The sequence below is a fragment of the Malus domestica genome, chromosome 14, assembly GCF_042453785.1.
Source record: "Malus domestica chromosome 14, GDT2T_hap1".
Taxonomy (NCBI): Eukaryota; Viridiplantae; Streptophyta; class Magnoliopsida; order Rosales; family Rosaceae; genus Malus; species Malus domestica.
This window is the reverse complement of record NC_091674.1, coordinates 24,854,332-24,967,215: the sequence shown is the minus strand read 5'-3', so window position 1 is coordinate 24,967,215 and position 112,884 is coordinate 24,854,332. Positions and strand designations below refer to the sequence as shown.

Below are 112,884 nucleotides of genomic sequence, written 5' to 3'. Positions count from 1 at the left end.
GATATCTAAATGATCATCAATTTGGAATTTTTTTTCCTCAATGATTATGTTTGAATGGATACTTTAAAGATAGACGGTTTACCGAGCTACAATGTGAAGTGCACTGCAAAGTTGGTTGATCATGAAATTCAAAAACATGAAGAATAAAAATAAAACTGTGCAAAGGAATTGACTACCAAACCCTAAATTTTTGAAATTGGGGATTAAAGTCCAAGGTTAGGTCATGGTGCAGGCTGGAAGTACGTAAATTGTAAACCAATTTAACCTCATGCGGAAACCCTTGTTAGTATTATATTATATCTCTTCATCTTCATCATCATTATTATTTAGGTTGCAGCTACCATTTCCATTTGGCATTCCAGCCGGCACATAGGATTCTCTCTTAATGTAGTTGGAACAATGCTCAATCATTATCAACCAATATGATCTCTTAGCTGTACAACATAAACTGACTTAAGAGGTATAACTAGTCCCTTAACAAGTATAAGAACATTTAAAGATGGTTGTGCTTGACCTAGGAGAAAGCGTGCGACTCCCAATTGTTGATGCAATGTAGCGTATATTTACAGACGAAGCAACTGCCTTTAGAATATCTCATATTTATAATGTATATGTGTAGATCCTAAAGTATACAATTTGCGCATGCCTAGTACTTGGCAGAAGAACAAAAAACCAACAAAATGAAAGCTTTATAGAAATTAAAATATAAAATAATTAGAAGACAATGCAATAATTGATAAGAAAGTCTAGGTCGTTATTATACTAGTTAGGGCTTTCCCAAGTTAGTATTTTGTCGTGTTCTATAAAGTGACAGAGGTCTTCATGTGCAAGGGCCATGAGACCATGTGTTCATGTTCTTGTTCTTCCATGCTGATCAGCCTCCATCCATAGGGCCCGAAGGTTTCCCTCCATTACCTATATATAACCTTTAATTTTATGACCCACATGTCATACATTTTTCTACCCTATATCATGCGCTAAATTTCAATCTATAAACCAGACTTTGATTTAATTAGTTTCATGAATCACAAAATGATTTTCTCTTCTCTTGCAATGTAATGTTTTTTTTTTTTCAAATGAAGAAAGATTAGGCGATATTAACTCTTCAACAATGGTCGTATGCGAGACACCTACCTTCCAACAAAGGAGTGAGGACCACAACACCCAGAAACACCCAACTGGCCCGTCCCTTTTCCACCAATTTTATTGATAATAAGTGAAAGTAAACGAAAAAGGTACATGTAGGGGGACTATGCCAAGACCCACAAAGACAAAAATGATCAATGAAAACTGTAATAAGGCCAAAAAGAAATGTCATGAGCATGAGCAGAGGCTACAAAATGGAATCGTGGACCACCAATAATAAGTATAACTGTCTGCCCCAAAAGAAGCTAAAATATCTACAACCTGATTTCCTTCTCTATAAATATGTGTACACATAAATCGTATTTGACAAGTCGCTAGAGACAATTCTTCTAATTCATCATAAGAAACCACAGAACCATATTAGGAGCCTTAAAAATCGGTATTGTTCTTAGACTACACGTAAGAATTGTTTTATTTTTTATTTTTTATGAAATTGTGTTTATGGTTATTTTTTTTTAATCACAAGCGATACTATTTCTCTAAGTTACACTAGACTAGAGGATTAAAAATTGTTTGAATCCAAGACACAATAGATTGAAGATGAATGTCAAAATAAGCCTCCACTTCCATGTATGAATGTATGATCTTGATTCACAGCCTGTAAAAAAATCATTCTAATGGTGCATATATCTATTTATATACAAATTTCTTCTAAAACTGAAATAAGATTATACAATAATTCACCATTATAATGATTTGATTCTGCAATAATCAATAAAACAAGTTACATATCACATGGGATTTGCTTTAGAAATATCTTGGTACTTGGCTTTTATACTTACAGCTAAATCTAGGGTTACATGATTGGGGACATACCTTGCATAAATGATAAGATATAGTGTCTTGTTGATAAAATGAAATGGAGAAAAATACATGGTTAAAATTCTTTTAACAGAAGGGTCCAAAGGGACCAAACTTTCACAACCAGAAGATGCAGATATATTTGCTTTGAAATTTGAATGAAATGGACAAGTAAGAGAAGGAGAGGGCATGTGCATGAACTCATAATTCTTAGCATGCAGGGCAGAAGGGGCCATATTTCAGAATATGGGATGTTGGCCATTCTGGGAACAAGCCATTTGGGTTGGTTAATTTGACCCTTGGATTTATATAGGCATTTGCTTTGGCTGGTGTTTAGTCCCTTCTTTCTTTAAAGGCACCAAAATACAAATCAGTCACCACATGAGAGAGTGTGGATGTCTTCGTTTTCCTTCATTCCTAGGACTGTTCCCTAGCTCTTTGTTAACTAAATTCAGTTGCCCTACTAACTCTATGATTTTTTTTTTTGTGTCAAACTACTCACTCAATGATTGGTTAAGCCTAATTTTTAGGTATATGTCTTAGTTTTTTTTTTTTTTTTATGTTGCTAAATAATGTTATTTAGACACATAAAACTGACGGAATTGACAATTCTCTAATACAGGTGAATATTTCATATACAATGATAGTATCAACTTGTATTAGAAAGTTTGTCAACAAACAAGTGTATTTGTTTTCTGCGTCTATACATTATTATTAATTATATAATCCAGAGAATATTTGATACAAAATAATACACTAGCCGTGCGCTATATGTGCTCTTAATTCCTTATTTGATTGCTTTATGTTCTGGCGTGTTTTCAAAAAAGAGTTGAGTAGTTTGATTATGTGGAAGGAGCAGTAGCTGTGAGAATGTGAAGGACAAAAGTCTCAAATTGGTGATGGACCAAACTTTACAAGGACTTATAAGGAGTGTAACTACTTCCTATATAACTAATTAGCTTTATGGTGGAACTTCTGGTACCAATAAACTTAGATGGATGTGAATTGTGAACTCAGGATGTAAGCATTAAGGATTAATTATACTCCTCACCGGTTGTATTCTCATTAGACTCACTCCGGCTGCTTCCTGTGATCCTCCTCCTCTCCTGCTGACCATTACTAGTTGCATAGACGGAGAACAAACATATATATTTAATGGTGCTCCTTTTTATTTCTGAAACTTGCATCAGACTTCTTGTCACGCTTGTCCGAGTGATTGCCGTGACAAGAAGACCGCAAGCTTTGCGGTATAGATCAGATATAACTCTACCAATCAAAACTAAGTTTGTTTGCTTTATTAAACTTCTATGTTGCTGCTTCACATGCTCTCAGGTTCAATTCAGACTATCAGTGCTAAAATTGATTAAAAACCAAATCCAGATTATTCAGGCTTCACGGCAATTGCATCAAAGTGGAATCTGAATGCAATGCAAATTAAGTGAATATACAGAAAAATGTTTGGTATTATATGAATGTAATGCAGAGAGCAAAAGCAAAAGGAAAACACCTAATTTTGACATGCATGCATGCCTTGTAACTTTAAAAAACAATCTCTCACAGTCACAGCTCGGATTCATGGACAGGAGCGTAATAGATATTTAGCCTCCTTCGATCCGACGGTCGAAAATTATTTTTTTCTCTTCAAATAATGAATTAGATTGAATCTAAAAATTGCAATTGATAGAGCTCAAAATAATATTGTTGAAGAGTTTCCCGTTAACAATAAGAGAGGTTCTGTATTAAATTGCATATCCACCAAACTAGCTATGAACGGATACTGAATTATACAAAGCAATAAGCAGGTACGAATATTATTAAAGAAAGTTAAATTTAAATAACACAATTTCTTGTCTAAACTCGATCTCCAGTTGCATATGTTCAAGAGTAGAATTTGAAGTTCTTAGCTTGAAGTATGAGATTCCTTAATGCGCCGATCGGAGCTAAAAGCATCAGTGACACTCCAACTATGATGCAGAACTGTCATTGCAACAAGCAGCTCGAAATTGTTAGTTTAAAAATGAAAGAATATGAAAGGAAAAAATAAACTTCGATTCCTTAAGAGCAAAGCTTACCCAATTTGCAAACCAGGAAAGGCCAAACTTCTTTGGTTTGCAGATGACAAGCCACATGATGCAAGGGAGCTGCAAAACGATCGAACAAAGAAATTTTAGACATTTTAATTTGCATTGGAATTGGGATTTAGAGGTTTATGGTTCCTTACATAGTATGTTGTAGGAGCAAAAGCAAATCCTCCGAAGAAACCGAGAAGCCCGCCAAAGAAGGGGAATGTAATCCCAACGAACAAGGTGAATGCTGCATCGGCGAAATACAGAGTATCGATATTATTTACATTGTTGATCACATCTCTTACAATGGAACGACTTATATATGAAGTCATTGCAAGATTTAAGATGAGATAAACGAGCAGGAAAATGCTACTTACCAACAATCACATTACGTGTTATGAAGCGAAGGAACAAAGATGGCTTGAATTTCATCTTCTTCAACAGAAATAATTCCGCCATGTCAAACACCGGCATGGCGTAGACCTACATATATGTATTGGAAAACCTTGTTACGCAAGAAAGAACAGCAACTCAACAGGTTTTTTATGCAGATCATAAATTTAAAATAGTTGCGTACCTGATAACTTCCAATGACATGAACAACAACAAAGCAATTCGCAAGAACAATAAGCCAAGCAGGCTTCTCCAACGATATGAGGATGTTATCCTCGACGTGGTTTCCAAACACCCAGTATCCGATGAGAGCAACGGGGAGATAGCACAGTGCGACCACAATGTAAGCAAAAACCACCCCCTTCCACATGGGTTTTTTTGACGGCTTTTCGGGCGTGGAAGGAATCGTTGCTTGAATCTCCAAAACCACATTGTGGCCAGCAAAAGCAAAAGCTACATCTCCCAAAGCACTAAAGAAGTTAAACGTATTCCCTGCAGCGGTTGAAGCCCTGGGACCATACTGCACTTGTGACTCCACCCCTTTGTGCAGAGAAGCTCCCCAAGCAATGGTAGAGTAGCTGTTGAATTGGACAAGTATTCACAGTTAAAACGACATTTACAAACTGAATTTGCAGATTAATTTGTAGCCAGATGGAATTTGAATTTTTTATTTTACTTTAAATGGATTAAGAGAATTTCTTATTGAAACTAGTGTTCCCTTAACATTAAGGGCTTGCTTTGAACAACGATTGGATTAGAATGGATAGCTCACTAGATTAGATGTATATTGGCAGAAGAAGCGGATGCTAAGTTAGGAGATGGATCAATCATGAACGCAACTTATCCTTTCCAATCCCCTAAAAAATGAGACGACTAGAAGGGAGGGATAAGTTTTCTTCATGACTACTCTATCGTCTACCATTAACTTGGAAAAGGTTTTGGGAGTTGTCATTCATTCATTTTATCCTCAGTTATTCATTCCAATCCAATCCAATCCTTGACACCAAAGTGGGCCTAAAAGTATAACACATTGGTTTCAGTACCAAGAAAACCTCCCTATCACAGGATCATGAAACCCTTCTCTCCATCTCTCTCATCAAGAGAGAGTTGGATATATATCTTTTAAAAACGGAATTGTTGTAAGCACTTCGAAAACGTCGTTTTGCATTGCACTCGTCTTCAATTTTTTACACCGAGAAGGAGAGCAGATAGACCTTTTCGAAGTGCAAATAGCAGATCCCTAAAAAAATTAAACAAAAAATAAAGAAATATACGTACATACCTCAATGACATGACAGCAGCAGCAAGAGAAACACTAGCAATGGAATTGAGGCTAGGGAGGTGGGAGAGAACAAAGTGAACCGATGCAAAGATCATGATGAAGTAGGTGGTTTTGATAGGCTTACAGTCAGGGCACACAGTACTGTGAATCTTCTTCAAGGAATTGCCACCTGTAATCATATACACTATGCAAGTCCCAACTTCCACCATCAGTTGCTGGGGCACCACAATGTAAAGCCCTAGCTTTTCCCCAAAGGCATGTTGCCCTAACTCGTGGTACCTATCAAACCTCTTGCCAGGTACAATTTCATGCATTTCTACCATCTGCCATAAGGTGTAGAGTGTAATTATCCATGAGAGAACCAGCACTGCTACTCCAGGGCCCCTAATACAAGAAACACATAATAATTGATTAGATTATATTTTCTTGAACGAAAAACGCTTAGAAGAGGGCTTGTAGGTTAAGCGGTTAAGAGCATTCACATCGTTTGTATACAAGGGGCTATAGCTCATGTTGCATTTTTGAAAAGTAAATTACAATATATTGTAATGATATTCACCCCAAATAACCTAGTAGTTCAATGTGCTTGGCCTTTTTGTACCTGAATTCGAATCCCTCTCCTTGTAAATAGATAGTTTAGATGAAAAAGAAAATTAATTACCATTAATTATTCACTCATGATCTTTATTCTTAGTACTAAATTTCTATCGTTTCATGAGCGGTAGGTCTCGGGTTCGAGACTTGGGAGCAGCCTCTCCATAAATGGGGGTAAGGCTAGCCGACATTCACCTCTCCCAGACCCTGCGTAAAGCGGGAGCCTTGTGCACTGGGTACGACTACGACCATGATTTCTTTAAATATTCCCTTATTCGTCTCCCAAAATTCATGTTAGCAAGCAACGACCACCCTTTAAAAATTAATGAGTCCACCCTTTCAAAATTTCTTGGCTACGGCCTTGTTTGCATAAAAATAAATAAAAAACCCTATAACAGTTCACTTTTAACTTAAACACAACGTTGTCCCCAAACACAAACACAAACACAAAATCGTCACATAAAAACATTGATCACTTATGTTTTTTCTTCCCATAGAGATAGTGAGAAAGTAAGGAAACTATATATATGTATGGGTTGCTTACCATCCAAGGTGAGACATGGCATAGGGGAGGCCAAGAACACCAGCACCAACCATGGCAGTGACATTGTGGAATGCAGAATACCACCACGTCGCGTTCCTCGATTTCGTGATCGGCAGCCAGTCGTTGATATCTTGCACCTCCTTCTGCTGCTGCTCCTCTCTAATTTCTCCACTTCCTCCCATCTTTTTTTTTTGTCACAAAAAAAGCTCAGTGACAGCAGGAAATCAAAACTGTTAATCCCACAAATCTCCTTGAACAACAATAAATATCATTTTTTACGGATTGAATTTGAAAAATAATTAGGTCACTAATCCAATATGATTACGTGACTGGTTACTTGGAGTTTGTATCTTAATTAAATTGAAATTGTGTATAGTGGTTCTATTTAACTAAAAATGTGGAAGAAATTTCGGCGGTTGGATCGAAAAAAAATCTGATATACCCTTGTGATTTTTCACCGTATACCACAGTACAAAGTATTCGGAATTCAAAAGAAAATAAAAAACCGCTGTGGAATTTGGAGCGTATCTTTATTCAATGAGTCATTGTGTAACTGGAATTCCTCTCCCAGAATCTATGATCCTGATTGTCTCGGGACACGTGTCAAGCGTTCGTGCAATCAGATCTAAATTTGTTGCACGATCTCAGGCAAAGATCTTTCCCAAAAGGTTCGAGTCAAAGTAGGAAATGTCAAGTGAGGTGGGGGCGAGGGATGGAGGGAACGAAGACGAAACAATTTTAGAAGATGAAATGCATGACCTCCCCCTCCCCCCTCCAAAAAAAGTTATTATACAAAATGGTTCCTGAGATTTGCATGATCAATAGAAATTGTCACTGAGATTGAAAATCAATAGAAATGGTCCACGAGATTGTCCACCATCCATGATTTTGGTCATTCCGTTAAAAATGATTTTGGGCAATTTTCAAAGCTTTGTAACTCAATTGTTTTTTAACCAAATTCGACCTATAATATATCAAAATGAAGATAAGAAAGTGTAAAATAAGATTATACCTATTTGGAAGCCCAATGGTTGCCGGACATGGTTGGAAAATAGCCTGAAAGGTGACTGGTCCGCGGGACAACTGGAAAACTCGTTGGAAACTGGATAAACCTTAAACGTTCATAACTTCTTCAATACTCAACCATTTCAAGTGATTCAAAAATGAAAATAATACTTCTTGACGAGACGAAGAGCATGGTACCTTTTTCGAAGGAAAACTCGCCGTGGTTTGGTCGGACAACGACTCGAAAGTGGCTAACCATTTTCGAGTTAGCCACTTTTAAGCATTTTTCCGGCCAAACCACAATGAGTTAGCCGTAAATCAAGATTCCATTCTCTTCGTCTCATCGATAAGTATGATTTTCGTTTTTCAATCACTCGATTTGGTTGAGTATTGAAGAAGTTAAGAACGTTTAAAGTTTACCCAGTTTCCGGCGAGTTTTCCAGTTTTCCCACGGACCAGTCATCTTTCTGGCTATTTTCCAGCCATCTCCGTCAATCATTGGGCTTCCAAATAGGTATAATCTTGTTCTACACTTTCTTATCTTCATTTTGATATATTATGGGTCGAATTTGGTTAAAAATCGATTGAGTTACGAAACTTTGAAAATTGCCCTAAGGGTTTTTAACGGAATGACCAAAATCATGGATGGTGGACAATCTCAGGGACCATTTCTATTAATTTTCAATTTCAAGGACCATTTCTGTTGATCATGCAAATCACATGGACCATTTTGTATAATAACCCCTACAAAAATTAGCTATTTATTACGGAGTTTAAGGTCGTCAACTGCCGGAGATTCGGTTTGGACAGCCACGGACGATTATTCCTAACATCTGTAACAAAACTGAGTCAGTTGCAAGTGTACATCTCGCACTAGTCACGGATTCAGGAATCAGAGTTGTCAACCGCTTGAGATTCGTTTAATTTGGACAGCCGTTCAGACGCTTTAAGTGTATGCAGAAGATGTGCATACACTAATCGCGTGGACGGTTCATAAAATTTGTAACAAATCCAAAGCTAAAAACACTTGGCTGATAAAAATGACAAATCTATACAAAGTATCACTGGTTTACTATGGAGTGATAAGCAACCTGAAAGTAAACAATTGTGCTAAAAAAGCATCCGGTTACATAGCAGGAGACCACCGGAACTAATTCTCCGTTGTTGCTTCAACCTTTCGAAGAGTAAATCGTCATTTTTCTTGAGCTGGAGATACTCTTCCATGTCGAACTGCGAACCATTTGACCCACCAAGGCGTGACTGGCACTCGTAGCTTCTATATCCTCCAACTTTACTTCCTGCATCTTCCATGTTAATTGACAGGGAGTCAACTATTCCAGGGCTCCAGCTTCCATGGCTGCTAACAGATTGATTACTTTGATCTTGCATTTTTATCACTCCCTGAGAAATGAATTTAATGAAATTGAGATGATAAGAGAAGAGAAAACCATGAACGAAGATAAAAATAGTATGATCATGAACGAATATATCAGCCTGCAATAGTAGACAAAATGGGCTCGACAAATAAGAACTGCACATGTCAACTCTGTCCATATGCTAGACTTTATAATCGCGAGATGAGCTAATCATTTATCACCTGTGGTTCGTTCTTATTCTTGCATCCTATTGGCGTAGCATCATTACTAGTCTCCCACAGCAACCAAGGTAAAACAACCCCATCCATTGCGACAGGAAGAGGAGTAGAAAAGGCTGGACTCAGATAAGTTTCGTGCTTTGTTATTCCTCCTATACTTGAACTTGTATCGCTCCTTTCTCCGTCAATAGATGATATATCTGTATCTTCCACATTTGAAATGAAGTCCTCAATGTATCTCTCCGCCTCCTCAGTCAGTCGCTTAGACATCCTACCTCTGTCGTTACTCCTCTGTGAAAGTGAAAAGCAGGAGTTGATAAGAAAGTAAAACAAAGAGAATTAAAAATCCCAAGAAAAACACAGTAACATGCAAATCTGCAGTGTTTCAGACAGATTGGTACCCTTCTGGTTCTTGATGATCTGTCTGCGGCAACAATGTTATTTGGCTCGGGAAGCAATTCTTTGACAATCTTAGAGAGCTCCCTACTATGTTGTTCCTCCAGTACTATTTCAGCTAATAAATCTTGTTTTCTTTTTTCTGACTGTCACATACATGGAAAAAAGAAAAAGAAAAACATGATCAATAGCAGCCAAACTTTTTTCAAATGGCATACGGCACCCTCAGTTAACAACTTTAATAAAAACCGATAAATGATCTGCCCTTTATATCTATATAATCAAGGCCACATACTCTTCCTTAACTAAACTAAGCCTTTATAGTAACGTGAATACCTGTTCCAATTTGGAGGAGTAATTCTTCCTGATCGAAGAAACAGCCTGAAGTACATCTTTACTGTTAGAACGTAAATCACCAGGTGCTGAAACAGCGGATTTAGTTTTCTCATTTGCCTGAATAAGATAAAAAGGAACCAAGGTTAGGAAGCATATGACAGGAGGACAAAACTCTAAAATCGAACAAAAGGGTTGAAGCAAATGTCAATAAAGATGTAAAGAACTCTATAATACATACAATTTCAAGTTCTGACCGGATCTCTTCCACAGCATGTCTAAGTTCTTTCCGCATTACTTCATAAAGTCCACTTTTAACATCATTACCAGCAGGGTGCTCTGCCTAAAGGGTGACAAGAAGGTAAAAATAAGCAACCAATATAAAAGAGCTACACCGAGGTGGTTATCATAACACAAAACGACTAATGTAAAGAATTACACAGAGGTGGTTATCCTAACATAATGTGTTCAAAAGTAGACCTTCTTCTCTGAATATACAGCTCGGATAGTTTTCTCAATCCCATTTTTGTTGGAATAAGCATCCGTCCCCTCGTCATCAGTTAGGACCGAAGACTGGCTCTGAAAGGCCCAAATAAATTGTCTCAAATAATTCACTTCTGAGAACTATTCTGACTGGAAAACACATTAAACAGCATTAAATGAAAATACCAAAATTTAAAGAAGTTAAGACTTACAGAGTAACCATCATGGGACTTAAAATCTTTCTGGCTAAGAGATCTTCTCAAAGCTGGTCTAAAATTTGAATCTGTTGACTTACGGGACAAGGGTGTCTGGTTGTTTCCACTAACGAAGTTCCTCGACTTAACGGTGCTGCGATTGTGGGTATGATCTAGATCACTCTATCATTAAAAATACAACAAATGATCCACAAATAAATGAGTGGAAGAATTACACTAATCCGACATAGCTAACAAGAATCGTTTAATTTAAGAATCCACAATTAATAAATTATATCAATTTCTTCCATCCCAATACTCTCTTGTTCAATGGCATTATACTGTCTAAACAATCTTTAATTACACATTCTAATTGTAGGTTTAATTCAAATTTGCACTAGTATAAAAAATAAGTACTTTAACGAAACTCCTGGTATTGTTCATTTTAACGAAAAACCATATTTGTACATTAAAAAATCAATCATGATACTATTTACTTTAACCTTTATTTTTTCTTTATCGTTAAAATTCAAAGTTTTCAAGAATTTTCCATTAGTTTTTCTTAAAAAAATAAGGCCATAAAGCAATAGTAACTAAACGTTTTACACTGTGCTTTAAATCAAATAAAGCAAAACTAAAAGCATAAGGACACCAGTTCTCACCTCAGAATCGCTCTTCTGATACCGGGCAACCGAAACCGATCGCCTTCGGCTTGAATTACCCTTACTTTCCGAAACTACCCTTCCTCCAGCTGAATTATTACCAGTACCGCCCCTCACATCACCACCACCACCACCAACTCTCGGGCCGTGCCTCGACACCGACCTCCCACGCCTCTGCGAGGCACTGCCAGCAGGAGTAGCTTCGGAGCTCCGCGCAACCGAGCGGCTCCGGTCAGCAGAGGAGTCGAATAGCTCGACGGCGAGGTCGTCGAGGCTGATCTCCGGGAATCCCGAGCCTCTGACCGTGTTGACGAACCTCCCTCTGCTGGGAACCGGATTATCATCGTAATCGTCAGCCGCCGGCGTCCGCTCCAGCAACCCGCGAGAGAAGCAGCTCAGGCTGCGGGAGCGCCGGTGAGACGACTTCCGATCAAACGCAGCCGAGTCTTCCGGCGGAGCCTTGGACGCTCCGATCGGCGTCCGCTTCGTCGTTGATTTGAACGCCGAGGTCGCCATTCCTGGTGCGAATCGAACAAAACAAGAAAGCAAATATTCAATCAATTTTTACAAATTTGATGGATTCATATATGGAAGGTGAAGACTTAGGGTTTGAAGGTAAGCAATTTGAAGGCTGTCAAAGAAAACGATGGAATCAGATTGTAGAGAGAGAAAGAGAGGAGAGGAGAGAGAGAGAGCTCACGAGGTAGCTGAGAAAGTGATCTGTAGAGAGAGAGAGAGAGAGAGAGAGGAGAGAGAAGAGAGAGAGAGAGAGAGGTTTAATGGAGGGGAAGATTGGCGGATAGATCGAAAATTGGGGAGAATTTGAATGACGGAGCTGTTACGATACGGACTTTGGGTTAACGGACTCACGTGGGCCGGGCCGGACATTAACTTCCCAATCATTAAATATTAAGAAAACTAACGAAATGTTTAAAAAAACTTCTCTTTTAACAAAAAATCATTTTTAAAGGTATAGTGAATAGTGTCAGTTAAAGACTAAAATATGGTTTTTCGTTAAAGTGAACAGTACCAGCAGTGTTTTGTTAAAACTCCCTTTAATATTTTGTCAACGGGCTTTTTGGTTTTTTAATTTATTTTTTGAATACTTATTTGACAGAGTCTATTTGTGTGTGAATTCGTCAACTTTTGGGAAGTGTTGTGTCGAATGAGGAATTTGGATTGTCAATAACAATTCCCTTTTATTATATATTTTTAGTTCAGTTACAAAATCTTTATTTATTTATGTTTCTTTTTTTACAAATGATAGATTTTGTTAGATTAGCAAACAACGAGATTCGAATACATACCGTCATGCAAAAGTTCAACTCTTTTCCACCTAAAGGTTCACTTGCAATTTATTTATTTTTGTTGAAATCTTTAGTTTTGCAATCTTAGACCATCTCCAAACCTGGGCTAAAAGCCAAATTACCCCCCCCAAGCACTCTCCAACCCATGTTAAAATTTTAGGCTAAATGCCAAATGTTATTTCTGGGCCAAATACCCCCCAGCTTTCCCCCCGGGCTAAATGTCAAATGTTTATCGGAATTAAAAAAAATTTTAGATTAAAATGTTCATAAAATTAATTTACAATAATCTACATATTTATTTAATTTTTTTTTAAATTGATTTAAGAAAAAAAATTAGCTTAACTTCATTCTTTAATAATTCCGGACTAAAATTTTAGGGTAGAAGGGTTGGAGCAGAAAAAATGTTTCTGGGCTAAAAGCCAAATTTTTCGGGCTAAAAAATTTGGTTTTTAGCCCAAGGGTTGGAGATTGTCTTATGGTATATTTAGTTTCATATGGGCAAGATAATATTATAATTCAAAAATAAAAAAATTGATATAATTTTAATTTTGTGAGTTGTTATTGCGTAGGTTTTTTTTTTTTTTTGGATTAGTTTCACACACTAATTATCTACATCAGTTTTTTTATTTATTATTAAATTGTAATAAATGTCTTCCCTTATTATAGGCTTATTTTTTGCTCAATTTTAAGATTAAATATAAGAATTAAATATTGTTTGTCCTTTTTTGCTGCACCTAATTCGTACGTCAATTTTTTCTTGGGACACTGTTGGATTTAGTACGGTTTTCCTATTTTTCAACTTTAATTCAATTTCTTGATTAATGTTTTTTTTACTCAAATTTTTAATTTAAATATTTATATAGGAAAACCTAACCACTTTCATGGAAAATAGGTAAAAAAAAATTATATGTCATTATATATCATACATATACCATAAGTTGATAAAATACAGCCACTTAATACGACAGTCTGGTTGTGTTCCTCTTCACTTGGAAGTAAGGATCTTAGGTTCGAATCTCGTATATGGCGAATTCGATACCAAATTAGGTTGCCCATTGTGTGGTTTAACCGAACTCCCCCTCCCTTCGTGTAAAAATATCGATGTCCTTAAACAAAAAAAAGTTGATAAAATACATTTAACCTGTGATAGAGGTATCTACAATAATAAATAAAAATTAATCTACCTAGTTTAAAAGGAAAAAAAAGTGATAGAGGTATCTACGATAATAGATAAAAATTAATCTACCTAGATAAAAAGTTGATAAAATACATTTAACCTATGATAGAGAGGTATCTACAAGAATAGATAAAAATTAATTACCTAGTTTAAAAGGAATTCGTCTTCCATACATTTATTAATTCATACTAGTATATATGTTGATATATATGGTACCTACAACATAGATTAGTTAACACAATTAATCTGTGATTGAGGTAGCAGAAAAAAAAAAAAAAGAGGAAAACTAGTTGTAACTTTGTAAGTCCAATTTTGTGAGCCCTTATTAGGAATAGTCTTTTTTTTGTTGTTATTTACTGAAATAGGTCCGAAGATTGTACATTTGTCTTAATAAGTCAGCTTTTTCTTTCTAAATATTAATTTTCTTTTCTAATATTGTCCTTATGATTTAAATTTGTATGATCTTAATCGGTTTTTTTTAAAGGAATTATTTGTTGTTTCTAAGGTTCTTTTGAAATTTCAAAAATGGAGCCTTCGTGCATCTGTAACCTGCACACATGACATATTTCAAACAAACAAAGAAACTACAAATTACCTATAAAAAAGGTATAAGAAATGAACCTGTTGGTGCGAGATTTCTTACATAAAGAAATACCTCCACAAAGTTTTTGACTGTCTGCACATTCATCGAATCCCTCGTCAAGAAGCGTCCATGAAAGTCATTTTTTCCAAAACTTCACTAACGTGAGGGGTACCTACAAAAGGTACTCCAACACTCAAGAGTCAAGTTAGTTAATTGAATCCGTATTCTCTAGTCAAGGGGTTTTGACCGCATACCTTGTTCTCTAACTCCTCTCCTTTTTATAGAGCTCAAATGCTTAGGAAACAAGTTCCACTACCTCGTTCCCTCGCATTGCAAAGGTTGGAAAACACATTGCATTGTATTCTTGGATCGACTCCACGTGCTCATGAACTCGTTTCATATAAGTTGATCTCTTCCTTTCAGCTTTGTTTTATTTGTTCTGAGTATCGTCTAGGTCCTGCATCACCTTTTGAGGTATAACTTATGATCATGATTGTTTAGTTTTAGGTTGCATTTTCTAAGATTATTCATGCAAAAAATCAGCAAAACCAAAAAACGTTTTAGCCAATGCTTATTCATTGAGAAAAGTTATTGCATTAATATATCTGATTAAGGCATATTGGAAGAATATATAACGGACAGTGTTTTATTTTACAATTTTTTTTAATACAAGTAATGTTCAAAACTAATCTACACTAATGGAGAATGAGAATTTGAACCTGGGACGCAGTCGGTTGAAGATGAACACTCTAACTGTGTTTTATTTCACCTTTAGATGACTGAACTTCCTATTTGAATGATTTTTTTCAGAGATAAATCTTTGAAGACAATTTGAAACGATGATTCAATTTATGAGCCAAAATTTTCCTCTTAAGAAATCCACCTCTAAAACTCTTGTTATCGAAAAGAGAAAATAACTCTAGCCACTTCTCCATTTTCTCTCTCGCACAGAACTCCTCAAAACCCCCTACTCTTCCCGCCAACTCCCTCCTTTGGTTGGGCTAAAGCATCAACCCCCTTGCTCTTCCTCTTTTTCCTTCTCCTCTCTAGTATTTATGCTACCTATGGTTGTCAGATTGTGAGGTCACGACTTTTATTTCCAGCGTCCTCTGCAGCCACCCTCCCTCAACCCCCAACACCCATTCTCTTCCATCTTGTTCATTTGCTTCTCTTTCTCACATTCCATTCCCTTCATCATCCTTTACTCAAAGCCAACTGCGCTGCGTCTCATTTGCTTTGGCCCTCACTTCTATATCCCTTCACGGGTCAGCACCCGACCGGCATGCGTAAAAAATCAGGGCCAATCGTACGTGTTGTGGCTTTCCCCAAAGCGAGGGTGTTTTAGATGCCCCTTAGCCCCATCCCCTTCCCTTTTGTTTTGGTTTTTGGATCTACTTGCAGGGGCATGTGACGGTGATTCAGATCTGGTGGCTCATTTTGCGGGGCGGCGACTTTGGTGGCTAAATTTGGTTGGGGATAATACCTTGTTGTAGGCTGAAAAGTTTTGTGATGCGATACCTTAAGTCAAAATTAACGTGGAGTTGGATTTCTTAGTGCAGCTGCTCTTGTAGCTGTCGGCAAAGTGGTTGCGGCAGTTGTGTCGTTCTACTTGATCGGGTTTAAGGTTATGATTGTTGTAAAGAAAAATTAATGAAAATAGCTTAAAATTTTTGAATTTTAACGATGAGTACAAAATAAATGGTAAAATGAATAGTATCAAGATTGTTATTTTAATGTAAAATTATAATTTTTCGTTAAAATAAATAGTTTAAGATTTTTTCGTTAAAATTCTCTTGTTGTAACTTGTAATATGTTTTCATTTAAAAAAATTATTTGGTTTCTCAAAAAATAAAAGGTAATTACCTTATCCACTCGCCAAAATCCAAAAATAAAACACGTCTTTCACTCCGAGCTTCTACACTCTCACATGCACTCCCTTCTCAGTCACTCTCACTCTCGCAGCAATGCAGGTCCTCCAAACCCCTCACCAGTTCTTCACCTTCCCTAAAACCCTAAACCCTAAATTCTCCAATCCCCACCCCAAGCACCTCCACCACCACCAAAATCACCACCTTCCATGGCGTCCCCTTCTCTTCAAGTCCAAGGCCTTCAGCACCGACGAGTTCCCCGTCGACGAGACCTTCCTCGAGAACTTCGGCCCCAAAGACAAAGAAACCGAAGACGAGGCCCGGAAGCGCAACTGGGTCGAGCGCGGCTGGGCCCCCTGGGAGGAGATTCTCTCGCCGGAGGCCGATTTCGCGCGAAAAAGCTTGAACGAGGGCGAGGAAGTGGCTCTCCAATCCCCGGAGGCGATTGAAGCCTTCAGGATGCTCCGACCCAGTTACCGGAAGAAGAAAATGGAGGAAATGGGCCTGACGGAAGACGACTACTACCGCGAACAGTTTAAAATCAGAGGAGATATACCGGAGCCGTTGAAGACGGTTTGGGCGGCTCCTCTGGTCGTCAGACTGATTCCTCCGAGGGATTGGCCGCCGAGGGGGTGGGAGGTGGACAAGAAGGAGCTGGAGTATATAAGGGAGGCGCATAAGTTGCAGGCGGTGAGGGTGCGATTGGATGAATTGGAGAGTAAGAAGACGATTGCGACGATGGAGACTGATGATTTGTGCTTGGATAGGTATAAGGTGTTCTTGAAGCAGTATAAGGAGTGGGTCGCTGCGAATAAGGATCGATTGGAAGAGGAATCCTATAAGGTCTGCAAAGATTAAACCTTTTTTTGTTTAATCTTTTTGTGTTTTTTGGTTAATTTGGTATTGTTAATTTGTTTCCTTTTTTGCATTATTAGCTCGTCTATTGGCTAATTCTGACTTAGTTTCAAGCACATTTGATTTGAGTATAAAGTTTGGAAATTTGGGTGAAAAAGGATGATAGTTGGATTGAATAAATTGAATTAAGTTCGATATTTACTAATTAGTTGAATTTGGCCATAAATTCTGCATTTTTTATGACATACAGTATGACCAAGATTACCATCCCGGTAGGAGGAAGAGAGGCAAGGACTACAAAGAGGGCATGGTATGATGGATTTTAATTTCTTTTTGTATCTCCCGCCCTGTCGGCCCCTGCTCTGAATTACCCAAATTTTCTGACATGGTCTTCATTTTTCTGTGCAGTATGAACTTCCATTTTATTATCCCGGACAAGTAAGTTGTTATGAATATTGTTTTTACTTTATTTGTTGTGATTCTGGAAATGAACTTTTAAATCTCACCAAAGAATGCTAAGAACTTGAGATGGTCATCCTCGCAGCATGATTATGTTACGGTTACACAGAACATGCTAAGTTGTATGGCACTTTCATTATTAGATTCGTTTGTCGAGAATTCTTAAAAGAACTGTAAATGAAGTGTCTTTGGTAGCAAGAAATATAATGGTTGATGATACAATGGAAAATGTGTATTGCAGATTTGTGAAGGGAAAGTGACAGCCGTTGCTCTATATCAAGGAGCATTTGTTGACATTGGAGGTGTACATGATGGGTGATTATCGATCCCTATGCTTCCTGTTAGAGTTACTGAAAGTATTTTTGTCACTGAACGTTTTTTGTTCATTGCGTTCATGTGTGTTGATGTCTTGCCAGGTGGGTCCCGATTAAAAATAATGATTGGTACTGGATCCGACATCACATAAAAGTTGGTATGCCTGTCATTGTTGAAATCCTGGTGAGTTCTGTGCTTCAGTTTCTTTCTATTGTTTGTTTACTTTCTATCATATTTCTCGTGGATCTTTTCTCTCACTAAATTTCTCTTTTGCAGGCAAAGAGAGATCCTTACCGCTTCCGATTTCCCATTGAAATGCGTTTTGTTTATCCAAATATAGACCACCTGATGTATGTACTTCTACTCACAGACTTTCAGTCCTCCCCTTCGTTTGATTAAGTATGCTCGTAGGTTTAAATTCTGTTCAGGCTTATTTGCTTCTTGATATCTCATATTTCCGTCCACTTTTCCAGATTTAACAGATTTGACTTTTCGCCAATATTTCATCGTGATGAAGATACTAATCCCGATGAATTGCGGGTGTGTGATTTTCCTTTAAGTTTCATTTTTTTCCACCTTTCCCCCCTGTTATTATGCGTATCATTAGTATATTGTTGCAACTGGGGATCCACGGTTTCACAATTTCAATCACGTCTTTATTTTTTTATTTTTTTTACCTTCAGTCATTTCGTACAGTTCAGTGCTCTATGAAGCATTTAGTCTTAGTATTTAATATCAGCACATGCTTATGCTTTTGCTCTGGTCTGTTTCACTTTTCAGCGTGATTGTGGAAGGCCTCCTATCCCCAGGAAGGATCCGAAAGACAATCCGGTAGAGGAACCTTTATTGTCGAATCACCCTTATGTTGATAAGGTAAATCTTTAATATCTGAAATGTTGTTGTGTTATATCTAAAGTGCCGTACTCTTGGTTAATGTATATGGATATTCTTTGTTTGTCTTGAGTCCTTCAAATCAAAATTGACTTTTCACTATCACCATCATGCTACTCATTGACTAGCTTTATCGTCTTGATGCAGTTGTGGCAGATACATGTTGCTGAGCAAATGATTTTGAATGATTTGGAGGCTAATCCTGATAAATACAAAGGCAAAAAACTGTCAGAGTTATCTGATCCTGAAGATTACGATGAAAAAAACAATGTTGAATATACAACAGCCCAGTATAAGAAAACTGTAGTACCGAAAGTGATTCTGGTAAATGATTCTCCAGTGACATTGCATTGTGTTCTATGAATATATGATATGACATTTACTGATTGTTCTTCATTTTTGTATGCAGAAAACTAGCGTTAAAGAACTTGACTTGGAGGCTGCATTTGCTGAGCGCCAGGTCAGCTGTTCCGTTGCCTGTTAGATTCATATTCTTGAGTATTACATTTGCTCAAAGCACTATATTGACTTTTGCGTTTCTTTTTGCTTTGCGATATATAAGTTGGCTGAAGAAAACACTCTGATTTTATTTATTTGTTCTTTTATGTATGCCTGCAGCTACGTAATGCACTAAAGAAGGAAGCAGAAGAGCGAGGAGAGGAATACAAAGTTACCAATATGAGGCGGAATGATGAAATGGATGAGTATGACTTTTTACATTGGCGCCGATCCTTCGAGGAAAGAGAAGCGTTGATCAGAGACATAAGCTGGTATGGCCATCAGTGTTATATTTTTGTACTTTTTGTAGAAATGTACAATCTGGTTTTTAATCCATAATATCACCAATGCAATTACACATTAAAGTGGTAATCCGGCAATGTCGTTGACTTTGCATCATATTCACTTCCAACTGGGCCGTGGCTAATTTGTATTGCTTTTCCTGAAACTATGCAATAACTGGTGCGACGTTCTGTGCAGCCGTAAAGCTCTTGGTTTACCACTTGAAGAGCCGGGAAGGTTTGTGGAATCCAGTTACTTTGGGAAGGATCAATATGACCCGCAAAACCCTCTGTATCGGTATGACTACTGGGGAGAACCAAAGAACTCAGAGAAGAGCAAGCAAGAGCGGCTGACGGACGCTCATAACAAAGCAATTGTGGGAAAGAGCAATGTTTGGTATGAAATGTCGTATGACGATTGCATCAAGCAACGGATGGAAAGAGAAGCTAAGGGTATAAAACCAAGACAAATTGAAGAAGAAGAGACAAGCTTCAATGACGATGATGAAGATGATGAGGACGATGACTTTGATTTCAGCTTCTTACACGACTCCAATGTTGATTTGTCGGACCAGCCTCGTGTCAACGGGACCGAATCTGCAAGCATATCGGATGAAGGCATGTTCGAGGATTAAGGCTCTAACCGGTAAGATGGCTCGGATGGAACGAAGTCATCTGTACAGCAGTTGGTAGAAAAGTGAGGAGCAGAAGATTTACGCACGGTGAGTCCCATTTTTGTTGCTAGGAGCCAGCATAGATATAGTTTCTCTTTCTTTCGAGGAATTAGGGACGAACATCCATATCTGTTCATTTCCTACAACCCAGAAATAACAGAAGCTTCAATATGTTATGAATTACAAACTGCACAAACTCTCTTCGCCCGATTTGGATGGAAACCACTACACGAAAGTAATCTTCTTTTGCTTACATAAAGAGTGATCAGCGAAAACAATCCTCGTTAAAACTAATAAGTAACAAAATCCTTTCTACTTTTCTATTCAATTCCTCATTGAAACTAGAAGCTGCCGAGAATTGACTGCAAAGAAAAGCCTCTCCTCTGAAACTTTAAGTAAGACGAAGCTCGTAGGGGTGCCGGACTCAGCCCCTCACATCACCATCCCTCCATCAATGGTCAAGACCTAGAATGAATGAGCAGAAAAATTAGATCAATACTGTACCCTTCCGGTATCCATCGAAGGAAAAATACCAGATCTTAAAGAAAACATTACCTGTCCGGTGATGTAGCTGGCAGCGGGATTAAGCGCCAAGAATTCCACCAGTCCAGCCACTTCTTCAGGTTGACCATATCGCCCTGAAAGAATCGTAAAAATGATACGTAATTCATCTAATTTATGTCATAATCTTCAAAATTAAGAATTTAAGATTAGCTGAACAAGGGAAGAAGAGTCAATAAAATTTCAATCATCCGTCCTATGAATCAATGAAATTTCTCTCTTATTTAAATGACATGAGTAATTTAAGTTTTATATTAATGCTTAAATAACTGGTAGCCAACTGATTGTGTTCTCACCTAAGGGGATGCTCCCCAAGATCTTCTTTTCTATGTCTTCTCCAAGCTTGGAAGTCATATCAGATGCGATAAAACCAGGGGCAACAGCATTGACCTAGGAGAAAAGAAAGATTTAGACAGACGTTCTTTCGGGCCCAAAGTGTAAGACTGCAATACGATAGAAATTTAAAATCTATCTGCTTTCATGTTTAATGTCTTGAAGATTGAACTGCATAACCACTGACATACATTAATGTTCCTGCTCGAATATTCCTTTGCAACACTCTTCGTGAAGCCAATGACTCCAGCCTTTGCAGCACTGTAGTTGGCTTGTCCAACATTGCCAACAAGACCAACAACAGATGCTATATTGATTATCCTTCCCTGCAATATGATGAATAACTAAGCGGATCTAAAAGCAAATAGGATTTTTCAAATTGAAACGATACAACAAGGAGAGGTCGCACTTGGTGCGATGGCAAGTGTCTTCGCCCATGAGCGGTAGGTCTCGGGTTCGAGACTTGGGAGCAGCCTCTCCATAAATGGGGGTAAGGCTAGCCGACATTCACCTCTCCCAGACCCTGCGTAAAGCGGGAGCCTTGTGCACTGGGTACGACCTTTTAAACGATACAACAAGGGAAGAACGTACGTGCTTACCTTTCGCTGTTTCATCATAATTTTTGCCGCAGCCTGCAGAAAGCACGAATAACCTTGCTCAGAAATCGGACAAATGTAAGCTTGAACAACTAGAATTACTGGATAAACAAATTCCCCCGAACACTCACCTGCGTGCATAGAAACACGCCAGTAAGATTCAAATCAATAACCTCCTGCCATTGGGATTTTTTCATTCTCATCAATAAGCCATCCCGTGTAATTCCTGAAAAGGATTGTAGACCAGTCAGTTGAAATCAAAAGGAAGGACGAGACACGGACTCTAAAATACAGCAAGCAAAGTGATGGTGACTAACCTGCATTATTTACCAAGACATCAACCGTTCCCCACGCATCGACCACCTATATTCATTTGATTCAAATGACATCATGTTGCAAGAAGTAATTTCAACCAAAAAACGCGTAGCGTGCCCAAAAAAGAGCACATTAACTCACGGTCTTAATCATTGCTGTGACATCTTCTTCCTTCGAAACATCACCCCCAAATGTTAGAGCTTGACCACCAGATGCCTCAATCTACAGCATTTAATTAAACCACCATAAAATTTGTTAACAATGCGACCTTTAACCAAACATTTCAACTACGATGCAGTCAGCAATCGGTATGTAATCAAGTCATAAAGTTGCTAAAATTGCGTTGTTTACAAATACAGGCATTTACAAAGGCACCATACCTCCTTGGAAACTTGTTCAGCTTCCTTGGATGATCTTGCGTAGTTTACCAACACCTGTAATCATTGAAATGTTGATGATGAACGATGAATATGATCACGATCATGATGATGAATGGTTATATGATGAACGATGATGGTAATGATGAACGGGGAAGATGATGAGAGACCTTACAACCAGACTTGCCGAGGGCGAGAGCAACAGCCTTGCCGATTCCTCTAGAAGCTCCGGTGACGATAACCACCGGAGCCTCCACCTTCGGATTCTGAGACACAGCAGCGCTAGACTGCTCAACGTCCGCCACCTGTGCCCTAATTCCTGCAATTTCATCGCATTTCCGTTAAAACATCGCCAAATTGTTCCGATACAAACTTCCATCACAATAACATGAAAATGCGATTGGAATACCAGAGCCAGAGGAGGAAGACAAGGAGCTGGAAAACATGGCCGGAGAGGCGTGGCGCAGTCGGAGCCCGTCGAGAAGCGGATAGGAGCTTCGCGGGTGGGAGAATTGGCGGGAGAGTCGCGCCGGAGCTCCGACGGAGTTGAAGGCGATCGAGGCCGCCATTGAGAGTCGGACAATGGCCGGCGCGAAAGAAGAAGGAGAGGAGAGTATGGTCGCCAGAAGATTGAATCAATCGGAGTTCAGACTTCAGAGAGAAAGGAGTGAACAATGCGTATCAGCAAGACGACGTCGTTTTATTTCTTCTAACGGAAGAAAATTATCGAACTTAAACGTGTTAAAGCGAGAATTGTTTGATAACTATTTCGTTTTTCGACTTTTTACGTGTTAAACTGTAAAACAAATTAAACCCATGTTTAGACAATTCGAGAAAATAGCTTTCAGATCTGATCTTCGATTTCTATTTTAGTACCGTGTTCAACATTGCGGTGGAGGCGGAGGTGGCGGCGATCACTGCCCCCAGCGTCAACATTTGAGATGCTAGAAACCGGGCCAAAAGAGGTAAAGTGGAAGCGACGGTGGCAGCAATGGCGGCGGGAGTGATGGTGGATGATGGGAGCATTGGGGTGGCAGGTGGAGATGAACGTAACGGGGGTGGCAGCTTAAAAGATTTTAGAAAAAGTAAATTAAAAATTTATTATCATTAATCTCTTAACTCATCAAACGTGCAGTTATGATCATTCAACTAAAAATCCATTACCATTGGTCTCCCAACTTTAATCAAACTAGAGAAATGATCTCTCAACTTTAACCCAATTGTAGCAATGGTCCATCAACTTTAACTAATTGTAGCAATGATCATTCCAATATAACTCATTTTGACAAATTTTGATGAAGTTGACGAAAATGACCATGGTTACACGTTTTGATGAGTTGAAAGATCCTAATTGTAGCAATGATCCCTCAACTTTAATCGAATTATAGCAATGGTCATTCAAACATAACTTATTTTAACAAAATTCTGATGATCCCAATTGTAGCAATTGTCATGAGTTGAGGGATCCTAATTGTAGCAATTGTCATTCCAACATAACTTATTTTAACAAAATTCTGACAAAGTCGACGAAAATGACCATAACTACACATTTTGATAAAGTAAGGAATCAATAGTAATAAAATTTTTTAGTTGAGAAACCATGGCTCTAATTTAATTAAAATTAAGAAACCATTACTACAATTTACTCTTTTAGAAATACAGGTAGGATGCCAAAATATATGAATGAAAGAAGACGAGAGAAAACGAAACCAAATCTTCCAACTCGTTTCCAAAATCCAAATCTGCCATTATTCCTTCCTAAAAACTCCCAACAAATCAAGACATCTTTTTTCCCCAGTAAAAAATGGGTAGAATGCCGAAATAGTCCGAGGAGAATGATATTTTACAATTCTAAGCCGACCCTTCTACCTAAGATTAAACTTTTCTTTTTACACACAAAAATTTGGATTTTCCCCTGATTCATACATCCCCCAGCCATGGGCAAGATTGGATCGAATCCAGTTATGTTCGAAATTCCACCCTTCATTTCCCTTGGAGAAAGTATGAAGAAAAAAAAAATCGTTTCACATAACACAAGCTGGAAAACCCAACCCAGAACTCAATTTCTGTTGCTGGCAATTCTTCTCCGGCTAAGTCGATCTTCTTCCCCTTTCAGGAAAGAGATGATACTGTGGCCAACAACTCCAAATAAAAGTATCCCAAGTCACTGCCCCACAGCACCTCAGAACCCCCATTTTTCTGTTCCTCGGTTGGTACAATAACGTGAAGAGAAAAACCGATCAATCGATCTCTCCTTCTTCAACGTCTTTTGCTTCAACGTCTTTTGCTTCAACACCATTTGCTGGTTCTGGTTCTGGTTCTCGTTCTGCTTCATGTTCAGGTTCTGGTTCCCTTTCCGGTTTTGGTTCTGGTTCTGATTCTGGGGCACTCTGGGGAGGTTCAATTTCTTCTTCTATATCATCATCTGTCTTCATGAACAAACCAAGTTGCTCTAAGGGATTACTACCCTGTAGCTTAAAACTACCAAGCCGGGCAAGCTCATCCTGAATATGCTCCGGGGTGGTCTCCTCCGTGAAAATTGGCACATGTTCATCAACAACTGCCCTAAACATTTCTAGATCTTCTAGAACCTGACTATTCTCATTAATTTCAACAGTCCTTTCCATCTGCACAAACCCAATTATCAGCTGCAGTTTAATTAAGAGAAGATTTGTAGAATTCTTCCACCAACATAATGATATTCTTACCATTTGCAGTGCCTGACGTGCGGCTTCTCTTTCTAGTTCCCTCTGCCTTTTCGCTGCGGCTGCAACTTCTGCTTCAGCCTTCTTTCGAGCTTCTTCTGCAGCTTTGGCTTCAGCTTGTAAGCGTGCTTTCTCTAATGACGCCCAAAGTAAAATTGAATATTTAAAACAATCAATAAACTGTTGACCACCTTGATTTCTGGTGCACGAAATGCAGACCTAATCTCAGATAAGATAACTAGAGTTTTGAAAGCCAAACCTTCTTTTTGCCGCTTTTCAAGTTCCTCTCTTTCAATTCGCAATTTCTCGGGATCCAGCTTTTCACCCTGTACCATAAATATTAGACGAGAACTGACCACATCTCAAACGAAAAAAACACAAACAAAATTTTGGATGCATACATCAAGGAAAAATGCACCGAGCATGGAAAATGGAAACCAACCTTTTCTAGTGCCTTCTCTCGGGCTTTTAGTATTGTGTCAGCAAATCTATTCCTCAATAAAGCTGCACGGTAGAGCTTATCGGGGGAGACTTGCCTCTCAGTTGGAGCACTCTCCCCTACGATGTTACAGCATGACTTGTAAGATGGTACCCCAAAATTACAAGCAGAAAAGTTCTCTTGATGATTATTCATGCTTACCCTCTCTATGTCCAGCCTCCTCAACAGGATTTGGTTTAGACAGGGCATCCTGCTCTAGTGGGGCCACCCAATTTATTGAATCTACTCAAAATTCATGACAATGGCTTTTAGAGAACTTCTTAACTACCTAATTCAATAATAGAAAAAATGCGACATAAATCCAGAACTCACTATTTCCAATTTCTGAATCCCCAATATCACTTCTCTTTTGGTCTGAATTTGCTCCAGTACCCAGATTTTCCTGCCAAATGAAGATGTCAGAATTTTTTCCACAACTCACAAACAAACAGGAGAGAATGGGGAAGTGACAGAGTACCATACTAACTACATGCTTAGTAAAGTCACATATATTACAATAAATATCCAAGGCAGAAGAACCAGTTTATCAACACATTTCAAAATATTACAGTATACCTTTCCTCCACCAATAGAAGCTGGAGCTTTAGCATCATCGGATTCACTTTCTGAAGAACTGCCAGAATCAGAATCTGTGAAAATTTCTATCATGTCAGCAACAAACACCCGAAATTGTAGGAATGGGGATGATTATATTTGGAATAATATGCCGGAACCTATGGAAACATTGTGATAACAAAAAGCATCTTATAGTTTCAAAGGAGGCTAGACAAATGTTCCTGGAATCACTCCTGCGGCTCATCAAAACAAGCCCAGCTAGGAAGATCACCAGTAACACAATAGTTTGATTCAGACCTAATAAATATCATAAGTCTTGTAAAGCAACTCATATCTTGTATTTGTAGCTTTGAACATTGAGCGAATGTGCATGCATACTTGTCTGAACGTTTATTTTAAAATCGAAAAAAAATTAAAAATGGAAAAGTCCTCGAATACAAACTTTTTTGTACGCTTCAAATTATAGTATCACTGAATTGAAGATATATACTAAGGGGTGAAACTAATGAGGTTACAACAAATCCACCCCATGATATACCATATTGCCCTAAATTTGTGTCTAGCATCATTGTAAACTTTTAACATATACATGTTTTCAGTTTAAAAGACACTTTTATATTGTAAACATACTAATTTCTCTACCCAGAGGACCATATCATAAAATTATTCAGACAGCTTAATCAAACATCTCCAACAACACATTTATTATCGCTATCAAGACTTTTCCATGAAGCCCCGGTTACCAAATGAAGTCAACTATACGCTCAAAGGGAGAAACACCTATTTCTTAACTAGAAGGATATAACTTCAGTTACCCTTGTTTCCATTTTAAAGTGGACATAGTTCTAACAAACTACAAACCTTTTTAAAGTGGACATAATTCTAACAAACTACAAAAAAAAAAATAAAAACACAAAACCAGCATTTCAAATGCGATGAATGTAATATGGTTAAATGACAAAAACATGAGAACTTAATTTTATTTGTGTTTTCATTTTTTTTACCTTAGTACTAACTCTCACTATATTTCAGGAGTGCTACCAATCCACCCACATGTCCTATTTCCCAACCACATATTTATAAGATATGGATAAAAGGTGGTTGGGAATAGGAGCACTCAGATACCATTTTTCCTTAACCAAATTTCGTAGATCACTACAGCAATGCAAAACAAACCATTCGAGGAAGCAGGATAGCTAAACAATAATAGAAGACAGTCGAAACTACTTTCATGGTTTAGAAAGACAGTGATAACAATCAGACTGCAACTTCACACTACATTCAATGGTCAAGTGAGATGGGATAACAATCGCAGATTGCAATGTTAGTCTCACACTGCACAACAAACATCATGTGCGTGTGTGAGTATAAGAGTGAGAGTGAGAGAGGAAGAGACAAAGACGGCATTTAGTACAGAAGCAATGTTCCCATCAACCCAATGCAAGAAGATCCTAAGACCAACAAACTCCACAATCAGAACATTGAAAACAATTAAAACCACATATATGAGAAGTGTGGAGAAAGACAAACCACTAGATGAAGAGCCTGAATCACTGCTGGAGCTACTTGCGCTACTGCATTTACTGTTTCTGTGAGCTGCATCTTTCTCTATCTCTACTGGAGGAAAGCTTGAAACAGGAGCGTCATTCCCCCCAAGAATATCCACATCCTCATCAATTGGATCATTGCCTGAGTACATAATGTGATACCATTTCCACTGTTAGAAATAAGTTTGCGCAAGAAATTTTTTTGAACAGTTTTAACATTTAAAAATTCACAGAGCTGTTATTGCAAATGAACCTTTGCAGGGTTGCATTGATGAGTTGCTAAATCCCGAGTCGTTAATAATCTGCAGACACCAAAGGAGTACAATAATAAGAAATCGATGCAAAAGTTGGGTTGAGAAACTATTGAAAACATCCCCGCATTAAAATATAATTAAAAGATGAACATACCTCCATTTCACAAGGTTCAACTTTCTCCTGCCTTTTCTGTTTCTCCAAAAGATGGTCATCCATAAGCTTCCGTAAGGCGAACAAGGTATCATCGCTAAGGGCATCAAGGTCGATCTCAATCTCATCCTCGTCAGTTTGCCCTTCACTACTGCTATGCTCTTTTAGGAAATTAACAATATTTTCAGGCAATTCTCCCAGCAAATCATCCAGCTCCTGAGTGAGTTTAACCTTCTCCTCAACAGTCAAGATGCGTTTAAAAGATTCAGGCCTGATAGCAGTATCAACAGGTGTACTTTTCTTCTTTTTTGAGGGTGGCAATAGGGCAGTATTGGTTTCTTCACGAACAGCCGGTCTTGCTCTTGAAGGCAAAGACTGCAAACCAGTTGTTCCTGGAAGCTTCTTCTGTATGGCTTTCCATCTCTGCTCAAAATATTTACTGAGGGTCTCGGCCATAATGTGATACTCATTTCCAGGAGGGTTGTAAGTCAAAGCATTTGAGAAAGTAAGCCGCACATCAGCAGCAAACTCTAATGGAGAAGAGTAAAGGCCTGAATTCAACTTGCTCTTCACAGTGCCCAGATCCATTGGATGCTTAATGACCGTAAAATAATCTGGTATGTTCAACTTCACCACATCAACTGGATTCTCGAAAACCCAACCAAACTGATGTTTAATTAAGCGGGTCAGCAATTGTTCGCATTGTTTCATCAACGTAGCATTTGAATTGGTGGCTGGAGCCAATGGCCTTGATGGCTCCAAAGGTTTCGACATGCTTTTTTTCGTGCGGCCACCATTACGCCCAGGAGGAGCCTTTCTCTTACCTTGAGGCGCAGAAAATGCTGATGATGTTTGATATCTATCGAGTGGAGGTTTCTTTTTCCCATCACTGCAACTCCGAATATCACTAGATGGGGATAGTACAGCAACACTGGAACTCATAGTAGCAATTCTCCTCTGAAGAACCCGTACCTGTTCAAGTTCCAATTGCAGCCTCAATTCCAAATCCCTCCTTTCAGACCGCGACATCCGCGACAACGGCAATACTTGCATTGGCACCCCATAACCATCATAACCATCCACATTCAAACTAATGGATTTCCTTTTAGGCCCACATGAATCCTCCGAAGCTGTCATTTCTGTGTCTACGCGTCCTGAGCTTCCAAACCCCTCCGATTCAGCCAAGGTCTCAACAGCATGCCGGTAATCTGGAACAAAACCAGACAACTGCCCTTTAGAGTACTTCCGTGACTTTCCCATCATCTGCGAAAGAAAACACTTCCTTTCTTTCTGTCCAGTGAATTCTATTGGAACAGTTGGTGCCATAAGATACACTCCCAATTACTGCACATATCAGCTGTAGCCTGTAGCAATTAAGTTTAGTACCTCAATGTTAAATCCAATGACACCCAAAATACAAAAATGTCCAAATTTTCGCCTTCGGGTTCGAAACCTAGAACCCCAAATTTCCCAATTAACCAAATTGTTGGTGCTATATCTTTTCTGTTGTCAAAGGCCAAAAAATTTCAGGTTATTTGATGTCCAAGCAAATGCTCGAAATTCAAAATTCGCAGTTGTACAAGTTGCCAATATGCAAATCAACAAACAATTTCTGACAATAATCTGAAAATCTAAGCAAATGGGAATGTTCAAACACTCGGATTCGACCCACTACCCCCAAAAGAAAGCAGCTTTTTTTTTTCCGATTGCTCAGATCGAAAGCTCCTTCAAGAAATAGAGAGCCCAACAAAAAAAGCAACGAAGGATAAAAGGAATTCAAACACTTACACGAGCAAAACCTATACTCGGGTCTCTCTCGCTCTCTCTATAAACCCCCAAAGCCGAAAACCCTAGATCGCAATGATTAGGGCAAAACCCGAAGCTAAAACAAATGCGCGGGAGGAGAAATTGAATGCGATTGGTCAAACAAAACCCTATATTCTCCTTCGGAGGATCCCCAATTCAAAACCTGGATCTCGTCGCGGGAGCCGTTTAGGCGCGCGCCTCAGAAACCCTAGAAAGCCCTTTCGTCGGGTAGAGAGAGAAAGAGAGGAGAGAGAGAGAGGAAGAAAAAAACGAAGAGAGAGAGACTGAGAGAGGGTTAGTTGGGATCCCAAGCCTTGGATGAGTATGGGCTCTCGCTCTCCCTCGATGCCTATATATAAAGGCCCGCGAGGCCTCATCGCCCGCCGCTAAAAAGGAATCTTAGCCGTTGATCATCCACTTGGACGATCCAACGGTCAAAAAATGAATAAATTCGCACACGCAAGGTTCAGATCTGACGGCTTTGTTTTACCGTGTACATCGTATTGATTAATTAAACATCCCAGCCCATAGGCCCATTAAAAAACCCAATTATTGAGAATACAATCATATCTCACTCCCTCGAGTAGAATAACAACTCACACTCGCCCTTCATTGGCTAAAAGTCTTCTAGAAATTCGGCATCGGACACGTGGAAGTATCTACGAGCGAGTAGTGATGTAATTATGTAGAGTTGAGAGCATTGTTTTGGAGAAAATGGGAAAGTTACCGACGGTCTCGACCACGTGTGATATTTTGACTTTTCACCGCCGGATGACGTAGGAAGCGATCTACTGCTTCCACATGTGGTAGGTTCGGACTTCCAGCTCACCGTTTCTAAGGTGGATGCAAATTTATTCGATGCAGCTCTCAATGAACTTGTGCTAAATGGGCTAATGGGCCAAATCTATTTTACAAACCAAATAGGAGTTTTTGTGTTCTGTTGTAAACGGTGTTTAAAATATCAATATAGGTGGAAATATCATTAAGAAAATTTATAGAAATATCAAGGAATATATTGATATCGGTTGTCTTATATGAATATTATACAATTTTCAATGGGATGGGTATCAACGCATTCACATTTAGTCAAAATCAATGAAAATTTTCTAAAAGAAATTTAAAAGTTTAAAATCTGCAATGGGTTCTGGCTACATTTTGTACCGAATCAGTAAATATCATCGCGATATTAATTTATTTTTCTATATCTCGTCGGTATAAGGTGAAGTTTGCATTTCACCCCTCTTTTTATATCGATCATTGATTTTTCAAATATTTCGATGGAAATAATAAATATTAACAATTTTGTGAGTATTTTAAGCACTGGATATAAGTGATATTGAGAGGGGGGAAATGGAATGCAGAACTTTGCATAGATGGACATGTAATTATAATTGATTATAATAATTGAGGTAACAAGTACGTATTGTTGGGTTTTTGGCTCAAAATTAGGATGATGCTAAATTAGGTTTGTGTTACCTATTTGGTTTTGGTGTCCTATTTGGGTTTGGTTTTGACTTCTTAGTTAGTTTCCTTGGTGGAGAGATTTTGTTAATTACATATTTGATTAGGATTTGGATTTATTTCCTATTAGGATTCCTATTGTAACCTAAGTCCTATGCACTATAAATAGGACCTTAGGGTTAGTGTATTCAGTGTGCCTCATCATGGTTTAGAGAGCTTTTCTCTATTTTGGTTTTGGGTGGAGGTCACCGTTTAGAGTCATGAGTGTGGCAAATTCGTGGCTCATTCGTTTGGCAAATTGGATGAGAGTCAATTTGTGAGTTTGTGAGTTAGAGAACAATTTGGGAGAATCTTCTCCGTTAGGTTTGGGTTATCTACTCGTTTGGTTTAGGGTTTGTAATTTGTGGGATTTGGGTTGTGAGAGTTTAAACACTCTTTTGTAATCTCCGTTTGTTTAGTGAAATTCCTCGCCGTGCTTCGTCCGTGGAGTAGGCTTTATGCCGAACCACGTAAATCTCTTGTGTTAGTTTGAGATTGTTTGTTTTAGCTTTCACCTACGACGTTGATATTCGATACTTTGTTATAATTCGCTTCCGTTTGCGCATAAAAGTACAACACGTATTAATTGCCACAAAAATGAGGTCAAGCTCAGTTAATATGTGTCAACGATCATTAGAGAAGATCTTGAGTTCAAATTTCATGTATGAAATTAATTGGATAAAAATATAAACACTCATTGGGAAAGTGCTCTGTATGTTTGGGTTGCCCACATTACAATTCATAACTTTCAACCCCACAACTACTTTGGGCTCCTTGAAACTGAATAAATAAATTGGGCTGGGCCTTCTAGTGTGCATAGCAAGATGGTCATATCTTTATGGGCTGGACCTCCTAGGGTGCATAGCAAGATGGTGCATATCTTTATGGGCTGGGCCTTCTTGGGTGCATAGGAAGATGGTGCATATCTTTATGGGCTTTGCTCTGACAGTGTTTAATGGACCCATAAAACCTAGTTTTTCAAATTTCTCTAAATTAATACTCTTTTTTATCCAATTTCATTGAAAAAAAAAAACTTTTGAAGAGTTTTCAACCAAAAAAAAAAAAAAAAAACTAAGGTCCATGTTGTCTTCAAACACTAGGCGCTCATTTCTAATTTTTATATATATATATATAACTAAATGAGAGGAGGGTTTGTCAACCTCTTTTCTAAAATACCAATCATATTTTTATTTTTTATTTTTTATCCTTACCTACAATAAACCACATTTATATAAATCAAAAGTAAGACAGTAATTATACTGATTAAAACAATATTAGCCTCCTGCCATATGCGTTTTTTAATTTAAAATTTCAGTTTATTTTTGTTTCAGATCTAATTACATATTCTTTATTTCTAGTTTTGTTCTAAATTAACAGATGTATGAAAGTGTTACAGAATTATGACTTTAGGTACCAAACTGGGATAAAAAAACTTCAAATGTTGAAAATAAAAAAACTTTAACCCTAAAAAAATCACTATTTTCACAAATTCAAATATAAAATTTACCTTTGATTTTGTAGGTGGTGGTTTGCAGTAGGAAGGAGAGAGATCATTGATGGTGGTGGTGGCTCATGAAAAGAGAGTGATGGTGGTGGTGGTAGCTCACGGACGAAAAAAGTAAGGGTGTTGGTGGCCCACGTCGAGAGAGTACGGTGGTGGTGGCTCACAAACATAGAGGATAGAGAGAGTACTGAGAGACTTGAGAGAGAACGATAAAGAGACGAGAAAGAGAGAGAGATTTCCAGGTTGAGCGGCATGGAGGAAGAAGAAGTACTCTCAAATTATAACATATCAGACATTTGACCAATGAAATGATTCGTCGAGCAAAGGTTTAAAAAATATGACGTGTTCAAAACCCTAAAATTTCGTCGGGCAAACTTCAAATGTTCGTCAGCCAAATCGCTTAAAACAGTTTAATTTTGACGAAATAAAGTTTACCTAATGAAATTTTGGACATTTAGTTGGCCAACCTTTTATTATGGGGAAAAAATTTTATTTGGGGAAAAATTTTAAGGTTTTCCCAACGAATATAACAGTGTTGCTTGACGAATATGTGTATGGTTGCCCAACGCGACTGGCACCTATTTTGTTGGGCAAACATCAAAAATTAATTTTTCCTTACTTTTTAAATTTATTTCACACGATTGAAAGATGATCAAATTTGATGATCATGTACTCTTAATTACGGTTCTTACAAAAATCAAAATTAAAGGTTACATAGCTATTAAATCACTATTTTTCGTTTGTAATCGTCGAAAGATTTTGTCCCATTACCTAATCTTTGAACATATGTTTTTGGTGATTTTTGGCGTATGCGATCTCCGATAAATAAACAAATTCGATGGTTGGATATTGCGTAGAATGTGTATCTCATCAAAACAATATATTGAATAAACACTTGGAGTTTATTCTATACTTCCATTAAGTATAACATAATATTTTGTGGTATTCACTAGTGTAAATATTTTAAATTAATGATCGGGTTCAGGTACGATCTCACTTTCCTTTGCCACTCAGGTGCACGGCATTCGCCGTGCTTAGGCCCCTTCTTCCCTTCCCTAATGAAAGAGTCCACCACCTGCCTTAGTAGTCTCAAATAGGGCGTATGGTCAAACGTATGAAGAAACCAAAACGTTCACCTTTTATGCTTAATGAATTATCATTCTCAAGCAAAATTTTATCGAACAAATGATAATTTGTAGTGGTGATCACAATATAGCATATGGTCATAAAATATTTTGTTGAAGAGGATATCTCGGATTGATTAGTCAAACATTGTAAATTATTCATTAGAGATTTACTTCCTTATTTAGTTCTCAGTTAGCCTTGATTATAGGCAATATAGTAGGATTGTGATATGCACTGTGTGTATAAAGATATAATCTTGTTGTGCGAATAATCAAGAAAGCAATTTCATAATATCTAGTTTCTTTAAATGGTACTAGAGTGATCAAACTGGGAAAAACACAAAACAAAAAAATACAAACCTTAGCAAACATAGCTATGGGCGACAAACTGGACAAGTCAACCTCTTCAGGCATGACTTTGTATCAAAAGTAGGAAGACCCTAATCACCTACTCTACCTTCATCACTCGGATCAACCTAGTGCAATACTTGTGCTGCAGCCGCTTGTGGAATATAACTATGGTACATGGGCTCAATCCATGACCATGGCCTTGATGGTCAAAAACAAATTAGGGCTTATTGATGGAACAATCAAGAAGCCAAGTGATGAATAGATTGAAGAACTACAACAATGGAACCGATGCAACAACCTGGTGAAAGCGTGGTTGCTTGGTTCCATGTCCAAGGAGATCTCGGGAATTTTCATACACTGCAAGGATGCAAGGCAGATGTGGCTCGACTTGCAAGAGAGGTTTTCTCATGTGAACATCGTTCAACTATTTCATATAGAGAACGAAATCCATGACTGTGTGCAAAATAATATGACAGTAAGCTTTTATTTTACTAAACTTAATAGTCTTTGGGATGAACATGATGTCTTGTGTTCAATCCCGACATGCCGTTGTGAGACGAAGAAAGAGATAACGTCATATATCAAAATTGAGAAAATGATGAAGTTCCTCATAGGCTTAAATGACTCGTATGCTACATTTTGTAGCAACACTCTGTTGCTAGAGCCTGCCCACTGTAAACAAAGCCTATGCACTTGTCATTCGACATGAGAATCAAGCCGGAGTCTTGAGTGGAAAGAACATTGTCCAACCAGAAGCAGCTGTGTTCACTGTGAAGGGTGCTGGTCGCGAGACTGAGTCTGACGATGATGTGCAGCGTTGTGGAAAGTGCAACAAGACAAACCACAATACAAAGAACTGTCGTGCTCACCTTAAGTGCGCCTTTTGTGGCTGGAAATGTTACACCTTTGACTTTTATCGCAAGAGAAAAGCAACTGCTGAAAATGAGTCAAGTCGTTCCCTTTCTTCCAAATGGAACTAGGTTACATCACATGACAAAAAGGAGGCGATGCCCATCATTCCTTTCTCTACGGAGGATTGTAAGCAATTTCTTCAAATGTTGAACAAAAACAAGTCTTCATTTGCCAACCAAGTCGGTAATTCTTCAAACGTTGAAGAACTTTCAGGTAAAACTTTCTCTTTTACATATAATGGCAAGAAAAAGTGTATGTATCTTGGATAGTGGTGCTACGGACACGCGTTCAAGGCAGGTTGAGAATCACACTGTTGAATTACCAAATGGTTCATTTGCCAAAGTTACCCATATTGGACAAATAATCTTCTCACCCAATCTCATTCATGATAATGTCTTATGCGTACCACCTTTTAGGTTAAATTTGATATCCATCAGCAAGTTAGCATATGACTCATTCTATTAACCATTTTTGTGTCATACAGGACCTACGCTCGGGGAAGATGATTGGGATGAGAATTGAATGGAAGGGGCTTTACTACCTTGACCCACCTAAGAAAGGAACATGCAATCACGTTCAAGTCACTTCTCCCAACCTTTGGCACCAACGTCTTGGACATCCCTCTCCAAAAGCTTCTTCATTATTTCCCTTTTCCAATAATAAGTCTTGTGTTTCCAATATTGTTTGATTTGTCCATTAGCCAAACAAACAAGATTATCTTTCCCATTAAGCTCAATTTCTAGTAAATCATGTTTTGAGTTAATACATATTGATATTTGGGGTGGCTATCAGGTTGCATCTCTTTCAGGTGCCAAATATTTTCTCACTATTGTAGATGACCATACTAGGATCACATGGGTTTATTTGATGGCATAAGTCAGATACACGAGAACTCTTAGTTCAATTCATTCACATGGTTGAAACTCAATTCAATGCTAAGGTCAAAATAGTACGAAGTGACAATGGTCCTGAATTTAAACTTGAAAGTTTTTACGCTTTCAAAGGAATCTTACATCAATCTAGTTGTGTTAACACACCCCAGAAAAATGGTGTCACCGAACACAAACATCGGCACTTACTCAATATGGCTAGAGCGTTACTTTTCCAAGCTTCTCTTTCAAAATGTTTCTGGAAGGATTTAATTCTTGCTTTGGCATACCTTATCAATAGGACACCAACCTCTCTTCTCTAAGGGAAAACACCATATGAATTTTTTTTTCAAAGGGAACCAAACTATTCTCACTTAAGAATTTTTGGTTGTTTATGTTTTACATCCACTCATGCGCAATGACCTTCCAAATTTGATCCCTGTGCAAGTCGTTGTATTTTCCTTGGCTATCCTTATGGTCAAAAGGGTTATCGACTATTTAATCTCACATTTAAGAAGGTATTTGTCTCACAGAATGTTGTGTTTTTTTAGGATCAATTCCCTTATCAAAATCATGATCTTTCCACTGTGCCACACTTCACTTCACACCATCCCACTTCACCTTTAAAATTTACCATGAACTCCTTTCCCGAGTCCCCTCATTCCGCCAAACTCTCAAAAGACACTTCTCTTGATTATCCTCGTCCTTCTAGCATCACACCCCAGGATCCTGTTTTTCCATCACATCTCTCCCTAACCTTGGTTCCTTCCCTCGACACCTCTTTTTCTCCACCCCTACTCAATCTTCCACCTTCTGCTGATCGTGTCTCTCATCCCCTCCGACGAGGCACGCGATCAACAAAACCATCCAATTTTTTGCAGGACTTTCTTGTTGAGGCAGCCATTCTTTCACGTGATGCTCCCACATCTTCCATGAGCATCGTCAAGTCCTCACATACTTCACATTCTCTTTCTCATCATTTATCCTATGGTCGTTTATCTTCTCACCATAAAATCTTCACCACCACACTTACTCTTCTCAAAGAACCTACCAGTTTTCAACAGGCTGTTTAGGATTTACAATGGCGTGAGGCCATGCAGCATGAAATTGCAGCCCTTCAAGCCAACCACACTTGGACTCTCATGCCCTTGCCACCCCCACAGACGTTCCATTGGCTGCAAATGGGTCTACAAAGTGAAGCTTAAACATGATGGCAGTCTTGAATGGTACAAAGCTCGGCTTGTTGCGAAATGATATAGTCAAATTGAATGTGTTGATTATTGGGAAACCTTTGCACCGGTTGCCAAATTGACCATTGTTCATGTCCTTCTCAATGTTGCCTCGCTGCAAGGTTGGCATTTGCACCAACTTGACGTGAACAACGCATTCTTGCATGGTGATTTATATGAAGATGTCTATATGTTTTTTCCTCCTGTATTCAGACGAAATGGGGAGACTCGAGTATGCAAATTAAACAAATCCATTTATGGTTTAAAGCAAGCCTCGAGACAATGGTTTATCAAACTATCAAATGCTCTTAAGGCTGCTGGATTCCATCAATCATGGTCTGACTACTCATTATTCGTCTGAAGTCGTCAAGGTAGTTTCATAACATTATTGGTCTATGTTGATGATGTGATACTCACAGGAAACAACTTACAAGAGATTGAAGAGACCAAGAAATTTATTTTCGTACGTTTCAAACTAAAGGACTTGGGGTAGCTCAAATACTTCTTGGGGATAGAAGTTGCAAGATCAAATAAGGGAATCACTTTATGCCAATGCAAATATGCGTTGGAAATATTAGAAGACATTGGGTTCCTTGGTGCCATTCCTTTGGAACAAAATCTATCTCTCACATAAACAGATGGGGCATTATTAAGGGATTCATCTTCGTATAGGCAACTCGTGGGTAGATTAATTTACTTGACCATCACGAGGCCTAATCTAACTTATGCAGTTCATGTATTGAGTCAGTTCATGGATAAACCACACAAGCCACATCTTGACGCATCACACAAAGTTCTCAGGTACATCAAACAAGCTCCTGGACAAGGAATATTTCTACCTTCAACAGGTTCATTGCAATTACATGCGTTTTGTGATGCTGATTGGGCTCGATGTAAAAACACTAGAAGATCGGTAACTGGTTATTGCATCTTACTTGGTCAAGCACCAATCTCTTGAAAAACAATGAAACAAAGCACTGTGTCTAGTTCTAGTGCAGAGGTAGAGTATCGTTCTATGACCACTACATGCTGTGAAGTCACATGGTTGAAGAACATTTTGAAAGATTTGAGAGTAAACCATGCACAACCTGTTACGCTATTTTGTGATAATCAAGCTTCTTTGCACATCTCTTCAAATCCAGTATTTCATGAACGAACAAAGCACATAGAGATAGACTGCCATGTAGTGCATGAGAAGATTCAAGGAGGGATGGTACGAACAACCTATATACGAACAACAAACCAACCAGCTAACTTGTTTACCAAAGCACTGGGTTCAGTTCAATTTGAAGCATTACTTAACAAGTTGGGTGTTATAAATATACACTCCAACTTGAGGGGGAGTGTTGAAGAGGATATCTCGGATTGATTGGTCAAACATTGTTAATTATTCATTAGAGATTTACTTCCTTATTTGGTTCTCAGTTAGCTTTGATTATAGGCAATAGAGTAGGATCGTGATATGCATTGTGTGTATAAAGATGTAACCTTGTTGTGTGAATAATCAAGAAAGAAATTTCATCTTATCTAGTTTCATTAGATATTCCAAAGAGATCATAGTTAATTTACACGTTTCTTTTGTAAAGGCTTGCAATGTTGCATTTATCAATAATTCGTCGGATAAATGGTAATTTCTAATAATGATTACAATATAAACGTTTTAATTATAAGCTCGACGTGCCTCGAAAGGAGGTGTGCGGTGCTCTGGTGACGAACGCGGCCTGTAGCTGAATCGCTATCGAGATCTGACCGGTTCATCCCTCCTTCTCGAAGCACTGGTTGCGAATCCAGGGATCTGGATCGGCTGTCGTGCTTTACTGGGGAACGGCGAGCGAAGTTTTGTTCCTCTGATGGCTAAAGGGCGAGAGGCTTAGGCGCGGAGATCTGGATCTGATGGAGAGCTGAGAGGAGAAACGGTACCGGTGGCTGGCGCTCATGGTGGTGACCTCTGAGGGGTGAGTGGGTCGCGGATTTTCTGACTCGGCATGGCTGGGGGAAGTCCGAAGGAGGATCTTGAGGAGTTGGGGACACGATTTGGGACCAACCTCATCCTGTCGGAGAAGGAACAGGGAGGCGTGTGCATTGAGAGAAAGGATGTTGAAAGTGCTCTATTAGGGTTTCAGTTCACCCTGATTGCAGAAGTTCTCACTGCGAAGGCAGTGAAAGGGGATGTGTTCGTTAACTGCTTCATGTCCCTCTGGCGCGGACGTGAGAGGGTCTCGATTAGGGAAATTGGAGATCGGAGATTTCTAGCTCGTTTTGCGGGGAAAAGGGATCTGCAAAGGGTGGTTGAGGCGGACATGCCTTGGATGTTCAAAAACGACCTTGTACTGGTGGCGGATCGAACGGAGAGGGGACTGAACCGAGGGACCCCTCTCTCCCTGGGGGTGTTCTGGGTCCAGCTGCATAACGTACCGGTGCTTAGTATGACTCAAGCGGTAGCCGAAACAATAGGAAGTTTGACGGGTGAGGTTCGATCGGTGGACAAATCTGGGAGCCGAGACTGTATTGGAAGATTCCTCCGGGTGAAAATTGGCTTCAATGTTCGCGAGCCCCTAATGCGGGGGACCTTTGTGACCTTTCCCGACGACGGCAAGATCTGGATAGACTTCAAGTATGAATCACTTCCTAACTACTGTCTCATTTGTGGGAAGCTGGGTCACCCAACTAGGATTTGCAAGGAAATTTTGGATGAAAGACCTGACCCAGGAGATTGTACCAAAAAGTGGAATAAGGCATTTGCGTTCCGTAGGTTAGATGCAGTGTCGGACCTGAGAGGCAATCCTTTGGGAGCTGGGCCTAGGAGCAAGGCATCTTCTGGGTCACATGGTGGACGGAGTGGATCGGAGCGGTAGAACGAAGAACTGGGTGGTGGACGACGCTCTGGGCGGTCATCGACGGCGTCAGGAATGGGATGTCAACCCCAAAATTTGGATAGTAGATCTCTGAGCGGCAGTGAGTGCACCGCGCCTTTGGAGGAGGAGGTTATCGACACTGCAACATCACCAAGCAAGCCTAGGTGGTCGTCTAACAAAATGGGACACAGAGACAATGTGCTTGCAGGGAAAATCCGACGGCAGCGGCTAGCTGAAGAAGAGGCGAGATCAGCGAGAGAACAGGCTTTCGATGTAGGTTTAATTGGGCCAGGGGGTACGGTGGCAGCGGGAGCGGAACACGTGGTACTCAACGACCATTACGAGCAGGAGGGACGGGTGGATTCGGTAAGCATGACTCTGAATGGAGACTCTACTTTTGATCTTAACCTTGTACCTGGCGTTGGTGAGGATGGGGACAGTGTGACTGCTAGACGGAGGGAAGCTAGAGATGGTTGGGGGGGCGGGAGTGGGTGCGACTCGGCTAAAGATGATGACCCCTTTGAGCTAGAAGCTATCATTGAAGCGGTAATGAACGAGAAGACAGGCAAAAAGAGAAGTGCCCGAGAGGTGGAGCTGGATGAGGTTAACCCCTGTGTGGAACCTAAAAAATCTAAGCTCAGTAGGAAGACATATGTTGAGGCGGAGGAGACCAGCCGTGAGGGGTCTCCCACGCCCAAATGAGACTACTTACCTGGAACTGTCAGGGTATCGGGGGTGACCTGACAGTTGACAATCTGCTGGAGCAGAATCGGCTTCACACCCCTGACATTGTGGTTTTGCTTGAAACCAAGAATAAAAGCAGTCGATATGGGTATCTTAAGAAACGTTTGGAGTTGGAGTACATGCACGCAGTAGAACCTAGGAGCATTGGGGGAGGCCTCTGTGTTTTCTGGCGGGATGCTTCCCAGGTTACTTTGGTGAAGTCTGAGGACTTTGTTATTGAAGTTAAAATTTGGGATGAGCACAAGATGTGTCACTGGTATTTGTTTGCAATCTACGCAAGCACTGATGAGAAGAAACGGTGGGATCAATGGGGGTATCTCAGCAGGCGGCTTGGGAACAACAGGGGAAAATCTCTTCTCATTGGGGACTTTAATGACATTCTGTGTAATGATGAGAAAGAGGGGGGCAACTATAGACCGACGTCAAGTATGCGAGACTTTAGAGAGTTTGTGGCTCAAAATGAACTCATGGACCTGGGTTTTGTCGGCTATCCGTTTACGTGGCGGAATAACCAGGAGGCGAAGCCTATCCAGCAACGCCTGGACATGGGATTGGCTACTATGGAATGGCAGGACCTTTACCCAGAGAATACAATCAGGCACGTGGTACTGGAAGGGTCGGACCATGCTCTGTTATTTTTATCCACGGAGAAAGTGAAAGCGTGGAAGGGGAGGAAATTCTCTTATGATGCACGATGGAGCACAACGGAGGAGTGTAGACAACTGGTGGTAGAGGAATGGAGAGATAAACATGGGGGGTCACACGCTTTTCGATTTTGTGAAAAATTGAAGGCCCTAAGGCACAGGCTTAAGGATTGGTATCGGGGGAGAGGAAGGAACTCAAAGAAAGTCATCGAGCAGCTGAAAGAGGAGATTAGAACAGCTTATATGTCTACTGAATTTGCATCGGAGGTGGTCAAGATGAAGGAGCGAGAGCTCAGGGCCGCCCATCGAAACGAAGAAGCTTACTGGAGGGTGAAGTCGCGTGCCCAATGGTTAAAGGAAGGGGATAAAAATTCTAAGTTCTTCCATGCTCAAACCCTCAAAAGAAGAAGGTTCAACCAAATCAAGGGGCTTGAGGACGTGAATGGGGTGTGGCAAGAGGACGAAGCAGCGATATCTTCAATTGCTACATCCTATTTTGAGGTCTTATTTAAGTCTAGCAGCCCTGGGTAAATCGATGAGATTGGGGAATGCCTAGCACCACGTGTGACTGCTGAGGACAATATTGCCTTGACGGCAGCGGTGACTGAGGAGGAAATCAAAACGGCTGTCTTCCAAATTCCTCCGATTAGGGCCCCGGGCCCGGACGGATATTCTGGATGCTTCTACCAGGATCATTGGGATACTGTGGGCAAGGATGTGATCAAGATAGTCAAAGCCTTCTGGCACTCTGGTACTATTCTAAGGAAACTTAATCATACTAACCTTGTGCTTATCCCTAAGGTCAAGTGCCCAAGGAATATGACGCAATACCGGCCTATTGCACTATGTAATGTAATCTACAAAGTCATTGCCAAGGTTCTCACTAACCGACTAAAGACGGTGATGCCAAAGGTGATTAGTGATAATCAATCTGCCTTTGTGGCGGGGAAACAAATTCAGGATAACATTTTGGTGGTGCACGAGATCCTACACTCTCTGCTTCATAAAAAAAAAGGCGACTAGACTGGTATGGCTATTAAGCTCGACATGGCTAAGGCGTACGACCGCGTGGAGTGGGTGTTCCTTTTATCCATGATGGCGAAATTGGGATTTGCTCCCCTTTTTTGCAACTGGATCAAAGAATGCATTTCCACGGCCTCTTTCAGTATCCTAGTAAATGGGAACCCGACTGGGCTTGTTCTGCCGAAGCGAGGGCTGCGATAAGGAGACCCCCTATCTCCCTATCTCTTCCTGCTCTGTACGGAAGGTCTGTCCATGCTCATTAGGCGTGGGATTGATCGGGGTGCCCTCCACGGGTTAAGAGTGTCGGCAAATGGAACCCCGATCTCGCACCTGTTTTTTGCGGATGACTCGGTATTATTTGGGCATGCGAGTGTGGAGGAGGCGAGAGGCATGGTAGAGGTGTTGCGAACATATGCCCGCGGCTCTGGCCAAGCTGTTAATCTGTCCAAAAGCTCGATTTTCTTCGGCTCGAAGACCTCGAACAGGGTGAGGAAGAATATTGGCCGGACCATGGGAATCCAATGTAAGTCTGGCTTTGGTAGGTATCTTGGGCTGCAATCTGATTTTGGTCATTCTAAAAAAGTGGTTTTTGAAGAGGTGCGGGACAGGCTTGAATCCCGGCTGGCGGGTTGGGCTGAGCAATTTCTGTCACAAGCAGGAAAGGAAGTTCTAGTCAAGGCAGTGGCCATGGCTATGCCAAACTATGCTATGAGCTGTTTTAAACTACCCATTGGGGTATGTAGAGACTTGGAGAAAGCTATCCGGAATTTCTGGTGGAGGGGGAGCGAGCAGAGAAAGTGGGTCCACTGGATATCATGAGAGCGGTTAATGAAGCAAAAACGAGTCGGTGGGATGGGCTTTAGGGATATCCAGTGTTTTAACCTGGCGTTCCTTGCCAAGATTGGGTGGCGGCTCATCCAGAACCCGGGGTCTTTACTCGCTACTGTTCTGCAAGAAAAATACTACCCTGGGAAGTGCTTTACTGAGGCGGGAAAGGGTAGGAACACGTCGTGGGGTTGGAAGGGCATTTTTGATGCCCGAATGGTGCTCCTACACGGATTGCGGTGGCGGGTCGGGGACGGGGCATGCATCAACATTAGGGAGGACCCGTGGTTTCCTAGGCCCTCTACGTTTAAAGTCAAGCCTTTTGAAAGCCTGCATGCTACTATGGTATGCGAGTTAATTGATTCGGAGACCAGCTCTTGGAATCGTGATCTGATCCTGGAAAGCTTTCACCAGGATGATGTGAGACCTATTTTAAGCATTCCCTTAAGCAAAACTGGGTGCCGGGATCGGATGGTGTGGCACCACAATGCGAATGGGGTCTATTCGGTTCGATCGGGGTACGGAGTGGCTATGAACCTCATGGAAAATGGCGCTATGGGGAAGAAAGGCCGTGGGTCTGCCAGCGACAAACCAAAGAACTGCTATGCTTGGAACCTGATCTGGCAGTTAAAGGTACCTAACAAAATTAAATTTTTTATCTGGCGTTGTTGTAACAATGCTCTGGCTGTTTGACGTAACCTGAAGCGGAGACATATGAGAGTTGACAACGTCTGTGGAGTTTGTGGTACCATGGATGAATCAGAAACACATCTTTTCTTCCGATGTCACCTTAGCCACCTATTCTGGTTCTCATCTCCGCTTCAGTTGAATTCCTTTGCGCTGGCAGGGGCAGACTTCCTATCTAGTTGGGAGTTGTTCGGGGCTCGGGTTAAGGGGAGGGACAATGCGGAGGAGATCATGCAGGAGTATGCCTTTGGGTTATGGAGATTGTGGAAAAACAGAAACGAGTTGGTTTTTAGTGGGGTGCACCGGCAGCCCTCGGAGCTGTTGGAGGCTTGGAGAAGGAACATCACTGAATTCAGAGATGCTACACTTTGCGAGCCTGTGGGAAAGCAGTCTGGGCGCCAACTGATGAGTGCTCCCCTGGACCGTGGGGCTTGCAGATGGAAGAAGCCGGCGTTTGGGATCCTCAAGATCAATACTAATGCTTCGTGGTGCAAGACCACCCTCCGCACGGGGGTGGGCTGGGTCTGCCGCGATTTCGCTGGTCTGCTTCAAGGTGCAGGAGGCTCTGGAGCTGCACTGTGTCATTCCGCGACTGCCGGGGAGGCTGCTGTGATCAGGACGGCCCTCTTGGCTTGCATCGACTATGGGTATGATAATGTTGTTATTGAATCTGATGCCAAAGTGATTATTCAGATGATTAGGCATGAAACTGAGCTTGATTTCAGTATTGAATGTATTCTTGGTGATATTGAGGTGCTAGCGCGTAGGTTGAGGTCAGTTTCGTTCTCTTACGTGCCTAGGGAGTGCAATGTTGCTGCTCACTCGGTTGCTAAGTTTGTTTTCAAGGAAGGTCGGGAATTTGGGTGGGACTGCCTTGGGCCTGAATTTTTGTTTAATATCCTAGCCCAGGATGTAAACCTTTCTATTCGTATCTAATATATTTCTATCTTCGGGGAAAAAAAAATAATGATTACAATATAGCATATGGATGGTCATAAAATACTCCAAAGGGTCATAGTTAATTTACACGTTTCTTCTGTTGACCCAAAAGGCTTGCGATGCTGCATTTCTTCCTAGGATTAGGTAAAACTAAGTCACTGTTCCTGCATACTTGGCATAGCTAAGATAACATAGCCCTGACCCAAACACCAAAGCCTAGCTAGCATACGTGTTACTCTACTTTCAAACTTAAGCTAAAACCCAAATCATTTAGGTTATTGAGAATGTGTTTTATAAAATACTTTAGCTTTAGTTAATCAAATATTTAACTTTTGAAGTTTCTAGGATGGCAGTGATGTGCTGAAAGCTGATTGGATACTGCAGCTGAAATCGTGGCTGGTGGCCTACAGACTTACTAATTAGGGCAAAGCAAAAGCAGAATGTGATTCACTACTGTGCTTTTTGTGTTTTGTCTCCTTAAAGAATTAGGGTCTCTTGGACATCAATGTCAGCAGCCAGTCTATTCATGGCAAGCAACTTTTGGAGCACTTCTCCTCTTCGTTTGTTTATATTTCTTCTTTTATATATATATATATATATATATTCTATTCTATTAAGAGAAGAAGGCTTGTCAATTTTTTGCCTTCTTTTGTTTCAATTTTGTCTAAACTTTTGAATACACAATGTTGACATGAGGAGGGTAAAATAGTAATTTTATATATTTTGACAAAATGACAACCATATCCCTATTTTCCCTATTTTGCTCTCACTTTTGATACACAATATTTACATAAAGAGGGTAAAATATTTACATAAGATAAAAATATGCACTTATTAAAAGAAATTGTCCCACCATCATTTTTTCATACATGTAAGTGAAATCATAATGTTTTTTGGATAGTTTGAATAAACTGAAGCAGTTGCGCTTGAGAAGAACATGGAAGGAAGTAAACAGTTGTTCACACACATAAAATATGTAGTATCTGCTAGTATATGTATATAACCAGTTAAGCAGTTTCAACATTCAACAACAAAATCCTCATATTCATCAAATCTATTTGCTAGTTTGACTCATTGACGAGGATCTAGAGTTGTAGATTTTTTGAATTAGGAGAAGTTATAGACGTCACGTTTATACTGACACGTATGTTTTTATTCTACATATTATAATAGAAGTGACGATACAGTTGATATTTTCAAAGACCTAAGCTCAATACAATTTTGATAAAAATATACTCGTATTAAAATAATTGGCGATTGAGAATACATATGACAGTGTGACAGTAACACTGAAAATTTTCTTTAGGAATTAGATTATATATTTTAGCACAAATGCATTAAATCTGTTGATATGTATGGGTTTATATTTAATTATGGCAACAAATCTACTGGCGTGATATAGATCAAGAGCAGATTCAAATTAAGGACCAGCCTAATTAAATGTCCGCTAAATGATTAAACTAATGGGGTGCGTTTGCTTGCAAAGTTGTAGGGTGCCGTGGAATTGGAATGTGCCATTGTAGATAATGGACAAATATATTGGTATGAATTTATAGAAAAATGAACTGCTGATGCCCCATCTTTGTCAATATTTTTGTCTCATGTATCATGTATGTATGCTTTTGTGAAGAAAACGATTAGAGACACTGATCATACATATTACTGTATATTAATTACAAAATTACATAGATCAAGAAGTTCCAATAGTAATCAGCTAGAACTACGGAGTTGCTCGGTGGTTGGGAACGAATTTCAGGCTCGTATTCTATATGGCACATCTTGATGAGTTAGATTTTCTAGCTCTGGTGAACCATAAGATGATGGCCAAGAGGAGGGCTCAAATGCCTCTGTAAGCTTTGCTAGCTCCAAAAAACTAAATTGACGAAGCGAAACCACCAGATAGTTTTTTTTTTGTTAAAGAAAAAAAAAATCAGCTAGTAATAAACTAGATATTAAGGTGTAGGGGTTTATTAGCATATGGTACCGTTAATGCCAACGTTTTATCTAGAAGCCAGTCGTTAACAAAGGTCACCACCATACGACGTGTTGATGGTTGAGTTTAATTCAACTCGTTATACGAATCTTAAAAAATAAATTCATTAAAAACATGAGGTGTGTTATCCACATATTCAATTTTACTTCTCACACACATTTGATAATTTTTGTCTGTTGATTTTCTTCAATTTATCCAATTCAACGGCCGAAAATTAAAAAAATGTGTGAGAAGTAAAATGAGCTATGTGGATATCATATTCCAAAAACATATAATGTGGTGATAAATCTCACCACCGTTGTGAGCAATCTGTTTCATAATTGCATAACAATGTTGGTATGTATAATGTGTATATGTACATTTCTCGATACTTGTGCTTAGGGTTAAGGTTAAGAAAGGTAGTATACTATATATGATTATTCGGAAAGAAGGGGAAGAGCAGGCGTTTGATGCTTGTTTACTCTTTCAGTTGCGATGGGACGGATGCGACTTCCCTCAGTTGGTTTGGGTGTAGCCCATTTAGATCTCGGGAGACCAACAGGGACTGACAGAAGAATGTTTAAGGTAACTTAAGCATCTTCTCGAAGGATAAGGATTGTCTGCCCTTCACTCTTGGTGCCCTCTTAGTGGCCTCCTGTTTGTATAGTCACAGTTAACCCACGTCAATATTTTATATTACTATTTATTTTTGTCTTATTATATCTATAAAAAATAATATAAAATGTTGACGTAGCTTAACCGTAACCACACAAAACAGAAGGACACCGGAAGTGGAGGGCAAACAATCATTGTCCTACATAACTTTTTCTTTTTCATTATTTTCATGGACAGATGTTGTGATCACTTTAGTTGAAAGATATATGGCCATGAAATGAATCTAGTCGATCAATCATTCTCGATTGTCTTTCAATAACCACGATCAATAAGTAAACAATTAGTTAATTAAGCACATCTCAAAACAATATCCCATTGCGTACTTGCACGTCTATACACAAAACTATATATATATATGTCATTTTCATCAAACTATATATGATAGCTAAGCTGATATCGATATGCTTATACAGCAGACAAATAAATAGTTTCGAACCACCAAGCCTATCGATTTGATCAAATATTTGTTTATTAATTAATGTCATCGTGGACATGCATGTATAATTGTTCCCCAGCACATGAGTCGTGACGTTGATTTATATATTTATATATTCATACCTACTTAGGAAATATTTTATATATTCATACCTAAATTAGGAAATATGTCACTGCGGTCTCCTCAATTAATCAGTTTGCATGCAAAGTCCTGATATTTCTCTACAATCTATCTACAAGTCTTCCCATAAACGTGACATGTTTGGGCCACGTACACTCAATTTCATATGAATTATTTTTCAGAATATTATACTATTTTGGCTTATTTTCCTTTTTTTTTTTGTGTGTGTGTGTGTTATATTTACCTAAAACAATTAGTACATTCATGTAAATTTACTCAATAATTGTATGTATGTGATACATCAATCGTGACAGAGGCCGATGCACACTGGGACTTGGATGATTCTAGGATCATTTGGAGTTCAAAAAATATGTATGTGAAATTCTTCTGAGAACCCTCCGAATGTTTTGTGCGTACTTATTAAGTGTTTTATGTAATACCTGCTAGGCATATCTAGATATGTTGTGTGGACAACATTCGACAACAAGTGTTCAAAGAAATGTCTCAATAGATAAACTGAATTTTGTTGAGCGCTTCGCGCTCTGTTTCTATTTAAAAAACTTGGACCTTTAACACTGGGACCACTCGAGATTCGAATTTTGAATCCACCACTGTGTCACGATGTTTAAAAAATGGACCAATTCAACTAAAGAAGATATGCACAATCATCATCGAGTGACCCAGTGGTTGGAGATGAATTTCAAGCCCGTATTCCACATGACACATCCTGGCTTCGATTCATGGCGATGGTGAATACACAATGGTGGCCATGGAGACTCTGAAATGTCTCTGTGAGTCTTTTTAACCCCTCGAAAAAATGAATTGTTGTGGTAAACCCACCAACTGATTTCTTTTTTTTTTTTTTTTAAAAAGAAGAAGAAAAGAACTAAAGAAGACATGGACCACACTGAGCACATGCATGGCCCCAATTTACTTTCATCGTCATCACCTTCTATAGGATAAGTTGCAGTCATAAACAATGAGATCATCCACTAATATTTCATTGAAGACTAGAGGAGTAGTCTAAATGATTCGGGACTGAAATATAAAACGTTATTTATAGGACATGGCATTCGAATTACATACCTCTTCTAATATTAAGAAGATAAAAAACTACTATAGATAGCTAGCTATAGTCTACCAAATGGTGTTTTTATGGAAAAGTTTACAATTAAAAACCCAGTGGTTACATGTACTTATGAACTCATAACAAACAACTATCAGTTATCTGCCTATACGATCAATATAACTAAGAGTCTTGACAAACGAATAAGACTGTTGAACACTCGAAAGTACTCGAAAACAACTCTAGCTATATCTTGCCTAATTTTCCACCACTCCATTCAAACATACTCACAATTGTGGACCCTATAAACTAACCATACATTTGGATAAGATAAATCAAAGACTTATAAGGAGCTTGACTCAGGATCAACAAGACAAGATAAATGTTGGCCATGCCGAAATTATTGAACGATTTGTCTCTAAGGCTCTTCACAATCAAATGACAGACCTGTAAGTTTAAGCAAAGCTTGGAAGGTTTAAGTACTTTTCAAGGGATTCAAGAAAAAGCCAAGTCTCTCCTACTAAACATTGGACATGTGGCATAATTACAAGCCTAATTATGTGCTTATCGGCTGGTAGTAACAATTGACGTGAACTGGCCCTAACTATATTGGGTTGGCTAGGTCGTTCGTTCAACGAGGAAGGGAATCTTGCTTTCCTAATTAATCTAGCTTTTCAAGTGCTAATTATATTGATCCGATTTTCAAATTAAGAAGTGGATCACACACTCTGCAAAGGATGGTGCGCACGCACGAGATAGCACATTGGTCTTCTAATTGTCTCACGTACCTTAGAGTGCAAAAGATCTAGGAGATAACTTTTCACCTTCTTCCTATGTTTGATTCTAATATAAGTGGGGGTGAATTATGCCTCTAACATTTGTCCCAATTAGAACAATGTTGTGGGAAGAATGTGTCACGACTATAAAGTTAAAAAGCATCATGTTCTTGTCAAAATTAAGTAGTAAACTTTGCACGCATAAAAATATATGAGCGGCATATTTAGAATTTATGAAGTAAAGTAACAAGATATGAATAAACATAAGAAGAACACTAACAAGATTATTTACATAACAATCCATACTAGTGCTAGCAATGGAAAGGTTGTGCTTGGATCAAATAGGAGAAAACAATAATGATGCTATGCATACCAATTACATGTTTTCTTGAAATCACTTTAATTTTGATGTTCATCTTATTGATATATATTATAACTTGCCAAATATATACACCACTATGACATATACATTTAAATGTATCGAATAACAGTAAGGCCAGCTCGAGAATTGATGTATGTTCGAATCATAAAAGCAATAGTCAATGATATGCTCATATTGATGAAGCTATTGTTGTTATAATCAATAATATAGACCAAATACACTTTTAAAAAGATTAGAAGTGGTTCAAATTGTATGCATCGATAGTTTGTCACCTTTTTTTCTTCTTGAAGCACCACATTCACAATAACTTTTATGCATTATTCACATCTTATATTTCGATTTAACATAACGTAACTTATCATTTTTTGCTTCCTCGCAAAGCATCAGACTAATGAGGTCATCTTTAGATTCTTTACACCCAAAGAAAATCTCAAGAGTGAATGTATGAAAATACACTAGTGGTTCATATTTGTTGCCATTGTTTGGTTGGATTTGTGTTGTTTCAATCAATCACTAGCAATCTATGCCACATTCCAACCTTGGAAACTTACAAAATAACGGAAAACCCCATATTACCCCCATTTTTCTCCTGAAAACAACATAAAGAATCAAGTTAAGCACTATTGCGTTGGGCTACTTTTGATATTTTGTTTGTTTTATGTTTAAAGCTAGATTGGGTTGCCTTATTCGATGGATCTCTTATTGGTTTAAACTTGCCTTATTCGATGGATCTCTTATTGGTTTAAACCAAACCACAAGTACCTTGTGATAAGACGCACCGCTCCAACCAGTCATGGTCACTAATTTCCAAATTCGTCTCACAAAATGCGAGGGTATTTCAGTCAAATCACCTTTTATTTTCTCCAATCACCCTTCCTTCCTTTCCTCCAACCACGGAGACAAAACAATACAACAGACAAAATCCAACGTCCAAGATTTGATCACAGATCCACATCACTAGACCATCCACCTGGCTGATACTTTGAATGCCCATTATAGAAACCCTAAACGCATGGGCCGTCGTGTCCACCTTCTCGAAGCCGCATTCAGTCACCAAAATTACTCACTTTTGCCTCTACTCATCTCTCTCTCTCCCATTGGTTCTTCAACGTGGCCCAATCACAACCCTTACCAGATTGAGTGATTTTTCAGTGTGACCAACACCTGGAGTAATACACCAAGTATCACTATACAAATGATGAAATATATGTGTTAAATAATTAATAACTTAAAAAACAAAATTTTCCAGCATTTATATAAAAACATATGGTGTATCACCCGTATTCTTGTTACAATGATAAATTTCTCTACCAAATGGAGAGATCATCTACTTTAACTATTTTTATAGACCACAAGATAGAGACCGATAGTGATTCTTCTCTAAATCATTAAAGAAGGAACTCAACTATCATTCACCACATTATGTGGTCCAGAATATGGGGTATGAAAACAGTCTCTCAAGCACTTCCTATTTGATACTTACCATTCTACTTAAATTATAACTCATATATCATTAACGTATTGTTACTAAACCCTATCAACTTTGTATTTTCATCAACATTATAACACGAGTAATACATCTAGATGTGTATTTACAAAAAGGTTAATTACATATACACTTTATAAAGTTTCTCGGGTTTTCACAAAACCCCCTCAAGTTCCAATGTAACACAAACACCTAGGTTTGGTTTCAGTTCGATAACAGAACCAAAAACCTCATCCAAAAAAAAAAAAAAAACTGAATTGATAAATTTATGTAAAGGAAAAAAATTACCCCAAACAAAATCGATTTTTTTGGTTTACCGAGAATCATGAAAACTGAAAAGAAAAGTTCGGTATTCTGTTAACCGATTTTTGTCTCGTTCCCCGCCCAGCATCTTAGTCCACTGCCCCATGACGCTAGCCATTTCTACAAATTTGTCGTCGATTCCCATCAGAAGCAGGTGGTGTCCACGACCTTTCAATCAAAAGCCCCAATTCGACTTTCAAAGCTAAAATCAAAATATCACCAGAACCCTAATCTTAGTAATATGTATCTTGAATGTTGGAGAGAGAGGACACAATTCAATTTCCACCACTTTTTTTTTTCCAACCTTACAAAAACTTCTTGATGTTTCAAAATCTTTTCACAAACCCCCCACTCTATGGCAAAAAACCCTACCAGACGTGAAAAGAGTGGTGGAAATACCAAAACACCGTTCCGGCGTTAAAACAATTTTTTGGCTAAATTTTTTTGTTAGCCCTATGCTTATCGTATCAAAAGAAACCATTAATGATTCCCTCTCTCTGTGGGGGTTTCTCTCTCCTTTTGAGAGAGAATTTTAAGATCTTCAATTTCTCACTCCCCCTCCAGTTTCTTCCTCCTGACACACCCGATCGGAGTTGAGGCATGCTAGCCGTCACCCGAAGGTGACGTAACCAAACTGTGAATGATGTAAAAATGTGAATAAATTAAAATCAAAACTAGAGCTTAGTTACACTACTAAAGTGAGTGCGTAGTAGTGGGTAAAACCTATAAAATACAAATGTTCAGAGCATAGATAACATAAGCAGTGCAGACGAAACTAAAGAAGTGCTTATTACACCACTGGGGATAAGCTCCTACGTTAAAATGGACATATGTCAGAATCGCTGGGTAATCCTCGAGTGCCACAAAGTAGGTCAGCTATCTAGGACTTGGAGGGGCGAAAAAGAGAAGGGCGAGTGGGCACAAAAATAAAGATTTATAAAGCACATTTATTTTTCGAACATACTAATCCCTCGCTGTAAAACATGTATAGTTTCCAGAAAAATCATACTATGTATAGGTATGAAATCAAATGCATGCCAAGTTGCCAACAGTAAATCCAGAAGTATGCCACATCACAGTAAGTCAACAGCAATATAAATGTAATCATGTGCTCAACAATCTATACTAGCATGCAAGTCAGAGTCAACTAATGCGACATGTACAACTGCACCTAATACTCATCAATCTATGCTAGCACACAAGTTGGAGTCGTCTAATGTGACTTGTACAACAGGATTGGGTGTAATATATGCGCTCTAGTGCTACGATCACGTGAAGACTGGCGATAATCGCGGTCATCTACAAGTTAGAGTCGCCTAATACGACTTGTATGACAAGACTAGCACCTACTTGGATCCAAGGCGAGCGTGCGGTGTGAGAGCTGAACATCACGTGAAGGACTGGCCCTAGCCCTGTGCGGGAGCACTAACAATGGGGTGTAGCAATGATGAGCGGACTACATAAATATATGCATGCCATAAAGATTCAATAATTCCAATTAACATAATAACCTTACATGAACTTACCTGCGCATCCCGTTATTATTTTAGCATTTCACAACAGTACATCATTCATAAGCAGGTAAAATGCATATGAATATGCCATGACAACATATAAATCTCAACCACATAACAACATTTTTAAAATTAATAAAACATGGCATAAAATGCATACATCAATTTAAAAGCATTTTTGGAAACTATAAAGTGTATATATATATATATATATACACACGAAAACAAAAATGTCCACTCACTGATACGTCAATGGATCGTAGCCCCCTAGTCTCGCTTGTTCTCGGGGTAAGTCTCCCATATATGCGAAACAACTAATACTAATTAGTTAATAAGGACATACACTAAAAGCTAGGAATAGCTCCCTATAGTTTGCTCAAACGGAAGGTTTGAATATACGGAAATGTTCTACTCGAAGTCATGGACCCACACGTATTAATCGCTCACCGGCTGGAGGCTAGACACGCTGCCCAACCCACAGCCACACGCGCGGCCACTCACAGGCACGTGCCTGACAGAACCCTAACGGACGTTAGGAATATTCCGTCAGAATTGACGGAATATTTCATTAAATAGTAACGGCGTTACCTGACGTTGTTAGAATATTCCGTCAAGTCTGATGAAATATACGTCGTCTTCTCCGGTGGGTCGCCGCCATCCATCGCCGCCCGTCGTTGTCTAGTTTCGCTGGAAACTGGAAGAAGTGGCCGGTTTCTGGGGAAAAATTCAAACTCGCATAACTTACTCAATTCTCAACCATTTTCGATGAATTTATATGGATTTGAAGCTTGTGACAAGGAGAACAAAATCGTATCTCTTAAAAGTCCAAAAAGTGGATGGAATAAGATTGAAAAAGGCTCGAAAGGTTTGGCCGAAAACTCGACTCCTTGAACTCACTGGTTTCCACGTCAACTCGACTCCAAACTTAGTCTAGGGACTCTAGGGAATTGTGTAGAAGCTTCCCCACGTTCTAAAACCTTGTGACTCAGCCTGAAAATCGTCGGAGGAAAACTTACCGAGTCAGACCTTCCCAGTTAGCGAGTCAAAACTTGTCCGTTTCATAATCTGGTTGTATGGTTAGGTTCGTGGTGGTGAGAGGAACATAATGAAGGTGATTTAGAGTTCGATCTATAAAGGTTTGATGTCGTTCTTGAGGGTTGCAGAGAAATAGAGCTTCGGTGAGGGAGAGAGAGAAGAGAGTGAAAGTCAGTTTCTGATTGGAGGAAATGGAATGAGGGTGATGGTTTATGATTGGTGCAAGATTTGAGGGATTTATTTGATTGGTGAGGAGAGAGTCAAGGAAAAATGAGTGAAGGTGAGGGTTTTAGGGAAAGTGATGGATTTTGGTGAGGAAAAGAGGGAACACATATCCAATTTTTAAGGAAGATAAAAGATAGGGTTTGTACAAAAGAAGTCAGACGAAATCTAACGTAATCTAACGTGCTTATCTGGAATAGTAGTTTCCAGTACTAAATAATTAACGCATATATGTATAATTCTACTCGTTGTTAACGTACTTTAATGAAACATAACCTTTTCGTTAGAAGTCCGATTCGAGCCTAACTCGCGTTCACGTGTTGGTAACAACGAGTACTATTTAATTACGATAGTGAGAAAAATAATTTAAAGCTGCATAATCACGTCCATGTCACTTTGCCAATAAGGGCACAAATGTCAATTCACATACACGAGGAGAAATTACATAGAAAATTAAGGACGGGTCGTCACACCTCCCCTCTCTTCAACTTTTTTATCCAATTGCTGTTTTGAGAGTCGGTAACTTTGAAATTTTCTTTTTACTTTCTGCGTTCTTTTCGCACCTTAGTCCTTATTTTGCACCTCATTTCCCTCAACCCCACCCCTTCCATTTTTCCATCACCAACCTAAAGATTAATCAATTTCAACCATTTTCTTTCGCACCATCTTCCTTCTTCTCACCCAAAAAGTAGATCTTAAAGTTTTGAACCTGATCTGGAATTTCGATTGTTGTACTTTAAGATTTGATTTTTGCTTAGGGTGTGCTTGCCATTTTTGGGTTGATTTTGCGATCCATTATGGATTTGGTTTCTCCAAGGCAGCTATTCTGGTGGGTGCTGGCCAGAGACATGTGGCATCAGGATGTTTCTACTTTATGGGGACTAAGGTTTTTCTGATGTTTTTACTTTTGGGCTTACTTCTTTTGATGCCTTCTTGTTTTCGTTTGCTGCTGGTGCCCTTCTTAGCCATTCTCACATTTGTGGATTTCACGTCTACGGTGGTGGATCAGATCGTTTGAGAGTCATGTTTGACTCATCCTTTGATTGCTTAAAGATGAAACTTATTGCTAGTTCTGGTTGGATGCTACAATACCATTTTCTACAGATCTCCTGTCGAGGCTTTGGTCTCCTCTTTAGTTCACCGGTTTCCGGCGACAACGGTTGCAAGAAGATTGAAGAAGTTACTAGGATTTCTTTGTCTTTTTCTTTTTTCTGTTATGGGCTCCATTTTCTTTTGTTTTGTTTTTAGGCCTCATTTTCTGTTAACTTACTTTGTTGGTAATGAAACCCTTGACCCAAAAAAAAAAAAAAAAAAAAAGAAACCCCTCAGGTGTAAGATTTTGTAGTTACTTTTTTTTTTCTTCTTTCCATTCTTGTGTGTAAAATCAATAGTGTTTTCTCAATAAAAAAAATCAACAGTGAGGATAAAACACACACAATCGCAAGAAAATTGAAAATTCAATGAGCAAACAACGTGGTATGATTCTCTAGCTTTCTTCTATTCTTCTCTTTTCGCCAACTCAGAAGGATCGCGCCTGTTGGTCTCCTGGCGTGGAAGGACTGGTGAATGGACTTAGCCGTGATCGCTATCGTAGCTGAAGATTCCGATGAAATCTTAATGATGGAATTTATAAAAGAAAAAAGAGGCAAATTCAATTTCCTATAATTGTTAGAAAAAAGAGAGACATGATTATTAATTTGATTTATGTCAAGTATGAAGATTGACTACCCTCATGTTTTATTAGGCTAAATCTCTATTTACTACCCTCATGTTTCGTGGTTTTCAACATTTAGTACATCAAGTTTTTTTCGTCCCAGAGTCATACCTAAAATGTTAATTTTGGGACAGTTTCATACTTCTGTTAGTCAAACTGTTAAGTTTGCCGTTAACAAATGACGTGGCACTTATGTGGACAATGACTGGCAGCCACATGTCATTAAGGGTCCACGTGGAAATTAAAATTTCATCTTCCCCAATCCCCTCGTGCCCATCCTCCCACCCACACCCAGACTTCCCGTCGACTCGTGTCCCCACCCCCAACCCAAACCTTCCTGCACCACCCCACCCACACCCAGATTTTCCCCATCGACCGTTCCCCCTCCAGTTGGGATTAAGAACTTGAAGAAGAAGAAGAAGGTTCGGGGGGAGAGAGAGAGATTGTGGGAGAGAGAGAGAGTAAGTCCTGACCATCTGCGTCACCTGCGACCGCGACATCCACTCCGCCAACCTTCTTAGCCGACGCCACCCTCTGCGTTACTTCTCCGACATTGACGGAGAGATCGAGGTGAGGAGGGACGTCGAACAGTCACGCTCTCCGATTCGAGAGGGAGGAGATGAATCGACAAGAGAGAGAGAGAAAGAGAGTCCTGACCCTCTACGTCACGTGCGACCGCGAGAGTGGGGTGGTGAAGAAAGGTTTGGGTTGGGGGGCACGGGTCGACTAGAAGATCTAGGTGCGGGTGGGAAGTTGGGCACGGTGCCGGTTCAGTGAGGAAGGTTAGGAAGAAATTCAGGAAGTCGGTGGAGTTGTTGTACCCACTATTTTTTAGGGTTTTCAAAGCAACGGGGCTTGTTTGGAGGGTTTGGACAACAACCTGAAGGTCAAGGTGGCCAAAATGCCGTCGTCCGTGCAGGAGGAGAGGAACGAGAGTGACATTGTCAAGTAGGTATTTGAGAAATTGAAAAATATTTTGGGATGTGGATCGTGGAATAAGAAGTAAGTGATGAGCAAGAAGAAGGCCGAGTGTGGCTCCAAATGCAATGCTGAAGGAGTTGCTATTGCAGATTCAGGAGGGTAGATTCGATTTTTCTGGGTCTTTGACAGCAGCGAGAGGGAATATGTAGGAGGGAGGGTGTGGCGGAGTAGGAGGAAGGGTGCGGCGTGTAAGCGATGGCATTGGACAACGCCAATCCCTTTAGGTAAGAACATCTGACCTCCCAATCCAAAATCAAATCTATCCCATCTCACTTCCAATTCAAAAATCAAATCCCTTTAGGTATAAACTTAGGTTGAATTTTAATTAACAAAAAACAAAGAAGATGAATTTCATATTTTAAGGTTTGATGGCTGCCGAGAGACCTGTTTAGTTTTTAGGGTTATTTTTTAATTTTTTTCATATCCATTGGCACCTAGTGGCTCATTTTCTTCGGTGCTCTGGTGCTTCGGTTCTTCTCTCTCCTCGATATTTTGTTGGGTTGGGTGTGCGGGAATGGTGGGTGCGATTGCAGAGGAGAGAAAAGAGGTTGGGTGCAGGTTGTAGAGGAGAGAAGGGAAGGTGGGAACTTGCGGGATTTGGGTTTGATGGGTGAAGATGTGGTGGGTTGGGGTGCAGGAGAAGGAGGAGGAGGAAGAGGAGGGTGGGGGTTATGAGAGGAATGGTGGAGGAGGTGGTGTTGCAGGTTGTAGATGAGAGATAGAAGGAAGGGAGGTGCGGGTTGTAAAGGAAAGAAGGGAAGAAGGGGGATGGGGGGAGGTAGAAAGATGGGGGGATTTTTTTTTGTTTTTTGCTTTGTTTTTTTTTTTTGTATTTTTAAAATTGTAAAATTTTTAATTTTTAATTTTTTAATATTTAAGTGGGCCTTTATTAACACATGGTGTCTAATTATTGCCCACGTAGGCGCTACGTCATCACTTAACAGAGGTTGTAACGGAAAACTTAAAGGATTTACGAAACTGTCATACAATTAAGACTTGAGGTATGACTCTGCGATGAAAAAAACTTCATGATCAAATGTTGAAAACCACAAAACTTTAGGATAGTAAACAGAGATTAACCCCTTTTGTTATTATTTCACGAGTATTGTTAGGTTGACTAAATTTATAAAAATTTGCAAACTAAATGCGTGTCACTAATAAAAAATAAGCACGTTAATCAACAACACAATAATAATCTAGCCATCAATTTCTATGTACAAAATTTTTTATGGGCAATAATAGAGACTAAATTTGTAGGCATTTGCAAACTAAATGACATAGAAGTTGATGCTTGGATTATGACTTAAACATTGGTAACCTTGCACATTCTATTGACAACTGATCATTTAGTTTGGAAATTTTACTTATAAAATTAGTCTCCCTAATATTATCAATTTTGTCTACACATTTAATCTTTTTAATTAAATAAAAACTTACAAACTAAATTATATATCACAAATAAAAATAAATACGGTTAATTAATATTTAATTAAATAATAATTCAGCCATCAACTTACTTAATTTACAAAACTTTCTCCTATAATTACCCTTACCCTTATTTCACTGACAAATTTGTCGTTCACGTGGCCCCGCCACACCCTAACGCCACGTCTCAGCCCAACCAATCACCTGCCCGTGCTGTTAGGGTAACTATCGACAAACGTGTCTTCATCCATACGTGTCAACCTCCCTGCTGCTATAAATCCCACCACCTCCATTCTTCAGCAATCAGCATTTGTGTGCAAGAATATAAAAGAGCCCTGGCACGTTAAAAAGAAAAACACTGGAGTTTTAGCGAAACGAAGAGGAGAGAGAAGAGAGATGGACGGGAGAGGCGGCTGTTGCATAGCGAGGTACGGATATGGTGGCGGAGGAGAATATGGCATATCGAAGGTGGACAGGATAATGTTAAAGTTCAGACCGATCGCGCCGAAGCCGGTCGACGGAGGAGGATCAACACCGGATAAGGGTGACTTGTACGTTAAGAGTGGGAGAGGGAGAGGGAAGAGATCACGGTCTGTGAAGTCAGGGCGCAAAGCGGTAGTTGACCCAAATGACAAAAATAAAAATAAGAGAAGGAGATCGTCGAAGGCGGAGGAGGAAAAGACGGTTGTGACGCTGCCTCTGTTGCCGGAGACTCCGGAACCAAAGGAGTCTTCTGAGGAGAGAGAAAGGAATTCCTACTTGAGTCACTCGAGTTACTCATCCACCACGTGGATGAGTTTCGATAATAATAATTCTACTTCTACGACTTCTCCGACAAGTCGTATAAGTAAGGTGGTGGAGGCGAAGGTGGTTGGGAAGTCGTGCGTGACGGTGGACTGCGTGACGGATACGTGGGTGGAAGGGGAGGGGCTAGGATGTACGGACGGGGAGAGGAGGATGAACCTGGAGAGGGACACGTGTCCAGGGTTTATTTCCGACGGGACGGGGAGGGTGGTGTGGACGAATGGGGCGTACCGGAGCATGGTGGGGCAAAGGGAGGGGGAGATGATGGTGTGGCTGGTGATGAAGGAGAAGGCAGCGAGGGCGGTGGGAGTGATGAGTAATTATACGGCGGCGTTCACGTGCAGGGTGACGTTGCAGTACAGTGGGTGTGGTGGTGGGACGTCGGCAGGGGATTGGAGCTCGTTGACGCTGCCGTGTGACGTTTGGAGGATGTTGGGTGGTGGGTTTGCGTGGAGGCTGGATGTGAAGGCAGCTCTTTGTTTGGGTGGTTATAGTAATTTTATCAGTGCCGTATGAGTAAGTGACAGAGAGATCAACTAATTAATTAAAGTTTGCTTTGCGTTTTAATTAGTTACTTTTAATTAATAATTGTGAATATTTTGGGCACTTGACATTTTGAAATCCTTACTTTAATCTTTCTGTGATCTGGGTGTTTTTTCGTTAAATCGAACATGTAGTGGGAAGCGAATTTGAATGTTCGAATATCATGTATCTTGTTTTGGGTGCAATCAAAGAACATAATTTTGTGAACATTTGGTGTTGGATTTTGGTTTTGATTTCTGTTTACAGTTTATTAATTATGTTGTTGCACATTACATGAATGGAACAAAGCAAAGATGAAAATTTGAGTAGGTTTGGGCTTGAGTTGAGAGGTATAGATTCTAACATACACGTAGATAGGTTTTGCGTGTATTAATTTTTTTTACTCTCTTGATACGATGAGTTACACGTGTTAAGAGATGTGAATATAAATGTTTTTAATTACACAGTAGAATATCTGTTGTCTCCTCATGTCTCAATCTGCTTCTCTCATAACACAAAGAAGAGATTTAAACACAAAGATGTTTTGTATTTCACAGTGGAATTATCTCTCGTCATAATCTCGTCTCTCTTCCTATCTCATTCTTCTACTCTCTTGACACAATGATGAGACATCGGTAAAAAGATGTTTATCGATCACTCAGTAGAATCTCTCGTTTCGTCTTAATCTCTTTTTCTCATGACATAACAAATACACGTATTATAAGATGTAAATATGAAGTTGTTTATGATTATATTGTATAATTTCTCATGTTGTAGGCAAAAAGATGTTATAGATTATACGGTAAAATCTCTCGCCTCCTCGTGTCTCAATCTCCCATTTTCATAATAAGTACACGCGTTAAAGGGATGTAGAGGTAAAGAATCTATCGTGGTTGTCATGTGTGTGTTGGAGAAAAAGCTGTTGCTTTAATCTGTTGATGTTGGAGAGAGAGAGGGAGGGAGGCGGGAGAGAGAGAAAGAGAAGGAGCATGTGGCTGGTTGGGAGGACAGGTGGAGGGGATTGAGTTGTATGTATGTGTGTTTACTTTGAAAGGTTTGAGCAAATCTTTTGATGATCTGTTGGAATTGAAAGTCGATCCGTTCATCCTCTTCTCTTTCTTTATTGCACCACGTACCCTCCTCTCTTCTCTGCATGCAAACCCCACACCAGTGGACGTGTCGTGTTGCACATGGACATAGTACTGTAGTGATTGGTCCAACACGAATATATTATGAACCTTCGAGACTTTTGTTCCAATCGACTGTGGGAGTCATATATAACCCAACAGAACCGAAAATCAGAAATCTTTAGGAGATTAAACTTTTTAGAATTTTTTAAAAGTAAAATTCTTTATAAGCTCTAAGTTACTTTGTTTTGTATAAGAATTATCGTTAAATTATGATGATATAGAGTCTATAAAAGTTTTACTTTTGAGAATCTAGAAAGTCTACGAAGATCTCCTTAACATTTTTGATCTTTCGGTTGTGTTGGAATATGCCTCCTATTTTTGGAGAAAAACTTGTGTGAGACTTGACTTGTCACTTAACTTCGTTCAGTGGTATTACAATCCACTCAAAGGTAGTGACGTAACAAGTCAAATGTAATCTTTTATATTTAAAATTCTCTTAATTATTTTTTCCCACTAATTAATATATATCATGAATCAATCTAAAGTTTCTTTTTTTTTTAATTGTTTTATTAACACTCTAGATATTGTCGAATACATGCCATATAAAAAATTATTATTAAATAACTTGTATACGCTTGTGTGAATGACTATTTGAGCCCTACAAAATTTTTAACAAATAAATAAAAATACGGATACACCCCAAAATCTTTTTTTGAACATATTCTAATATTATTATTCTTCAGCCCTTCGTATGAGATAAAAGTTTTAGTAGCTTCAGAAGAGAACCTTGTTTTTTGATTAGTGGACTGGTGGTGTGAAAGCATGCAAATTCTAAATAGACTCAAACATTCGATTATAAATTCCAAATGTAATTCTACATAGGGCTTGCTAATTCAATGTTTTTTTTTTGGCCAGATGGCTTTGCTCATTTATCATGCTCAGTGTGTTGAACAGCTCGTATATATATAGATTCAGTCATTTGAATTTCTATTAAAAAAAAGTAAGGTCTGAAACTTTATAATGGCATCAAGAGTTAGAAGAAATGACAAAATTTAATCATTAGCTTTCAGTTTGTAATTTGCAGACTTTGCAGTGTCAAGAAAAGCCATAACCTATAACTTCGTCTCATTTCAAGCTCGTTCGGTTTTCTGCAAAGTAAGATGTTCATTTTCCCTGCGAATTTTTTTGAAACAGAGGAATACATAACGAAATTTAGTCCACACACTTGGCTTTCAATTCTTTATATTACACACTTTACTTTTCTTCTCGTCTTTACAATCCTATTTCCTTTCAAAGCACTTTTATTTTAAGCACTCGTAATTTATTTTTTTTCGCAATTTAATTTAATTTAATCTCTTTTACATGCGATTTCTTTTAATTTAACATTTTTCATCTTCACCTCAACCCATACATTTTATCAGTTGGTGGTTCGCTCAAACCTTGAATACGAGGTAGAGAAAGAACTCAAGCCGATAAGGGGTTCCTTGCTCGGCCGCACATCATTTGATTATAATCAAATCTAAGGTGCAAACACAGTTACATTCACATCTTTTCTACGTTGACCAATTTAGGCCACGTGGTAGCACACTCGCACATCAAACAAAAAGTCTCTCTTCTTTTTTTCTTTTTTAATTTTTAAAATTTTTTTTTATATCTAGTTTTTCCTTTCAAATTGGCAAATGTTTGAAGTACTTTATCCTTGATTATGTGAACATAAGTTATTAAATCGTTTACACTAAGCACTTCCTACAAGAACAAAAACTATATACAACATTTGGAAAACTATGTAGATTGTAGATTGCTGAGGACGTGACCAAGAAAACATGGCTTAGGTGGCCACAGACATTCGTCACATAAACAAGAAAATTCATCACATAAACAAGAAAATTCGTCACATTTGACTATATGTGACGAAATTCTAGCGTCACCAATTGCGTCACCTATACAGCGTCACCTATAGTCCATGTGACGAATTTTATTTTCGCCACATTTTTTCAGTATACGTGACACAACATTTGTCACTTAATAACCATATGTGTGACGAATTATACATCACAAATTAACCATATGTGTGACATATTATATGTCACTTAATAACAATATGTGTGACGAATTATACATCATCAAATACAAAATTACGTGACCTATTTTTTTGTCTCGTATCAGGTTTATAAGTGATGATTTTGTAGTCATCCAATATGATACCAGATGATATAGTTTACACTAAGTGATGCTGAAAAGGTCACATATTCCTTTGATATGTGGCGCAACTTACATCACATATGTTTAAATTAAATACCTTTTTAGAAATAATAGCGACGAACTAATTGTTTTTCTTGTTTCGTAATCTAGAATTGTAGTTCATAACAATTATAAGGTAATACTTCACATTTTCATTAATCAACAATTAAAACACATAAGTTGAATACATTCACCAAATGTACATCCCAAAAGTTAAAGTCATGGTGACCTATCTCAAAAGAGAAGTTTAAAAGAGCTTGAGGTGCCTAACAAAAGATAGCTTGAGGTGCCTAACAAACGACAACTTGAGGTACCAACAAAAGAGAAGTCTAAGCTAGAATAATCAAGAGTAGTAACACCTATATATAGACATCTTGGGTACTAACAAATGACAAGTCCAATGCACATTTAGGTGCTAATTAACAAAAGAGGTGCTCCATGTGCTAACAAAATAGGTGTACCATGTGCATACTTGAAACTAACCGCAAAAGACACAATATGGACATCATTCCTCTTCCAAATGATGTTCTTCCAGCTCATGATAAGTATTTTCAGCCTATGAAATATCACCATCAGATTCTATAGAGTTGTTGGTCTTCTCCTGACTTGCAGCAATAAATGCCTTGATTTTTGTGAATAGATTTTCATCATCATTACGTAAATCCAATCGAGCTCTCAATTGTTCATTCTCTTGTTGCAATTTGAGGAAACCATCTGATGGAAGCTTGATCTGAGATCTCATATCAGTTAACTCGGAACTTGATGCCATAGAAGAAATGCAACCAAAGGTATCCGTACGAGGAAAAACACCTACACCATTAACTGATTTCCCTTTCTCCTGAGGTTCTCAGCCATAATTCCAAACTCATCATCCAATGGCACATGTACGAAATCTGATGGTGTACCTTCAGGTGCTTCTTGGATCAGCTTCTCCCTCATTTCATCCTTCATTTTCTTCATGTTATCCTTTCATAATTAAATAGAAACAATTTAGTTTCTTTCATTCCAAACATTTCAGCTATAATATGCTTAAGAAAACACAATTTGACCACTTGTATGTTATCCTTATTTGATGCATAAGCAAATCACCATGCAAAACCTGTATGTAAACATGATTTGTGGTTTCTATTTGACTATGGATTAGATTAGACTAGACACATATAATGTTTTTCTCAATAAGTAACAGACACAAAGTTAGCATAAGATATATTGGTGGGACAAACAAGTAGTATCGTGTCTGTTGATGCACAAAATCAGTGAGGACTTTGGTACAATAGAAAGTGTTAAGTTTGTGACCTTCGCTAGATTGCTCCGGTCACTAGTGTGGATAAGTATGCAAATGGATAGAGACAGGGAAGCAAACACAAGATGTACGTGGTTCACCCAGATTGGCTACGTCCACGGAGTAGAGGAGCTCTCATTAATTGTGAAGGGTTTACACAAGTACATAGGTTTAAGCTCTCCTTTAGTGAGTACTAGTGAATGATTTAGTACAAATGACATTAGGAAATATTGTGGGAGAATGATCTTCTTTTATAGAAGAGTTTCTAGCTTTGTTCTGACATTGACACGTGTCGTGTTGTGATTGGCTTCTGATGTTGACACGTGTCGTACTGTGATTGGCTTCTGATGTCGACACGTGTCGCACTGTGATTGGCCTCCTGGTTGGTGGGAAACTCTTCTGGGTCATTGACTGTATAACGTTGACCGGTGCTCAGTAGTTTTGGGATTGGTCAAGTATGGTACAAACAATGTCAATTTTGCATGTTGATTTCAACTGTGTTTCTTAAGTAGTATCTTGTCAATTGTAAAATTTTAATCTCTAGTGCATTTGAAATGACAAAAAATGAGTGGCCCATGAATGACTTACATATTTTTCTCGAGCAACATCATTGATACATTGACCGTTCTTGTCTTTGTGAAGAGCACCCCAATTGTCAATCACTGATAATGAATCTCCTTTTTGTTTAATAATGAAGATACAAACGTGAGAGTGCATAATGAGTATTATAAGTACTTTAGTTTCATTACCTTGTGAGCTGTCCTAGCATGTTGGATGAATGGCCTTGCTTCTCCTTTGTGGTGATACTTCAGTTTCTTCCTATTATTAGCATAAGGCTTTGAAAGCTCCTACATTACACAAGTAGTACATAACAAGCAAAACAAGAGTTAGTATTGTAAATGTGTACAATTTGGGAAGCTCCTACCTCCTAGACTTATACATATTCATATATTTGAGTTGTACATATTTGTTCGAATGCAATATAATGCCATTATCTAACATCTTCTCCAATCAATTAGAATCTAATTTTCATAAATATTATATCCAATGATTTTTTCTCTCATTCTCTTGTAGACGTTCTCAAATTTTACCAACCTGAAATGTAGAACTAAAAGCAATGAATAGCCTAATAAATGCAAACAACCTCTGCATTCGATTATGCCTAATACTAATAAAATACATGTAAAAGCTTGTGAAGAAGCAAAGCTTATTTATCAGTGAAGAAGCTCTGCATTATATACATGTAAAAGCTTGTGAAAAAGCAGAGCTTATTTATCAATAACTGTCACATTCTGGCCCGGGCCCTCACCACATTCCGGACTCGACTCCGTCGTAGCATGATATTGTTCGTTTTAGGCCCCCACTACGCCCTCACGGTTTTGTTTCTGGGAACTCAAATGAGAACTTCCCAATGGGTCACCCATCCTGGGATTGCTCTCGCACGATCTCGCTTAACTTCGGAGTTCCTATGGAATCCGAAGCTAGTGAGCTCCTAAAATGCCTTGTGCTAGGTAGAGATGAGAAAATACATATAAGGCTTACAGGATCCATTCCCCTGGGCGATGTGGGATGTTACAATCCACACCTGTTAGGGGCCCGACGTCTTCATCGGCACACTTCCGGGTAGGGATTGGCTCTGATACCAAATTGTCACATCCCGGGCTCGACTTCGCCGTAGCACGATATTTTCCGCTTTGAGCCCTAACCACGCTCTCATGGTTTTGTTTCTGGGAACTCAAATGAGAACTTCCCAGTGGGTCACCCATAATGGGATTGCTCTCGCGCAATCTCGCTTAACTTCGGAGTTCAATCCGAAGCCAGTGAGTTCCCAAAATGCCTCATGCTAGGTAGATATGAGAATATACATATAAGGCTTACATGATCCACTCCTCTGGGCGATGTGGGATGTTACAATCCACCCCTCTTATGGGCCCAACGTCCTTGTCAGCACACTTCCGGCCAAGGATTGGCTCTGATACCAAATTGTCACATCCCAGCCCAAACCCCCACCACATCCCTAGCTCGACTCCGCCGTAACACGATATTGTCCGCTTTGGGCCCCGACCACGCCCTCACGATTTTGTTTTCGGGAACTCACACGAGAACTTCCCAGTGGGTTACCCATCATGGGATTGCTCTCACGCAATGTTGCTTAACTTTGGAGTTCCTATTGAATCTGAAGCCAGTGAGCTCTCAAAAGGCCTCGTGCTAGGTAGAGATAGGAATATACATATAAGGCTTACATGATCCACTTCTCTGGGTGATGTGGAATGTTACAATAACATACATGTACAAGCTCTTCATTATATATATATATATATATGTATGTATGTATATGTATATATTACAAGCTCACCAGTGAAGAAGAATAGCTTATTTATCACAAGCCCTGCATTCGATTATTTGTCATAAGCTTATATATATTAATACCAACAAATACATGTAAAAGTTAACATATGCTTATATATTAACTTTTAATGTATTTAAAAAAAAAGCATTGTTCTATGCTCATTCCATTTATTACAAAATCAACTTGTGATAAAAAAATTGTTGTTTAACAATATAAGAAAAAGTTGGCATCAAACTTGGACATATATTAGAAAATGATGTATAGAATGCATACCAAAAAGTGGGTAGTAGTGTAAACATTATCGCATAGCCAGTCCCAGTGACTCTTAGGTCTCCCATGCCATATCCGATCATTTGGCAGATTAGCTCGTCCTCTTGCAGGTGTTCCACATGACAAGTAGTACTTATACAACCGGTGCCTAAACACAGAGTACAACTTCGCCATCTTCTTATCAACATATTCAATTATCTTTGGATGAGATAAGTCCACCACAAATAATACATATATTATCAAGCATAAATATATAAAAGTGAGTAGTTGAAATTATTATGAATAAACTAAATTAAAATAAACTCACAAGCAACTTATTCCGCAGTGTCCTCTTTTCTGAAGATGGGACCTTCATCCATTTCTTATAGCAAACTGGCGAGTGAGTCCAAACAATATTCCCTATCTGGGTAGAGAAAAAACTTGATACTACCAAATCACTTGGAACTTGAAGTTTGAAACCAAATATGACTGGCATCTTCTTCCCATTATTTGCCTCCAAAATATCGTGGAGGCCTTTCCCACATGACTTTCCACATGTCATCTTTTTGGCATTAAAGTTAAAATCTGTCTCTAAAAATTAAAAAAGAATATATGCGTTTGATTAATTTTATAACTTGTTTAAAACATCATTAAAAGATCAACTCCTAAATAAAAATGTTGAAAGAATTGTAAGTAGCCTTTCTGAAATATCTAAGTTCATGTCTGCTGGCTCTTCCGGTGAAGAAGCAGGTGGTGGCGGAGGTGGTAGTGGCGGAGGAGGTGGTGGTGGGGGAGGCGAAGGTGGGGCATCCCTCACCCGTTTCACCCTCTTTCTTGGTTGAGTAGGAGTTGTCATCTAATAAATTAAAAAAAAAATGTAACAGACTAACATTATAGATAAATCATTATAACCATATAATAATAAACATTAATTTTTTATAAATAATATGACTATTAGTAAATATATAAGAAAATAGATTATTGGAGAATATAAATATTGATTTATAATGTACAGATCTCACCATAATCATCAATCACTATCTGTGTCACAAGTTGCAACCCTTTCCTTCGTCTCCTTCTCCTCTTTATCCTCCTCATCCTCCACCTCCTCCTCCCCTTCCCCCTCATTCTCTAGCCCTAACATTCTTCGCACCTCTTTGTAATTAGCATCAAAAGATTCAGAATCAACATCATTTCTAGATAATTCAATATTAACTTCATCATCCTCGTTCAGGATTGGTCTCATGAAAATTTCATTTTCATCTACATAATCATCATCGTCTTCATCATTATCATGGTCCACACTATCATCATCTTTCTCAGGGACATCCCAAACGTGCCTATGTTGAATCTTTTGTACAACTTTCCAAGGATGACCCAACTTTAAGTCATCAATGTAAAATACTTGATGTGCTTGTCTAGCTAGCACATATGGATCACTATCGTACCACCGATTATTTACATTGACTGATGTAAGATGATAATCCCGAATAAATCTTTTTCCTCTGGTATCTGTATTGTACCATTGATATTTGAAAAGAATCACCTTATAACCTCTTATAAATTGTACTGTAATGACATTAATTAATCTGCCATAAAAGTTACATGTTCACCATTGTGCGACCCTGGCATCATTACCCCACTGTTCTGCCTTGTACGATTTTGATAAACTTGTGCGACCAAATAGCGAATGTCGTTCACAATACAACCCGTGTATTGGACAGTACGCCGATCCGGACCTTGGGCTAATGAACAATTTTTTTTCACTCACCAATCTAGGTTCTTGATAATACAATGACGTGGTCCGCTACCTAAACCATTCAGGAAACAACTATTTATGTCTCAGTTGTACATTGACATGATTTTCTCTTTCCAAAATCTGGATATCCTCACTGCATACATAAAAAAAAAATATAAGTTAAAGTTGTAGAATTATAAATATTTCTATTAGACGATATGGGGTGACTGATGCTACATATGGATATTAGAGATATGGGGTGACTGATGCTGCCAGATTTTATGTTCCATCTTTCTATGGGATTTTCTATTAAGTCTAATCCCTTAATGTGAGGAAGATTGACATCTAGATGACTTGTTAATAGTTGTGTGCTAGCTACTTGCTGCATTCCCTTAAGTTAAAGAGTGACAACTTTAGGGTTTATCGGGTTAGTAGGATTTGCCAAGGTAGGGTTGCTTGTAACCTTATACCTCATTAAATATCCCCCCTTGTACATTCAATCAATCTATGAAAAATACATTCAAACAAACTTAAAATTTCCACAATTTCAATATATGTAAAACCATTACTATTACATACCTTTTGAAGTCTTCTATTTCTTCACAATTGCCTAAGATATACCAATATACCACTTCTATATCTTCCCTCGAAAGCTCAACCAATACATGAGCTCCAAATGGACGTGCTTTTTATGCAAACACTGAGAGCAACACATTGGGATCACCACCGTCATCGTTTCGTTCTGGTCAAGTGAATGGAGTCTCAACATCACACAAATACATTGAGCAAAAAGTTAAGGACTCGTATGCCAAGTGTGCTTCCACAATAGAGCCTTCAGGGCGAGCTTTGTTACGTATAGATTTCTTGTACGAGCCAAACAATCTAGTAAATGAACAATTATCAGTATGTAGAAAGACACACTTAATGCAATTAAAGTAAACCTGATAGCATTTTACCTTTCTACAAGATACATCCACCGGTATCCGACTGGTCCTGCCAATTTTGCTTCACGTGGTAAGTGCACTGTTAAGTGAACCATGGGAACAAAGAATGTAGGTGGGAATATTTTCTCTAGTTTGCACAATATGAGGATAATGTCTTCTTCCAACTTATCAAGATCAGAAACAATTAGTGTCTTTGCACATATTTGTTGGAAGAAACTTGACAGCTCAACAAGTGGGCCATATATCTGCTTTTTCAAATGTTTTCTAACTCTCACTGGAAGTACACGTTGCATCAACATATGACAATCATGGCTCTTCAAACATAACACATTCCCTTCATCCACACTCACTTTATGGGATATATTTGCTGCATAACCACCTGAAAATTTAATTGATTCCAACTAGTTACGCTCAGATGACTTGAATACATATTGAGCCAAGTGCTTATCCAATATGTTACGTGCATTTAGTTTCAAATGCAAACTTTCCCTAATATTCATGTCTTGTAAATCCATCCTCGCCTTGAGGGTATCCTTTGACTTCCCCGTATTCAGCAATGTCCCGATCAAATAATCAAATATATTCTTCTCAATATGCATAACGTCAAGATTATGCCTAATCTTTAATTTGGACCAGTATTCCAACTCGAAAAAAATACTCTTCCTTGTCCAATTTAATTCTTCAACATTCCGTTTCCTCTTCCTATCTTTATTGCTATCATGTTTACCAAACTTATGGGGTACAAGGTAATTAAATTGATCAAGTATATCATTGCCTGAGAATTCTCGTGGACGATGTCTCATCTCTCGACGACCATTAAATAGTTGAGTATTTTTGCGCCATGAATGATTCATAGGTAAATAGTGACAATGTCCAATATGACAATACTTACTTCTCAACTTGGTTACGATCCATCCTCATTGCACACTGGACATGCCAATTTATTGTGAGTGCTCCAACTTGATAAATTTCTATAAGCGGGAAAATCATTAATCGTCCACATAACAGTTCCACGCAAATTAAATGTACTCCCAGTCATCTTATCATGAGTTTGAAAGCCATTTTCCCACAATTTGCTAAGCTCATCAACTAATGGGCGTAAATACACATCAATCTCATTTATAGGTGCTTTTGGCCCAGGAATTAACAAGGTTAAAAAAGAGAATGGTTTTTTCATGCATTTCCAAGGGGGCAAATTATATGGAAATATAACAACTGGCCACATATTGTACGGCTTACTTATATTTGAAAATAGAGTAAACCCGTCACCTGCAAGGCCCAATCTGACATTTCTTGGGTCTTGAATAAAATCAGGGTACATTTGGTCAAATTCTTTCCATGTGATAGAGTCTACTGGATGTCTCATTGTGTTCAGATCATTAACTCTTTTTTTCTTATGCCACCTCATATCTTCACTCGTATATCTCGACATGAACAACCTTGGTAGCCTGGGTTTAAGTGGAAAATATCGTAACACTTTTCTTGGAACCTTTTTTCTTTGCTCATAATGACTATCTTTATACTTTGGCTCATTACAAACTGGACATCTATCTTTCTTTTCATGTTCTTTATAGAACAAGATACAATCATAATAGCAAACACGTATATTCTCACACCCTAATCCAAGACCTTTCAATATCTTCTTGCACTCACAGAATGATTCGAGAACACTGTTTGGTTTGGGACACATCTTCTTCATCATTGCTAGCATCATATCAATGACCTTGTTTGTCAGGTGATTATCAACTTTGTTGTGAATTAACTCCACAACATAAAACAAAACTGTATATTGATTGCATCCAGGGTATAGTTCATTTTGAGCTTTACGAAGCAACATATCATAAGAATCAACATCTACCCTAAGAGCATTGGTCATATCTCCGCCCCGCATGGTATCTTGGACCCCTATTGTATCTTGATCATCATCATCATCATCATCATCATCATGATGCATTCTTCCAAATGCATGATCCATCATATTAAACATGTTGACATTAGAATTATTGATCGACTCATTGTTCGTAGACATTGAAGACTCTTTTTGCACTTGATTAATATGCTCACCATGATTTATCCATACATCATAATTCATATCTATACCAAAATTCAATAAATGGAGATGAACATCTTCAACTGGGTGAAAAAATCTGTTATGACAAACTCTACAAGGACATAATATCTGATTATTCTGGTTCACATGGTGACAAGCAGTGTCAATGAATGATTGGACTCCTTCTCTATACTCGGAACTAAGGCGATTCCGACAACGAATCCATTGTCTATCCATAACTTCATATCACTTCAATACTAGTATTGGGCGCAAACTTTGATATATTCTAATGGGTTGCCATAAAAATTTTAAAAAATTTGTTAAGATAGGCATATAATATAGCAAAGATGAATGTCAATAAAACAAAGAAAGCAAAGATAGGCATACAATATAGCAAAGATGAATTTCATATAACTGGAAATTCAAGATTAGGAAGATGCTAAAACAAGGAAAGCAGACCATTAAGCATTCGCACCCATCTAACTACAATTTTTTTTTCTAAAAAAAGCATGTCATTTAAGTATTCACACCCACATTGTAAACCCTAATTTAGAAATATATATCAACTGTAAGACTAAGTCCTGACTCCTCATCCAAAAGAAACTCTTAAGTTGTTCTCGGTCAATAGTTCTATGTTGGATAGATTTTATATTTTTGAATATTTGTTTTTCAAAGATTATTGTGATTAGCTTCCACCGTTTAATCTGGTGGTGATTTTGAATTTTGAATTGTAGCTTGTAAATAGGATTTTCAAAACCCTGATGTAATATGTATTGAATTATAAATACATGGCACACTACATTATTAAGGGTATGCAAAACCATTGAGGAAAACCTTGTTCATTGTTTTTAGTTTCCTACGAGTTTCTACTTTTATAATCTTCTGTGATTCTCTAGTTCTTTATGGTATTTAGAGCCCTATAAGTCCAACGACAGAAGATAATTTTTTTTTCTACCCATCATGTCCCAGATTAACCCCCCACTTGCAGTCCCTATTGCAAATATGTCTTCCTACATGATTACTATTGTGAACATCAAACTAGATAGGACTAACTATCTGCTGTGGTTAGCCCATATTCTAGTTGTGATCTTATGGGCTATGTCGATGGCATCATCCTAAAATTTAATTAAACAACAAAAATAGAAAAATCTTCTACCCCAATAACACGAGTGAGATTTCTACTGTTGGGTTTCTTTGCACATACTCATAATGATCTATTCCACCAAAAAAAAATTCCTTACCAGAGGTGGCCAACAGGGCCGACAAACCCAAATCTGAACAAGCTGGTTGTACCCATTCTTCTCCAGTTGATCTTTAACTCTTCATCTTCACCCTGTACACGAGGACAAATAAGTTAGTCTATTATCATGGGAAACTAATTAACAACATATTTGATAGCAATGTCTTGCAGACATGCATTTGATCATTTAATATAAAACAAAATGTTGAGAAATTCCAAAACTTCTACGTTATATTCTCTCATATATGTAGCCTAAAATTGGGGACTCTGCACAAGGTGTTATGCTTAACAGCTTTTTTAGAAAGTGTTTGGTATATTTACAACAGAAAAATCGTTTAAAAACATTAGCAAAACATGTCATGTTTCTCTAAACTAAGAAAAATATATACTATGAACAAGTAGTTTAATATCCTCTCCAAAATATGTGATCCTCCAAATCATGAGATAAAGAAAATGCATCTACCAAACCTTTTCCCTAAACATGGAGAAAGACTTAAATGGAACGGGTTTACTGCCATTTACACATGGAATTGTATTATTGAACACCATGCGACAGTGAACCTGCTTAATGTAAGTTGCTCACAAGGAACCATATCCGCTTGGTGCCACATTGAACCCATTATTAAGTAACAAATCTAACACTTCTTGAAGATTAAAAACACAAAGCACAATCAAAGTCTTTTCAAATCCCATGGCAATAATTCAATAAACATTGATAGATGAAATAAACAAATACAGAGGTCATCCCAAGCATGAAAGCAATTCCACAAACACAGACACATAAACACAAGAACAAGAGCTAAAGAAGAAAGTAACCATTCTTGGAACAATGAAACAAGATATTTCAAATTTTTTGCAAGACACAAAAGAAACTAAACAAGTGTTTCCCTGCATTTCTATAAACTGATGATAATTGTGTTTTCACATAATGCTCTTACAGATTCTATAAGTTCTACTTGAAAAATACTCCACTCTCATCCCCATATTAACTTTAAAAGACAAATGTGTACTTGTGGACATTTTAAGTTTGTTTGAATGTATTTTTCATAGATTGATTGAATGTACAAAGGGGGATATATAATGAGGTAGAAGGTTACAAGCAACCCTACCTTGGCAAATCCTACTAACCCAGTAAACCCTAAAGATGTCACTCTTTAAATTAAGGGAGTTTAGCAAGTAGCTAGCACACAACTATCAACAAGTCATCTAGATGTCAATCTTTCTTAAATTAAGGGATTAGACTTAATAGAGAATCTCATGGAAAGGGGAAACATAAAATATGGCAACATTAGTCACCCCATATCGTCTAATAGTGCTAATTAGCCGACAGAAATCATGCTCCATGTGCGAAATGCTCTCATAAATATCATTTTACATTTCAAGAACATACCATCAAACTCTTTCCCAACAAAGATCATCAACTGGTCAATCCCTCTTACTTAAATAGCACTTGAATAAGAAGATTCTGGTCCATCCCACACTAAGCGAAAAAACCTACTCCATAACAATGCAAAAAAAAAAAGAAAAAAAAAAAAAAAAACCTCTAAGACAATGCACCTAATATCAAGTAAGGACTTATATATAGTACTTCTTAAAAAATAAACTTGCGTTGTGCAGATATTTCAAAAATTTGTTCATCATAACTCGTAAAAATAGATAGAGTATCATTATCAACTTAACTAAAAGGAAAATCGATTCAAGAACTACTAAATATATGACCCTATATCATAAAACCCGCTTTGATTGATTCATCCTTAATACCATCTGGCAAAGGCCATCCTAAGCATGAAAGTAATTCCACAAACACAAACACATAAACACAAGAACAAGAGCTAAATTATCAAATGTAGGAGAAAACAAGAGAGACCCATCTGGGAAAACAGTGAATAACATAGACCCATTTAAGCAAAATTTCAAATTTTCACAGTTGAGACAAATTTACAAGAGAGAAATCAAGAAAAGTGCAGTAATTTCAAGAGACAGAGAGAGATTTGAGTACCTTTTGAGAAGAAATTAGGAGAAATGATAGCTGAGAAACTAGGTCTTCTTAAATCAAAGAGAATAGAGTACGAGAGCAAGCAGTTGAGTTTTGAGGAAGACAAAAGTGCGATGCAGTCACGGCCACCAACAATCCGTCATTGGCAAAGTTGAGAGACTAAGAGACGAAGTGGGGTGAAAGTAGAATAGATGAGTTCTAATTGGGGCTTTGTTTTTATGTTTTTTTTTTTAATTTTTTCCCTCTGCCTTTAGTAAAACAAATGGTGATGAATTGACTTTTCTTACATACCTAGGTCACCTAATCTTAGGTTATGTGAAGAATCCAATCTTTTCGTCACCCAGTGAAAACAATTGGGCAGCAAAATTTGGCGCCAAAAAACTTGTGAGGAATTTAGGCTTGCTATGTGATGAACAACATTCCAAAATTGTTTTGGATCCCACAATAGTATGTATGTGACGCTTTTTTTAAATTCCTCACCTATTATACTAAAATGTGATGAATTTATAGGCGTCACATAAAATGTCATCACCTAATCCATGTTTTCTTGCAGTGGATAGTCACTCCGAAAAAATTACTCATCCATTTTCACAGAAGTACTTTTGGGTTGCATGAAGTCAACACAGATATATTAGATCTTGTACTTCCAATGATTTCCCATTAATAACACAGTTCCAATGGTCCATTAAGTCACTCATCATAAATCGATAAAATGATCAATTCCAGTTATTGGAGAACAATTTTTATTAATTTGGCCTAGTAAACATATAAAAGTAGATGATGAAGATGTGAATGTAATCAGAGCCTCGTTAATCCCTTTAGGTAGTGTAGTACAATGCGATTGTAAGAATCCAGAGTGAGAAAATCATCAAGTGTTTGAGCAGTGCATTGCCTGGTGAAAATCCTGCAAGCCTCATTATACATTCCCTTCTTAAACTTCTCCTTCCTAACCTCTATCCCAATCCTCTCCATTTCTTCCTCCACCATCTCTTCCAAACAGCTTATTCTCAACCCTCACTCCGAGCCTGTCTCTGTCCGACTCCACCCCATACTTGATCCACTGCCAGTTCTGCACCCAGCTTATTTTCGCCGTGGCTGCATCCTCCATGAGGTTGTAGAGTGGCATTGAGCCCGTCCCAGTGAGCCATGTTGTCGCGTACTGGATCCCTACCCGGGTGTTGAGCCGAAGACCTGCTAGGGTTCAGACACACCGAGGCCTATAAAGGAGGTATTATTCTAATATGGTGGATGCATCTTCTCTTCTCATTGATTGATTTGATTAGAGGGTGGCATGTTGTTTGTGAAGATATCCATGCAGGCTGGGATTAGCCCTGGGTGAGCTGCCCATGTTCCATCATGTCCTGCTTTTACCTCTCCAATGCTGCTTCATTTGCTTTTGGATCATCTCTGATTGGAATCTGAGCTACCTGCTCAATTCAAAAATTGGAGAATGAAATTCATTTCATATTTATCATCTCTAATTAACAAGTTCTCAATCTCTCAAGTCATTTATACCCATGTTTTACATGAATATGCAAGAAAAATCCCAATTTTCTTCATGAAGTTTGGGATATGTAGATGTTGACGTATTTACGTTGGTTAAAGTCGAGGTGCTCTCCCAAACAAAACCCGCGCCCATGTAGTTTTAATGAGAATCGCTTGTGTGAAAAAAGAAGTTTCATGTGGTTAGGTGTTAGCGCATCTCTTTACACACAAGTTCGAATATCTTACTAGAAACCAAGTTTGTCCTGAGATGGGTTAGGCGTTAGTCATGGCAGTATGATCCATTTCTTTACACCCAAATTCAAATCCCTGCTTGTAACAATTTTTAATGAGTTTTGGAGTTAGGTTTAATTAATAAAGGCGAAGGCTCTGATAAGACTTTTTGCTTGAGATCGATCATTTTTTTTTTGACAAACGATAGCCGTAGTACTTTGATGAACTACCTATATCATTGGTTATGAACGTTTACTTCGAAAGTTGAAACGGGGAGACACCAAATGGGCAAATAAGTCGTATTAATAACATGTTTTGTGCACTTTTTTGTCTGTTTAGCTTCCATGTAGTTCTATGTTTGTTTAAAAATTGGGGAACGCTCTAATCTATTGCTGTTAATCGGAGAACACTCTAATTGAACAGTAACAGTGGTAGATTAGAACATTTCCCTTCAAAATTTATAACCACTGTTTGTACATATTTTCGAACAGATTTCCCATAAGAATCCTACAATACGCATATTAATCAGACACCTAGTTTGTCATAAAGATAGCAATGAACAAAGAACTTCGTCCAATATGCGTGTATGTGGTGCACAATATTTGTATATGGCTGCTGTTATACCATATATTGGGCCTCGATATTTAGGCTTCATTATTGAGCTCATGATTTATGTAAGAGGAGGAAACCCTTACTCTATAAAATGGATCCTCCCCACCTTCACAAAGGGAAACGAGAGGAGAAAACATATAGAGAGGCACGGAGAGCAAATACTAAGCCTCTTTAGCCTCCATGCATAATGTAACCTTCATCAACACTTAACGACATCAATGTGAACATAGCCTAACTTGAGGTGAACCACGATATATGTTTATGTTCTTGTGCGTTTGTATGATTCACGGTCGGATTTACATTGGTCTAAGATCCGCCGGATTTTGTGCATCAACATTTGGCGCCGTCTGTGGGAAACGACACGAAAAGCTATGTCGGTTCTCTTTCATTTTTTCATCTCACCACTATGAAACCTCACCACAATATCCACCGTGAATCGACACAACCCAAGAACCCAAAAACCTCACTCTTTGGGCTTTTCCAGAAAACCTTCGCACATTCCTCTCTCTCTCTCAATCTCTTTGTCCACCATTACCCGAGAAACCCTAGCGCCGACACGCAAACCCTCTCAGCCTTTATTTCATCATACACATAGCATTTCTACCTTCATCCCTATCCTCCTCATCTCAGATCCGAGACCAATGCGTCATTCAGTCTTCTTTCAGCTTTCGAATCACAGATTCCATCAAGTTTATCCACCTCCGAGTTCTGCATGTCACATCTCCATGCATGTTTGTGTTCTGTGGTAAAAGCCTTGAATAGAGAAAAAGGTGGAGCAGAAACCGAATGGGATGATGGGAAACCTCAGATCCGATAAACTAAAGTGTGGCGGAGCTTTCGAAGATATCATATCCAAGAAGGGAAAAGGCAGCCATGGCGTCCTCTACCGACATGAAGAAAATAGTAGGCGACCTGGACAAGGAGTCATTCGTATCTCTTTTCTCCAAGCTTATTGGGGAGTCCAAGTATCTCCAAAACAACCCACCCGAGCTGATCCCTCAAGAGGACCTAGTCGTCAAGCACGTCATCGATTCCCTGCTTCCCCATAACACCACCACAGGCGGTGGGCCTTTGGTGATTAAACACGTGACCTACTCCCCCAGCGAAGGCAACGTTATTGTGGAGTACCTGAGAACTGTTCCTGGGAAGATCTTGTCATTCGTTGGCTGTCACACGGACGTCGTCACTGCTAATCTCAATGACTGGGAACCTGCGCCGCCGTGGAGCGTCAAGAGCAGGCCAAACAACTCCTCACCCGCTGCCTTAATCTCGGCATCTCTGCTCTCTGCTCTGATATAGCTGCCATTGATGTTGTCGAGCTTGTCGTTAGGGAATTGAAAACCGATCATTTCTTCAACTCTAGCCGTGGATCAGCTCTCACTGCGAAATGGACAGTTGAGATGGAAGCCAGCATCATGGATGGACCCAAAAGACGATGCGGTGCCGCTTCGGGATGAACCACGGTTAAGAATCCCGTTTCACTTGCCCGCCTTGTCATGGACAAATCACCTTACTCCTACCTCGCCTTCTCCAGCGCTGGAGTCATCACATTCACAAACTGGATCCACACTGTACAGGAAAAGCAACGAAGAAGATAAGTTTTCTTCAAACTCATTAACTAGTTTATTATTATTTTGTGTTGGTGGACGCTTTACAGTATGCATATTCTTTAAAATGAGACCACATCATTTCTTTCACACTTATATAGTGTGTCCCCGTTGGTTTGGTTTGCTTTACAATGTTTACTTGTCTACAATCTTCAAGCTTACAATTATTATTATTATTTAATATTTTATTATTGTATCTTTAGTCATTCTATCATAACTTAAGTATTATTACTGTTTGATATTGTCGGCCACTTTCTTTTAAAATAAACATAACTTTAATCATTCCTAAATACTTTATTCATTATTTAAATGTTAGGATGAAACTTTAATCATACGTGAGTATAATATGTACCCACTATCCCACTGTTTGAAAAAAACACACGAGGAAGATAAGAGCATTTTTATATTCCTTTACAGCTCATTGTTCATTATTTTAATATTATGTTGACAAAAAACATCATCACACATATTTTATTATTTTAATCCATTAGACACATGGGAAGGCTGATCACATTCACCTAAAAACCCTCTTTAATTCGTACACCCACTTACATCATTTTGAGTATTATTGTATTATTGCAATGATAATTTACTAGATGTACACCCACTACATCACTTATTATGCCGGGTCACGATTCATACACATCATTACTGCTATCATTATTTTATCGTTATATAAATTGCATTGCTGCCTAAATGAACAGGGTGACATGTTATAATAATATGTTTTACATTATTATTAATGGTTTATCACAGGACTATTTTCCATAACATGTGGCAAGTCTGACCAAATTACACCTTTTATTATTTGAATGTTAGGGTGACATAACTTTGGTGGTTCATGGCACAGACTTTGTTAATCAACATTGTTACGGATGAAGTTATGGATCACTAAGCCACATGCTCATGGTGACAAAGATTTAGTTCGAACGGTGATCTCTTGTCTGACTAGACACCCACTTGCTCGGACACTCGCTTATTTAGACACCTATGTGCCTGGACACCCTTGAGCTCGAACCTTTACTCACGGACCCGACTTGATGACCCTACGTATGGCCTCGACTCAAAGACCCGATCTGCGGATTCAACATATAGATCCAATATGCGAACCTGACAAATGAACCCGAGTCATGTCAAGAATCAACTCATAATGAGCGCACGTTGACGTCGAGTGCATACTCGCAACGAGGAACACCACAAGCAGAGCTGCCTCACAACGAGCAACACCTCCAGTCGAGCAACCGCCTCGCCGACAGCATCGTCTTTAACCGAGCAGCCTCGTAATGTGTACTACCTCTAGCTGATTATTGCTTGACGTTAAGCACTGTCTCATGTCGAGTACCAGTTCTGGACGATATTTACTCACTTCGGCCTGTACATGGATTGGATTTGAAGTCTCCAGTCAAAAGACTCTTTTGACTGAAGACTTGGGGGACTCCTGTTGTACCATATATTGGGCCTCGATATTTGGGCTTCATTATTGAGCCCATGATTTATGTAAGAGGAGGAAACCCTTACTCTATAAAAGGGATCATCCTCACTTTCACAAAGGGAAACGAGAGGAGAAAACATACAGAGAGGCACATAGAGCAAATACTAAGTCTCTCTAGCCTCCATGCATACTGTAACCTTCATCAACATTTAACGACATCAGTGTGGACGTAGCTCAACTTGAGGTGAACCACGACACATCTTTGTGTTCTTGTGCATTTGTGTGATTCATGGCCGGATTTACGTTGGTCCAAGATCCGCCGAATTTTGTGCATCAACAGCTGTAAACTAGACATGTGACATAAATGCTCATAGTTATAGGCACATTAACAAATAATGACGAAGAGTAGCATATCCATGCCACCCATGACGTTCACGCCGTGCCTTTGGTAAGTCCGGATGAGGAGGTCAGAGTAACTCTTCATGAAATGTTGAGTTATGCCAACCAGAACATGGTCTGGCAAGAGGCAGTCGGAGTGTTTCAATAGACTGGAAGGTTTTGACATAGCTGAAAATGTAATCCCATCTTCCACGGTTCAAGCAAACAGAGTGGTCCCTCAGCTTATAGAGGATCTCATCCATTTGAAACACAACTGGAAGTGTTTCAATCAGCGCAGTTACTCTGATGCTTCCTCTCTCTATCCCTGCTATCTTCTCTGCCCTCTTAAACACAGTTCTATATCTTAGCTTCCCTGCAAAACTTATGCAGCTTCTGTCACACTAATATATCATTTGGTCACAATACTAAATAATCCGGCTAATATTCATGCAACTTTTGAATAAAATAAAAATTCCCCGATTCTCATTATGAAGTTTTCTTATAGAAGTTGAGGTTTTAGGCAACGCCATATTGTGGAGAGAAACTTATCTACAAAAATTGTGAGAAATATTTATGTTAATCACGTATTGCCATATATGTTAACTTTTCTCACATAGCAACATGGACTGGCTTGAGATATCATCACAGTGATATTTTCATTACAGAAACTGCTTTTACTTCCCAACACACAGCAAAATATGGAATTCACTTCACCAATGTTTAAATTGCGTCACGTGACATGAAATTCTAATATGATATAACATAAATTTTGGCATACAAATTATATTCTTCCGGCACAAAAACGATTGGTCGAAGCATCTTTAACATGTTTGAACAAATTAATAAGTTATATAATTAGTAATTACTTACCTTGAATTCTTCATTTTAGGGAGATAAAAGAAAGTCCGAATCCAGCACCTTGGGTTTGCCTGAATGTATAAGCTATACTGACCATGAAAGCATTGGCTTCAGAATTGAAAGCATTGATGATCATCTTCCTCTCAACAAGCCCTGTAATCTTCACATTTCGATCCCTCAACGCTTCTGGTACCAGTGCACAAACCTAATTCGCCTCCCTAATGAACTTGGGAGTCGGATCAAACCCCGGCAAAGCCCTCCCTCATTGTACCTCCTCCGAGCCTCATTCCTACACTTCAACGCATACTTGATTTGGTTCTTAGCCTCCCTCTGCAACTCCACCACAAACTGCAAAGCATCCTTGGTCAGAATCCTACCAAACTCTCTATTGAAGAAAGTTGAGGTTCCACCATAAAACCAATTAGCAATATAGGGAGTAACCCAATTTACTTATAAGCTCATGTAAGTCCCATCAATATGGGATCCATTCTCAACACGGCTTTCACGTATGGTGATTTTTGAAGCCTAACATGTGGACAACATAACGGGATGACGTGGAGCGCGTGTGGTCGCTTCGCTTCACATGTGGAACAATCTGCTCTAATATTATGAAATATTAGGATCAGGGAAGCAGGTTAATAAGTTTAGGATCAGGAAGAAATCAAGGAAGAAATCCGGAAGAAATCAACTATCTTGGAGACTACCTTGCTGCCAATTGCACCAACTCATGAACCATCAGTTAGTAGCCTACATGCACCAATTTTATCAATACCAGTTCAGCCTATACTGGAGCCCACATCCCTTTAAAATACATCACCAATTTCTCAGGCACCAATCTCTCAAGAACCAGCGCCCAACATGTCACCCCACTTCAACACGCCTCCGCAATCCCCTATACGATCAGACTTCACTGCCGCTCATGCTTCTCCCTACACATCTCCTGAACATCAAAAATTCTGCAGCCTCAAGACTTGGTTTATGGTTCTGCTTGCCATCCACTTCCCCATGGTTTGACTGCTGTTGTCTCAGATCCTTGGTCATTCGAACCTTCAAGTTACACTCAAGCATCTAAATACCCTCATTGGCAGCAAGCTGTGAAAGAAGAATATGATGCTCTTCTCCAAAATCAAACTTGGTCACTTGTTCCCGCTACAGCACACATGAACATAGTGGGATGTAAATGGGTCTTCCAGGTCAAACGAAAGGCCGATAACTCTATTGAAGGACACAAAGCTCATCTTGTCGCTAAGGGATTCAATTAACAAGAGGGCATTGATTATGACGAGACATTCAGCCTCATTGTCAAACCTAGTAGTATCTGTACTATCCTTGCCTTAGCTGTATCCCAGAATTGTCCTTTGAAACAACTAGATGTCAGCAATGCCTTCATAAATGGCATCTTACAAGAGGAAGTCTATATGAAGCAACCACATGGCTTTGTTGATCTAAGCCGCTCTAATTATGTATGTCATCTCCATAAGGCTTTTTATGGCTTAAAACAAGCCCCTTGCGCTTGGTTCCAAAGCTTGCAATCCTTCTTGCGTGGTCACAGATTTTTCCATAGCAGATCAAATGCCTCTTTGTTTATTAACCACTCATACACATACTCTTTATACGCACTTGTGTATGTCGATGGTTTTATTGTCACAGACTCCACCTCCATGGCTATCCATTAGTTCATTGACAAATTATGTGCTACCTTTGCTAGCCACAAGTTAGGGGAACTCAATGTTTTTCTTGGAATGGAAGTCACATGAACAATCAGCTATCTTACCTTTGCCCAGACACGCTATGCATCAGACTTGTTGAAGAAATTCAAAATGGATCTTTGCAAACCAAGTCCTACTATGTTCCTTTCCTCTATTCTTCTTTCAACTCATGATGGTGATCCAATCTCCGATCCCGAAACACATAAAAGCATGGTTGGTAGACTTCAATATTTGACCTTGTCTCGACCGGATATTGCATTTGCCATTAATCAGGTTTGCCAATATATGCATAATCCCAAGACATTTCTTCTTTAAGCGATCAAACAGATTTATCGGTACATCAAAGGCACTGTAGAGCACGGCCTTCTCTTTCCTTCCTCTCATGACATCTCTCTTCGTGGTTTTTCGGATGCTGACTGGGCGGTGTCCATTGATGATCATTGATGGACTACTGGTGCTTGCATTTTTCTTGGGCCTAATCTTCTCATGTGGACTGCCAAGAACCAATCTACGGTGTCTCGTTCTAGTTCTGAAGCTGAATAGAAAGCCATTGCAACTACAGCTGCTGAGCTTCGATGGTTTTGCTATCTCTTTCGTGAATTAGGCATTCCCATTCACTCACCACCATGCATTTTTGTTGATAACGTGTATGCATTACATATGGCTTCTAATCCAGTGTTTCAAGCTCCCACTCGTCACATCGAAATTGATTACTACTTTGTTCGTGAACTCCTCTCTCAAGGCGTCCTCATCACTCGCTACATATCCTTTCATAACCAGATTGCAGATGTGTTCACCAAAGGTCTCTTGCGCGATCGATTTTCCCATGTAAGCTCAATCTTCACTTTGTTCCATTTTGCTTGAGAGGGGATGATGAGAATAAATCAGCCAATACGAATATCAATCGCACCAAATCAGTCCAGCATTAATATTCATTCCTTCAGTCTTGTAATTATTCGTAGCAATATGATTTCTTATATACCATTTGTAATTCTCTGTAGTCAACACCAGTACATGTATATATATGAAACATCAATACAGCAAAGACTCGTTGAGTCACATTCAAATTCTCTACCTTGATTTCTTCATGATCATAATCCTATTAACTTGCTTCCCTGGTCCTAATCTTATATCCATCGTACCGTCCCCAAATTTCGACCCGATCAGAAACATCATATCCTCCGCCACCACGACTGCTCCTCATGGAGGCTTGTTCAGTGTAGCCACATGTGCCAGTTCCCATCATTTTTTTTCTTTGGCTAGCAAAAACTATGATGTGGTTGTAAGGGGAGTAGTGTAGATATATAGAGGCGTGATCGAAAAGCGGATCAGCATTATCATAATGGGGCGGTGCATGGCATTACGTGCGTAAGGTGAGCAGGTGGTGATTCAAGTTGTGCCTGGAAGAGGAGGAGGATAAGGAGGAGTAGTTTCTTTAAAGTTTGTGCCTGCCTGCCTTGGGGATGGAATCAATTACGATACTGAGGATTGGTGGGTCTTTTGCCACTGTGCTACGGGAAATAATACTGATTTTCACATTGTCATTTTTATTTTCTGCAATTCTTTTTTATTTGGAGATATATGTTTTTTTTTGTCGAAGTTTGAAGATTTATGATTGAAGGCTTGAAGCTAATCAGCTTTAACGATGGAAAATAATTTCAGCACACTTTTTTGTTTCTATGCACACACCATCTTAATATTAACTCTATGTTTTAAAATTTTTAATTTGTTCAATCAAATTGCTAAAATATATCCTTATTTAGTTATAATATTTCAATTGGCTCACAGATATTGTCAACTGAAAATCTATTTAAAAAATTCCACAATCATGTCATTACATGCATGTACAATTCACTCTGAAGACTAATTGATTCGAATTATTGATTTAGTACAAGTGGAACAAGTTTATTTTTACTTGTCAAAATGGAGATATTGTGATTGACATTAATCAAACCTGTTTGCTATTAGTGTTTGTGAGACTTAGCCTATATAATGTGCAAACGATGAGTAACCAAACCATGCTAACTCTTGCATTAACCTGTTTGCTAACTCTTGTAGATGGCGTTTTATTGCAGTGTGTTAGTGGCAAAATACAATTATGTTTATGCAAGTTTGATTTCCACCATTTCCCTTCCCTCCCCAACCCCCAAAACAACTAACTGCTTAATACACTAATGTTAACGCTTTACTTAAAAGAACATGCTAACTCTCTATCAATTACCACTTGATAATACGGTTTATGATTTGCCTTTTCACTTATATATGAGATATTTTAGATTGAATCTTATGAAAAATGAGGTCAAAATCAATTTATTTTCTCACCTCATACCAGAAATATATCTTTCTATAAAGAAAAAAAGGGTGTGCTATCCATATACTCATTTATACTTCTTACACACCCTTATTAATTTATGTCATTTAATTTTCTTCAATTTATATGATCTGACCTCTAAAAATAAAAAACCCTATTTCGGGTTCGAGCAGTATCATCTTACAGTGACTAACATTGTCACATCCGTTCATGCACGTGCCATGTGTTTGGGCTGGAGTACTAGTGGGCCCAAGAGGCCGAAGAGGTTATGGTATTTGGTAAATAATTAGGCCCAATAGCCCATTATTTTTGTCTAGTTAAGCCCATTGAATAAACCTTGTGAAATAATTTGTAGGCCCACAAACAGAAAACCAAACGAAATATGGAATCCCAGAGGAGACTGGGAGTGGTTTGGGAGTGAGGTGCTTAAAAAAAAAGCACTCATGAAAAAAAGTTGTAAGGGTTTTAGGTGTTTGGTAAACTGAAAAAAAAGGCTTATTTTGGAAGCTGCTGTGAGAATAAGCTGAAATCAAAGGAAAAAACTGAAGCTGCTATTTGTAGCTTTAGAAAACTGGTTTTTTTTCAAAGCACACGAAGCTATAGTGCTCTTTTAATGAAAAGACCCACTATCAGATTGCCCTTTTTCTTTTCCAAAAACACTTTTACAAAAAAGTTTACCAAACACTCTGCTGATTTATTTCACAACCGCTTAGGGCTGGTTTGGTATTGCTGTGCTTTGAAAAAAAGCTGTTGTGAGAATAAGCGGCTGTGAAATAAATCAGCAGAGTGTTTGGTAAACTTTTTTGTAAAAGTGGATTTGGAAAAAAAGCAATCTGATAGTGGGTCTTTCATTAAAGGAGCATTGTAGCTCCGTGTACTTTGAAAAAAAACCAGTTTTCCAAAGCTGCAAATAGCAGCTTCAGTTTTTTCCTTTGATTTCAGCTTATTCTCATAGCAGCTTCCAAAATAAGCCATTTTTTTCCAGTTTACCAAACACCTAAAACTCTCACAGCTTTTTATCATGGGTGCTTTTTTTTTAAGCACCTCACTTCCAAACCACCCCTTATTCTTGTATAACCGCTTATTCTCACGTCAAAGCACAGCAATACCAAAACAGCCTTATTCTTGTATAACCGCTTATTCTCACGTCAAAGCACAGCAATACCAAATCAGCCTTGAGACATATGGAGGCCGTCCGATTAAAAGAATTCCGATTGTTGAAATTTGATTTTACGGTTGAAATTATTATAATTTTAAATAAATTTATGTTTGTAATTGAATCAAATTTCATGAGCTAGATTCGGTTCCGAGACATACACGATACATCCATAAATTCCACGCAGAGACGAAGACCAGATTATCAAAAACGCGTAAAAGCGAGAAGAACCCCTTGGAGGCTGATCGATTTCTTGAGCTCCTCTCATCGGCGCCGGCGCTCTCGTATCGGTTTCCTTGTTAACCGATCTCGATTCCTCTTGCCGGTAAGGCCTTCCGATACCTGTGAATTTCTCGCGGGTTCCTACAGAAATGGAGGTTCTAGGGTTTCTGTTATTCGCCGATTTGCTATCTGATTGATGTTCTTTGATCTGCGTGTGTGTGTGTACATTTGTAATTGAATTTGTAGTGAATTGTATTATCTCTGTGTCTGTGCTGATTGAATTAGGGTTTGCAAGGGAAAAAGATTGAATTTTTTTGTTGTTTTGGGAATGGGGATTGTTTAGGGTTTGAAAAAAAAAAATTAATTTGATAAAGTTGAAAGTGATTTGGATTCAGGGTTTGGAATTTGTTGGGGGGTTTTTGTGTTTTGATTTCAATTGTTGAGTTTGATCACTGATTAAGGAGAGCTATGGTTGTTATTCATATGGCGACAGGGCAAGTCGATTGTTTGAGAAGAAGGGATTCTTATAATTACTCAAAAAGAGAATTTGAGTATTATAGGAATGGAGTTTCTCGTGGTGAAGTAGGTCATGGTCGCAGTGATGGTGTCAAACATAGGAATGGAGTCCATCAATCTTTCAATGTGCGCGATGCACAGGGATCTGGGCAGCTACCAAATGCCCCAGAGCCATTGCATAAGAATGGCAAAACCCGGAGGAGTGAAGATGCTGTTCAATCACCTCCTGAGAAGAAGAGGAAGTTTTCTCCTATTATATGGGACAAAGAAGAGAAGGAAGTGAGAGTCCCATCAAAAAATGGAGTTGTTCCTCTTATTCCTCTGCCCACTCCTCATCCAAATGTAGCAAGATTACCTGCTATTGCTAAGGTTGAGGATGTTGTTTCTGTTGGAGTTCTTTCCAAGTCTCCAGCTAGAATGGTGGAGTCTGTGGAAGTGGAGGTTTCCGAAATTTCTGATGTGTCTCGATTAGAGGCACCAGCTGATATCTGCGCCACTACATTTGCAGAAGGTCGGGGAAGATGAGCAGGCCCAAAAGAACAAGGAAGACAAGGAATTTTTCTATCAATGTGACATCTCATTGTCAAAATGGTCATCTGATGGTGATTCTCCAAGGGATATTTCTGATGACAGCTCGCCTGAAAGTGGGGAGATCCGAAGAGAAGGCTATGGGTTGAGTCGGGCTAGAATTTTTGGCTCTGACAAAGAAGACAGCTTTGAGAAGCCTGGCAGTGGAGATAGACTTCATGGAGACAAGTTATGTGATGATGCGCACATGGATGCTGATAATTATGCTGGGATTGTTGACTATAGCCAGTTGTACTCTGATTCAGAGGATGATTCTGATCTTCCTCAGATTGAAGAGCCTGCAATGCCTACACAAAAACCTATAAACATGCTTCAAGGTTGCAGAAGTGTGTTTGAGTATGAAAGGCTCAACCATATAAGTGAAGGCACTTATGGTGTTGTCTTTAGAGCCAGAGATAAAAAGACCGGAGAAATTGTAGCATTGAAGAAGATGAAGATGGATGTCGATAAGGGATGTGATGGTTTCCCCATGTCAGCTTTGAGAGAAATCAACATTCTTTTGTCGTTTAATCACCCTTCTATTGTCGGTGTTAAGGAAGTTGTTGTGGATGACTTTGATGGTGTTTATATGGTTATGGAGCATATGGACCATGACCTCAAGGGGCTAATGGAGTCAATGAAGCAGCCATTTAGTGTAGGCGAAGTTAAGTACTTGATGAAACAACTTTTGGAGGGTGTAGAGTCTCTTCATGATAATTGGATCCTTCACAGAGATCTGAAAACATCAAATATTCTTTTGAACATGGAGGGTGAGTTGAAAATATGTGACTTTGGGTTGTCACGACAATATGGGAGTCCACTGAAGCCATATACTCCTTTGGTTGTCACATTGTGGTACCGAGCTCCGGAAATTCTATTAGGTGCAAAACAGTACTCTACAGCAATTGATATGTGGTCAGTAGGTTGTATAATGGCTGAATTGTTGGCCAAGGCACCTCTCTTTAGTGGGAAAGATGAAATTGAGCAGCTGGACAAGATCTTCAAAACGCTCGGTACACCAGATGAAAAAAGTGGTTTATCCAAATTGCCAGGCTTCAAAGCTAATTTTGTTAAACAACCGTAAGTTTCTTTGTTCCTTTTTAATTTTAGTGAATACAAGGTCATTGCTTCCTTCTGATTTTTTGGATTACTTGTTTTCACCGTTTAGTACCATTCTAATAGTTTCTTAAACTCTTTCAGGTACAATCTTCTGCACAAGAAATTTCCTGCCGCATCTTTCACTGGATCATGCCCAGTGCTCTCTGAATCTGGGTTTGATTTGCTGAAGAGGCTCTTATCTTATAACCCTGCGGAGCGAATAACGGCGAAGGATGCCCTTAACCATAACTGGTTTCGCGAGTCCCCGGAACCGGGAAAGGATTTCAAGCCAATTACTCCCGATCAACATGTTCAAGACCGTGAGAAAATTTCACAGCAATAATCTTGGCCTGTTCTTTTTTCAGTTCTTTATATTTTGCTAACGTGACCATCAGGGAGCTGAAAAAGTACATCACAGACCTGTACTGTAGGTCCTTTAGGATAGCTGGAGCGAAGGAGTTGCAAGGGCTGTCAGTTGGCACTAATGGTTTATCCTGTTAAGAGCACCTTAATAGTGATGCAGTCTTCGTATATGAAGGTGTGGCATAATGTTATGAAGAAAAGAGAACTTTTTGTTTTTTCCACATTCTTGAACCTGTGTATATATGTTCATATTGGGACGATTTTTTATCAATATCTTGTTCATTATTTGAACGTAAGAACTTTTTGCTTTCACTTTATGCACGCTTAAACTTTGTTTGCAAGTGATTCTGGGCTTTAAAAGAATGGGAGGGTGCATTATTCGCATTTCACACTTGAAGACAGGAATTTCCGCAATCGTAAGTTATTTTACCACACACAAGGTCTTTTGAAGTGTGTCCAGTCTTTTATGTATTGCTGGTTCATGTATTGAGGTGTGTCAGGTCGCTCCCTCCAATTCTTTGCTTATGGTTATTCCATTTTAGGCCAGTGTGGATTCATACTTCATACGGCAAATACACGATTAATAATTTGTTGGAAATGTTTCCTTTTCTGTCAAGTTCATAGTAAATGCAAGTTCTATGCAGACCACTTCTAATACACACAATGAAAAAGAGAGTGCGCGCTATAAGTTGACAGTGCTGCTAGTCACTTGCTCTGTTATTCTCATTGTCTAAGTAGTGTTGTTTTGCTAGATGCTTGAGTTCTATTGATACATGCAGTGGTATTCAGTTCCTCTTCGGCTTTGATTGCTTCTACATTCTGTGGATGCTTTTTGGTAGAGGTTCTCTCTTGTAGAGCCAGGAGCTGCAATGTGGTTTTAAACTTATATTTTGTTTTTCTCTGTCCTGTTGTAATTCCTTTTCTTTCTTCTCCTTCATCTGCTTATTCCTTAATTTGTTTAATTTTAATTTTTGACATTTATCTTTCCATGTGCATTATTCGGTTAGGAATTAGCTTGCCATGGCAAATGGAGAATTTGCTTGCCTGCAGCTAGATCATTCAGCTGGTAAGCGTTTTTTATTTTTCCTTATCAATTTGTGAATATAGGGGCAGCAGTTATACCTTTCACCATGTGTAGTGTGCATAGGATATTTACGGTTTATATTTTACATCAATCTTATGCCGAATCAGTTGAGAATTGTGATGTTGTAGAGTTTCTGGTAATGGGTATTTTTATAATGTGGAGTGTTTGTCCTTGAACCTCCATCAATTGCGAACATATCTACTCAATTTGCAACTATTTGGTTCGAGAAATGTTCACTACATGCTGGTTGGATATCCCATTGTGTCCCCAGTGCAATTAGGTGAACATATAAAAATTTTAGCTCTGATTTTCTGAAATAGAGAGACTGCTGGTGACTCGAAGCATAATGAAAGATGTAGACTGATTAAAAAAAAAATGAAGAAAATAAAGATATGTGAATTAAGATGTTTACCGTGCTCTCCATGTGCCTTAATTTTCTGAAATCGTGTCGAGTTAAAAGGTATGCTGGTTGAATTGGTATTGTCACAATGTTGCATGGTATGAATTCATGTCATGTATATGCCCTATGAGCTCAATGTTGTGCTAGTAGTTGTCTGAAATTTACATGCCCGGTTCTCCTCATAGCCTGTGCTTTTTATTAGCAGCTAGATCAGAGCTTTCTGCCAAGCATCAAGAGGAAAAATTACGTAATGTTGCTTATGGTAATTGTGTTTGTCTTTTCAGTTTTTACTGTTTTAGAACACCGGAGATCCGGTTTTGTACTTCACGCTTTCGTTCTCTGTGAACTCCTTTTATGCAGGATGCGTTTATAACTTTTACCCTTGCCTATTTACAGTGACGGATATCTTCTATTCGTGCATTTGCCAAGTCCCAATAGGATTTTTGATAGCGAATCATATCAAAATTCCGTAATCCATCGTGTCCTTTCGCATCCGTCTCCTAGCATCTGGCAGTTTAGATGTTTCTAGCCGAATTATTTGTATTATTTGAATGATTTTTTGTTTTTTTTTCTGTATATTTCGGTGGTGGTTTGTAAATGTTATGCTTGACGAAACAGAATGTATGTAGGAGGGAAGTGTTTTATTACAAATTTGCAAGTGAATTGCAAGTGCATTCTGCCTCTAAAACGCAGCAGTAGTAATCTGAGATGCCCAAAAATGGCGAAATTTAAATGCAACTGCGTAAAAAACGCATTACAAGTGTAACATTAGAGGTGAAGTGCGATGGCCTCGAAAACACGGCAGAAATTATCAGAACGTTATCGTCTTCCCGAGCACGAACATAGCCAGTGTGACCTCAATGAAGCAGATGGTGGCAACGAGTCCCCGGTCAATCGTCCATCCATAGAGGGTAATTCCACTAGGGTTGGACTGCATGTAGGTCACTGAAAACAATAGTAAACTTTGTTACACTCCAAAACTAAAACACAATGGACGAGTTCAATAACTGTTTTGGTTTTAGTTTTAGTTTTTAGTTCTCTGCAAAACGAAAAGTTCGGAAAAACAAAATAGTTGCCAGACGGGCCCTTGTTTGGTTTCACGTATGCTTAATAATCAAACCATTTAATCAGGTTACAGAACATGAGGAAGTTGTAAGGGCATACCAAAAGATTGTCTTTTCTGATAGAGGGACATGTATGAGGCCAATTGTGTATTTGTAGGCGTTGGAACATAATCAACTGCCCCCAGATCACTTTTTGAGTAGCTTATCGGCAGTGAAACAGCATAAGAAATCTCCAAGTTCCCGGAACTGTTGGTGATTCCCAAGTTTCCGGAGCTATTATTGGTTCCTGGTTGAGACGCATCGTTGGAGCTGCAAGTGACCATAGCATGCCATCTGCTAGTCACCGATGCAAGCGCCTGAGCTCTGTGTGAAATCTTCGAAGCTGCATGCAGGCATATAACTAGCCCACCTACCTCAACAATGGAAGAGACCTGCAACAATCATAACCAAGTAACGTAGGTTAAGCGTGAGAACGTTCGAATTGTAAAATCTAGTCTCGTCCAATGTATTAGTCACATTGTTCTGAACTTACTACAAAATCGCCGCCATTGATGAGGTTGATGGTCCCGCTGTTTGATGTTGTCTGCAGTAGAGCCACAAACTGGCTTGCTGTCACAACTAAGAGCTGAAGAAAAAGATAGATTCGGAATCTGTGGCTGATCTTCGATAGGTAATGCGTTAGACGAATATGTTCGTCAATGTATGCAGAAACATCCAAGTCCCTTTCTAAAAGTTTTCCATAGTTCTCAAAGTGAATCATATGCAAATTGCAAACCAAGTTGAACAAAGCACTGCCTAATAGGAGAATGATGCTCGAATACGTCCACGACACGAGCACAGCAAGCAGTACGACAACAGATTTCCACCATGGATCGCGATGAAGAACGAGAACAATAGTGATTTCTCGAGCCGCCTTCAGAAGGAAGCAAGGTAACACCCACGCAGCCAGCAAGCGGTAGAATTTCTGAAGCAATATAAATCAGAATCTCATGCTATGTAAGCTACAACACGTAATTTCCTACTGAAGTAGTCATAGCAGATCAAGCAAGATAGCAAATTTGTTCTAAACTTCAGAATCTTAAAAAATATTTGGAAGCTAAAACTTCACCTAAATGCAGGTGATAATGTACACGTTAAATTTCAATTTTCCGGTTGTTTTCTCCCGTAATATTGGTGGAGCAATATTAGAAAATATGAAAATAACATAAGAATTTCAATAATAGTAATCATAAAGAAAATCACAAACATCAATTATTTATAAAATTAATACAAACAACTAGGGAGAAAATTAGAAATACTAACAAATTTGGAGAATGAGGCTTGTATAAATGCAATGTCCTAAAAACATAATTTCGTCCATATTCGTGTGTAGTTTGGTAGGCATCCGTCTGATAGGATTCAATAATCTATAATCCGAAGTCAAAGCACTTCAATCTTCGGACTCTGACGAATGTTATATATTCCGTACTCTCAAAACACGACTTGAAAGACAAACGAAGAATGAGATAAATGGAGTGGGGAAATCCTATTTCTTAAGAGTAATTAATTCTCTTATTTTCTACTTTATGAAGACAAATAAAAAACTTCTCTAGCAAATGAGATAAACAAGCCTCAATCTTCAAGTTTGTCAGTATTTTTAAATTTCTCTCTTATTTTTTATATTAATCTTATACATAAGTGATATTGTGAATTTCTTTATGATTATTATTATGAAATTCTTGTGTTATTTTCATATATTCTAATATTACTCTAACAATTATTTAGTGGAACACACACGAATATAATCTGTCACAAACTTTAAAAATATAACCGGTATAATAAGCCTTATAAATCACGGTTTAGTGACCTCAATTTTTGATTAAACGTTTGTAACCGGTTGATATTTTTAGCTACAAAAATTCACGAGCATAAAATAGATATGATTGAAAACAAAAAGTGGATTTGTGGGTGCTGTGAAACTCACGTTGATCCTTTGAATGTACTCATCACGAAACAGAAGCATAAGGCCATGATACCTATCCACAAACAAGAACTTCCTCACTCCATACTTTCTGATGTTGTGAGAAACACAACCCAAAGAAATGGCAGCCACCAGAGACACAGAAACCAGAATCTCAAGCTCAATCCTTTTGATCTCATACTTTTCGCAATCGGCGCAATCAATGATTTCGGCAAGCATGATAGGAACTGCAACACCCACAAGGAGAAATGCAAGCCAGGAGAGGATGAAGCTCCAGAAAGAGTATTGGCAGAAGCCAAAGAGTCTCAGAAATGTCTCAAATCTGTGGAGGGAGTGATCAAGTTTGGCATCTTCAGGTGGGTTTTGCTCTGATGTGTCTATCAGTGGGATTTGGATAGCCATAAATTGAAGGAAAAATTTAGCAAAAATGGTGGGTTTGAAGTGGATTTTTGTTCAAATGAGGAATTCCATGTGGGTTTATATGGATTTTTAATTGTGTGGATAACAGAGAAGTAAGCTATTCTTTAATTTTGGTTTAAGCAAGTAAACAAAGTTGGAGAATGTTCACATTGTATTTTTTCCTGTCTGATTTAGATTTTGTAACTGCAAGTCTCACAGAAAAAGTAGAAAAAACCAGACTGATAGAGTTGGCTTTTGAACTTTGGCTTTTGGCTTTTGGGTGTGCTGAGTTCCTTTTTTCAAAGGAAAAGAAAAAAGAGAATGTAGAGTATTTTTTTAGGGCACTTTACTGATTTGGTTGTTGGATATCAATTTTTTTAACAAGCATGTTTTCCATATTACGCAATCCAAGGGTCAAGGATCTCACTAAATTCTCTTTCTCTTACGTTTGGGACCTTCTAGTATGCTTCGGTTATCTTATACATCAGAATCTTTAGCCGTTAGATTCTTAATCAGAGATTCAATAATCAAGTTCTAACGGCCAAAAATGTCCGTTACAAGTTACAGTGGAACAAAGTAACATTTTAAAGAATTTTTTTATTGCATACATGAATAGTCATGTTGGTTAAATCAGTGAACTATCTTCTTACACTCAAATTTGAATATTTCACTTTCTAAGTTAGAATGTTAGTTTAGAATACAACTGTCTCAAGATAAAGGGAAAACCTGGTTTGTTAGTTAATAGTTTATAGCTTGAGAAGCTCTTCAAATTTATATAATCCAAGGTTCCAAGTGGGAACTGAAAACTCTAACCAAGAAAAATTAAGTTTGATGATGAACAAAAGCTAAAGACGAGAGCAGGTAGTCCAATATTCTAGTGGATACTGTGCTGAATTTTTACATATGCATGTTTTGAATTCAAAACTCTTTTTCTCTAAATTATTTTAATAATTCTGAACTCTTTTTGCTTCTCATAATAATGGTAATTAAAATAAAAAAAGCTAAAGACGAGAAAACCTTAAGTGTAGTCAGGACAATCGACTTGGATTGCATGATCCCATAACTACCAGTCAAAGTCAGCATTTCAAGGTCAAATTGATTGGTTCACCTTTCCAAAACCTCTTTTGGGAATAAAATTTTAAATAAAACGTCCAATTGAGTTTACTAACTGAAATACAAACGAACTTTGCTACGGAATATGGATGAGTCGCCTACGCGGGCGAATCAACAGACTACTCCTTCATAGTCAGAGAAGCAACGTATTATTATAATCAACTGACTTAACTTTGAATTGAGAATTAGCTGATTATTATGACAGTATCATATTTAAAAAAACAAACACACTATTATAACAAACTGATTTAACTTGTAACTCCGAATCAAGTCTTTACAACTTTGGTGGGTTGATTGGTGAGCCGGAAAATCAGGTATCAAACAATTTGGGTAGTTGAAACGTAAGTCATGAGCAAATTAATAGCAATGGCCCAAACTGTAACAACCCGTCTTGGTATTTACGGAACGAAGGGGTATTTTTGGTAATTTCATTTGGAGTGGGCTAGATATTTTGTTTGGGGTGCTTTTGGGCCTTAATTTGTGTGCCTTGTGGGGCCACTTGCTTTTGGTTGTCCCCCGGCCTAGTTGTAGAAAGTGAAGAACAATAGGGGGTAGGAAACATAAACCAGATAAAGAGAAATTGTTGGAATTCACACTTCATTCATTATCGTATGCTGATTATATAATACATTATCAACAAGAGTCCTATATGAGATTAGATTACATGAGAGAATATTCTAAGTATACAAGTAACAAACAAATAGTGTACGTGATCTAGGACTCTAGATTAACACCCCCACCCCCTGCAAACTCGGCGGCGGAGGACGAACGAGTTTGGATCGTAGCTGCTGGTGGTGCGACTTCAGCAACCCTTTAGTTAGCAAATCAGCGGGTTGATCCACATATGGTAGGTAACGGACTTGATGGCTGCCAACAACTACGCGTTTACAAATGAAGTGATAGTCGAGCTCAATATGCCGAGTATGTGCGTGAAAAACAGTGTTCGCCGCCATATAGGTGGCGCTTAAGTTGTCACAGTAAAGATATGCGAGGAAAACTGGAGTAATACCCAACTAATAAAATAAGTAGGATAACCACATGAGACAAAGCCCTATATTCAGATTCCGCACTTGACTTGGAAACTGTGGGTTGTTTCTTTAAACACCAAGAGATTAAATTGGTATCGTGGTAAACAAGATAACCTGTAGTGGAGCGTCGTGTGTTAACACAACCAGCCCAATCGGTGTCTGAGTAAGCCGAAATGCGAGAGTGTAGGGGCTGTGGTGTGAGGAATAAACCTTGGTTAATGGAGCCCTTAATGTATCGTAGAATGCATTTAACTGGAACCATGTGAGGAACCCGATAAGCGTTCATATATTGAGCGACACTGTTGACGGCAAAGGCGATGTCTGGCTGAGTGAGCGTAAGATACTATAAACAGCCAACGAGGCAGCGATATTCCGATAGTGAAGCTAACAGGTCACCAGTGTGGGCAGAGAGGTTGTGTTTAGCAACCATAGGAGTGGAGCTGGGCTTGCACTCTAGCATTTGAGCACCATGCAACAAGTCAGAAGCATATTTTGTTTGAGAAATGTGAAAGCCGTGATTTGTGCGATGCACCTGCAGGCCTAGGAAAAAGGTTAAAGGACCTAGGTCTTTGAGATCAAAAGCTTGGCCTAGGTGGAAGACAAACTGCTGCAAGATGTGGTGGTGGCTGCTGGTGAGAACGATGTCGTCAACATACAATATCAAGATGATAATGTGAGATTGATGGCAAAGTATGAATAAGGAATTATCTGCACGACTTTGGTGGAACCAATAACTCAGCAAGAATGAACTAAAACGGTGAAACCATGCTCGCGGAGCTTGTTTGAAACCGTAGAGTGCCTTGACTAAATGACACATGTGATGAGGATGTTGATCACAGGACTGAAAGTTTCACCATAATCGATGCCGGGTTGTTGGTGAAATCCCTTTGCTACCAAACGCGCTTTGTAGCAGTCAATGCTACCATCAGGCTTTCGTTTAATACAGAATACCCATTTGTATCCCACTTTATTTTGATGTGGAGATGGAGGAACAAGTATCCAGGTTTGATTCTTCATTAATGCATTAATTTCGTCAAACATAGCATCGCGCCTCTCCTGTTTACGATTAGCCTGAGAGAAACACGTAGGCTCATCAGTAGACAAAGAAATTTGTAATGCATAGGGTAAGGGATACCTAACACTGCCATCAGTCCATGTTTTTGGTCGTCGAGTGCCAGCTTTGGTTCTAGTGACCATAGGATGAGTGGGTTGTGCATGAGGAGTAGGACCTACGGGTTGAAATGAAGTGGGCCTGCGGGAGATGACAGGCTCCAAAGTAAATGTTGGCACACTGGTAGGTCGAGGAGGTGACGACACAAGAGCAGGAGATGAGGGTTCAAGAGGCGGGGCAGGCAATGAGCCTGCTACCGGGGACAACTGGCCTGGTGGTGCAGGTGCTGGGTGGCTATCAGCAATTGGAAAGAGGTCAAATTCAACAAAAGAAACAGGGGCTGAAGGCTTGACCTGTTGATACAGAAAAGTTGTCTCATAAAAAACAACATGACAAGAAATGTATACACGGCCCGTAGTGATATCAAGGCAGCTGTAGCCTTTATGGTTCAGTTCATTAATTTATTCTTAACATAAGGTCCAAGAAATGGAAAACAGGAACAACCAAAAGTGCGTAAGTGAGAATAGGATGGGGTTTGACCAAACAAAAGTGTATGAGGGGTAGACCAACGAAGTGTAGAAGTGGGAAGTAAGTTAATGAGATGAACGGCAGTGAGCGCTGCTTCCACCCATAATGTAAGTGGGACGTGTGCAGTGGCAAGCAAGGTACGCGTCATGTCGGCGATATGATGATGCTTGCGCTCAACCAAGCCATTCTGTTGTGGTGTATGAGGACAGGAAAGACGATGTTAAATACCAGAAAGACGACATAGTTTAGACATAGAATTATTAACATACTCAGCGCAGCCATCACTTTGAAGGAATTTGATGTGCATATTAAATATATTTTTAGTCATAGCCACAAAGGTTTGAAAATGATGAAAAAATTCAGATTTTTTTTCATTGGATAAATCCATGAGTAACGAGAATAATCATCGGTGAAAAGCACATAATACCTAAAGCCAGAAGTAGAATCAACTGTAGACATCCAAACATTGTATTAAATAAAACGGAACTGACACACGTTCATTATTTAAAGGAAAAGGAAGTTGAGTTGATTTACTTAACGCACAACTTTTACAAAAGGGAAATGAGATAAAACCGATGCAGACAGGTGACCAAGACACTGATGCCAAACAGTGGAGAGGGCAGTCAGCACGTGAGGTGACGGAATGGACAATGGATAAAACCCATCTTTACATGAGCCTTGAAAAAGTAGGGAACCAGAACATAAGTCATAGATACAGAAAAATTGAGGAAAGAAACATATAACAACATTGATATCGGCGGTAAATCGAGCCACATATAAGAGATTTTTCCGAAGAGATGGAACAAGAAAAACGTTTTTAAGTGTGAAGAGAAGAGAATTAAGAGATATAGGAATAGTACCAGTGGATGTTATGTTAAGATGGTTACCATTACCCAATTGAATTACCATTGTAATGTTGCGGATATTGGAGGGTGCTATGATCACTGGTAATGTGATGGGTGGCACCGCTGTCTGGGTACCACGTGGGGTCTGGGTACTACACAACTTGGGAGCCAGCAAAAGGTGGAAAAGAATCAGGCCCATGATAATGATGATGACACTATTGGGCTGAGTGTTGATTCGTTGAACAGTTTGGGCACCAAGGGCTAGGGCCCGAGCCTAATAAGCTCTATGAGTTCCACTGACCGCGTCCCATGCCACTCGGAGGGCCATTCCAGTTCGTTGGGCCATTCATATTTGGCCCATTCCAAGGGTGGATGGGTGCATTCCAGTTGCCACGATTTGGACGGTCGTTGCGACCATGTTTGTTGCTGCGATGTTGTCCTCCACGTCCTCATTTGTGACCTTGCCAGCCACCTTTGGTAGGTGGATGAGATTGATTTCTATGGGGATGGTTCTGGGGTTGTTGGTGGGTGGTGATGAGAACTGTGTGTGTAGTAGTTGAAGTGGATGAGCCATTAGGGTTCTGAAGATTAAAAGCAAGAATCCATGTGTGTAACTCAGTGAAGGATGACAAGGGTTTAAAGTTAATGACGGCAGTAAAGAGTATACAATAGGCAAGACCTAACCCCCGAAGCACCATGAGAACCAAGTCGTTATTAGAGATAGGCTGCCTAATATGAGCGAGTTCGTTAGCGAGATTCTTGGCATGTTGTAAGAACTCAGAGACAGAACGGGTGCCTTTATGAATATCCAGTAATTGGAAACGGAGGTTGGCTGCGTTGGCAACAGAGTTATGGGAGAAGTGTTCCTCCAGGCAGTCCCAAACGGCTTTGGCCGTGTCATGGCCAACCGTTAAGGCAAGAACAAGTTCAGAGAGAGTGGATGTGATATAACTTACGACAAGTTGATCGTGCTGATACCATGTGAGGTATGCAAGGTTGGGGACCACAGAGGATAGAGGGGCCTGTGTAACATTTGTAGAAGAACCATCAGAGTTGGTTATGGTGCGTGGAGAAGCAGGAGTGGTGGTGGTGATTGTATGCAGCGATGGGGGAAAAGTGCCATAAATGAATTTCCATAATCATGCCCAATGAGGAACAGACGAAGTTGACGCAGCCAGTTGAGATAATTTGTCCCCGTTAGTTTTAGAAATTGAGCAACATTTAGGCCAGGTAGGTGAGGGGAAGAAGCATCAGAGGTTAACATAGCAGAAGGTGAGGATCGGTTAGGAAGCAATAAAGCTAGAAATGGATGATACCATGTAGAAAGTGAAGAACAATAGGGTAGGAAACATAAACCAGATCAAGAGAAATTGTTGGAATTCACACTTCATTCACTATCGTATGCTAATTATATAATACATTATCAACAAGAGTCCTATATGAGATTAAATTACATGAGAGAATATTCTAAGTATACAAGTAACAAACGAATAGTGTAAGTGATCTAGGACTCTAGATTAACACTAGTCTCACTCTTCACCTCTCATTCTCTCACTCTCTCACTCTCTCAGCCTTTCACTTTCTCACTCTCAGATCTCTCTAAGCTCACTCTCCCTTTCCTCTTTTCTATCGACTCACACCCGCACCCACACACTTAATGGAGCACCCCGGCAACAACAGCACCACCCAACTCCATTGATTGGGCCCTTTCTCCATTTCCCTGGTCTTTATGAAGCTCGGTGAATCCCAGAAACCCATGAAGCCTCCGACGAACCCCGGTGACTATCGAGCTAAGTTCGGCCACCTCCGGCCCTTTCATGGCGAATTAAAGGTACTAAATCTCTCCCTCTCGTCTCTACCTTCGTTTTGGTAATTAGATCGTAGGTTAGGGTGACCAAAGTCGACCAGAGCTCGAGAGGCTCTGGCCTGCTTCCCTGACGAGAAAATGGTCGGCTAGACCCAAACCCACAAGCCCGGGCCCTTTAACCCAGAGCTTTGGGCCGAACCTTCGAACCCAACCCATTTGTGAAACCCCAAACCTTTTGAGACCCAGACCTTTGGGGTCGTGTAGAATTGGGCCTTCGGGCCGTTACATCTGAGCCCAAAACCTTTTGGACCCCAAGCCTACGGGCCTTGCATAGGCCGTTACATTTGAGCCCAAACCCATTGAAACCCAAACCCAAAACCCTTTGGACCCCAGGCTTACAGGCCTTGCGTAGCTTGGGCTTTCGTGCCAAGCAACCAAAGCCCAAGCCCAGGCCCAAACCCAGTCTAAACCCTCAGCCCAACAGCGCATGAGCCTGAGTGTGGAGCACACGCGCCACTATCCACGGCGGTGCGTGGGGGTACCCGAGGTCCCCCTTTATGTTTTTCGACGTCCTGAATTTGTTTATGATGTATGTTTTCCAAAATTCAATCGTTTAAGTATAGTTTTATTAATTGGACCCTTTATGTGCTTAGGTGCTTTTATTAGCAGCGATTCCGTCATTCATATTTCGTACGGCTCTTCGACGATGGAGTATCTGTAAGTGGACCCCTTCTACAAAGCATGTTTTAATAGTAGAAATGCAAACATGAAAAACATGATTTAATGATTACGTTTTATGAAACGTTTTATAAGTAAATTGAATTTACATTATATGATTATCATGCTTTACTGAGAATATTTTGGAATACCATATTTTATAGAACTTATGTTCTTTGTAGTATATATGATGGATGACAATATACTATTTATGAACATGTTTTTACACACTCTTTGTAGTATATATGATGGATGACTATATACTACGAAGTGGTTTTGAGATATATGTATTTATGTTGGAAAGACTATGTTCAATGATTTTTGTGCTTATCTAGTGGTCACTGTTCTGCCTACGGGCGATGATACTTATATAGCCTTCGGGCGGGTGTGTGTAGGGCACTGTTATGTGCATTTGGGTGATGCTGATACCACTAGTTAGCACATTATCTACGAGATATGTTTTATGAAATGTTTTATGGCATGCTAGGGTTTTTGGCAAATCTACCACCTATTATACTATTAGTTTTCATAAAACTTGGGGGTTAGTATGTTGAATAACTGTTTCAGTATTATTTATATATATCAACTTGGTCCACTCATGTTTGTTTTGTGCCCCCTCAGGACTTAGATTCGAGACGTACAATCCCAGCGTTAAGGCACTTCTGCATCGGCATCTTTGAGTCCTCTCGGTGTAGGACCCATTCTTTTATTCGTTCAATTTTATGTTCTTCTCTTTAGTGTTCAAGTTAGATTGTATGCTCTAAACATGTTCCTCTTTTGCATAATCATTGTATTTTAATTCATAACTTTTATTTATATTCGTTGTTCTCATGCATCCTAGGCTTCGTCACCTTTAGGTGTCGGCCAACACGTGTCTACCCTAGTATTCGGGGAATATCAGGATCAGACGTGTCACAAACGACAAATCATGTAGTATGAAGTCTACAAGACTAGCAAACCCTAGTGCATGGGTTGAAACCATTCCGTCAGAAGCTGCCAAATCACTTGGACCAGATAATAACAGTGGGTCACATCTTTTTTGCTTGACATCCTTTCTCAAGCTTTTTATTTTAGCACAATTGGATCTACTCTATACCTTAGTGTTCGGAGTTTAAAGATAAAAAATATGGGCCTTTGATTTGTGTGGAAAGAAATCAAAGTCGTTGGTTTGTATGAGGTGGACTAGCGCAATGAGTTAATGAGAACCGTCGAATTCAATTTATGTGGTCAAGATTTTTTTATCCCAAAGCTCCGGCCACTAAGGTCCGGAATGGATCCAATTCCTATTTTAACGTAATTTATGTCCACTAAAACTCAAACTCGATCTCATCTTAATATAAACTCCGAAACTTAATTTGTCTCACATAACCCCTCCGTCTTCCTGTACCTCCTACCGTTCAACCCTAAACTAATTCGTCAAAATTTCTAACGTGACATTGTGTTCAGATGAGAGGTATGACATTGTATTTTGATCAACTTTGATGTGTAGGAATTTTCGGAAACTGTAATCTTGTTCTTTGAACTGTAGAAAGAGTATCTCAGCGAATTCTCAGCTATTTTTTTACGTCCATGCGGTCGTCAATTCCACATTCTCTCTAGTTTTCAGGTGGCTTTTTATGCATTAAGATTTGCAGAAAGCAGCAGATCGAGAGCTTGGAGTAATCTACTTGCAAAGAGATTGTGGATTGAACGGAATCTAGATTCTCCATGATATACAGATTCAGACCAAAAACTGTATGAAAGTTCGTATACTTATTAGCAGACATAAGTTCCTCGGAGTCACACTACCGTGAGTCTTGATTCCAGAAAAAAATACATGGAGCACAACCTAAAACCGAAAAGTGAAACTATCTGACTTTGAAATCGCTAGTAGTTCTTGTTGTTGAAATCACGGAACCACCTAGCTGAGAGCTTGGGGTAGCGCTTGTAGTTGTTGCCGAAATCAATATAGTAAAGTCCATATTGCAGCGAAAACCCAAGACCCCATTCAACATCGTCGAATAGAGCCCAGTAAAAGTACCCTTTGACGTTCGCTCCATTCCTGCAATATATTAGATAAGAACGAGAAATTTTTCATTGAGCCGATATTATGTTAATTAAAAGGTTACATCATTTACTTCATTGCCTTATTCAGCCGATACAAATGCCGAGCAATATAGGAAGCTCGATGGGGGTCGTATAATCGTTCATGAAGCGAACGGCTGTCATTCCTTGTATTAGTATATCCTATCAAAATTGCAGCGGATGTAACAATTCATATTAGGGTTCAATGATCACTTGCATTAGTAATCGGATAATTTCAAACGTATGTGGAATAACTGAAGCACAAGTAGGAAATCCGACCATTTTCAGAAATGTAGACTTGTGGCCTTTGATATTTATTCTTCACATAATTCATCAGCTTCTGCAGCCCTTGAGGCCAATTACTATTGGACTGCACCACAAGGAATATGCAAGCACAAATTTTATGCAACAAAGCTTCGAGAGCATTGTTTCTTTTTGACAAAACTAGTTAGCAAGAAAGTAAAAGTTCAGAAATTTTCTTACCACACCAGAAACGTCTGGGATCGCTGCAATAACCAAAACATAATCAAGAGACAACGTTAGAACCTATGCTTGATTTTATTTTCTTTCATTATGGTTATGTCAAGTAAAATATTTTACCTGTTGCTTCAGCCCATGAATCGAAGGAATGCCGCAACTTCTCTGTAGGAGGAGGAGGCCTGTGTTTTGCACCAGCTGATGAGTAATAGTTTATCCCAACAAAATTACCTAAACTCCCGCTGAGTAGAGATTTCTCTTCTGCAGAAAAGGTGGGCAACCTTTCCTTCACCAGATCTCTCATGCTTCGTGGATAGTCTCCGAACACCAAGGGTTCCATAAACCTAATGAAAATTAAAGAAGCTAATATTAATTGCTAATGAGATTAATGGACATCTTAAGGTGATCTTGAGTGGTTATTCTGACCATCCTAGGGTGAAATCAAAGAGTCGCTTTGCTGCAGCTTTATCTTCCTGTGATTTGGAAAATGGCGCAAAATAGGTTGCAGCAAGGACGATTCCAACTTCTCCTTTTTGCTCTTCCTGCAAGATGACATTCAAAGAAAACTTTGACAAGATTCATTTAATAAGTTTGAATAAAGATGAATGTGATTTCTTTCAAGCCTTTAAGTTTGACCTGGTATTTCTCTCTATATAGTTTTACCACTGCAGCGTGAGCAAGGATAAGGTTATGGGCGGCAATGTAAGGTTCCGTTGACGAGTTACCACCAAAGCAGGGACCGGCAGGCACAATACATGTTCCTGGAGGTGGAGCTCCCAACCCACATTGTCCTTCTGGAAGGGAACACCTTCCTGGTGGGGCAATCCCAATCTCATAGCCATACACTGCAAGAGAACTAGGCTCATTAATGGTGAACCAGTGTTTGACTCTGTCTCCAAATAACTTGAAGCAAAGGTCACTGTAGTCTTGGAAGTCTTGCCTGCAAGACAGAACACATTATTTAAAAGAGGAGATCAATTCCATGGACATATACTTGCAAAATGGTTTCTGAAACAAGACTTACACAAACTTGCTATTCAAATAGCCCCCATATTTTACTTGCAGCGCTTGTGGCATGTCGAAGTGATAGATCGTGACAAAAGGCTCGATGCCTGCACCAGGACACAGAAAACGCATTAAATGAAGGACATCCTTGAATTTTTTAAGCACAAATAACAATATTGGTTACAAAACATATGCTGCAACGCGTGTACTAATAAGCTCTTAGAAGTGAACTTTATTTACCATGAACATTTCATAAGAAACACGACCAGGAAAAAATCAACATGAATGGTTGAGCCAAAACAAGTGAAATTATAGTAGTGAATCTGGTAGCTTCTTACCATTTCTTTTTAATTCATTGATTAGACTGTTATAGTGATCCACACCCCGTTGATTAATACCGCCCCTTAAGCTCCCCTCTGCAAAGGATTCATCAACAGCCCCCATTGTTTTGTTATAAAAGAAACACCAGGGTTTTTCTTAAACAAGTAGAAAATGGAATTAAAAAAGAAAACGAAGTGACGGGAGGGAAAGGAAGGAAAGGGTTTAGGGTTTACGTGGTAAAATCCTACTCCACGAGATGGAGAATCTGTAACCATTTACTCCGAGATCCTTGATGATCTTAATATCCTCCTGCAATGCAGATTATTCCATATAATTTATTAGTTTAGATTTCTAAAAAATAACTCCATTTTCAAGCTAGAAGGTTTTTATCTTTTGCTACTCACCTTGTATCTTTTGTATCCATCAATTGCAAAAGGGAATTTGTCACTGTTCGGAATGCTACCTGCAATTGAATTTTGTAACTGAGCTTTCCAATATGTAATGTATGAAGAAAAGATATTGTAGGTTGTGAGAACCTGGGAGCATTTTGGCACGGTGATCCCACACACTCGGTCCTCCCCCTTCTTCTTCGGCTGCTCCTTCCGTCTGCACTCAACATCACATTAATCAATATTTTCTACATATTTGATGCTGATCATCAACAAAGAAAGTATGAGGTTGTATATGAGTAAATTAACCATTTTTAACATGAATGTACCTGTGTGGCTGCAGTGCCGACACCAATGTAAAAATCACTTGGAAAATCATCTCGGGTGATGTTTAGTTCGGAAATGAGTGCAATACTGCTTTGATTCACCCCAACTGCAACAATACCATTTATAATGAATTGAAGAAAGTTGAGGTTGCACTATAAAATTAATTGGTAATATGAGAAGCATCCCAACTACTTATGAGATCTCAGCTCGAAATAAGCATCATTGGCTTCCTCCTCATTATGGTTCACATTCGGCTGCTTAGGCCATGCTTAAACAAAAAAAGGGAGGGCAACAAGTAAATGTTCGCAAAGAAAAAAAAAAAAAAATTCAATCGGCCGTTTAAGCCGAGATTATCCGTTGTGACTTCGCCAGAGGCTTTCTTGCCTCTCCTCACGAGTCGAGTAACAGTCCAAGATTCAAATACATTAAGCATCCAGTAGAATTTGTCTCGAACACATTTTTGTAGACATGGGTTGTTCTGATGGTCTTAAATTCTTACTGGCAGCCGAGAAAAATATTTTATGACTGAAGCAAATGGTTTCTCTGCTGCAAAAGAAATGTTTACTTGGTGGTCCGGACTCAGTACTCACTCGCCCATAAACTACTTTGTGGTTTAGTGATTCCTATCCAAAATTTTATGTCCTCGGCCGTATAGCTTTAGGTGATGTCAGTTGGATTTGTATTAACATATTCTGTTAGAAGGTATTTTTAGCTTATCATCAGAAGATGATTTGATGATCCACGACACGAACAGCATCATCACGTCCAAAAGCATATACAATCTTATAAATACAGGACTTCGTGCGACGAAGAGGGAGACCTTGGACTCAACACACAAACAAATGCTCCACGCAAAACTCTCTCACACCCGTGAGAAAAATACTAACTGCTTCACCAAACCCTCAATCAACACAAATTTAATTTGGTTAAACATCACTAGGTTGACAAACCGGCACCATATTCAATTTGGTCACTAGAGTCGTATAATCAGTTGGTCTAGGAGTGTTAAACAACACTGCTTCTATTTCGGTTGGTTGCCTATCCAAAGGCCCTTTTGCAAGTGATAGCTGCCCGTTGCCTGTCCTTCAATCGTGTACCACCACTAGTAAGGAGTCTTTGATTCTCTCGCTGAACGAGGTCACTTCATTAGCTTTCTTTGCGAATTGAAGTGTTACCCATATTACTTAGTTCGACACGTTGAAAGTCGATCCATTATTGAACTTTTGTTAACCGTATAAATTACAAAGCCTATGTGGCGTGCAGGACAATAAAGTAATGAGCTAATTATGTCCTTCTGTTGATGCGCATGCCAATTCGCTATGGAGCTTGGTCGGGCAAATGAGATGAACGTTGTAGTCTTGTGATGAAATGTGTTGCTGACTTATATACTGAGTCACTTTGGTCAAGGAATGAACACTCTCGACATAAGGTTTTGTAACATGGAGACAAGGTTATGCCTTTGATGTGAAGTTTAATAATGGTTTGTCTTTCAATGTGCCTAACACCAAGTAACCTAGGAACACTTCACTTCGTAAGTAAGCTAATTAGGTGACCTCGTTCAACAAGAGAATTAAAGATTCGTTGCCACCAAAGACTTGGATAGGTAATCAACCGAAGTAGAAGTAGTGGTGTTTAACCAAAATAAAGGTACTCATTGACACACTGATTCTACGATTCCAATGTTGTTTAACCTACTCAATATGGCGCCAGTTTATCAATCTAGTGATGTTTAACCATTAACCTACTAAATATGGCACCAGTTTATCAATCTAGTGATATTTAACCAAACTGAATATGTGCCGACTGAGGGGTTAGTGAAGCAGTTAGTATTTTTCTCATGAGTGTGAGAGGGTTTTACGTGGAGCGAGTTTTTGTGTGTTGAGTTGAAGGTCATTTCTATGTTGCAGAATCACTTTTATTTATAAGGGCGAATTTCGTGATGAACAAATTTGTCGAGTGACAAAATCCTAATAACACTACAACTCATCGACATATTCTTATTATACTTAGAATTATCCTTGACCGAAGCTTTATCACCATCAAGTCTCGGTCTCTTCCACCTGAACCATGACTCTTATTACTTGATCAATTTATACTCTATCTATTAATTAAACAATGAATAATCCTACTTTGACTACGACTTGGTCACATCATAAACTAATCCTTGAGCAGTCATACTCCGTCCAAGATTCGGCTACATGAACAACACTATTGGCCTGAGACTGTCGAGACTTAATTTGGCCAAATTTTTTAATTATGCCCAAACAACTTCACAACAAAAGGCATAACCTTGTCTTTAGGTTAGCATAACCCTAGGTTGAGATTATTTCTTCCTCAGCCAAGGTCACTATGTGTAGAAGTCAACAGGACGTTTTATCATCACATCACTGCATCCTTCTTATTCGCCCAACCGAGCTTGATAGTGAGTTGGCACAATCGCATCAACAATCCACAAAAGTACTTAGTTTACTTATTAGTTACTTGGCTTACACGCCACGTAGGTATTGCAGTTTTCAAAGTCAACATACCTGTTTAGCATCACCTCATTAGCGTGAAAGGGGAGCAAATATATAGTTGAGTCTACAAATTGATGCATGGCATGCAATGCATGCACTAGCTGCACGTAGAGAAAGGAGAGGATGGAGAGAGAAATATAGTGATGAAAAGCTAGAACTGAAAGTCGCGATTAAGGTTCTTGGCTAGTGTAGTCCAAAAGTTTTGGAATTGTTAAACCCCACCCTTAATTATTTGTAAATTTTACATTTTCCCTAAAGTTTATGTGATTTTTACAATTTGGTCCCCTTATCCTTAACCAATCCGGACCCTCCCTTTAGATTATCTTTCCCTCTCAGCTTGCCACATGGCAGCGCCTCAACCCTCTCCTTCTTATTCTCTTTTTCCCTTTCCCCAAGTCAACACTCTTATATCTCTCTCTCTCAGATCTCTTTCACACCTCTCTTACCCTCTCTCAGATCTCATTCTCCAGTCACACACACACATACCCATCCTCGCACCCAACTAGCCACAACACCATCATCACCTTTGGAACCTTATTCCCTCTCTCCCCTGTCTCTGCAAAGCTCTGGGACACCCAAATCTCTCCGGCGAGCCCCATACCTCTCGGGCAAGATTCTGGCCAACTCCGACCACCCCACGACGTGAAATAGGTATGAAACTCTTCCCTTTGTCTCACTTGTCATTTTGGTACCTAGATCGTAGTCTAGGGTGGAAGTATGTCGTCGACCGGAGCTCGAAAGGCTCCGGCCTCCTTCCCCGATGAGAGCAAGCAATCGGGTATTTGGGCCTAAACCCCAAGCCCAAACCCTTGTCTCTCAGGCCTTCGGGCCGTGTGTGGAACTTAAGCCTTCAACCCGTGGAACTCAAACCCAACCCAAATCCTTTTTACTTTATTTCTTTTCTTTTCTTTTTTTTTTAAACCCAAAACCCTTTGATTTAGGCCTTCGAGCCGAGTGTGGCAAGGGTCTGGCCTTAAGCTCTAAACCCTAAACCCATTTGAAATAAGGCCCTTGGCCATATAGAAGTCGGGCCTTAGACCCGTTAACCTTAAGCCCTAAACCTAATACCCAAAACCCCTTAAGCCCAACCCGGTCCAACCTTAAGCCCTAAGCCCTAAACTCGATTGACCTGACCTGGACAATTGACTTTGACCTGACCCGAACGGTTGACTTTGACTTGACTCGGTCAACGGTCATCGTTGACTTTGACTTTGACCAGTCAACGTTGACTTTTTTACTTTTTTCGAGTTTTCATCCGGGACCCTTACTAGGCTAATTTTGACGTCTTAGACCCGTTTCCCATGTCTGTTTCTCAAAATTCAATCGTTTGAATAGAGTTTTATTAATTGTACCCTTTATGTGCTTAGGTGCAATTATTAGCGGCAATTCCGTCATTCCTATTTCGTACGGCTCCACGACAACGGAGTATCTGTGAGTGAACCCCTTCTAAAATGCATGTTTTAATAGTAGAAATGCATACATGAAAAGCATGATTTAATGATTACATTTTATGAGATATTATGCTTACTGAGAATATTTTGGAATACCATATTTTATCGAACTCATGTTATCTGTAGTATAGATGATGGATGACTTTATACTGCCTATGAACATGCTTTTACACACTTCTTTATAGTATAGATGATGGATGACTTTATACTATGAAGATGTTTTTGAGATATATGTATCTATGTTTGGAAAGACTATGTTCAATGATTTTGTGCGTATCTAGTGGTCATGGTTCTGCTTACGGGAGAGGGAGATATCTGGCTGAGGAAGATATATGGCTGGCAGGAGGTATATATATTGATGGCTTCGGGCCGAGAGATACTGATACTGAGATCACTAGCTAGCACATTATATATGAGATATGTTTCATGAAAGGTTTTATGGTATGCTAGGGTTTTCGGAAAACCTACTACAAATTATGCTATTGATGTTTTCATAAAACTTTGGGGGTTAGTATGTTGATAACTAATTCAGTATTATATATATACATATATATATATAGATATACATGTACATACATACATACATATACATATACATATATATATTGTCACATCCCAGCCCGAGGCAGATCATTTCCCGGGTCCGCTCCACCACCGTAGCACGATATTGTCTGCTTTGGGCTTACCATTCCCTCACGGTTTTGTTTTTGGGAATTCACGAGCAACTTCCCAGTAGGTCATCCATCCTGGGAGTGCTCTGACATCCTTCTCGCTTAACTTCGGAGTTCCTACGGAACCCGAAGCCAGTGAGCTCCTAAAAGGCCTCGTGCTAGGTAGGGATGGGAATATACATTTAAGGATCACTCCCCTGGGCGATGTGAGATGTTACATATATACATACATATGTATATATCTATATATATACATATATATATACACATACCTATTTATATACATATATATATATGTGTATACATATATATATATATATATGTGTATACATATATATATATGTATATATCTATATACATACATATATATAGATACACATATATATATATAGAGGGAGCTTAAGGGGAGGGATCCCCATTTTTTTAAAAAAAATGGGGACACGCTCCCCACCGTTAGATTGACTTTAATGAAATTGTGTGGTTGGGATTAAAACACAGGCCATAGAATCTCAACCACAGGATTTCATTTAATTCAAATCCAACGGTGGGGAGCGTGTCCCCATTTTTTTGAAAAAATGGGGATCCCTCCCCTTAAGCAATTCCTATATATATATATACATACATATATATATAGAGGAAATCTTTAAGGAAATGGATCCCCATTTTTTTATAAAAATGGGGATTAGTTGTGGGGTCCACATTACATCGAACTTTAACGATCCGAACCGTCTATTTTTCAAGTTGCACCTTATAGATCATCCTTACAAAATATTAGCCAAATCGGAAATTTTTAAGACATCTAATTGGGTTCAAAAAAATGAACGAATACTTTGTTATATAAGAAACAATGAAATTTTATCTTGATAATTAAATAGGCAAATGGTTTCGGATTAAATTGAATTTTTGCAAGAATGATCTATGAATTGAGACTTACAAAATAGACGGTTCGGATCGTTGAAGTTCGATGTGAAGTGAGCCCCACACCTAATCCCCATTTTTTGAAAAAAATGGGGATCCCTTTGCATAAGGCCTGTATATATAGATACACATATATATAGATACACATATATATATACAAACATATATATATATATATATACAAA

At 39.0% G+C, this 112,884-nt stretch overlaps 10 protein-coding genes and 1 pseudogene across 18 annotated transcripts in view; 4 read left to right on the top strand and 7 right to left on the bottom strand.

Annotated features, from left to right (window-relative positions):
• Nucleotides 1-3,605: 3,605 nt before the first annotated feature.
• On the bottom strand, nt 3,606-7,061 carry LOC114821046 (lysine histidine transporter 1-like). Its single transcript, XM_070812158.1, has 7 exons — nt 6,827-7,061; nt 5,689-6,072; nt 4,591-4,984; nt 4,391-4,496; nt 4,169-4,260; nt 4,020-4,088; nt 3,606-3,924 (listed from the first exon to the last, which is right to left on the bottom strand). Exons 1-7 carry the CDS (start codon nt 7,006-7,008, stop codon nt 3,826-3,828), a joined length of 1,326 nt encoding a protein of 441 aa, XP_070668259.1. The 5' UTR covers nt 7,009-7,061; the 3' UTR covers nt 3,606-3,825.
• A 1,788-nt stretch (nt 7,062-8,849) lies between these two features.
• On the bottom strand, nt 8,850-12,324 carry LOC103455033 (uncharacterized). 2 transcript variants are annotated; one of them, XM_017337187.3, is made up of 9 exons: nt 12,194-12,324; nt 11,494-12,011; nt 10,850-11,014; nt 10,635-10,733; nt 10,396-10,497; nt 10,158-10,274; nt 9,827-9,967; nt 9,429-9,716; nt 8,850-9,232 (listed from the first exon to the last, which is right to left on the bottom strand). In XM_017337187.3, exons 2-9 carry the CDS (start codon nt 12,007-12,009, stop codon nt 8,942-8,944), a joined length of 1,719 nt encoding a protein of 572 aa, XP_017192676.3. In that variant the 5' UTR covers nt 12,010-12,011; nt 12,194-12,324; the 3' UTR covers nt 8,850-8,941. The 2 variants fall into 2 exon arrangements, with proteins under 2 accessions (XP_017192676.3, XP_028948783.2); XM_029092950.2 differs by having other exon boundaries at nt 11,494-12,321.
• Nucleotides 12,325-16,453: 4,129 nt separating this feature from the next.
• On the top strand, nt 16,454-20,597 carry LOC103455029 (protein PLASTID TRANSCRIPTIONALLY ACTIVE 10). Its single transcript, XM_008394622.4, has 12 exons — nt 16,454-17,271; nt 17,534-17,593; nt 17,692-17,721; nt 17,984-18,057; nt 18,159-18,240; nt 18,334-18,407; nt 18,531-18,597; nt 18,838-18,930; nt 19,096-19,272; nt 19,358-19,408; nt 19,567-19,718; nt 19,927-20,597. The coding sequence occupies exons 1-12, from the start codon at nt 16,525-16,527 to the stop codon at nt 20,360-20,362; spliced, it is 2,043 nt and encodes a 680-aa protein (XP_008392844.3). The 5' UTR covers nt 16,454-16,524; the 3' UTR covers nt 20,363-20,597.
• On the bottom strand, nt 20,511-23,366 carry LOC103455027 (3-oxoacyl-[acyl-carrier-protein] reductase 4-like). Its single transcript, XM_008394621.4, has 11 exons — nt 22,993-23,366; nt 22,754-22,902; nt 22,587-22,640; nt 22,348-22,428; nt 22,209-22,254; nt 22,023-22,117; nt 21,895-21,927; nt 21,487-21,621; nt 21,259-21,352; nt 20,957-21,039; nt 20,511-20,866 (listed from the first exon to the last, which is right to left on the bottom strand). Exons 1-11 carry the CDS (start codon nt 23,150-23,152, stop codon nt 20,834-20,836), a joined length of 963 nt encoding a protein of 320 aa, XP_008392843.3. The 5' UTR covers nt 23,153-23,366; the 3' UTR covers nt 20,511-20,833.
• A 943-nt stretch (nt 23,367-24,309) lies between these two features.
• On the bottom strand, nt 24,310-30,426 carry LOC103455030 (transcription factor GTE10). Its single transcript, XM_070811888.1, has 11 exons — nt 30,083-30,426; nt 28,298-29,658; nt 28,143-28,191; nt 27,873-28,031; nt 26,343-26,416; nt 26,100-26,169; nt 25,929-26,009; nt 25,731-25,846; nt 25,548-25,614; nt 25,292-25,422; nt 24,310-25,210 (listed from the first exon to the last, which is right to left on the bottom strand). Exons 2-11 carry the CDS (start codon nt 29,618-29,620, stop codon nt 24,824-24,826), a joined length of 2,457 nt encoding a protein of 818 aa, XP_070667989.1. The 5' UTR covers nt 29,621-29,658; nt 30,083-30,426; the 3' UTR covers nt 24,310-24,823.
• Nucleotides 30,427-41,142: 10,716 nt separating this feature from the next.
• On the top strand, nt 41,143-42,363 carry LOC139191246 (uncharacterized). Its single transcript, XM_070811824.1, has one exon. It carries the CDS (start codon nt 41,143-41,145, stop codon nt 42,361-42,363), a length of 1,221 nt encoding a protein of 406 aa, XP_070667925.1.
• Nucleotides 42,364-59,709: 17,346 nt separating this feature from the next.
• LOC103431109 (uncharacterized) lies at nt 59,710-60,967 on the top strand. The gene has a single exon (XM_017331145.3). The coding sequence runs from the start codon at nt 59,810-59,812 to the stop codon at nt 60,731-60,733; it is 924 nt and encodes a 307-aa protein (XP_017186634.3). The 5' UTR covers nt 59,710-59,809; the 3' UTR covers nt 60,734-60,967.
• Nucleotides 60,968-76,757: 15,790 nt separating this feature from the next.
• Nucleotides 76,758-85,514, bottom strand: LOC114820931 (malate synthase, glyoxysomal-like; annotated as a pseudogene).
• A 2,287-nt stretch (nt 85,515-87,801) lies between these two features.
• Nucleotides 87,802-92,662, top strand: LOC103455026 (cyclin-dependent kinase G-2). Of its 8 annotated transcripts, none has more exons than XR_011575320.1 (7): nt 87,865-88,063; nt 88,454-90,123; nt 90,244-90,679; nt 90,847-90,920; nt 91,512-91,570; nt 92,194-92,250; nt 92,385-92,662. XR_011575320.1 is itself a non-coding variant. In XM_070811932.1 (3 exons), the coding sequence occupies exons 2-3, from the start codon at nt 89,252-89,254 to the stop codon at nt 90,482-90,484; spliced, it is 1,113 nt and encodes a 370-aa protein (XP_070668033.1). In that variant the 5' UTR covers nt 87,842-88,063; nt 88,454-89,251; the 3' UTR covers nt 90,485-92,662. The 8 variants fall into 8 exon arrangements, 1 of the variants encoding a protein (XP_070668033.1); XR_011575321.1 differs by having other exon boundaries at nt 92,191-92,250; XR_011575319.1 differs by lacking the exon at nt 90,847-90,920.
• LOC103415176 (uncharacterized) lies at nt 92,611-95,803 on the bottom strand. Its single transcript, XM_008353526.4, has 4 exons — nt 95,016-95,803; nt 93,585-94,016; nt 93,153-93,483; nt 92,611-92,933 (listed from the first exon to the last, which is right to left on the bottom strand). The coding sequence occupies exons 1-4, from the start codon at nt 95,412-95,414 to the stop codon at nt 92,800-92,802; spliced, it is 1,296 nt and encodes a 431-aa protein (XP_008351748.3). The 5' UTR covers nt 95,415-95,803; the 3' UTR covers nt 92,611-92,799.
• Nucleotides 95,804-104,426: 8,623 nt separating this feature from the next.
• LOC103455140 (beta-glucosidase 24-like) overlaps nt 104,427-112,884 on the bottom strand; it is a 10,115-nt gene continuing 1,657 nt past the window's right edge. Inside the window, exons 2-14 of the mRNA XM_070811823.1 lie at nt 107,146-107,249; nt 106,964-107,033; nt 106,832-106,890; nt 106,661-106,736; nt 106,445-106,522; nt 106,126-106,213; nt 105,738-106,041; nt 105,528-105,643; nt 105,225-105,445; nt 105,108-105,130; nt 104,904-104,994; nt 104,678-104,786; nt 104,427-104,601 (exon numbers count right to left, since the gene is read on the bottom strand). Coding sequence (XP_070667924.1) covers nt 104,427-104,601; nt 104,678-104,786; nt 104,904-104,994; nt 105,108-105,130; nt 105,225-105,445; nt 105,528-105,643; nt 105,738-106,041; nt 106,126-106,213; nt 106,445-106,522; nt 106,661-106,736; nt 106,832-106,890; nt 106,964-107,033; nt 107,146-107,249 — 1,514 coding nt within the window. The remainder of the gene's footprint in view (nt 104,602-104,677; nt 104,787-104,903; nt 104,995-105,107; nt 105,131-105,224; nt 105,446-105,527; nt 105,644-105,737; nt 106,042-106,125; nt 106,214-106,444; nt 106,523-106,660; nt 106,737-106,831; nt 106,891-106,963; nt 107,034-107,145; nt 107,250-112,884) is intronic.

What these genes read in the sequence shown, in the direction of transcription:
- LOC114821046 (XM_070812158.1), bottom strand. Translation starts at nt 7,008, where the DNA reads ATGGGAGGAAGTGGAGAAATTAGAGAGGAGCAGCAGCAGAAGGAGGTG. An exon ending in GCCATGTCTCACCTTGGATG is followed by an intron (nt 6,073 to 6,826) that starts GTAAGCAACCCA and finishes TTCTTGTATTAG; the next exon opens with GGGCCCTGGAGTAGCAGTGC. An exon ending in GCTGCTGTCATGTCATTGAG is followed by an intron (nt 4,985 to 5,688) that starts GTATGTACGTAT and finishes CCAATTCAACAG; the next exon opens with CTACTCTACCATTGCTTGGG.
- LOC103455033 (XM_017337187.3), bottom strand. Translation starts at nt 12,009, where the DNA reads ATGGCGACCTCGGCGTTCAAATCAACGACGAAGCGGACGCCGATCGGA. An exon ending in ATCAGAAGAGCGATTCTGAG is followed by an intron (nt 11,015 to 11,493) that starts GTGAGAACTGGT and finishes TTTTAATGATAG; the next exon opens with AGTGATCTAGATCATACCCA. An exon ending in CTGTATATTCAGAGAAGAAG is followed by an intron (nt 10,498 to 10,634) that starts GTCTACTTTTGA and finishes GTCACCCTTTAG; the next exon opens with GCAGAGCACCCTGCTGGTAA.
- LOC103455029 (XM_008394622.4), top strand. Translation starts at nt 16,525, where the DNA reads ATGCAGGTCCTCCAAACCCCTCACCAGTTCTTCACCTTCCCTAAAACC. An exon ending in AGGACTACAAAGAGGGCATG is followed by an intron (nt 17,594 to 17,691) that starts GTATGATGGATT and finishes TTTTCTGTGCAG; the next exon opens with TATGAACTTCCATTTTATTA. An exon ending in CTAATCCCGATGAATTGCGG is followed by an intron (nt 18,598 to 18,837) that starts GTGTGTGATTTT and finishes TTCACTTTTCAG; the next exon opens with CGTGATTGTGGAAGGCCTCC.
- LOC103455027 (XM_008394621.4), bottom strand. Translation starts at nt 23,152, where the DNA reads ATGGCGGCCTCGATCGCCTTCAACTCCGTCGGAGCTCCGGCGCGACTC. An exon ending in GTCTTCCTCCTCTGGCTCTG is followed by an intron (nt 22,903 to 22,992) that starts GTATTCCAATCG and finishes ATGAAATTGCAG; the next exon opens with GAATTAGGGCACAGGTGGCG. An exon ending in GCGTGTTTCTATGCACGCAG is followed by an intron (nt 21,928 to 22,022) that starts GTGAGTGTTCGG and finishes TGCTTTCTGCAG; the next exon opens with GCTGCGGCAAAAATTATGAT.
- LOC103455030 (XM_070811888.1), bottom strand. Translation starts at nt 29,620, where the DNA reads ATGGCACCAACTGTTCCAATAGAATTCACTGGACAGAAAGAAAGGAAG. An exon ending in TTGAACCTTGTGAAATGGAG is followed by an intron (nt 28,192 to 28,297) that starts GTATGTTCATCT and finishes TGGTGTCTGCAG; the next exon opens with ATTATTAACGACTCGGGATT. An exon ending in GGAGGCTGGACATAGAGAGG is followed by an intron (nt 25,847 to 25,928) that starts GTAAGCATGAAT and finishes GTAACATCGTAG; the next exon opens with GGGAGAGTGCTCCAACTGAG.
- LOC139191246 (XM_070811824.1), top strand. Translation starts at nt 41,143, where the DNA reads ATGAGACTACTTACCTGGAACTGTCAGGGTATCGGGGGTGACCTGACA.
- LOC103431109 (XM_017331145.3), top strand. Translation starts at nt 59,810, where the DNA reads ATGGACGGGAGAGGCGGCTGTTGCATAGCGAGGTACGGATATGGTGGC.
- LOC103455026 (XM_070811932.1), top strand. Translation starts at nt 89,252, where the DNA reads ATGGATGCTGATAATTATGCTGGGATTGTTGACTATAGCCAGTTGTAC. An exon ending in GCTAATTTTGTTAAACAACC is followed by an intron (nt 90,124 to 90,243) that starts GTAAGTTTCTTT and finishes AAACTCTTTCAG; the next exon opens with GTACAATCTTCTGCACAAGA.
- LOC103415176 (XM_008353526.4), bottom strand. Translation starts at nt 95,414, where the DNA reads ATGGCTATCCAAATCCCACTGATAGACACATCAGAGCAAAACCCACCT. An exon ending in AGTACATTCAAAGGATCAAC is followed by an intron (nt 94,017 to 95,015) that starts GTGAGTTTCACA and finishes ATATTGCTTCAG; the next exon opens with AAATTCTACCGCTTGCTGGC. An exon ending in TCAGAAAAGACAATCTTTTG is followed by an intron (nt 92,934 to 93,152) that starts GTATGCCCTTAC and finishes TATTGTTTTCAG; the next exon opens with TGACCTACATGCAGTCCAAC.